The sequence below is a fragment of the Cnephaeus nilssonii genome (assembly GCF_951640355.1).
Source record: "Cnephaeus nilssonii genome assembly, chromosome: X".
Classification (NCBI taxonomy): Eukaryota; Metazoa; Chordata; class Mammalia; order Chiroptera; family Vespertilionidae; genus Cnephaeus; species Cnephaeus nilssonii.
This window is the reverse complement of record NC_137071.1, coordinates 73,783,171-73,927,349: the sequence shown is the minus strand read 5'-3', so window position 1 is coordinate 73,927,349 and position 144,179 is coordinate 73,783,171. Positions and strand designations below refer to the sequence as shown.

The window sequence follows — 144,179 nt, the reverse complement described above, 5'->3', positions numbered from 1 at the left end:
TCTGGCCCTAACTGGTTTGGCTCAGTGGCTAGAGCGTCGGCCTGCGGACTGAAGGGTCCCGGGTTCTATTCCAGTCAAGGGCATGTACCCTGGTTGCGGGCACATCCCCAGTAGGGGGTGTGCAGGAGGCAGCTGGTCGATGTTTCTCTCTCATCGATGTTTCTGGCTCTCTATCCCTCTCCCTTCCTCTCTGTAAAAAAGTCAATAAAATATATTAAAAAATAAATAAATAAAATAAAATTTGGAATCTGACCTGGAAGCCCTGACAATGCTGCCTGCATTCCTTTACCGAACCACTTACTGCTGAGGCTGGAAAGGGGATTCTGACACTTTTGCAAATGAGCTAGCCAGTAAAGAGGAGGGCATGGGAGGAAACTTGAGGTTTAACCCAAGGGCAACTATACCTGCTCCACCCAGAACCTCCTTTTTTCCTAATCCAGGTGGTATGCTTGGTGGCAACCACCCTGTATCAGGTGCACCTGGCAAATATATTTGGAGTTTGAGCTGAAATAACGGGTGACTTCCTCACTCTCCTTAGCCAGTCAACTGTCCTTCTTGTTGGGAACAAGCTGTGCTAAAGGCCTGTCTGTCCAGCCTTCTGTGCCTGACAACTTTCTGTGGTTTCAGATACTAATGAGCTTCCCACCTTTTCCCCCTGCGGCTTTGCTGCTGCCTGGGGTATTCACACAAATGGTGTGTGATTTGCCCCTTCTGTGTTTTTCTTTCTTAGTTAGAGGTAAAGATAGCCTCCCACCCCCCACTGACTCTCTGTTTATTCAACTGGGAGAGATTTCACACCCAGGAACCCAGTTCTCCCTCCTTCAGTGCTTTTCTTAAATCTTCACCCCCCTTCTATCCCCCACCTCTGTACTTCCCTGAATAATTTATGAGTCCAGGCAGGTCTTATAAAGGGTCAACCAGGAAAGGCCAAGAGTGCAGCAGGTTCTGAGAAATATAAGCCCTCACAGCTTGCCTGGTCTTGACACCCTAAGAATGGATCCTTCTGCTCCCACTGCTGCTGCTGCCCCTGTCCCAGCCCTGGCCCTAAGCGTAGCTCCAGCTCTAGCACAGGCTCCCCTGGCACTGCCTGGCTTGTTAAGCCCATCACCCCTTTCTTTCCCTGGACAAGAAGTAGATGAGAGTGAAAGGTAAGTGGAACTTGGCCTTTGGCAACCTGAACTTTGGCTTTAGTGGGTTTCCTGGGAAAGGAAGGAAAATGAGATGTCCAAGGTGGCCCTGTGCTCTGTGAAGGACAAAAAAAAGGCAAAGGCCTCATAGCCCTCAGAAACCATCCCCTCCACATCTTGGCTGGAATATCTCAACTGACTTTTCACCTCACTAATCCCTCTGGGTGACAGGAGGGGACTTGGGGACAGTGGGCATTGCCAAAGCTGAAAGCTGAGCAGCCAGGCCCTCATGGGTAAAGTTGCTCAGTCAACTGAGAGGCACACAGGAGAATGCTATGAAACCTGGGTTTAACATGACCTAGGCTGCACATGGAGGGAAATAGGGCCAAAATCCCAAGAGGCCTTTGACTGGGGGAGTGTCTATTTCCTGACCACACTATAAGATTTCTATTTGCTTTCCCCCTACTTCTGGAAGTCCAGTGGGGAAGCAGTTGGCCCAGGAATATTTCTGGCCCCTTTCCCCATCCCAGGAAGGTGGGAGGACTCTGACCTCTGTTGCTTGGAGCAGGAGGTAGGGGGTAAGATATTCTCCACCCAACCCTCATTCATTCTTCCAAATATTTAAGGAATTCAACAAATATTTACTGAAATGCCTACTGTGTACCAGGCACTGTGGTAGGTGTTAGGGATCCAGATATGATCAAACATAAATCTGCCCTTAAGAAGCTCAAAGGCAAGTAAACAGTTACAAAACTGTGATAAGAGTAATGATAACATTGTTGAAGCAGAGAAGAAGGGATCTGTCCTGACCTGGGCTCAGGTTCCTGAGGAAAGGCTTCCTGAAGTAGATGGCATCCAAGTCAAGTGTTTTTAGAGGCCTTTTTGTTATCTCAGGGAGTCTACTTTCCAGTCTCCTTCCTCCACTGACAGATCTCTCCTCTATGTCCTAGAGGGGCTTATCTTTGGAGACCCTGGCTGTGCTCTACAAATGATCCCCCAAGGCAGGTGAGGAAACTTGTGGATTTGGTAAGTTTGAGCCCCTGTTACACATGTTTGCATGTAGCCACTTGCATTCACATTGACCAGGTCCCTTCCCAGAGAGCCCCTGATCTCAGTCCAGGTCTGCAGATGTGGGAAACCATCTTTGCAGCCTTGCTCACATTTGATTCTCACAACAGCTCTAGAAGGAGGGCAGACCTGAGGTTTCTGTGCAATTTAAAGATAAAGAGACTGAGGCCCAAAGTAGGGGAGGGTATGAGCAGGCTCCAAAGCTAGGCTATGATAGAACTGCTGCTAGAATCCTGGTTTCCTGGCACTTAGCCCCAGTGTTCTTCCCCCACCCCTGCCCCCAAATCTTTGCTGCTCCAGTAGAACTCTGTCCCCTGGACAGTCTCCAAACATGTGTTAGTACAGGGACAGGAAAGTTAACAAACCCCAGGACTCTGTCCACTAGCTTTTCAACCAGAACCAGGACAGACCCCTTTGGTGGGGGTGGGGGCAAGAGCTGGACCCCAGAGATGTCTAAGGTCTCTTTCTAGATCATCTTACCTGCAGGTTTCTGACCCCTGATACAGAGGAGGCAGTTATCTTGCCATGTACTTTGAGCCACATGCTAGCTTTTCCTTTGAACAGGCCACTGGTGGGGCAACAAGTGCTGAGGTCACCAAAGCTGACTCCAAGTTCCATCACCCTGTCAGGTAAGCTTCTGGCACCAAGCTCATAACTTTACATAGGTTCATTAGCTCTTCAAATCCTCACAACAGCCTTGTGTATCAGGAGGAGGGAGGCACTGCTATGATCACTATTTCATAAACCAGAAAACTGAAGCCCAGAGAGGTTAGGAACTTTGCCAAGGTTGCCTTCCCTGGAGGCATTGTCAATGATTCCTAAGAATGAGCCTTTATGATAGATCAGTGAAAGAACCTTAGTAGGACACAGGGGAAATCTACATAATTCTTGGGTAGAGGCCTTCTGAGGTGAGGATGAAATCAGTGTCAGAACTGATAGATGCTGGGGTTGCAGATCCCCAAAGTTATAGGCCCACCATATGTTACCTTTCTGCCTGGAGCCATTTTGCAACAATTCAGAAAATCCTGTTACATAGCTCTCTTTCTCTCTCACACCATTATTGTGGGTAGGACAAGGAGTTTAGGATCTGGCTTCCTCCATGGTCCTACTAACCCTCTGTACATATGAGACCTGTCTAAGGTAGGGGCCATGTTTCTTCTCTATCCACAGGCTCTTCTGGCCTAAATCCCGCTCCTTCGACTACCTGTACAGTTATGGGGAGATTTTACTGCAGAACTTTCCTGTCCAGGCAACCATCAATCTGTATGAAGACTCAGACAGTGAAGAGGAGGAGGAGGAGGATGAAGAAGAGGAGGAGGACTAAGAAGAAAAAGGAGAAAAGGAGGAGAAAAAGGAGGCAAATAAAAAGGGGCCAGAGCCCTGACTGGTTTGGCTCAGTGGATAGAGCATCAGCCTGCGGACTGAAGGGTCCCAGGTTCGATTCCAGTCAAGGGCATGTACCTTGGTTGCGGGCACATCCCCAGCGGGGTGTGTGCAGGAGGCAGCTGATGGATGTTTCTCTCTCATCGATGTTTCTAACTCTCTATCCCTCTCTGTAAAAAATCAATAAAATATGAAAAAAAGGGGGCCAGAAGGGTGTGTGAGGATACTAGGGTCAGTACCACACAGAGTCACAAGTCATCCTCCTTCCCCATCCCTTACCTGTTCAAACTGAGCCAGAGTCTGATTAGGGTTTCATATGCCTGGCAAGGCTCCAGGGCATCGATTAGCCAGGAATCTCCAGGCGCAGCTCTCTGGATTGAAAGTTGGGTCCTCAAGTACCAACTTACCCTGGCTATATCCAACTGGACTGTGAGTACAGGTCTCTGGCATCTCATTGTCTGGGTTGCTGTTGTGTTGACAGTGGGAGGGTACAAGTGGCTATAGGGGAAGGAAGATCTGCTTTCTGAAGCCCCCAGGAAGCAGATCAGAACAAAGCATGCCCATGTAGAGGGGAACAGTCACTCTTCAGGGCTCTTTGACTCCCCAGCCTTCCAGGTGGCCACATAGTCCTGTCTCCCTGTGGAAAAATTGACTTCAGGCTTCACCTCCAGGGATACAAACACCATGTTTAAATGGAGTTGAAATGCTTTTATGATGGGCCTTGCAACAAGAAGGAGGACATCTAGAGAATCAGCTTGCTTTGGGGACCTACCCTCATTTTGGCTGCTATCAGCTGGGGTCTCTGTTGGCATGAGATGAATCAGGAGAAAAATAAACTAGATGATGTTTGTCTTTTCCCTGTAACTGCTGATTTCTTAACTGAACTCTGTTCATGTTGTGAAGCCATGGGCACAGGGTCAGAGACCAGCTCAAGGCCAATTCTTGCTCTATCTAAGGTCAGTTTACAGATGGAGATGTAGGGCCAGAGGCCCCAGCACAGGCCAGGCCCTCTATGTCAACTTGTGAAATCAGGTTAGATTAAACTTCAAAGACACAATGGAAAGGGGGCAAAAAGGCCCCCAAAATGTAGCTTGAAAATTGGGAATAGGACTATGAGTTGGGGTAGGGGGGTGAGAGATTTCAGCCTTGGAAATGAGTGTGTGCATATGGGGAGGAGAGCTTAGGGGCTACTCAGTCCTATCAGTTTTACTTCCACAGTTCAGGCTCTCATGCCTTGCCCCTATCCCAAGTACTCGTCAGGTAATTTTCATGCCTCAGCATGGTCCTCTGCAATTCATCCTCCACAGTAGCCACCATATCAGATCATGTTGCACCCCTGCTTAAAGGCCTACTATGGCTCTTCATTGCCTCACCAATAGTTGAAAACTTCTCCTTTAAAAAAAATCACAGATCCTCTTGAGAATCTATTTCCTCTCTACTCATATATTCACAAAACAATTCCTTAACTTGATATTCCAAGCTGTCTAATTGTTCGGTTGTTGCCTATCTCTCTTTAAATTTTTTTAAAATTAAAATGCAGTTGACATACAATACTATATTAGTTTCAGGTGTACAAAATTGTGATTTGACATTTATCTACCTTACAATGTGATCACCACAATAAGTCTAGTACCCATCTGACACCATACAAAATTATCACAATATTACTGACTATTTCCCCCATGGTGTACACTATATCCTGTGACTTATTTTATAACTGGAAGTTTGAATCTCTTATTCTTCACTTGTCTGTCTCTTCAGACTCATCTCCCAACACTTGAAACCTATGCTGCCTGTCCTTGAATGTGTCATGCTTTCTTTCACGTCTGTAGCTTTAAGTCTATGATTGGAATGCTCTTCCACTTTTACCTGTATGAAAAACTCCTATTCAACCAATAAAATTAGCTTAGACACCTCTCCTGTGAAAAGCCTCCCAGACCTCTAAGTCTAGGATGGGTGTCCCCATTACATTCAGTGCCTCCCTTGCTATAGCATCCGCCCCCTTCTTATGCAGTAAGATAGGGCTGCGTTTAATATCTCCACGTGACTTCATTGCACAGCACACTGCCTAGCACAAAGCAGGCACTCAGGAAATGTTGGGGAAAAAAACAGATAATAAGGTCCTTTTAAAGCAGTTCTTGACAGAATTTCCTCTGTTCCCTCCCTTACTGGCTTCCCATTTCTTTGCTTAGCTACAAACAGGACAGAGTAACACAGTCTGATTCAAGAATAAAATGCTAGCCATCTTTCCTTCCCTCTTCCATCAATTTGTGACAGGCTACTTCAGTTCTGAGCCCTGCTGGGATGTCCTTGAATTGGACTCAGCCTTGAGTAGGCAACCAAATTCATACAGTGGTGCCATCTATTGGTCAACATTTAACCTTATTCCTTATTACTGTCAGGCAGTTGACCTTTGACTGCTATATGGCTTTAGTTGATTCTGTTTGTGCTTGTAAGTAAAGTGAAATCTACCATGTGCTAGCTGTATGACCTTGGGCAAGTTACTTATCCACGCTGAGCCCCAGTCTCCTCATCTGTAAAATGGGGAAAATAATGACACTTCCTCTCAGGGTTGGTGTGAGTCAATGAAATAATATATGTAAAGTACTTAGCACAGCCCTCGGCACATAATAAAAGCACTCAATAAGTGGTTGCAGTCATAGTAATCATAATTGTAGTAGTGGTTTTATTCATTTTATAACAGAAATCAGCTTTATAGGCTCAAGTTAGCTAATGACTGGTTTACTCAACTAATGACTGGTTTGTCAGTCATCTCCACCTGATCTCCCTGGCACCATTTGATGGTTTATCAGTCACAGCATCTTTGCAATGTTTGCTCCTCATAAAAAAACAAAAAACAACAAAAAAAACACAAAACAGAGGCAAAATATGGCTTCTTGGGACAGAGGTTTCAAAGTTATTTTTTGTGCTTTAGCAAGAACACCCTTCCTTTGAATTGAATGTAGAAGTTCCATATACAAACCAAATAGAGCTGGAGCTGTTTTCATGGAAGCCACAATGCGGAGGGTGGGGGGACATAGAATTCCCATCATGGTGTCCTCTCTCTTGTAAACAAAGCCTCTCCATTCCCTTCTGAAGGCACCTGCCAGGGATTCCTGGATTGTGGGAAGGCTACTTGAAATCCACTGTTCCAAGGGTTAAAATATAATTGATCTGAAGTCTAATGAGGATTAGTACTTTAACATGTTCAGTGTTCCGTTTAAAATCCTTGTTTTGGGTTCTAAGCTCCCAGCATTTCATAGCTCAAAAATTGCTTCAGTCCTCTGTACACATGGTTGCTAAGTAATTGGAATTTACTGTTCTGACTAATCAGAGCCCAGTGTGAGTTACTTTGTGCTGGGTATATCCAGCCCTTATAATAACTTCAAAACCAGTGTACAAACTCAGAAGGAAAAATATCTGTGCAAAACCTAGAGTCTTTCCTCCAGGTCCATCCTAATAGTCCATCCTAGTGTCCCATACTTCAGACCCCAGCACAGATGCCTCCTGCTTCCCGCACCCCATAGTAACAGAGAGAGGGCACATTGGTTGAACATGAGGCTACATTTGAGCTGGGCCCAGCTAGAGATGGAGGGAAAAAACTTTCCAGAAAGAGGCAGCGATATGAATTCTTTCATTAATCAAATATTTATTGGGTACCTACTCTGTGCCAAGCATTAATATTATACTGATTAAGAGCATGGGCTTTGGAGGCAGAAGCACCTGGCTTCAAATCTCATATCTGCCACAATGCTGGCTCTATCCATGGGCCCACTCCCCTCAGGTCAGGTGTCAAGGTAAGCTCTCTGCGCTCAACCCTCTCACAACCAGCTCTGTAATCTCTTATCATATCACACACACACACACACACACACACACACACACACACACACACTGCACATATTCATTAAATGTCGCCTATTCTCCTTTGTCTCTGGGAAAAGAAAGCCCCCTCACCTACCCCAGTGGGTGTTACCAACCCCCACCTTTCATTCCTATCCCTAATTGTGCCTGTGTGATTGTCTAGTGGACAGTTTGTCTTCCTTCCACCCCAGGCCCCTGTTGTAAAATGTTTGCCAATCTTATTCCCAAACAAGGTTGTTAGATGGCCTGAGTTCACTCTCTTGACCTGTTTGTTACTGTGTTGTTTGTTTACTCCCAGCTGCCAAGGCTTGTGGCAACCTCTTGGCAAGCACACAAACCCAAACACAAAAGCCTGGCTTAGTAAGTAGTAGCCACAATACTCTTTGCAAGGCACTTGCTACTCATGTTACAGCCATGGATCTTCTATGGTACTGTAATCACAACAATCCTAGAAGATAGGCACAGTTATTATGCCCATTTATGAATGAGAAAAATTAGAGTTAGCAAGGTTTTTGTGCATGGGTTTGTGTGGTTGCATAGAGGTTGCTACAAGCCTTTCAAACTACAGTGTAAAACCAAAACACAATAACTAACTCCAGGCCTCTGACAGGACAGAACAGTGAACTTGTACTACCAATTTACAACAGAGGACTGGGGAGGATAGAGGACAAACGGCTCACTGGACAAACTGCAAAGTTAGGGGTGGGTGGGTAGGAGGTGATAACATCCACCGAGGTGGATGAAGGGGCTTTTCCTGTCCAGAGAAGGCTAGGCAACATGGTGGTTAGGAGTTATAACAACTGATAATTATCGAATTCTTACTATAGATTTGGGTGCATGCCTAGGAACCTTACATGGATTAATTCACTTACAATAACAACCCTGAGATATAGCTACAATTGGGGAGACTGAGGTTTTGGGTTTTATTAAAAAAACCTTGCCAAAAATCACAGAGCTGATCATCTGTAACACCTTCTAAGTGTGAGACACTTTACCTGCATTCCTCACTTTTTACTGATGATTTTTATTTTATTATTATTTTTAGACATGGTGCATTTTTTATTGTTGCTCCATGTATTTTTATTTTTTTAATCTTTATTGTTACAAGTATTACATATGTCCCCTTTTGTTGATGATTTTTAGAGAGAGAGGAAGGAAGAGGGAAACATCCATGTGAGAAACGTCGATTGGTTGCTTTTTGTACCCACCCTGACTGGGAATCAAACCCACAACCTGTTGGTGTATGGGACGATGCTCCAACTGAGTCACACTGGCCAGGGCTACCTGTATCCCTCATTTAATCCTTACAACAATCCTGAGACTTAAGTACTAGTATTATCCTCATTTTATAGATGAGAAAACAGGTTCAGGGAGGTTAAGTTCACACAATGCATAAATGGCTGAGACATGATTTGAGAGATGCCCGCATTTGCCTTAGGTTACACCAATTATAAAAATCAGGACAGCATTCAGGTTTGACTCATTCTAGAGCCCCGTGCTTTTGGAAGGTGGAATCTACAGGGCTTAGTGAAGAGTAAATCTCTTGGAGGGTAGGAGAGAAAATGTTGCAGTTCTGGCTGTAAGGAAGTGAATCAGAGGTTAGGAAGAATTCTGAACCAGGAAAAGCTGAGGGATCACTAAAAGGTGTCACCAAGAGAGGGATATTTGGGGTCCTCCTGCAGGGCAGTGGGACGCTCTCACAGAACCTGGGCTACAGTCATAGGGCTACCAGAGGAGAGGGGCACATGAGGGACTTCTGTTCCACTCTGTGGCTTCTAAGTATAATGGGCCCTGGCTGAGCATGGTGCTTCCCATCTGCAGTCTGGGCCCAGTGTGAGGAACTACCAATTGTTGAGCTCTCCCATGGTGAGCTGTTTTATGCCAAACAAGATTCAAAAGACCCAAGCAGGGTGAGTTGTGCTATTCTTATGTTTACAGATTGGAAATGGGCTCAGAAAGGTGAAGTGGGGAGGCTGGGGGGAGGCCCCAGACAGTGTAGGTAGAGTCCTGGCTTTTAACTACTGGGTCCTTCCTACTCTTCTACTAATTTTCCCAAAGAAGTCCTGAGAGTCCTATAAGGGCCAGCAGCTTGCCTGGTGTCCTGTGGCCTATGTGAAAGAAACACACAAACTACCATGCTAAGGCATTTCTATCTCAATTACCAAAAACACTTGGGGCCCAGGGCCAAGTATGAATTAAAGGAGATTGAGGGAGAGCCCAAGAACAAGGTGGAATCAGGCTCTGGGTTCTTGAAGGTCTGCCATATCTGGAAGAAAAGAGCCAGCTGCAAGTCCCTAGTAATTCAACTGGTGTCCATTAACAGCAGGAGAGGCAACAACCTCTAGTAGCTGAGCTCTAGACTGAGCCTGGACTTATGGCACCAGAGAAGGGATCAGGAGATTCATCCACCCTGAGGATTCTATGGCCAGCCTGGTGGTTATGAGGACAGGCTCTGGAGTCACACTAGACCTGAGTTTACTAGTAAATACTGGTCCTCCTCCTTGCTAGCTAAGTGACCATGAAAAAAATAGCAAATTGATTTCTAAGCCTCAGTTTCTTCATCTATAATATAGAGATGATAATCATACTAATTTCACAGAATTGTTATAAAGATTAAATGAGATCACACACACACACACACACACACACACACACACACATGACTTAGCAGAGTACTTGGCACATTATAGATGTGAGATACGTGTGTATGTGTGTGTAGTATGTGTGTGTATAGACATATCATTATTTTTGACACATGCTATCATTTCAGTAGTTACATCTTTGACTCTCTCCCTATCTACTTCTATTAGGTCCCTGGTGTCCTCAAGCCCACTGTCTTACCCCAAGGGAGGCAATGTCCACACACTCACCTAAGGCTTATGTGTAAGACCTGGGCTAAGACACTTGCTTTTCTCCATAAATACTTTCAAGAATCTTGGACTGTACATCTTTGTCTTTCACTATCCTGTGAATATTAATAAGCTTGCATTACTCAGGTGCTAATTTTTTTCTGCATTTTAGAGCAGCTTTATATCCATGACCTCATTTGAAACTCTTTATATTCCCCATGATATATCCCCATTATTCAATGGGGAAATTGAAGATAATGGGAAGGGAAGGAACTTGCTCAAGGTTATACAGCAAGTCACTGCAGGAGTCAAGACTGGACCTCAGAATCTTGCATTGAGTCTAGTGCTTTTCTTTAACACTTGCAATTGTCCAGGGCCCTGAGGTCTAGCTAAACATGAAGCATCTATAATCTAGGACTTAGCTTATGGTTTGGAGGCCACATTACTGCACTCTGACAAGTCTCCTGCTTCTACTGTGGCCAACGTTTTATCCTCAGTAAACTATCAAACAAAGATTCTTCTAAAAGAAATGGCAGCAAGTTATCAGGACTGGGAACCCAAGATAGTCACATCTCCAGCACATTCCAAAAATAAAATCAAATGTTAGATGGCAGGTGAGAGGAGAGATGAATATGATCTTCCCAGCTAAGCTGCATGCACTGCTGAGAAATTAGCCACTGTTCTGTACTCACAGCCAGCTTGATTTAGCCACTCATCTCATGTTGAACATAACTGTCAAGTGCTCCAAAGGGCAACTCTGTCCTTAGTACAGATTGTGAGGTGCTGATGTGTGTGTGTCATCAGCATGGGTCCTGATGGCAGCAACTGTTTGCAGGCACTGAGGGAAGCAGTAAGATAAACTATCTGTCCCTTGACATGACTCTGGGAGTAGAAAATGCAGGCTTGACTGTCAGTACCAGAGGCTGGTATCCTCTCAATTTTAACAATTGCAACAGCATAAAGACTGCTGAGATAACAAATCATTCAGCCCAAAGACCCCCTCCTTAGTCCCTGTGTGGCACTGAAGCCCTGGCAAGCTTGGTTCTGCTGAGAGGAAAATCTTGTTACTTCCTCCTGGAACATTGGATCTCCAGGTGGCACTAAATTTCTTTTTCTGCTGTCAATTGCTCTTCACTCTCTTATCACCATGGCAACCCAAGAGAGGGAGCCAGCATTGAAATCAACTTCACCCAACAGACATATGTGGAACAGCAAGTATACTCTCCCTAATATTAGAGGAGGGGAACATTTTTATTATATTTTTGTTTTTTAAATATTTTTATTGATTTCAGAGAGGAAGGGAGAGGGAGAGATAGACACATCAATGATGAGAGAGAATCATTGATTGGCTGTCTCCTGCACACCCCACACTGGGGATTGAGCTTGAAACCCGGGCATATGCCCTGACAGGGGATCGAACCGTGATCTCCTGGTTCATAGGTCAATGCTCAACCATTGAGCTACACCGCTGGGCTAGGGAAGGGGTACATTTTTAACCCTCTCTCCATGCTTCAGCCTTGGTCGATGGTGGAGAGCCAATACTTTCACTCACAATTCCAGGCTCTTGATATACCCCTTTCTTAGATCTTCCTGCATCAGAGCTACTAATCTGATTGGTCTGAGATGAATTTTTAGGCTACATATCACCAGTGAGCAGGGTCATCACAATGAAAAGCAATACACACTTTTGACTATACACAGTAATCCGTTCCACTGACTCTGGATGATTAGGTCAGGCCCAATTTTTTTTAAAGCTTCTCAGAATCAGAAGGGAGGAGTAACTTAAGCTTCATTTTACAGTCCTTTTTTTATTAATTGATTTTTAGAGAGACAGTTAGCTTTGCCTTCAGCTAACAGTGAAAATTTCCCCTGCTCAAACAGATCCATGGAAACTTGTCAAAACACTTTTGGAAAACTGTGACAATTTCCATAGGTAAGAAAAGTTTAAAATAAAAATCTATTCTTTGCAAAATTAAAATTTATTAATGGCTATTTAATATTTTCTGAGGTGGTAGCAGTGTTTTGGATTTAAATTTTTTTATTTACTTTAGAGAGGAAAGGAAAAAGAGAGAAACATTGATTTGTTGTTCCACTCACTTATGCATTCATTGGTTGATTCTTGTATGTGCCCTGACCAGGGATTGAACCCACAACCTTGGTGTATTGGAATGGCGCTCTAATCAGCTGAGCTATCTGGCCAGGGGAGTGCTGTGGAATTTTAATAAGCACTGTGAAAAGAACATCAGTATAACAGTCTGCCTTTCAAATGCAGGCACAAGCTCCAGAAAATTCTGGGAGGAACCCTTGGAGATCTGGCATAAAAGCCATTCAGGTAAACTACTAGAGGTGCTAATACTCATGTCTTTACTTCTACAGGTAGCTGAAATACTTCCATTTTTCTGCCTGCCCACATTTCCTGGATACTCCATTTCTTAATCAACATGGGAAGCTGCCCACAAGGCTCTGTATATAGAAAAATGTGAATATGGGATAAGTAGCTTTGCTTGAATTGCTGGGATTGGTGATTTTTGGTAGATGTCATTGGCAATGGTTTACAAAATCCTCAATTCATGCTATTTCTCCAAAGCTAGGCTGCCTACATATTGAGTACAATGAACATATTATGCCACTGTGAATGTACTCAGCCAGTTAGGAAACTGCATTCTCCCCCGTCCCCCGTCCTCCCCAACCCTCACCAGAAATCACTTTAAGGATTCATCCTATTTAAATTCCAAAAAGATACTGACATTTTAAAAATTCTCTATAAGAGTGGAAAATTTACAAATATTTCCTAAAAGCATTACCTCAGACCACAAGAACAACACCAAAGATAGTAGGAGAAATTCCAACTAACCAAAACGTTTGCTGAAACAAAGTAAAATAAAGGCAGAGCCGTGGGAATAAAAATAAAATTAATAGTAAAAGTGTTCCTTTTTACTTTTAAAAGAAAGGGTGATGATACTAGTTTTTATATATTATACACTTTTTGTGTGCCCTTCCCCTTAAACATATACAAAACCACAAAGAGGTTCGTGAGAAGTTAGTAGAAAGGTTTCTCTTACTATTACATAGAAGGTAAGATTATAAATGTAAATATTTGCATGGCTTCCTCATAACCATTTTTGTAAATCCAAGAATATTACATGTAGCTGGACACACCACACTGAAACCAGATAGAAGAGAGTATGATTAAAAAGAGAAAAATTACCAGAGGGAAAGGAGGGTGAGGTGAGTGAAAGAGGTAGAAGAGGTTGTAAAGGGGGGATATATGGTGATTGAAGGAGACTTGACTTGGGGTAGTGAACACGCAATACAGATGATGTATTATAGAATTGTACACCTGAAACCTATATAATTTTATTAACTAAAGTCACCCCAATAAATTCAATTAAAAATAAATAAAAATGAAATAAAAAATGGTTAACTTCAAAAAAGCAACACTAAAAATGACAAAAGAAAAAAATAGAAGTCAAAAGATAATGTGATGATATTGTCAAACTGCTGGAAAAATAAAACCAAAACAGCAATCTAGAATTTGATATTCAGTAAAAATATCTTTTGAAAATAAAAATGAACACACCCATACATATGTCCAATTGAGTTTTGACAAAGTACAAAAATGATTCAATGGAGAAAGAGTCTTTTCAGAAAATGGTGCTAGAACAATTGGACATGAAGGGGCAAAAAATGAAACTTGACCTAAATCTTGCACCTTATACAAAAATTAACTCAAATGTATAACAGAAAAATATGAAACATCTGTGTATATATAAAATCCTAAGCGACCATTACAACCAGTCAACCAGTTGCTATGATGCGCACTGACCACCAGGAGACAGACACTCAATGCAGGAGCTGCCCCCTGGTGGTCAGTGTGCTCCCACAGCCAACCTCCCGTGGTCGGCCAACCTCCCACAGTCCCTCCCCCCAGTTGGCCAACCTCCCATGGTCCCTACCCCTGGCCAGCCAACCCCAATCAGCCCCAATCAGCCCTGATTGGGACTGGGCTAGATGGCCCCGATCAGCCCTGTTCGCCAGCCAGGCCAAGGGACCCCACCCGTGCATGAATTCATGCACCAGGCCTTTAGTGAAATTATAAAAGTTTAGTAGAAGACCATAGCAGTACATCTTTGGGATCTACAAGAAGTTAAATAATTCTTAGACCTGATTCCAAAATCACCATACTATAAGGGGAAAAAAAACCCCAATAAATTGAACTTCATCAAAATCCTGTGAATTACATGAAAACTCAAGCTGCATACCGGGAGAGAATATTTGCAAATCATATAACTGACAAAAGACTCATATTTAAAATATTTAAAAAATCTCAAAACTCAACAGTAAAAAAAGTCCAATTAGAAAATGGTAAAATACATGAACAGACATTTCACTGGAGAGGATATACACATGGTAAATAAGTACATGAAAAGATGTTCAACATCATTACCTATATTAGTTTGCTAGGGCTGCTGTAACAAAATATTTGACAAAAACTACAGAACTTTTATTTTTCCACACTCCTGGAGTTGAAAGACCAAGATCAAGGTGCCAGCAGGGTTGGTTTCTTTTGAAGCCTCATTCTCGGCTTGTTGATAGTTGCTCTTGAAACTTCTTTACATGGTCATCCATCTATGCACACGTGCCCCTGGTGTCCTTCTCTTCTCATAAGGACACCAGGCATATTGGATTAGGTTCCCACCCTAAGAGCTTCATTTCAATGTATTCACCACTTAAAGACCTTATCTCTGAATACAGTTACATTCTGAGGTACGGTGGTTGGTACTTCAACATACGAATGTTGGGGGGACACAATTCAAGCCAGGCATAACATTAACCTCCATGGAAATGTAAATTAAAACCATAATGAGATACCATGACATGTCTATCATATTGGCTAAAATAAAAATAGTGACAACATCGAATACTATAGAGAGGTTGCAGAAAAGCTGGATCACTACTGGAGTATAAAATGGTACAGCCACCCTGGGAAACATGTATAGCTGTTTTTCAGAAAACAAACATACACATACCATACAACCTAACAATTGCATTCTTGGTCATTTATCCCAGAAAATGTAAACTTATGTCTACACAAAAACTTGTGAGTGATTATAGCAGCTTTACTCATAATATCCAGTAACTAGAAACAGTTCAGATGTACGTCCATTGGTGAATAGCTAAACAAACTGGGGCATAGCCACACTATGGACTACTAGTCAACAATAAAATATATACACGATAACCTAGATAAACCTCCAAGGAATTGTGATGAATGAAAAAAGCCAATCCCCAGAGGTCACATACCATATGAATGCATTTACATAATGTTTTAAAGAATAAAAATTTTAAAAATATTAAATTAGGGAGAAACCAAGATGGCAGCATAGGTAAACACCTAAACTGCTGCCTCACACAATAATTTCAAAATTACAACTAAAAGACAAAACGGACACCATCCAGAACCACAGGAGGGCTGGCTGAGTGGAAATTCTGCAACTAGAAGGAAAGAGAAAAGCACACTGAGACTCACAGGAGCTGCGGAATGAAGAGGTACAGAGGTGCAAGCGCAAAGAGGGCTGAAAACTGAGTATGCGGCTGGCTTTCTCTCTTTTTTTTTTTCCATTGCTTTATTTTTTTTTATTATGGTATCACATAATTGTCCTCATTCCCCATTCCCACCCTAAACCCCTCCCCATGTATTCCCCCACCCCCCTGTTGTCCATGACCCCTGGTTAGGCTTATATGCATGCAAACAAGTCCTTTGGTTGATCTCTCCCCCTTTCCCCCACCCTCCCCTACCTTCCCTCTGAGGTTTAAGAGTCTGATCCATGCTTCCCTGTCTCTGAGTCTGTTTTTGTTCATCCGTTTATGTTGCTCATTATTTCCCCTAGATGTGTGAGATCATGTGATACAAAAATACACTTGTAAGAACCGAAAATGAGAGCGGCTGGCTTTCTCAATCGGGACGGAGACAAAAGCTCCCGACTGCTCTGAACTCCAGTTCCAGGAAAGACTCTGGGGACCCAGACTCATACGGGTAGAAACTGGACTATTTGTCAGTGGGCGAAACTCGAGGGCAGCTTTCCCTCAGAGGTGCTTGCAGCGATTACTGCAGGACACTGAGACCCAGGGGCCTCTTAGGGCAGGGCTGACAGGAAGCCATTGCTGTTTGCTCCACCCTGAGATCCCGCCCCATGAAGCCATAGCTGTTTGCTCTGCCCTGAGACTCTGCCCCATCCAAGTTGAGCGCAGAGGCTTTTGCATATGAATGACCTGGTCCTTTGAATTCTAAACTTACCTAACAAACTGCAGCTGAGTCCGTGAGACCCAGAACATCCAAAATAAGGACCAAGGACCCGCAGCAGCTTGCATTGCTTCACAGCTGGGCCTCATCTGGGCACCTCCAAAACCCAAACAAAGAAGAGGAATCTGCAAATCTCCCCATAGCTCCTGCTGGTTGGCCTCAGGCAGAGGATAAATTAGCACCTCCTTGGAGAACCAAGAGCCAGTGTACCCAGGGGTCAGAGTGGGACCATCCAGATTACAACTCCTCAGATCCATAAGGGACACACTAGGGGGCAGACTCAGTGAGCACCAAAGCCCCACTGAAGCAAGCCTTGTCTCATAAGGGTGTCTCCAGCACAGAAGTTCTCCCAGCATAGACACAACTGATCTTCACAGCCAATTGGCCTGGAGATGAATTCCTCCCAGTGATACCAACAACAATTAAGGATTAACTACAACAAGGCTGTGCACACAGCCCACAAAGGGGTGCACCAAGAGTGTCCACCTCAGGTGACTGGGGAGGCTGAGCCACTGGGCCCTATAGGACACCTTGCACACAAAGCCACTCTATCAACTCAGGGAAGCAGCCAAAATGTGGAGACAAAGAAACAGGTCACAAATGAAAGAAATAGAGGAAAGCAAATGACTGGATATAGAGTTCAAAACCACGGTTATAAGGTTTTTAAAGAATTTTCTAGAAAAGGCTGATAAATTTAGCCAGACCCTCAAGGATATGAAAAAGGACCAACTAGAAATTAAGCATACACTGACTGAAATAAAAAATATTATACACAGACCTAACAGCAGACTAGAGGATCGCAAGAATCAAGTCAAAGATTTGAAATACAAAGAAGCAAAAAACACTCAACCAGAAAAGCAAAAAGAAAAAAGAATCCAAAAATGTGAAGATAGTGTAAGGAGCCTCTGGAACAACCTCAAGCATACCAATATCCGAATTATGGGAGTGCCAAAAGAAGAGAGAAAGCAAGATACTGAAAACCTATTTGAAGAAATAATGACAGAAAACTTCCCTTACCTGGTGAAAGAAATAGACTTAGAAGTCCAGGAAGCTCACAGAACCCCAAACAAAAGGAATCCAAAGAGGACCACACCAAGACACATCATAATTAAAATGCCAAGAGTAAAAGACAAAGAGAGAATATTAAAAGCAGCAAGAGAAAAAGAGTTAGTTACCTACAAGGGAGCACCCATACAATTGTCAGCTGATTTCTCAACAGAAACTATGCAGGCCAGAAGGGAGTGGCAAGAAGTATTCAAAGTGGTGAATAGCAAGAACCTACAACCAAGATTACTCTACCCAGCAAAGCTATCAGAAGGTCAGATAAAGAGCTTCACAGATAAGAAAAAGCGAAAGGAGTTCATCACCACCAAACCAGTATTATATGAAATGCTGAAAGGTATTCTTTAAGAAGAGGAAGAAGAAAAAGGTAAAGATAAAAATTATGAACAACAAATACATATCTATCAACAAGTGAATCTAAAATCAAGTGAATTAAAAATCTGATGAACAGAATAAACTGGTGAATATAATAGAATCAGGGGCATAGAAAGGGAGTGGACTGACAATTCTCGGGGGTAAAGGGGTGTGGGGAGTGCAGGAAGAGACTGGACAAAAATCGTACACCTATGGAAGAGGACTGTGGGGGTGGTAAGGGCAGAGGGTGGGGTGGGAACCAGGAGGAGGGGAGCTATGGGGGGAAAAAAGAGGAACAATTGTAATAATCTGAACAATAAAGATTTATTTAAAAATAAATAATAAATAAAATAACTCCAAAAAATATTAAATTAGTAGTTTCCAGGAGTTGGGGTGGGTGGGAGGAGATGGATATGTCTGTAAAGGGTAGCATGAAAATACCTTGTGATATAGAACTGCTATGTATCTTGGACATGGTGGTAGACACACAAAATTGCATTGAACAAGACACACTCACAAACAAATACTATTAAAACTGCAGAAATCTCAAGTCAGTGTACTCAATTAATGACAATTTCCTGGTTGTAATATTGTACTATATGCAAGATTTGGGGGAACTTGGTAAAAAGTATATGAGATCTTTGTATATTATTTCTTACAACTGCATGTGAATCTAAAGTTATAAGAAACAACAGAAAAAGATGGCGACCGGCAGGAAGGTAGGGAGAGAGAGAGTGTGAGTGAGGAACCCATAGAGGAGAGTGTAGACATCTTTGGTGTGTGTGTGTGTGTATGAGCTAGGGTCAGTTAGATTCTGCAGGTCTTCCAAGGGGCTGCCTAACTGGGCAGTCCTAGACAGCGGAGCCCCAAGCACAAACGGACACTTCTCGGGGGCTGTTGTGGATGCGGAGACCACACCATCTTGAGAAACAGAGCTGCCTGAGACTAGGATCCTGGCTTCAGACACAAACCAGGACCCTGTAGCCACTGGGGACAGAGAACTGCTATCACAGCTTCAGACCAACAGACAACAAGAATCCAGACTTCCTGGCAGCAGATTTCCGTGAGTCAAAGAGCCTACCTCCCTCCCAGCAGGCTCGCGAATAGTGCCACAGTAACTGATAGACCCGCCCCTCGCCCAAGCTGCAGAGCGCCCATGCACGGACGCGCTCCCCTTTAGGGAATTTGGTGCGCAGGACAGACGCAGCTCCCCTTCGGGGAAATCTGACAGCACGTACAGTGGGCTCCCCTTAGGGGAGTTTGGGGGAATTTGGCTTGCGGGACACAGCTCCCCTTCGGGGAATCTTAGAGCGTGCACAGAGGGGCTCCCCTTTGGGGAATTTGGCATGCAGGACTGACTCCGCTCCCCTTCAGGGAATCTGGGAGAGTGCACGGAGGCAGCTCCCCTTCAGGAATTTGAGAGTGTGCGAAGCCATAGCCAGTTTGGCTCAGTAGAGAGAGCATACACAGGACGCAGCTCCACTTCAGGGAATTTGGCACACTGGACACAGCTTCCTGGGATCCCTGACTCACAGCGCATTCACACTAAGAGCCAATGACTCCAATTGTTGGTGCATACACACACAGGGACCCTGATTCTCAACGAGAAACTGCACGAGGCAACAGAGACTCTGACACTCGATTCTTGGTGCAGACACAGGGAAACTCTGACTCCTGGCACATGCTAAGGATCTCATTTTTGGCACATACCAACAGTGTGGTGCAGACAGGGCCCCTGATTCTAAGTGAGCACACAAGACCACACAGAACACCGGGGACACTGACACTGGGCAAGCCTGGTTCCCAACAACCAAAGGCAGCCACACGTCCTAGTGTCAGAGCACTTCAGTGAAACTCGGGTGGAGCGAAGTCCCCATAGCACACGGCCCAGGTCCATGCAAACTGAAGCTTGAGCTGTCTGGTGATAGTCAGAATGGGGAGACGAAACAATTCACAGAGGAAAGAAAATGAGGAGTCTCCAAGAAAGGAAATTAGTGAAACTGAAGCTTGCAACATGACCGAAAAAGAGTTCAGAGTAATGGTCATGGAATTTATACATCAGATGGATGAGAAAATCAACAACTTATGCAAGAATCAGGAAGAAATGAAAAGTGATATAGCTACAATCAAAAACACCATGGAAAGTTTCAACAGTAGACTAGAAGAAGCAGAGGACCGAATTAGTGAGTTAGAAGATCAGGTATAGAAACAAGCTCAATCTGAACAGCAATAGGAGAAAAAAATTAAAAAGCAGGAGGAAAGCCTAAGGGAGCCTCGGGACAACATGAAACGAAGTAACATGCATATAATAGGGCTGCCAGAAGGACAAGAAGAGCAGCAGGGATTAGAAAATCTATTTGAAGAAATAATGACAGAAAACTTCCCGGATATGGGAAAGATAAAAGTTACACAAGTACAGAGAGTCCCAAGCAGGATCATCCCCAAAAGACCCACACCAAGACATGTCATAATTTCAATGGCAAATATAAATGATAAAGAGAGAATCTTAAAGGCGGCAAGAGAGAGACAGAGAGTTACCTACAAAGGAACACCCATCAGATTGTCAAATGATTACTCAACAGAAACACAACAAGCTAAAAGAGAATGGAAGGAGGAATACAAAGTGTTGCAAAGCAAAGGATTGAATCCAAGAATACTATATCCAGCAAGGCTATCAATCAAAATTGAAGGGGAAATCAGGTGCTTCAAAGATTAAAAAAAAGGCTCAGGGAGTTTATCACCACCAAACCAGCAATGCAAGAAATGCTAAAGGGAATACTGTAAAAAGAAGAAATAAACAGGTAAGAAGGAACACAGACACAAAAATAGATATGACTACAAACAAATACCTTTCAGTAATAACTTTAAATGTATACATACTAAATGCTCCAATCAAAAGACATCGAGTGGCTGAATGGATAAAAAACATAACCCATATATATGCTGTCTACAAGAGACCCACCTCAGAACAAGAGACTCACACAGATTTAAAGTGAAGGGATGGCCAAGGCCGGTTAGGCTCAGTGGATAGAGCGTTGGCCTGCGGACTGAAAGGTCCCGATTCCGGTCAAGGGCACGTACGTTGGTTGCGGGCACATCCCCAGTGGGGGTTGTGCAGGAGGCAGCTGATCAATGTCTCTCTCTCATCGATGTTTCTGACTCTCTATCCCTCTCTCTTCCTCTCTGAAAAAAATCAATTAAAAAAAGTTAAATTTGTAGTTTAAAAAAAAAAAAAGAAAGTGAAGGGATGGAAAAATATCTTCCAGGCAAATGAAAATGAAAAAAAAAATCTGGGGTAGCAATACTTATATCTGACAAAATAGACCTCAAAGTAAATGCCATAACAAGAGATAAGGAAGGCCACTTTATAATACTAAAGGGATCAATCCAACAAGAAGATACAACTCTGGTAATCATATACGCACTCAATATATAAGCACCTAAGTACATAAAAAAACTACTGGAGGATATCAAGAGAGAGATTAATAGCAATACAATCATAGTAGGAGACTTTAATACCCCACTATCACCATTGGACAAATCCTCTAAACAAAAAATCACCAAAGAAACATCAATCCTAAATGACTCACTAGACCAGATGGAATTAATTGACATATTCAGAACATTTCACCCCAAAGCCACAGAATATACATTCTTCTCAAGTGTACATGGGACATTTTCAAAGATAGACCATATGCTGGGTCATAGGCAAAGTCTCTTCAAATTCAAGAAGATAGAAATTATATCAAGCATCTTCTCAGATCACAGTGGCATAAAACTGGAAATCAACTACAAAATATACAATCCAAAGAAATCAAACACATGGAGACTAAAGAGCATGCTATTAAACAAGGACTGGGTCACCAGAGAGATCAAGGAAGAAATAAAAAACATCGTGGCAACAAATGACAATGAAAACACAATAATCCAAAATCTATGGGACACAGCAAAAGCAGTCTTGAGAGGGAAGTTCATAGCTCTACAAGCCTATTGCAAAAAACAGGAAACAATGGTAATAAATTACCTAACCCTACAACTCAAAGAGTTAGAAAAAGAGCAGCAAGAAAAGCTCAGTGTAACCAGAAGGAAGGAAATAACAAAGACCAGAGCAGAGATAAACAATATAGAGACCAAAGAAACAATACAAAAGATCAACAAAACCAAGAGCTGGTTCTTTGAAAGGATAAACAAGATTGATGAACCTCTACCCAGGCTCACCAAGAAGCAGAGAGGACCCAAATAAACAAAATCAGAAATGAAAGAGGTGAAATAACAACAGACCCTGCTGAGATACAAAGGATTGTTACAAAATACTACAAACAACTCTATTCCAACAAACTGGACAACCTGGAGGAAATGGAAATATTCCTAGAAAAATATAACCTTCCAAAAATCAATCAGGAAGAATCTAAACAGCTCAATAGGCCAGTAACTATGGACGAAATTGAAGCAGTCATCAAAAAGCTTCCGGCAAACAAAAGCCCAGGGTCTGATGGCTTCACAGGAGAGTTTTACCAAACATTCAAGGAAGAACTAAAACCTACCCTCCTCAGACTATTCCAAAAAAATTCAAGAGGAAGGAACACTTCCAAGCTCCTTCTATGGAGCCAGCATCACCCTAATACCAAAACCAGATAAAGACAACACAATGAAAGAGAATTACAGGCCAATATCCCTCATGAACATAGATTCCAAAATCCTCAACAAAATTCTAGCATATCGGCTCCAGCAGTACATCATAAAGATCATACACCATGACCAAGTAGGATTTATCCCAGGAATGCAAGGATGGTACAATATCCGCAAATCAATAAACATGATACATCACGTAAACAAATTGAGAGGTAAAAATCACATAGTCATATCACTAGATGCAGAAAAAGCATTTGACAAAATCCAACACCCTTTTTTGATAAAAACTCTCAACAAGGTGGGAATAGAAGGCTCATACCTCAACATAATAAAAGCTATATATGATAAACTCACAGCAAACATCATACTCAATGGACAAAAACTAAAAACATTTCCCCTAAGAACAGGAACAAGACAGGGATGCCCACTCTCACCACTCCTGTTTGACATAGTACTGGAAGTATTAGCCATTGCAATTAGACAAGAAGAAGAAATAAAAGGCATCCAAATTGGAAAAGAACAAGTAAAGCTGTCTTTATTTGCAGACAACTTGATATTGTACATAAAAAATCCGAAAGACTCCATCAAAAAACTAATAGACTTAATAAATGAATTCGGCAATGTAGCAGGATACAAAATTAACGCCAAGAAATCTATGGCCTTTCTATACACCAATAGTGAACTTACAGAAAGAGAGACTAAAAAGGCAATCCCATTTACAATCACACCAAAAAAAATAAGATACCTAGGAATAAAGTTAACTAAGGAGGTAAAAGACCTATATGCGGAAAAGTACAGGACACTGAAAAAAGAGATAGAGTAAGACATAAACAGATGGAAGAACATACCATGTTCATGGATGGGTAGAATCAACATCATTAAAATGTCCATACTACCCAAAGCAATCTATAGATTCAATGCACTCCCCATTAAAATACCAACGGCATATTTCACAGACCTTGAAAGAACTCTCCAAAAATTCATCTGGAATTAAAAAATGCAGTACCATCTCACACCTGTCAGAATGGCTATCATCAACAAATCAACAAATGACAAGTGTTGGCGAGGATGCGGAGAAAAAGGAACCCTCATGCACTGCTGGTGGGAATGCAGACTGGTGCAACCACTGTGGAGAACAGTATGGAGTTTCCTCAAAAAAATGAAATTGGAACTCCCATTTGACCCAGTAATCCCACTCCTAGGAATATATCCTAAGAAACTGGGAACACCAATAAGAAAGGATATATGCACCCCTATGTTCATAGCAGCACAATTTACAATAGCTAAGATCTGGAAACAGCCTAGGTGCCCATCAGCAGATGACTGGATCAGAAAACTATGGTACATCTACACAATGGAATACTATGCTGCCATAAAAAAGAAGGAATTCTTACCATTTGCAGCAACCTGGATGGAATTGGAGAACATTATGCTGAATGAAATAAGCCAGTCAATGAAAGAAAAATACCACATGATCTCACTCATTTATGGATAATAAAGAACATTATAAACTGTTGAACAAAAAGATAGATGCAGAGGCAATAAAGCATCAAACAGTCTGTCAAATTACAGCAGGAAGGTTAGGGAGAGGTGGGGAAGATAAGAGATCAATCGAAGGACTTGTATGCATGCATATAAGCATAACCAATGGACGCAAAACTCTGGGGGGTGAGGGCATATATGGGAGTGGGGGGGGGGCAATGATAAGATATGTACACATATAATACCTTAATAAAAAAAACAACCGAGAAAAAAATTTTATAAGAAACATTTTCAAGAAAAGTGAGCTAAATATATTTTCAAAAACAAAAACTGAGAAAATTTGTTACTAGCAGAAACATTAAATACCAATGACCCAAGATGGCAGCTTAGAGATGCAAGATTTAATGAAGAACAAAAATAGTAAATCTATTGGTAAATCAAAGCAAATATTAACTGCATTCATAAATAATAATAATAATAATAATAATAATAATAATAATAATGTCATGTAAAATCAACAATATACATAGTATTAAATTATACAGCAACAATAAAAAACAAGTCATGAATATAACTGATGTTAAAGGATTCGTGCAAGAAGTATGAACTAAAGATAATAAGAATCATTTCATAATGACAATAGATTCAAGCCACTAGGATATAAAACTTTTAAGGTGTACAATAACCTAGATTCAAAATTATTAAAGCAAAAACTTCATAGAACTAAAAGTCGATATATCCATAGTGATAGGACAAGTCTATCATACCTCTTTCTGTAAATGACAGTTCAGACAAAAATAGAACTATAGAGCTATGCTGTCCAATATAGTAGCCACTGTCCACAAGTGGCAATTGAGTACTTAAAATGTGGCTAGCCAAGCTGAGATTTTCTGTAAGCATAAAATACACACTGGATTTCAAAGATGTAGTATGAAGAATAGGCAGTGAGAAGTGGAGGCAGGTGAACTGGGGAGAAGGGGCAGGGGCAGGCTGCAACCCCTGTCTTGCAGTCTCAGAACACTCTTCACAGCTGTCGCTGGCCAGGCTCAGCCTCCAAAGTAGCAGTGAACCACACCCACCTTCATGATCTGATGGTAATGGTGGTGGCCACGCCAAGTCAGACTCACTGGCCTCAGGGTCTTCAGGCCCAACTCTGCCAGGCCTCAGGGAAGCTTTTGCTCATGGGCACTGTCTTGTGTGCAAGAGGGAAAAATGATGGCTACCTAAATACCACAGAAGGCCATTAGGGGCTGTGAGGGCCCAAAAAAGTGTCTTCGTGGATGCAAGGTCAGCCACCTCTTTAGGCTACAAAGCTATGCAGATCCCACTCCTGTGGTGACTGCTGTGTCTCAGTTGGACAAGATTCCACCTCATGAAATTTGAAGGGACATAACTCATCCCATAACAGCTAATAAGAACATGGAAATATGGTCAACATAATTAGACATCAGGGAAATACAAATCAAAATCACAATGGGATACCACTGCATACCCACTAGGGTAGCTACAATAAAAAAGACAGACAAGTGTTGGCAAGAATGTGAGTTTATATGGAACCCTCATAAACTGCTTGTGGAAATGTAAAATGGTGCAGCCACTTTGTAAAACAAATGGGCTGTTCCTAAAAATGTTAAACATAGAGATATCATGTGATCCAGCAATTCTACGCGTATGTATATATTTAAGAGAAATGAAAACATATGACCACACAAAAACTTGCACCACAAACATTAGCATTACTGATAATAGGCAAAAGGTGGGAAAGATCCAGATATACAACAATTGTTGAATTTACATACAGATTATGATATATACATATAATGGAATACTACTCAACAATGAAAAGGAGCTGCTGATAGTTAGCTACCACATGAATGAACCTCAAAAGCATGGTAACCAAATGCCAAACACCGAGTACTATATGACTTCATTTACATGAAATGACCAGAAAAGACAAACTGATATAGACAGTAAAATAAAATTGGATATTCACATGTAAAAGAATAAAACTTGACCCTTATCTTACAACAACCACAAAAATTAACTCAAAATGGGTTAAAGACTTAAATGTAAGACCTGAACCCATGATGATTCTAGAAGAAAACATAGGAAGAAAGTTCCTTGACATGGGTCTTGGTTATGATTCTTTGGAAATCACACCTAAAGCATAAGCAACAAAATAAGAAATAAATAAGTGGGACTACACCAAACCAAAACCCTCAGGGAACCTTTTGCTCATGTGCAATGTTTTGTATGGCATCTGTGCAGCAAAATAAACCATCAACAAAATGAAAAGACTATCTAAAGAATGGGGGAAAATATTTGAAAACCATATGTCTCATAAGGGGTTAATATCCAAAATATGTAAAGATTTGATACAACTCAATATCAAAAACAGTAATTTAGGAGAGAAACCAAGATGGCGGCATAGGTAAACACCTATACTGCTGCCTCGCACTACAATTTCAAAACTACAACTAAAAGACAAAACGGACATCATCCAGAACCACAGGAAAGCTGGCTGAGTGGAAATTCTACAACTAGAAGGAAAGAGAAAAGCACACAGAGACGCAGAGAAGCTGCAAAAGGCTGAGGTACAGAGACACATGCATGGAGAGGACTGACTGCTGAGTGCACCGCTGGCTTTCTCAAGCGGGAGAGAGACCGAAGCTCCCATCTGCACTGAACTCCAGTTTCAGGCAAGAATCTGGGAACCAAGACTCATTTGGGGAGAAACTGGACTGTCTGGCAGCGGGCGAAACTTGAGGGCGGCTTTCTCTCAGAGGTGCTTGCAGCAATTACCGAGGGACACTGAAACCCAGGGGCCTCATAGGGCAGGGCTGATGGGAAGCCAAGACTGTCTGCTCCGCTCTCAGACTCCGCCCGATTCAAGCTGAGCACAGAGGCTTTTGCAATTTTGCATGTCTTGTCTCATAAGGGTGTCTCCAGCACAGAAGTTCTCCCAGCTTAGACACAGCTGATCCTCATAGCCAATTGGCCTGGAGGTCAATTCCCCCCAGTGATACCAACAACAATCAAGACTTAACTACAACAAGGCTGTGCACACAGCCCACAAAGGGGTGCACCAAGAGTGTCCACCTCAGGTGACTGGGGAGGCTGAGCCACTGGGCCCTATACAATACCTAGCACACAAAGCTACTCTACCAACTCAGGGAAGCAGCCAAAATGTGGAGACAAAGAAACAGGTCACAAATGAAAGAAATAGAGGAAAGCAAATGACTGGATATAGAGTTCAAAACCACGGTTATAAGGTTTTTAAAGAATTTTCTAGAAAAGGCTGATAAATTTAGCCAGACCCTCAAGGATATGAAAAAGGACCAACTAGAAATTAAGCATACACTGACTGAAATAAAAAATATTATACACAGACCTAACAGCAGACTAGAGGATCGCAAGAATCAAGTCAAAGATTTGAAATACAAAGAAGCAAAAAAAACACACTCAACTGGAAAAGCAAAAAGCAAAAAGAATCCACAAATTTGAAGATAGTGTAAGGATCCTCTGAGACAACCTCAAGCGTACCAACATCCGAATTATAGGGGTGCCGGAAGAAGAGAGAGAGAAAGATACTGAAAACCTGTTTGAAGAAATAATGACTGAAAACTTCCCCCACCTGGTGAGAGAAATAGACTTAGAAGTCCAGGAAGCTCACAGAACCCCAAACAAAAGGAATCCAAAGAGGACCACACCAAGACACATCATAATTAAAATGCCAAGAGTAAAAGACAAAGAGAGAATATTAAAAGCAGCAAGAGAAAAACAGTTAGTTACCTACAAGGGAGCACCCATACAATTGTCAGCTGATTTCTCAACAGAAACTATGCAGGCCAGAAGGGAGTGGCAAGAAGTATTCAAAGTGGTGAATAGCAAGAACCTACAACCAAGATTACTCTACCCAGCAAAGCTATCAGAAGGTCAGATAAAGAGCTTCACAGATAAGAAAAAGCGAAAGGAGTTCATCACCACCAAACCAGTATTATATGAAATGCTGAAAGGTATTCTTTAAGAAGAGGAAGAAGAAGAAAAAGGTAAAGATAAAAATTATGAACAACAAATACATATCTATCAACAAGTGAATCTAAAATCAAGTGAATTAAAAATCTGATGAACAGAATAAACTGGTGAATATAATAGAATCAGGGGCATAGAAAGGGAGTGGACTGACAATTCTCAGGGGGAAAGGGGTGTGGGGGTTGTGGTAAGAGACTGGACAAAAATCGTACACCTATGGATGAGGACTGGGGGGTGAGGTAAGGGCAGAGGTTGGGGTGGGAACCGGGTGGAGGGGAGCTATGGGGACAAAAAAGAAGAATAATTATAATAATCTGAACAATAAAGATTTATTGAATTTAAAAAAATTGTAATTTAAAAAATGTGCAAAGGACCTGGATGGACATTTCTCCAAAGATATACAAATGCCAACAGGTACATGAAAAGATGCTCAACATCACTAGTCATTAGGTAAATGCAAATTAAAACCACAATGAGTTATCACCTCACACCTGTTAGAATTACCATCATCAAAAAGACAAGTTATAACAAGTACTGGTGTGGATGTGGAAAAAAGGAAACTCTTGTGCACTGTTGGTGGGAGTGTAAATTGTTATAACTACCATGGAAAACAGTATAGAGGTTCTTCAAAAAATTATAAGTAGAACTACTGTATGATCCAGGAATTCCATTTCTGGGAATATATCCAAAGGAAACAAAATCATCAATTCAAAAAGATATCTGCACCCTTATGTTCACAGCAACATTATTCACAATACCTAACTCATAGAAATAACCTAAGTGTCCATTGATGGATGAATGGATAAAGAAGCTATACCCCTAGCCGGTTTGGTTCAGTGGATAGAGCGTCAGCCTGTGAACCAAAGGGTCCTAGGTTCGATTCCGGTCAAGGGCAAGTACCTTGCTTTCAGGCACCTCCCCACCTGGGCCCTCATTGGGGCACATGCAGGAGGCAACCAATTGATGTGTTTCTCTCACATCGATGCTTCTCTCTGTCTTCCCCTCTCTCTTCTACTCTCTCTAAAAGATCAATTGAAAAATATCCTTGGGTGATGATTAACAAAAAAATAAATAAAATAAAAGAAGCTGTGATCTTTCTCTCTCTCTCTCTCTCTCTCTCTCTCTCTCTCTCTCACACACACACACACACACACACACACACACACAGTGGGATATTATTAAGCCACAAAAGAGAAAAAAATCCTACCATTTGCATAGACCTTGAAGAATTTACACTGTGGAGTAAGTCAGACAGAGATAGACAAATACTGTATGATCTCCTTTATACATGGAATCTTAACAAAACTCATAGAAAAATATCTGATTTGTGGTTACCAGAGGTGAGGGGTGGAAAGGGAATCAAAGGAAAGAGATTAGAAGGTACAAATATTCATTTGTAAGATAAATACTAGGGGTGTAATGTACAGCATGATGATTATATTTAACAATGCTGTATTATACATAGGGAAGTAGTTAAGAGAATAGATCCTAAGAGTTCTTATCACAAAGCAACATTTTTTTCTTTCCTCTTTATTATACCTATATGATATATAGGGAAGTTGTTAAGAGAATAGATCCTAAAAGTCCAAAGCAACATTTTTTTCTTTCCTCTTTATTATACCTATATGATATATAGGGAAGTTGTTAAAAGAATAGATCCTAAGAGTTCTTATCACAAAGAAACATTTTTTTCTTTCCTTTTTATTGTACCTATATGAAATGTTAACTAAACCTATTGTGCCAATCATTTCACAATATATGTAAATCAAACCATCATACTATATACTTTAAACTTATACAGTGATATATGTAAATTATTTCTCAATAAAACTGAAAATTTTTTTTAAACAATGAGTGAAAGATTCTAACACTTTTCACAAAAGAATATGTAAGAATGGCCCATATGCAAATTAAATGACACTGGAGTCCATTAGTCATAAAACTACAAGGAGTGAGAGATCCAAGATGGCTGCCAAAGGAACAGCAGGCTGCAAGATAGTGTGTGAGTAAGAGAATGAAAGGAAAGTACGTGGACATGTGGGGAGTGTTTGTATTTGGGAGTGAGGGACAGCTATATTCCTCAGGACTGTTGGGGACTGCGGACCAGGCTCCCCTGGCTGGGCAGCCTCTACTACTGCTGAAATCTTGCCCAGAGTGGCAAGCTCTGCCACAGAAACCATGCCATCTTGAAGGGGAGACCGACTGTGATTGGAAGTTCAGCCTTACCTTCAACCAGGGAGGCCTCGGATACTTCCTGGGACCCTACAACCACAATGCCCAAGGACCAGCTGCCTCAGCTGTGAACCCACAAACACCAAGAGTCCAGCCTCCCCAACCGCAGGCACCTATAAAGTCTGTCCAGGGGGGAGACAAAACAGCACCGAATACGCAGACAGGCCCTGTGCCTTCTCACAGAGCAGATAGAAGGAACAGCTGAATTGAACAACATCCACTCGGAATTGGTAAATTAAACACAGCTGGTGAGGCAATCCATGGACAGAAAGGTCAGATATCACCTAGAGAAAGTCAATGCAGGAGAGAGAGAGCTACATAACCAGACACCCGAAGAGCAGTAATCATAGGGAGACAGAGAAACAGCCCACATATGAAAGAAAAGGAGGAATCACCAGAAAAGGATGTAAACAAAATGGAGGTAAACAATATGTCAGAGAAAGAATTCAGAGCAATGGTCATAAGGACGCTGAAAAGGATGAAAGACAAATTCAAAAATATGTGTAATAACCAAAAGGAAATGAAGAAGAATCAAGGAAAAATGAAAAATGACATTGCTGCAATAAAAAACTCAATAGTAAGCATAAACAGTAGACTAGAAGAAGTGGAGGACTGCATCAGTGAGCTAGAAGACAAGGTAGGAAAAAGTATCCAAGCAGAGCAGCATCTAGAAAAAAAACCTTAAAAACAGGAAGAGAGCCTAAGGGAACTTTGGGACAACATGAAACAAAACAACATCCACATAATAGGGGTGTGAGAAGGAGAGGAAACTGAGCAAGGAATAGAAAACATGTTTGAAGAAATAATGACAGAAAACTTCCCTGATATTGGGAAGAAAAAACTCACACAAGTCCAAGAAGCTCACAGAGTCCCAAACAAGATGAACCCAAAAGACCAACACCAAGGCACAATATAATTAAATTGGCAAACACCAACGACAAAGTAAGAATCCTAAAAGCTGTCAGAGAGAGACAGAAAATTACTTACAAGAGATCTCCCATCATACTATTGACTGATTTCTCAACAGAAACACATCAGGCCAGAAGGGAATGGAATGAAATATACAAAGTCATGCAAAGCAAGGGTCTGAATACAAGAATAATGTACACAGCAAGGCTACCAATCAAAGTTGAGGGTGAAATCAGGAGCTTCACAGACAAAAAAGGACTAAGAGAGTTCATTACCACCAAACCAGCAATGCAAGAAATGCTAAAGGGTCTGCTGTAAGAAAAAGAAATAGGAAGTGAAGAAGGAAGAAAGGAATAAAGAAGAAAAATGGCAACAAACAAGTACCTATCAATAATAACTTTATATGTAAATGGATTAAATGCTCCAATCAAGACATAGGGTAGCTGAGTGGATAAGAAAACATGACCCATATATCTGTGCTCTACAGAAGACCCACCTCAGAACAAAGGACACACACAGACTGATAGTGAAGGGATGGAAAAAGGGTTTTCAGGCGAATGGAAATGAAAAAATATGACAAATTAGACCTCAAAGTGAAGGCCATAACAAGAGATAAGGAAGGCCACTTCATAATACTAAAGGGATCAATCCAACAAGAAGATACAACTCTGGTAAACATATATGTACCCAATACAGGAGCACCCAAATACATAAAAAAAACTTCTGGAGGATATCAAGGGAGAGATTGACAGCAATACAATCATAGTAGGGGCTTTAATAACCCACTAAAACCACTGGACAAATCCTCTAAACAAAAAATCAACAAAGAAACATCAATCCTAAATGACTCACTAGATCAGATGGAATTAATTGACATCTACAGAACATTTCACCCCAAAGCCACAGAATATACATTCTTCTCAAGTGCACATGGGTCATTTTCAAAGATAGACCATATGTTAGGACATAGGAAAAGTCTCTCCAAATTCAAGAAGATAGAAATCATATGAAGTATCTTCTCAGATCACAGTGGCATAAAACTGGAAATCAACTACAATAAAAACAATAAAAAAATTAAACACCTGGAGGCTAAACAGCATGCTATTAAACAATGATTGGGTTACCAAAGAAATCAAAGAAGAAATGAAAATCATCATGGCAACAAATGACAATGAAAACACAACAATCCAAAATCTATGGGACACAGTTAAAGCAGTCTTGAGAGGGAATTTCATAGCTCTACAGGCCTACCTCAAAAAACAAGAAAAAATGGTAATAAATTATCTAACCCTACAACTCGAAGAGTCAGAAAGAGAGCAACAAGAAAAGCCCAGTGTAAGCAGAAGGAAGGAAATAATAAAGATCAGAGTGGAAATAAAGGACATAGAGACAAAAAAAAAGAGGACAAAATAGCAACCCCCAAAAAACACAACAACAATACAAAAGATCAACAAACCAAGAGCTGGTTCTTTGAAAGGATAAACAAGATTGATGAACCTGTAGCCAGGCTCACCAAGAAGCAAAGAGAGAGGATCCAAATAAACAAAACAGAAATGAAAGAGGTGAAGTAACAACCGATCCCATAGAAATGCTAACCATTATGAAAAAATACTATGAACAACTCTATTCCAACAAAATGGACAACCTAGACAAAAGGGACATATTCTTAGGAAAATACAAGTTCCCAAAACTCAATCAGGAAGAATAAAAAAAACAACAACTGAATAGGCCGATAACTACCAAAGAAATTGAATCAGTGATAAAAAATCTTCCAGCAAACAAAAGCCCTGGTCCTGATGGCTTTAGAGGGGAGTTCTACCAAGCATTCAAAGAAGAACTAAAACCTATCCTCCTCAGACTATTCCAAAAAATTCAAGAGGAAGGAACACTTCCAAGCTCTTTCTATGAAGCCAGCATTACCCTAATTCCAAAACCAGATAAAGACACCACAAAAAAAAGAGAACTACAGGCCAATCTATACTAATAAAACAGAAACATGTAAATTGACCATCACTTCATGACACCCACAGCCAATCAGGAGTGAGTATGCAAATTAACCCAACAAAGATGGCGGTGGCCTCGCCCCCAGGCCGCTCTGGCCTCTGGGCAGTGCACCTCCTCAGGGCTTCCCTGCCATGCTCCACACCTGTCAACCATCCTTGCAGCCTCCCTGTGGCCCAGCCCCCAGCCTCAGAGGCAACCCTTTGGTGCCTGAGGTCATAGCTCCCTGTGTCTGGTGTCTCCCTCTACCCCACCCCTGCCCTGCTGCTCTGGTAAACAAAACCCTAGTATTGGAGCAGCCTTGCGGGCGCGGACGCACACAGAAGCTCACTGCACAATTAGCGTGCCCCGGGAGCCCCGGGCCAGTCAAGGGATGATGGTGGTGGCTATGGCAGCAGCAGCAGGCAGCTCAGCTTTGTTTTGAATAGATGAAAGAGGCCATCTATACAGTAACCCAAATCATCAGATCTCCCTCCTCCCTATCTCACCAAATCAAGAGGGGAGGGTGATGGGCGTGGAGGGAGGGCAGGCGGGCAGGAGGTGGAGGGCGGAGGAGGAAGATGATGAGTAAGGGGGCCAGTTGCAACCCACTTTCACAATGGGAAAGTGAAATGCACTAGCGCACCCAACGTCTTTAGTCCTCCCCACCTGCCTCGCTCCCCTGACTTCTTCCCCTCCGTGCCTCCCCAGGAGCGCCAGCACTGCAGAGAGGAATTCTCTGGAGAAGGAGGGCGAGGAGGACGAAGCACTGGAGCACACAGGGCTTGCTGCCACCAGCGCCGCCGCTGATGCACAGGCTGCCTGAGCAAACCCGCGGTGTGTGCTGGCAATCAGAAGAAGAAAGGCCTATTCTTGTACCAATCTTCATGCATCGGGCTTCTAGTATCCTTATAAACATAGATGCTAAAATCATCAACAAAATTCTAGCAAATCAGATTCAGCATTACATTAGAAAGATCATACACCATGACCAAGTGGGATTTATTCCGGGGATGCAAGGATGGTACAATATCCACAAATCAATAAACAAATTGAGAGACAAAAATCACATAATCATACCAATCGATGCAGAAAAAGCATTTGACAAAATCCAACACCCTTTCTTGATAAAAACTCTCAGCAAAGTGGGAATAGAGGGATCATACCTCACCATAATAAAAGCCTTATATGACACACCTACAGCCAACATCATACTCAATGGGCAAAAACTAAACTCATTTCCCCTAAGAATAGGAACAAGACAGGGATGCCTACTTTCACCACTCCTGTTTGATATAGTACTGGAAGTGCTAGCCATAGCGATCAGACAAGAAGATGAAATAAAAGTCATCCAAATTGGAAAAGAAGTAAAACTGTCCTTATTCGCAGATGACATGATACTATACATAGAAAACCCTAAAGACTCCTTCAAAAAACTACTAGACCTAATAAATAAATTTGGCAATGTAGCAGGATACAAAATTAACATCCAGAAATCTATGGCCTTTATATATACCAATAATGAACTCACAGAAAGAGAAATGAAAAAAACAAACAAACACAATCCCATTTACCATTACACTAAAAAAAATTAAGATACCTAGGAATAAACTTAACTAAGGACATAAAAGACCTGTACTCGGAAAACTACAGGACATTGAAAAAAGAGATAGAGGAAGACATAAACAGATGGAAGAACATACCGTTTTCATGGATTGGTAGAATCAACATCATTAAAATGCCCATACTACCTAAAGCAATCTACAGATTCAATGCAATCCCCATGAAAATACCAATGGCATATTTCAAAGGTCTAGAACAAACTCTCCAAAAAATCATCTGGAATAAAAAAAGACCCCGAATAGCCACAGCAATCCTGAGAAAGAAGAACAAAGTTGGAGGGATCACAATACCAGATATCAAGCTATATTACCAAGCCTCGGTTCTCAAAACTGCCTGGGACTGGCACAAGAACAGACATATAAACCAATGGAACAGAACAGAGAACCCAGAAATTGACCCAATCCATTATGCTCAATTAATATTTGACAAAGGAGGCAAGAGCATACAATGGAGTCAAGACAGTCTCTTCAATAAATGGTGCTGGGAAATTTGGTCAGATACATGCAAAAAAATGAAACTAGACCACCAACTTACACCATACACAAAACAAACTCAAAATGGCTAAAGGACTTAAATGTAAGACGGGAAACCCTAAAAATCCTATAAGACTCCATAGGCAGCAAAATAGCAGACATATGTTGTAGCAATATCTTTTTTAAATATATATATATATATATATATATATATATATATATATATATATATATATTTTATTGATTTTTTACAGAGAGGAAGGGAGAGGGATAGAGAGTTAGAAACATTGACGAGAGAGAAACATCGATCAGTTGCCTCCTGCACAGCCCTTACTGGGGATGTGCCCGCAACCAAGGTGCATGCCCTTGACCGTAATAGAACCTGGGACCCTTCAGTCCGCAGGCTGACTCTCTATCCACTGAGCCAAACCGGTCAGGGCAGTAATATCTTTATAGACACAGCTCCTATGGCAATGGAGACCAAGGAGAAAATAAACAAATGGGACTACAATAAAATTAAAAGTTTCTGCACAGCAAAATAAACCGTCAACAAAACAACAAGAAAGCCCATTGCATGGGAGAACATATTTGCCAATAATATTTCAGATAAGGGTTTAATCTCCAAAATTTACAGAGAACTCATACAGCTCAGCAAAAGGAAGATAAACACTCCAATCAAAAAATGGGCAAAGGATCTAAATAGACATTTTTTGAAAGAGGACATACAGAAGACCCTGAGACAGATGAAAAATGCTCAAAGTCACTAATCATCTGAGAGATGCAAATCAGAACAACAATGAGATACCATCTCACACCTGTCAGAATGGCTATCATCAACAAATCAACAAAGACAAGTGTTGGCGAGGATGCAGAGAAAAAGGAACCCTTGTGCATTGCTGGTGGGAATGCAGACTGGTGCAGCCACTGTGGAAAACAGTATGGAGTGTCCTCAAAAAGTTAAAAATGGAACTCCCATTTGACCCAGTAATCCAACTTCTAGGACTATATCCCAAGAAAACAGAAACACCAATCAGAAAGGACATATGCACCCCTATGTTCATAGCAGCATAATTTACAATAGCTAAGATTTGGAAATAGCCTAAGTGCCCATCAGCAGATGAATGGATTAAAAACTGTGGTACATCTCCACAATGGAATACTATGCCACTATAAATAAGAAGGAACTTTTACCATTTGCAACAGCATAGATGGAACTGGAGAACATTATGCTAAGTGAAATAAGCCAGTCGGAGAAAGATAAATATCATATGATGTCACTCATATGTGGGATATAATGGTCAACATAAACTGATGAACAAAAATAGACCCAGAGACAAATGGCATGGAGGTTGGTGTATTAGAGAGCAACCAAAGGACTTGTATGCATGCATATTAGCATAACCAATGGACACAGACACTGGGGCAGTGGGGTCTTGCCCGGGTTGGAATGGCGGGGGGGGGGGGGGGGGGGCTCAATTGGGGAAAAAGGAGACATATGTAAAACTTTAGACAATAAAAAAAAAAAACTACAAGGAGTGATGTCAGAGGAAAGACGGCATGAGACATCCCCTTGGTATCTCCGCCTGAAATTTCAACAAGTTAACCAACTGTAATTCAACAAAGAAATCCCTGCTCAACACAGACGCATGCCTGAGAGACCTGCTCACTGAAACATCTAAAGGTGTGCAACCAGGAATAAATGGGGAGACAAGAGAGAGTAGGAAGGAAAGTGCAGACAGCTCGTAGACACAGCCCTGCAGCTGGGAGATTGCAGCTCAACAGTCAGGGAGAGGGGAGAAAGCAGGCGCTTCCTTTGGTGGTAACAGGCACTTCCTTTGGCAGGGAGGAACAGAGAGCTGTGGAGCTGGGGGTATTCCAGCATTGGGAGCAATGAGGGAATGAACAGTGTATGAGTCAGCAGATTCCTGACAGAGCATGGGGTTCTGCCATCTGTCTCTCCACTATTGGGCCAGTAGTGTGAGGGATCTCTGGCTCAGAGTCACAACATACCCCTCCCTGTGCCGGCCTGGTCGCCCCCAACTGCCCCCCTCCTCGCCGGGCTAGTCGCCCCTCATTGCCCCCCTCCCTTACCATTTGCAGCAGCATGGATGGAACTGGAGAGCATTATGCTAAGTTAAATAAGCCAGGCAGTGAAAGAAAAATACCACAAGATCTCACTCATTTATGGATAATAAAGAACATTATAACCTGATGAACAAAGATCGATACAGAGGCAGAGAAGCATCAAACAGACTGTCAAATTACAGCGGGAAGGCTGGGGAGCGGGAAGGGAGGTAAGAGATCTACTGAAGGACTTGTATGCATGCATATAAGCATAACCAATGGACACAAGACACTAGGGGGTGAGGGCTTGTATGGGAGTGGTGGGGGGTCAATGGGGGGTATGGACACATATGTAATAAATACCTTAATCAATATATATATATATATATACTGGGGGGGAAAAAGGACATGAGTAAGGTGAGGTAGAGCTGTCTAGAGGGAGCACTCAAAGCAGAAGTAGCAGCCAGTGCAAAGGCTCCGACAGGTGTGTGTGACCAGGCATAGAACAGTAAGAAGGCCATGTGAGTAGGAAAGCTGGTGATATTTGTATGGCACTTTAAGTATAATACTCAGTATCCATGCTAGTAGTGAAATCTTGGGAAAGATGTCCTTGAGCCTCAAATGAGTCAGCTGTCTTAGGAGGTAACATCCCAAACATCTTGACTGAATGTTGTGACTTTGAGCCAGAGATCCCTCTCAGATCCCTTGAATCTAGCATTTCTTCAAGTGAATGCCATTGGTATTTGGGGGCAGGACAATTCTCCGTTGTACAAGACAACCTCATGCACTGCCGGACAATTGGGATCGCTGCTTCCTGCCTACTAATTACCTACTGTCATCGTGACAGTCAAAACAACCCCAAGTGCTTTCCAAACACCTCCCAGCTGAGAGCCCCATGTGGGGCCAGCAGGAACCATTATGGTGTGCAGGTCTTGCAATCAGAGTCTTGCTTGCTTGGTCACAAAAAGGCAAACTATGTTGGTGACTGAATTGAGAGCCCTGTTTTTCATCTATCAGCCAGGATGGCAGAAAAACTTACAATATGCTTTCAAAATGTTCAGAGAGGTGAAGAAACTTGCTAAGTCTAACATAGCTGGGAAGTAGAGGAACCAGAATATAAGCCCAGCTTTGGGGCAACCTGGTATCCAGCAAGTCTCTTGGCACCATTTTTTCCAACAGTATTTGCTCACTTTGAGTCTCTGTGTTACATTTTGTTAATTCTCACAACATTCCAAACTTTTTCACTATTATAACTTTTTTTATGGTAAAAAAAAAAAAAGAAAACATAACACTATTTAATATACATGCATTCAACCAGGGAGCACTGAAATATATAAAACAGCTACTCACAGAATTAAAGGGAGAAAGAGAGCAAAACACAATCATAGTTGGGCACCTTAATACTCCATTGACAGCTCTAGATAGATCAACCAAACAGAAAATCAATAAAGAAATATCGGCCTTAAATGAAACACTAGACCAAATGGACATAATTGACATTTATTGAACCTTTCATTCCAGAATATCAGATTATACATTTTTCTCCAGCGCACATAAAACATTCTCAAGAATAGACCATATGTTGGGTCACAAAACTAGCATCAACAAATTCAAGAAGATTGAAATTATACCAAGCATATTCTCTGACCATGATGCCTTGAAATTAGAAATCAACTTCAAAAAGGAAGAAACCACAAATATGTGGAGATTAAACAATATGATACTAAAAAATGATTGGGTCGTCCTAGCGGGTTTGGTTCAGTGCATAGACGATCAGCCTGTGTACCGAAGGGTCCCGGGTTCAATTCCAGTCAAGAGCACATACTTCGGTTGTGGGCTCTACCCCAGCCTGGGCCCTGGTCGGGGCATGTGCAGGAGGCAACCAATCTATGTGTTTCCCTCACATTGATATTTCTCTCTTTCTTTCCCTCTCTCTTCCACTCTCTTTTGTTTTTATTTTTATTTATTTTTAAATCTTTATTGTTCAGAATATTACAGATGTTCCTCTTTCCCCCCCCCCACATAGCTCCCCACCACCCGGTTTCCACCCCACCCCAGGCCTTCCCCCCCTTGCCCCACGCCTTTGCCCCCCGCCCCACTGTCCTCATCAATAGGTGTAAACTCTTTGTCCAATCTCTTCCCACACTCCCCACACCTCCTTCCCCCAGGAGAATTGTCAGTCCACTCCCTTTCCATGACCCTGATTCTATTACATTCACCACTTTGTTCTGGTCATCAGATTTTTTATTCATTGATTTTTAGATTCACTTTGTTGATAGATATGTATTTGTTGTCACTTTGTTGTCCATAATTTTTTAAATAAATCTTTATTGTTCAGATTATTACAGTTGTTCCTCTTTTTCCCCCCATAGCTCCCCTCCACCCGGTTCCCACCCCACTCCATGCCCTTACTCCCCCCCCCCCCGCTCCGCACTGTCCTCATCCATAGGTGTACGATTTTTGTCCAGTCTCTTTCCACACCCCACGCCCCCTTCCCCCTGAGAATTGTTAGTCCACTCCCTTTCCATGCCCCTGATTCCATTATATTCACCAGTTTATTCTGTTATCAGATTTTTTATTCACTTGATTTTTAGATTCACTTGTTGATAGATATGCATTTGTTGTCACTTTGTTGTTCATAATTTTTTTCTTTACCTTTTTCTTCTTATTCCTCTTCTTAAAGAATACCCTTCAGCATGTCATATAATACTGGTTTGGCGGTGATGAACTCCTTTAGCTTTTTCTTATCTGTGAAGCTCTTTATCTGACCTTCAGTTCTAAATGATAGCTTTGCTGGGTAGAGTAATCTTGATTGTAGGTTCTTGCTATTCATCACTTTGAATATTTCTTGCCACTCCCTTCTGGCCTGCATAATTTCTGTTGAGAAATCAGCTGACAGTCGTATAGGTACTCCCTTGTAGGTAACTAACTGTTTTTCTCTTGCTGCATTTAAGATTCTCTCTTTGTGTTTTGCCCTTGGCATTATAATTATGATGTGTCTTGGTGTGGTCCTCTTTGGATTCCTTTTGTTTGGGGTTCTCTGCGCTTCCTGGACTTGTAAGTCTATTTCTTTTACCAGGTGGGGGAAGTTTTCAGTCATTATTTCTTCAAATAGGTTTTCAATATCTTGCTCTCTCTCTTCTTCTGGCACCCCCATAATTCAGATGTTAGTACGCTTGAAGTTGTCCCAGAGGCTCCTTACACTGTCTTCATATTGTTGGATTCTTTTTGCTCTTTTGGTTGGGTGTTATTTGCTTCCTTGTATTTAAAATATTTGACTTGATTCTTGTGATCCTCTAGTCTACTGTTGAATCTCTGTATATATTATTCTTTATTTCAGTCAGTGTATGCTTAATTTCTGACTGGTCCTTTTCCATTTGTTTTGGCATTCTCACTAAGAACCTTGAAGTTCTCACTAAGTTCCTCGGAGGTTTCTAGAAGATTCTTGAGTAACCTTATAACTGTGGTTTTGAACTCTATATCCAGTATTTTGCTTTCATCCATTTCTTTCATTTGTGGCATGTTTCTTTGTCTCCACATTTTGTCTGCTTCCCTGTGTTTGTTTCTATATATTGGGTAGCTGCTAGTCTCCTTGAGTTGATAGAGTGGCCTTGTGTGCTAGTTGTCCTATAGGGCCCAGTGGCTCAGCCTCCCCAGTCACCTGAGGTGGACACTCTTGGTGCACCCCTTTGTGGGTTGTGTGCACAGTCTTGTTGTAGTTAAGCCTTGATTGCTGTTGCTATTGCTGTGAGGACCAGCTGTGTGTATACTGGAAGAGCTGCTGTGCAGGAGACACCCTTATGGGGCAGGACTTGCTTCAGTGGGGCTTTGGTGCTCACTGAGTCTGTCCCTGAGTGTGTCTCTTATGGATGTGAAGAGTTGTAATCTGGTATGTGGTCTCACACTGACCACTAGGTACACTGGCTCTTGGATCTCCAAGGAGGTGCAAAGTCAGCCACTGCCTGGGGTCGCCCAGCAGCAGCTACAGAGATATCTGCAGATTCCTCCTCTTTGTATCAGGTTTGTAAATGCCCAGATGAGGCCCAGCTGTGTAGCAAGGCAGACTGCTGTTGCTGCTGCCTGTTTGACAGGTTTTAGGCTGAGAAAGGACAGGCCATTCATATGCAAAAGCTGCTTCACACAGCTTGGGTAAGGTTATAAATTGGGTGGGGCAGAGTCTCAGGGAATCACCAGGGTGGAGCATACAGCAATGGCTGCCAGTCATCCCTGCACTGAAGAGGTCCCCATGTTCCCACGCAGGAACAATGATCGCTGCGTGCACCTCTGAAAGAAAGCCACCCTCATGTTCCTGTCCTGATGCCAGACAGTCCAGTTTCTCCCCATATGTGTCTGGGTCTCCCAAAGTCTCACCCGGAACTCGAATTCAGAGCAAGCTGGAGCTTGTATCTCCCTCCTGATTAAAAAAGCAGCACACCCAGGTGCCAGCCTGTTCCACGCGAGCCTCTGCACCTTCTACCAGTCTCAATGTATTTTCCTCACCTCTCTAGTTGTGGAACTTCCACTCAGCCAGCTTTCCAGTGGTTCTGGATGATAGTTGTTCTGCCTTTTAGTTGTAATTTTTATGTGGTTGTGAGAGGCAACAAGTATCGGTGTTTACCTATGCCGCTATATTGGTTAGTATCTCTCTTCCACTCTCTTTAAAAATCAATGGAAAAATATCTTCAGGTGAGGATTAAAAAGAATGACTGGGTAAAAGAAGAAATAAAAGATGAGATCAAAAGATATGTAGAGGTAAATGAGAATGACAATGCAACACAACGAAACTTCTGGGATGCAGCGAAAGCAGTAATTAAGAGGAAAGTTTATATCATTACAGGCCTATCTCAGGAAACAAGAGAAATTCCAAGTAAAGGATCTAACATCACATCTGAAAGAACTATAGAAAAAAAAAGCAATCCAAAGTCAGCAGAAGAAAGGAAATAATAAAAATTAGAGCAGAATCAGAAGAAAGGAAATAATAAAAACTAGAGCAGAATTGAATGAAATAGAGAACAAGAAGACTATACAAAAATTCATAAAACAAAGAGCTGGTTCTTTAAAAATTTAATAAAATTGACAAACTCTTGGCTAGACTCACTAAGGAAAAAAGGGAAAAGACCCATATAAACAAAATCAGAAGTGAAAGAAGTCACCACAGACATCACAGATATACAAAGAATCATACTAGCATATTATGAAAGACTATATGCCACCGAATTCAACAACCTAGAAGAAATGGATAAGTTCCTAGAAATATATAACCTTCCTAGTCTAAATCATGAAGAATTGGAAAATTTAAATACACATATCAGTAGTGAGGAAATTGAAACAACCATCAAAAAACTCCCCAAAAATATAAGTCCAGGTCCAGATGGCTTTACCAGTGAATTCTACCAAACGTTCAAGGAAGAATTAAAACCTACCCTTCTCAAACTCTTCCAAAAATTGAAGGAGAGGCAATACTTCCTAACACATTCTATGAGGCCAATATAATCCTCATACTAAAACTTAGCAAAGATAACACAAAGAAAGCAAACTACAGACCAATTATCTCTGATGAATACAGATGCAAAAATCTTAAACAAAATACTAGCAAATCGAATACAAGAGTACATTTAAAAAATACATCATGATTAAGTGTGGTTCATTCTAAGGGCACAAGGATGATTCAACATATGCAAATCAATCAATGCAATACACCACATTAACAAAAGAAAGGATAAAAATTATATGATCTTGTCAATAGATGCAGAAAAAGCATTTGATAAGATACATCCATTTATGATTAAGACACTCAATAAAATAGGAACAAAAGGAAAGTACCTCAATATAATAAAGGACATATATGATAAACCCTCAGCCAATATAATACTCAATGGTGAAAAACTGAAAGCTTTCCCCTAAGATCAGGAACAAGACAAGGATGTCAATTGTCACCACGCTTATTTAACATAGTCCTGGAAGTTCTAGTCAGAGCAATAAGGCAAGAGAAAGAAAAGGCATCCAAACAGGGAAAGAAGTAAAACTGTCACTTTTTGTGAATGACATGATCCTATATATTGAAAACCCTAAAGACCACACACACACACACACACACACACACACACACACACACACACACACAACTATTAGAAACAATAAATAAATACAGTCAAGTTGAAGGGCACAAAATCAATGTGCAAAAATCTATTACCTTCCTGCATACAAACAACAAAACTTCAGAAGAAATATTTTTAAAAAAACCACAATTCCTTTTGCAATTGCAACCAAAAGAATAAAATACCTAAGAATAAACTTAACAAAGAATGTGAAAGACCTATATACTGAAAATTACAAAGCATTATTAAAAGAGATAGGAAAAGACACAACAAAATGGAAAAATATCCTGTGTTCATGGATTTGAAGAATCAACATTTTACCCAAAGCAGTATACAGACTTAACATAATCCCCATCAAAATCCCAATGTAATTTTTTAAAGAAATAGAACGAGAAATCATCAGATTTGTATGGGACCACAAAAGACACCGAATAGCCAAGGCAATCCTGAGAAAAAAGAACAAGGCTGGAGGTATCATGCTACTTGGCTCCAAAATATCCTACAGAGCTACAATATTCAAAACAGCATGGTATTGGCAGAGAAACAGACATACAGATCAATGGAACAGAATAGAGAACGCAGCTATAAAACCACATGTATATGCACAGATAATTTTTGACAAAGAAGCCAGAAACACATACTGGAATAAAAATCTCTCCAATAAATGATGCTGGGAAAACTGGGAAGCCACATGCAAATGATTGAAACTGGATTATTGTTTGTCCCCATGTACAAAATTAATTAAAAATGGATCAAAGACCTAAATATAAGACCAGAAACAATATGTTACATAGAAGAAAATATAGGTACCAAACTTAAAGACTTTGGTCATAGAGAACATTTTATGAACTTCTCCCCAAAGGCAAGGTAAGTAAAGGCAAAAATAAATGAATGAAACTATATCAAACTAAAAATCTTCTGCACAGCAAAAGAAACTGACAACAAAACAAAGAGGCAGCCAGCGAGATGGGAGATGATATTTGCAAACAGTAGCTCTGACAAAGGTTTAATTTCTAAACTATATCAAGAATTCATAAAATTTAACACCAAACAAACAACCCAATCAAAAAGTTGGTAGAGTCCCAGGTCCAGGTGAGGCCGTGTGCCCCTGGATCCGGGTGAGGCCACGCGCCCCTGGGTCCGGGTGAGGCCATGCGCCCCTGGGTCCGGGTGAGGCCGTGTGCCCCTGAATCCAGGTGAGGCTGGGTCCCGGGTCCGGGTGAGGCCGTGCGCCCCTGGATCCGGGTGAGGCCACGCGTCCCTGGGTCCAGGTGAGGCCATGTGCCCCTGGGTCCGGGTGAGGCCGTATGCCTCTGGATCCGGGTGAGGCTCGGTCCCGGGTCCGGGTGGGGCCGCGTGCCCCTGGGTCTGGGCAAGGCCGTGCGCCCTTGGGTCCGGGTGAGGCTGGATCCCGGGTCCGGGTGAGGCCGTGCGCCCCTGGATCCAGGTGAGGCTGGGTCCTGGGTCCGGGTGAGGCCGTGCCCCTGGGTCCGGGAGAGGCCACATGCCCCTGGGTCCAGGTGAGGCCACGCGCCCCTGGGTCCGGGTGAAGCTGGATCCCGGGTCCAGGTGAGGCCGTGCGCCCCTGGATCCAGGTGAGGCTGGGTCCCGGGCCCGGGTGAGGCCACGCGCCCCTGGGTCCGGGTGAGGCCATGCGCCCCTGGATCCGGGTGAGGCTGGATCCCGGGTCCGGGTGAGGCCGTGCGCCCCTGGATCCAGGTGAGGCCGCGCCCCTGGGTCCGGGAGAGGCCACATGCCCCTGGGTCCGGGTGAGGCCACGCGCCCCTGGGTCCGGGTGAAACTGGATCCTGGGTCCGGGTGAGGCTGGGTCCCGGGTCCGGGTGAGGCCGCACGCCCCCGGGTCCGGGCGAGGCCGCGTGCCCCTGGGTCCGGGTGAAGCTGGATCCCGGGTCCAGGTGAGGCCGTGCGCCCCTGGATCCGGGTGAGGCTGGGTCCTGGGTCCGGGTGAGGCCGCCCCCCTGGGTCGGGGATAGGCCACGTGCCCCTGGGTCCGGGTGAGGCCACGCGCCCCTGGGTCCTGGTGGGGCTGGATCCCGGGTCCGGGTGAGGCCACGCGCCCCTGGGTCTGGATGAGGCTGGGTCCCGGGCCCGGGTGAGGCCACGCGCCCCTGGGTCCGGGTGAGGCCATGCGCCCCTGGATCCGGGTGAGGCTGGGTCCCGGGTCCGGGTGAGGCCACGCGCCCCTGGGTCCGGGTGAGACCATGTGCCCCTGAGTCCGGGTGAAGCCGTGACCCTGGGTCCGGGCGATACCAAACCAGAGGGAGTCGGACCTGCATTACCATCATTTGTCCACCATCCAGAGCTGAAAAGTCAGTGCCGACATGTACACATAAGGAACTGGTGGGCATTGAAATTGGGTCTCAAAAGAACTGTTGGTCCAGAAAGAAACTCACTACAGACTGATTCATTTGCCTGTCAGCATAACTATTATTGCTCGTCTCACATTCGGTTCTTATAAGTATATTTCTAGTAACACATGATCTCACTCATCTAGGGGAAATGATGAACAACATAGACTGATGAACAAGAACAGACCCAGAAACAAGGAGGCATCGACCGGACTGTTGGGCCTCAGAGGAGGGTAGGGGAGGGTGGGGGTAGGGGGGAGAGATCAACCAAGGGACTTGTGTGCATGCATACGAGCCTGGCCAGTGGTTGAGGACAACGGGGGGGTGGGGGCATCCGTGGGGAGGGGTGTGGGATGGGAATGAAGGGATGAGGACAAGTATGTGACACCTTAATCAATAAAGAAATTTAAAAAAAAAGAATAAAAAAAAAAGTTGGTAGAGGACCTGAAAATACACCTCTCCCAGGAAGACTTAGGAACAGCCAATAGATATATGAAAAGATGTTCAATCTCACTGGCAATTAGGGAAACGCAAATCAAAACTACAATGAGATGCCATTGCTGGTTTTGCTCAGTGGCTAGAGTGTCGGCCTGTGGACTGAAGGGTCCCGGGTTTGATTCTGGTCAAGGGCACATGCCTGGGTTGTGGGCTCGATCCCCAGTAGGGGCCATGCAGGAGGCAGCCAATCAATGATTCTCTCTCATCATTGATGTTTCTATCTCGCTCTCCCTCTCCCTTCCTCTCTGAAATCAATAAAAAAATATATATTTTTAAAAAACTACAATGAGATACCACCTTACACCAGTTAGAGTGGCCATTATCAACAAGACAAGCAACAATAAATGTTAGAGAGGTTGTGGAAAAAAGGGAACCCTCATCCACTGATGGTGGGAATGTAGACTGGTACAACCACTATGGAAAGCAGTCTGGAAATTCCTCAAAAAATTGAACATAGAGCTACCACACAACCCAACAACCTCTCTCCTGGGTATATACCCAAAAACCTCAAAATCATATATTCGCAAAGATATATGCACCCCTATGTTCATTGTAGCATTATTCATAGTGGCTGAGACATGGAACTAACTAAAGTGTCCTGCAATAGAGGACTGGATAAAGATGTGGTACCTATACACAATGGAATACTACTCAGCCACAAGAAAAGATGAAATAGAGCTATTTGCAACAATGTGTATGGACCTTGAGAACATTATGCTAAGTTAAATAAGTCAGAAAAAGCTAAGAACTATATGATTTCACTCATATATAGGATATAAAACTGAAACTCGTGAACACAAACAGCACTGTGGTGGTTGCTAGAGGGAAGGAGGTGGTGGGAGAAGAATCTATATAATAAAGAGCTAATATGCAAATGGTCATGACACCCTCACGCATAACGACCGATCAGCAGGAGGCTGCATGCACAGCAGGAGTGGGTGGGTGGGGACTTGCAGCATCAGGGACTTGTGTGAGGCATATATCCACGCCCCCAGCGTCGGCCCCGGGGACGTGAGGCTTGCGGAGGCCTACCTCTTTGGGGCAATGGTTCGCAGGGCTCCCTCACTGTGACAGGGCACAGGCCAGGCTGGGGAAACCCCCCCACTGAGTGCATGAATTTTGTGCACTGGGCCACTAGTGTCCTAATATAAGGTGACAGGAGAATATTTGACTTTGGGTGATGAGCACATGGTGCAATATACAGATCTTGTAACATTGAAACCCACACCTGAAACCTATATGTTCATGTTTAACCAATTTCAACCCAACAGATTTTTTTCTTTTCTTTATTGATTAAGGTATTACATATGTGTCCTTATCGCCCCATTGCCCCCCCCCCCTGCACTTATGCCCTCGCCCCCTTGGTGTCTGTGTCCATTGGTTATGCTTATATGCATGCATTCAAGTTCCTTGGTTGATCTCTTCCCCTTCCCCTCCCCCTCCCCTACCTTCCCTCTGAGGTTTGATGGTTTGATCAATGCTTCTCTGTCTCTGAATCTGTTTTTGTTCATCAGTTTATGTTGTTCACTATATTCCATACATGAATGAGATCATGTGATATTTATCTTTCTCTGACTAGCTTATTTTGCAAAAAAACCAAAACACTATAATATATGAAATACCACACCTCCTAAAATGGCCAAAATTTAAGAATGCCAAGTGCTGGCAAGAATGTGGAGCAATTGAAAATCTCATATATTACTGATGGGAATGCAAAACGATACACTTGATCTAGAAAACAGTTTGGATATTTGTTATGAGGTGAAAAATATATTTATATGTCCCATTGATCCCATTCCTGGATATTATCCTAGAGAAATGAAAACATGTTCACAAAAAGATTTGCACATAAATGTTCCTAGAAACATTATTCATAATAGACAAACCTAGATATAACTCAAATGACAATGAACAGGTGAATGGACATACAAATTGTGTATATTCATACTAATGAAATACTTCCTAAAAAGAATAAACTTCTGATATGGGCAATAGCATGGATAAATCTTACACATATTATGCTGAACAAGAAAGGACAGACATAAAAAAGAACTTACTGTTGACTCAATTTCTATGAAACTCTAGTAAAAATAAATTTACTATATGACAGAAAGCAGAACAAGCATTGCCTGGGGTAGGGGTGGTTAACCTGGTTGGGGAACAAGGGAACTTTCTAGGGTGGTAAAAATTTTCTATACTCTGATTGTGGTGTAGTTGGTTACACAGGTATATAAATTTGTCAAATTCATCAAAATGTACAATTTAAACGAGAATTAATTTGTATGTAGATTATACCTCAAGCCCAGCTGGTATGGCTGAGTGGTTGAGCATTGACCTATGAACCAGGAGGTCACTGTCCGATTCCTGGTCAGGGGACATGCCCAGGTTGCAGGCTCGATCCCCAGTAGGGGGTGTCCAGGAGGCAGCCAATCAATGATTCTCTATCATCACTGATGTTTCTCTCTTTCTCTCCCTCTCCCCTCCTCCCTGAAATCAATAAAAGTATTTTTAAAAATTATACCTCGGGGAGAAAAAAATGGTGGCTGAATAGACAAACGTGTCCTGAGCCTTGTCCCGGAGCAGACAGAAAGAACAGCTGAGGGTTGCACGGGGAGTGTTTATTGGCAAGTTAAGGGACAGCTATACTCCAGGAGAAGGTGGGGGACTGCTGGATGGGGCTCCCCTGACTGGGCAGTCCCCACTGCTGCTGGGTTTCCTCCCGGAGCCACCAGATCAGATGTGGAGACCGCACCATTTTGAAGGGGAAAGTGGATGTTATCAGAAGCCTAAAAATCTACAACTGCGGCACCCACCGAAAAGCTGCGAACCCCAGAACACAGGTCCCCAATTAGCGCAAACACGTGGATTCAGAGGAGCTCTACACGCCCCCACAGAAAGGTCAGATTTCGCCTGGTATAGTGAGGTCTGTGGTCCTGGCAGGATAGAGAAATGTGCGCACTGCGGGATCTGGAGGACCGGGGGAAGTCTGTGCCTAGAAAAATCCATGGCTGGTGGGGCTGGTGTGATCCGTGAATGTGGAAGGGGGCCCTCAGAGCTGCTAACAGAAGAAATCCCTACAAAGCAACCCATTTTGATCTGACACAAAAGGACAGCCTAAAAATTTTAAAACTGTGCCAGCTGCTTAGACCCAAGGGGGAAAAAGGGACTGCGCAGACTTGCGTGCAGCCCTGGAGTTCGCACACTTGCGCTTTTTCCTCTTCAAATCCTTGCTTCTGATTACTAAGCCCAATACATAGGATCACCCAGTTGGGGACACCCTGGGAGACTGCAGGGGAAAGTTATTTTTCTGGAACCTGGGGATCAGAGTGGGGAGTGACCGTCGGAGAACTAGTTCTGGGGCAGCCCACTCCCACAAACCGGTATTGAGTGCCAAAGGGAAAGCAGGATCTAAGCACAGGCTAGAGAGGCCCTATAGACCCGGAGGTCAATCCAGAAACACTGCCACCCAGGGACTGAATCAAAAATGGACTCTTGTGTAATCACAAATAAAGGAATACAAGAAATGAGGACACGATGCCTGCTTAACCCTACCAGACCGCTGGACCGATTTTTCGATAATTTCCGAATCTGCCGCTATACCACTGTACCTAATTTTCGGTACTTTGCAGTCTGGTAGGGTTAAAAATATGGAATGGCTTACAACACTGAGGAGCAGTGGAATGCAGGGAACTGCAATACTGTCCTGACTGGGAAACAGGCGTGCCAAACAGAACAATAGAGGAAGTGAATGACCTTCACTACTGCACATTTTATTTTAATTTATTTTAATTTTTTTCATCTTTTACTTAAGAAACTAATTTTTTTTGTTTTTTCCTCACTTGATTTTACCTTTTTAATTATTACATTTTTATTTTCAATCACTATTATTACTACTACTATTTTAACTTTTTTTTTTAAGTGTCATTTTATTTTCTCTTTATTTTACTTTGGGATTAGTGTTCTACATTCTATTTTCATCTTTCCTTTAGCATCTTTTTACTCTATCTCAACTCTACCTTTATGCCATCATTCTCTTCCTAACTTTTCCCCTTTTGGTGCCCTGTTTCTCTTACTCTTTTCCTGCTTGAGATTTTCCCTATTCTTTCTTTTTACCCCCTGTTAAAATTTCCCCCTACTTATATATCTAATTTCCACTCCCCTGCTCCAAGTCCATACACACCTCTCTCTTCTCTATCTTCACTATCCAACAAATTGTTGTTCTCTGTCCTTTTGTTGTTTGCTTGAATGTTGATTATATCGATTTCTTATGCTTTTTTGAGATTCTTTTGCTTATTCTGTTTTTTGTTTTGATTTCGTTTGCTTTGTTTTTTGCTTCTGTTTTCCCTCGCCTCACTTGATATTAGTTGTTGTTTGTACTTTGTATTAATCTCCAGGTACTTGTTACTGGAATTTGTTGGGATTAGTGGCTGTTCTATTGTAGTTTTCTCACCATATACATAGTTTGTTCCCCTTTGCTTTCTTATTCTCTTTCTTTTCTCTCTTACTTTTGTTTTTCCTTTTCCGAATTTCATTTTGACACTCCTTTTTTTTTCTTTCTCTTTTCTTTCTCTCCTATCTCCTAATTTGCCTTTCTCTGGTGGTCAGCTTTATTTGGGGTTATTAATATCACGAATACATTCCTGTTCAGTGCCTTGAGTGTTGTACCTGGTTGTGTTGTATTTTGTGCCTCTAAATCAATGCAGGAGAGAGAGAACTACATAACCAGACACCCGGAGAAGAGAGACCATGGGGAGACAAAGAAACAGCCCGCATATGAAAGAAAAGCAGGCATCACCAGAAAAGGAAGTAAACGAAATGGAGGCAAGCAACCTGCCAGAGAAAGAATTCAGAGAAATGGTCATAAGGTGGCTGAAAAGAATGGAAGACAAATTCGACAATATGAGTAAGAACCAAGAGGAAATGAAAAATGACATCGCTGCTGTAAAGAACTCAATAGAAAGCATAAAGAGTAGACTAGAAGAAGCAGAGGACCGCATCAGTGAGCTAGAAGACAAGGTAGGAAAAAAATATCCAAGTAGAGCAGCTTCTAGAAAAAAAAAAAACTTAAAAAGCAGGAGCGGAGCCTAAGGGAACTTTGGGACAACACGAAACAAAACAACATCCGCATAATAGGGCTTCCAGAAGGAGAGGAAACTGAGCAAGGAATAGAAAACCTGTTTGAAGAAATAATGACAGAAAACTTCCCTGATATAGGAAAGAAAAACCCCAACACAAATCCAAGAAGCTCACAGAGTCCCAAACAAAATGAACCCCAAAAGACCGACGTCAAGGCACATTATAATTAAATTGGCAAACACCAATGACAAAGTAAGAATCTTAAAAGCAGCCAGAGAGAGACAGAAAGTTACTTACAAAGGAACCCCCATCAGACTAGCAACTGATTTCTCAACAGAAACTCATCAGGCCAGAAGGGAATGGAATGAAATATACAAAGTCATGCAAAGGAAGGGTCTGAATCCAAGAATACTGTACCCAGCAAGGTTATCGATCAGAATTGAAGGTGAAATCAGGAGCTTCACAGACAAAAAAGGACTAAGGGAATTTATTACCACCAAACCAGCAATGCAAGAAATGCTCAAGGGTCTGCTGTAAAAAAAAACCTAGGAAGTGAAGAAGGAACACAGGGGTAAAGAATAACAATGGTGACAAATAAGTACCTATCAATAATAACTATAAATGTAAATGGATTAAATGCCCCAATCAAAAGACATAGGGTAACAGACTGGATAAGAAAACACGACCCATATATTTGCTGTCTACAAGAGACCCAACTACGAAAAAAAGACACACACAGACTGAGGTTGAAAGGATGGAAAAAGGTTTTTCAGGTGAATGGAAATGAAAAAAAAGCTGGGGTAGCAATACTTATATCTGACTAATTAGATCTTAAAGTGATGTACATAATAAGAGATAAGGAAGGCCAATTCATAATAATAAAGGGAGCAACCCAACAAGAAGAAATAACTCTGGTAAACATACACACCCAATACATGAGCACCCAAATACATAAAAAAAAAAAAAAAACTCCTGGAGGATATCAAGGGAGAGATTAACAGCAATACAATCTTAGTAGGAGACTTTAATACCCCACTATCACCACTGGAAAAATCCTCTAAACAAAAAATCACCAAAGAAAGATCAATACTAAATGACTCACTAGACCAGATGGAATTAATTGACATCTTCAGAACATTTCACCCCAAAGCCACAGAATATACATTCTTCTCAAGTGCACATGGGTCATTTTCAAAGATAGACCATATGTTGGGTCATAGGCAAAGTCTCTTCAAATTCAAGAAGACAGAAATCATATCAAGCATCTTCTCAGATCACAGTGGCATAAAACTGGAAATCAACTACAATAAAAATAATCCAAAAAAATCAAACACATGGAGATTAAACAGCATGCTATTAAATAATGACTGGGTTACCAGAGAGATCAAGGAAGTAATAAAAAACATCATGGCAACAAATGACAATGAAAACACAACAATCCAAAATCTATGGGACACAGCGAAAGCAGTCTTGAGAGAGAAGTTCAGAGCTCTACAAGCCTACTGCAAAAAACAAGAAACAATGGTAATAAATTACCTAACCCTACAACTCAAAGAGTTAGAAAGAGAGCAACAAGAAAATCCCAGTGTAAGCAGAAGGAAGGAAATAATAAAGATCAGTGTGGAGATAAATGACATAGAGACCAAAGAAACAATATAAAAGATAAACAAAACCAAGAGCTGGTTCTTTGAAAGGATAAACAAGATTGATGAACCTCTAGCCAGGCTCACCAAGAAGCAAAGAGAGAGGACCCAAATAAACAAAATCAGAAATGAAAGAGGCGAAATAACAACAGACCCCACCGAAATACAAAGGATTGTTAAAAAATACTATGAACAACTGTATTCCAACTAACTGGTCAACCTGGAGGAAATGGACATATTCCTAGAAAACTATAACTTTCCAAAGCTCAATCAGGAAGAATCTAAACAGCTCAATAGGCCAATAACTATGAAAGGAATTGAAGTAGTCATCAAAAAGCTTCCAGCAAACAAAAGCCCGGGGCCAGACGGCTTCACAGGAGAGTTTTACCAAACATTCAAGGAAGAACTAAAACCTATCCTCCTCAGACTATTCCAAAAAATTCAAGAGGAATGAACACTTCCTAGCTCATTCTATGAAGCCAGCATCACCCTAATACCAAAACCAGATAAAGACAACACAATGAAAGAGAATTAGAGGTCATTATCTCTCATGAACATAGATGTCAAAATCCTCAACAAAATTCTAGCAAATTGGATCCAGCAGTACATCAGAAAGATCATACACCAGAAACAAGTAGGATTTATCCCAGGAATGCAAGGATGGTACAATATCCGCAAATCAATAAATGTGATACATCACATAAACAAATTGAGAGATAAAAATCACATAGTCATATCAATTGATGCAGAAAAAGCATTTGACAAAATCCAACACCCTTTCTTGATAAAAACTCTCAACAAGGTGGGAATAGAAGGCTCATACCTCAACATAATAAAAGCTATATATGATAAACCCACAGCTAACCTCATACTCAATGGGCAAAAACTAAAACCATTTCCCCTAAGAACAGGAACAAGACAGGGATGCCCACTCTCACCACTCCTGTTTAACATAGTACTGGAAGTATTAGCCATTGCAATTAGACAAGAAGAAGAAATAAAAGACATCCAAATTGGAAAAGAAGAAGTAAAGCTATCCTTATTTGCAGATGACATGACATTGTACATAAAAAACCCGAAAGACTCCATCAAAAAACTAATAGACTTAATAAATGAATTCAGTAATGTAGCAGGATACAAAATTAACGCCAAGAAATCTATGGCATTTCTATACACCAATAGTAAACTTACAGAAAGAGAGACTAAAAAGGCAATCCCATTTACCATCACACCAAAAAAATTAAGATACCTAGGAATAAACTTAACTAAGGACATAAAAGACCTATACACAGAAAACTACAGGATACTGAAAAAAGAGATAGAGGAAGATGTAAACAGATGGAAGAACATACCATGTTCATGGATTGGTAGAATCAACATCATTAAAATGTCCATACTACCCAAAGCAGTCTATAGATTTAATGCACTCCCCATTAAAATACCAACGGCATATTTCACAGACCTAGAACGAACTCTCCAAAAATTCATCTGGAATAAAAAAAGACCCCGAATAGCCACAGCAATCCTGAGAAAGAATAAAGTAGGTGGGATCTCAATACCAGATTTCAAGCTGTATTACAAAGCCACTGTTCTCAAAACAGCCCGGTACTGGCACAAGAACAGACATATAGACTAATGGAATAGAATAGAGAATCCAGATATCGACCCAAACCACTATGCTCAATTGTTATTTGACAAAGGAGGCATGAACATACAATGGAATCAAGACAGTCTCTTCAACAAATGGTGTTGGGAAAATTGGACAGATACATGCAAAAAAATGAAACTAGACCACCAACTTACACCATACACAAATATAAACTCAAAATGGATACAGGACTTAAACATAAGATGGGAAACCATAAAAATACTAGAGGAATCCACAGGCAGCAAAATGTCAGACATATGCCGAAAGAACTTCTTCACTGATACTGCTCCTAGGGCAATGGAAGCTAAAGAGAAAATAAACAAATGGGACTATATCAAAATAAAAAGCTTTTTCACAGCAAAAGAAACCATCAACAAAACAAGAAAGTCCACTGTATGGGAGAACATATTTTCAAATGTTATCACTGATAAAGGTTTAATCTCCAACATCTACAGGCAACTTATACAATTTAATAAAAGAAAGATAAATGACCCAATAAAAAAAATGGGCAACGGACATACCGTATTTTCGGCGTATAAGACGACTGGGCGTATAAGATTTTCCTGGATTAAAAGGTCGTCTTATACGCCGGAAAATATGGTAGTCCAATACATCTAATCCATTATATCTAATCCCATCAATATAGTCCAATATACCGTACTTTCCAGCATATAAAACGACTTTTTAACCCAGGAAAATCTTATACCCCCAGTCGTTTTATACGCTGGAAAATATGGTAAATAGAATCTTTTCGAAAGAAGACAGAAGGAAGGCCAAGTGACACATGAAAACATGCTCAAAGCCACTAGTTATCCAAGAGATGCAAATCAAAACGTCAGTTCGGTACCATCTCACACCTGTCAGAATGGCTATCATCAACAAATCAACAAACAACAATTGCTGGCGAGGATGCAGAGAAAAAGGAACCCTTGTGCACTGCTGGTGGGAATGCAGACTGGTGCAGCCACTGTGGAGAACAGTATGGAGTTTCCTCAAAAAATTAAAAATGGAACTCCCATTTGACCCAGTAATCCCACTCCTAGGAATATATCCTAAGCAACTAGAAACACCAATCAGAAAGGATATATGCACCCCTATGTTCATAGCAGGCTCAATTTACAATAGCTAAGATTTGAAAACAGCCTAGGTGCCTGTCAGCAAATGACTGGATCAGAAAACTATGGTACATCTACACAATGGAATACTATGTTGCCATAAAAAAGAAGGAATTCTTACCATTTGCAGCAACCTGGATGGAACTGGAGAGCATTATGCTAAGTGAAATAAGCCAGTCAATGAAAGAAAAATACCACACGATCTTACTCATTTGTGGATAATAAGGAACACTATAAACTGATGAACAAAAAGATAGATACAGAGGCAGTAAAGCATCAAACAGACTGTCAAATTACAGTGGGAAGGTTAGGGAGAGGTGGGGGAGATAAGAGATCAACTGAAGGACTTGTATGCATGCATATACGCATAACCAATGGACGCAAGACACTGGGGGGTGAGGGCATGTATGGGAGTGGGGTGGGGGGGCAATGGGAAGATATGTACACATGTAATACCCTAATCAAAAAATAAAAATAAAAAAATAAAAAATTATACCTCAATAGTTTATATTTTTTAAATCAGGCATATGCAAATTAAAACCACAAGACACCACTATACACCCACCAGAATGGCTAAGATGAAAAAAGTAGACCTTTTCATGTGTTGGTGAAGATGCAGAGCTACCAGAACTACTAATTAATTTGAGTGTTAAGTGGTACAACCGTTTGAAATACTGTGTGGCATCTCTGATCCCTGCCTCTTGATGTTCATGCCATTGTGTAATTCTCTCCCCTTGAGAGTGAGCGGGACTTGTGATTTGCCTTTAACAAAAAAAAATATGGCAAAGGGGATGAGAGGTCACCACTGTGGGATTGTGTTACATTATACAAGGCATTGTCTGGTTAACAAGACTTGCTCTAGAGACTCCTTGCTGGATTGATGAAGTGGTCATTTTGGGAAAATCCACATAGCAAACAACTTCGGGCAGCCTGAAGAGGCTGAGGGCAGCTGCTAGGAGCTGAGTGAAGCCTCTAGGAACTGAGGGTGGCCTCCAGATGACTACTAGCAAAAAGCTGGGACCTCTAGATAACCACAAGGAAATATATTCTGCCAATAGTCTGAGTGAGCTTGGAAGTAGATTCTTCTCCAGTTGAGCCTCTATATGAGAACCAGCATGGCTGACACCTTGGTTCCAGTTTTGTGAGATCCTAAGCAGAGCCTTACCCACTGAAATGGTAAGATGATAAATGTGTGTGGTCATTTGTTATGTAGCAATAGATAACAAATACAGTATCCAATGTTTATGCCAGCCTTGTAGTGTGCCATCCCATATTACAAAAACTAAAAGGGCATTTCTCAGATTCCTTTGCAACATAGGCCAATCAGATACATACTCATTGAGACCTGAATGACAGAAGGAAGGTGAAGGCTATGTTTCCGCCATTTCTTCTGGTACACATGGTTGTGAAGATGTTTGGTTGTTCTATTGCAATTTAGTCACTAGATGGTGGGTACTGAGAGGTTTGGCATCTATTTTGCTGGTGTAAATCAAAGCAGGTGGTGTGGTTCTGGAGTAGCAGCTATAGTGTTGGCTTTTCATCGTGACAGTAGGAAGTAGCAGTTTCCTAATCATAGAAGAGTTAGCAACTCCCTTGGTGGCCTGGTTCTCTGGTGTAGCTTTGGAAGTTGCTCTTCAAAGCTCAATTTAGAATCAGTTCTCTTGATAATTATGTAAGCCACTTAATGTCTGGTAATAAATCTTTGCCTGGCTACACTACTAAGAGTGAATTCTGTTCTCTGCAACTGAACCTTAAGTAATACAGGGAGGAAGTCCTCAAGTGAAAACTGAATTTAGTGTTAATAAAAATACATCGTAACAAACAACATAGCAATATCATTAAGTAAACCACTTTTCATGTTTATTAGAATAGATTTATAACACTTATTTTATAAGACAAGAAAAGCCACTTTATAACATATTTAATGTAATGTATAAGGTATAATGCTCTGGTTCAGTTTGACACAGCTACATAAGACCCATTTATTCAGCAAGGTAGCAACTATAAAACTATGTATTTTGCTTATTTCTCCTACAGACTGAGAAAAGGTTGTCTTTTTAACTTGCATGTATAGTCTTTTTGCAACTAAAAAATTTCTTTAAGTATTCAATGTTAATTAATCTAGGCTACAATACAATATAAGGTAATCTTCAATATTCTGACTTTAAAATATCAAATATTAATAGCATATACTCTTAAGAAAGTATCTTTTTTGTAAATACAACTGACAAAATATTCAACAAAATATGTGCAATAGTGCCTTTGTATATAAGCATAGAGCCTTTGTCTTTTTAGAGCTACTGAAGCTTAATTTATCAATCATTGCATAATAGCAAATGTGTGACAGTTTACATATAAACTATTAACTAAACTCTAAAATGTGAACATGTTTCAGCAAATCATTTCTGAGAAAAGGCATAGATGCTATTTACCAACTATCTCTTTAAATGGTAATTTCCTTGCAAAGATAAGGAAATGATTGACCAAATCATTTTAAAGACACTACTATTAAGTGTTTGGTTAAGTCCAATTTATGAAATTTTCAAAGGGTTCACTTAAAAATTTGTGAGTCTTTCTGAAAATAATATATTCTATGGTGACAAAGCCCTCTGTGTTACACCTTATTCACAGTGGATCCTTGTCAAAGGCTGACTATACCAATTTTTTTCACAAAAGAAGACTTCTTGGGTCACCGGAGTCTAAAGGATGTCTATCCTTTCACTATTTCAAATCTAAAAGTCAAAGGGCTTAAAACCAAAGTCTTTTGTGAAGAAAGAAACTCAGTGGAAGATTTCTCCCCACAATTCTGAAGTCAAATGATTAATAAATTGCTCCTATCAGAAGTATAGTTTGCTTATTTTTTCTTTAAAGTGCTAATTAAGCCCATTATTTAAACATGGACCTTCACTGTAATGACTGATACATAAGCAGCATAAAGTATATAGAAATTTACATCTAAATCATACAGTAAAAAATTTTTAGGTAAATACCAGCAATTCTATACATTATCTTAACAGCCATACACACTAGTATACTTTATGAACTTGCCAGACTAATACAGTCTATCTAATGTAACTTAAAACATGACTGGTGAAAATCCAAAATCTAAAGCTAGAATCAAAGCAGTCACAAGCTATTCTGAGACAAATGCCACAAAAAGCAGTGCTCAGAAGAATTTCAAGTAATTTTTCAGTTTAATGAGAAACAGTTAAAATTGAACTTTTTCTTAACCCTTCTGAAAAAGCTGGCTTTATCCAGCTTAGATCCAAATCCAATATTATTTTTCTTTATACTAGCCCAGAATTTTGAGTTCTTGATATATTTTTATCAATAACACAGAAGTATGAGTCAGCAGCTTCTGAACTGCTCAGGTAGGAAGAATTAGGAAGTTACTAAAATAAAACATTTATTATTAGAAGACAAGATTAGATTAACTTTAAAAAGTTAATATCATTTCAGTTAGATAACTTGAAAAAGAGCCCCCATACAGTAATCTTATAATTAAGGCTATAAATCTAAGAGCCTGGTTTTCTAAAGCATTGTAATAGGACTGTGCCAATTTAGAAAGTAGCACTCATCAGTATAACATATCATCATCACTAATACTCAAACATTAACACCACATTTTCAAAATTATCAATTATTCATATGGAAATAGCAGCACAAACTAGTAATTTCTTTACCAAAAGTGTTACATTGGCGCCCTCTGGTGGTATCATTTAACACACTCCCCTGATACTGTGTATCTTGTAAAGGTGAAGGTATTAAGAAGTACAAATTGGTAGTTATAAAGTAGTCACAGGGATGTAAAGTACAGTATAGGAAATACATTCGATAATATAACTATATATGGTACTAGGAAGGTACTGGAAATATCAGGGGGATCACTGTGTACAGTCTATGATTGTCTAACCACTATGCTATACACCTAAAACTAATACAAAATAATATTGAATGTAAACTTTAATTGAAAAATAAAATTTTTAAAAATTACATTTGTATTGGAGAATATAAAAATTAGAGACTACCACAAAGGAATGATTGTGTTTCAAATATCTTTTTCAAACATTCAAACATTTGGTAACATAATAAATCCCTGATCTCTACTCCCAGGAATCAAGCTGACAACTACAGGAATCTTAGTAAATTTGTCTGATAGTCAATTCCTGTTAAGAGATTTACATCTTGTTTCTAGAACTTAACTGAGAGGTTTTTGCATGCTCTAGTTTGGCTTTTACATCTATGGGTTTCTCAAAAAACCTCACCACTGCTGGTTCATTCAACAAAGAAGCAAGAATCTGTTCAAATGCAAATGACCACTGAGGTTCTTCCCTGAGCAAGGAGGGATCTTTCTCCAAGGGGCTCTCTGTTTTCCCCTCACTGGATCCTCCAGAAGCACAAACTATACCAGAGAATCCTTTGGCTGATGATGTAGGGCTATGAAGTGTCCTTCCAACTTCTTCCATTCTGAGCAAAAGGCTGGTTACAACAGCAATGGCTTGATATAACAACTCTTCTTCAGGGTCCCCATGAAATAAGTTATAAAGGGTCTTTGAAAACTGAATAAATTGTGACTAGAAAACACAAGTTAGAAATACCGCATTTGACATTAGATTTGGCAAATATAAAGAAAACATGTAAGTAAATAGTCACCTATTTAGAATTTGTACCATATAACATTCACCAAAGAAGTAAAAGAACTGATGATTAATCCCCCAAGTAAATCTTGGTTCTAGAAAGATGTATATCAACAATAGAAAAATTCCATTTAAATCATCTCCATTTGTTGCCCAATAGCAATATATTACTTTTAATTAGGCAAAGTCTCATATTTCCCTACATGTAAATAATACATTCATTAATAAATCTAAATAAAAGGATTAAGATGAGGTACCCTTGATCTACTCAAATGGCTAGAGTGAGCAGCTCAACTAGGATGACTTAAATTTAGGGAAAAATGTTTTGGGACCTGTCTAGTAGTACAAGGTAACTCTAAGGAGCCCAATTGGACATGTTTCTCTTTAAAGGCTGAGGTGGGACTCAAGTGGAGAAATCAACTGGTTTGTTTGATTAATTGTCTCTAGATAATCATAGATATTCTCAAAAGATACCTGTCAATTAAAAAAAAAGATTCCAACACAAGAGTCCTATAAGTCAATTCTACCAGAAAAGTTTATCTGTAAATAAAGCGCAAATACAAAGGATGTACTTCATAAAAATATATTGTTCCACCAAGTGTAGCTCAGTTGGTTGGGCAATATTTCATCCCATGCACAAAAAGGTTACTGGTTCGATTCCCTAGTAGGGGATGTGCAGGAGGCAGCCAATTGATGTTTTGTTCTCAGCTCTCATGTCGATGCTTCTCTCTCTTTCTCCCTTCCTCTCTCTCTAAAAATAAATAAAAATATTTACCCCAATTATACACACACACACGTTGTTCCAAACTTTTAAGTTCATTTCTCTTTTTTCCTAACTCTATAGTACTGTTTCTAAGAATTTTAGAATAAATACATCTCATTGATTCATTTTTTCTTTTTTTAAAAATATATTTTATTGATTTTTTACAGAGGTCTGCCTCCTGCACACCCCCTACTGGGGATGTGCCCGCAACCAAGGTACATGCCCTTGACCAGAATCGAACCCGGGACCCTTCAGTCCCCAGGCCGATGCTCTATCCACTGAGCCAAACCGGCTAGGGCTCATTGATTCATTTTCTAAAAGTACTTAATTCAACTATCAAATTACCAAGTCCACTGAGAAATACTAAGCTATTTGATGGTTCTCATTTTAATAAAGTTCTGGGAATATAAAGGATCTATATTAACATTTTAATTAAAAATATAATAACATATAACATATACTGACTGAATACTTTGTAAGAAAGGGATGGATTTAGAATTGTGTCAATACTACTCATTGAAGCAAGTTCAAATACAAGATGATTAGGAACCAGGGTGTGACTTATCTTAGTAATTTCTTATTCATAGTACCTAGCACTGGGTTTGTCATCTATAAGCACTAAAAATGTGTACCGAATAGATAAAAATTTCTAATAGAGATGGAAATAGAAAACACTGAAATATGTTATACATATCCATCTTTTCTGTAGGTACAAATGTCATAGCATAGAAATTACACTGAAACACTATATGTATTTAAAGTGTTAAAAATAATTTGATCCCATTCATCAGTACTCATCTGAAGCAGAGATAATACAAGGATGATTTAAATATTTTTGTAATAGCATGTTAGCTACTTTAGAGTTGGATATACCCACATTCATAAAAATATCATAAAAAACCTAGAATTTTTTCTTTGAAAGCACTATACCTGTTTCATTCTTGGTAAATCCTTAATGTTTTCTTCTTTTTTGCAAAGCTCATCTTGCCATTGACTAAGATATGCTTGAATATCAACTTTTCCTTTGCCTGAATGAGGAGGATAAAACCATTTTCATAATAAACAGCCTACTACATTTTCTCAAATCTCAAAAAAATTATTATCATCGAAAGATATTTCACTGAGTTATAAGATTCTACCTTTTTCTTTAATCCAGGAAATCACCTGAATTAAACTTTTATTTCACCTAGTGGTTCTCAGGACACTTCTCCATTTCCATTAAACTGAAACTTTTACTTTGGGGACTAGGGAATATTTAAAGCAAAATTGAGAAGGATGCATTTTATATTAAACAGTACACCCTGGCTTGATGTAAATTTCATGTAGATATTTTCATGCATACTATGAAGTTTAAAATACCTTCTATATGCTGTTCTTAATATGCAAATATTAATTGGTCTATGGTGGCTCTTTTTGAAAAATTCAAAACACAACTTATTTATTCATTCATTTGAAGAGTTTAATTATGCTGCTGTAAAAAAGATGGAACTCCTACCATTTGCAACAGCATGGATGGAGCTGGAGAGCATTATGCTAAGTGAAATAAGTCAGTCAGAAAAAGATAAATATCACATGATCTCACTCATTTGTAGATTATAATGAACAACATAAACTGATGAACAAAAACAGATTCAGAGACAGAGAAGCATCGATCAGATGCTCAAACCTCAGAGGGAAGGTAGGGGAGGATGGGGGTAAGGGGGAGAGATCAACCAAAGGACTTGTATGCATGCATATAAGACTAACCAATGGACACAGACACCAGGGGGGTGAGGACATGTACGGGAGTGGGGTGGGAAGCAATGGGGGATATGGACACATAGGTAATAACTTAATCAATAAAAAATCAGTTTAAAAAAAAGATGATATTAATGTGACTTTATTAATAATTATCAAAATATTAAATGTGCCTATTACTTGAGACCTAGTATTTTCATACCAATATGAACTTGTCCTATCCTAAAGAAATATGTGAAAAGTATGTTAAAATATAAGAATAAAATGTCTATTACAGCAGAATTTACAACCTAAATATCCATCAATATTGGGCTAGTTATTAAAATAAATTACGGTACAAGGACCCAAGACAGAGGTGGAGTAGATGGAAGTTACACTCACTTCCTCCCAAGTCCCAACTGGAATTACAAGTCAATTATAGAAAAATCATCCTGAATAACCAACAGAAGACTAGCTGAACATAAGTCTTATAACCAAGGATTTACAGAAGAAACCACATTGAGACTGGTAGGAAGGACAGGAATGTGAAAAGGGCTGGCCCTGCACCTATGGGTGGTGGCTGAGAATCCAGAGGATATCTCAGCTGCAAAGGTCCCCCCTGAGGAGTGTGGGGTCTCAATCCCATGTGGGGCTCCTCAGCCCAGAGCATCGGAGCCTAGAAGAGGAAGTCACATAACACCAGGCTTTGAAAATCAGCGGGGATTCTGTCCACCAGGGAGAGACAGGAGTCCACTAGACACAGACACCCTCTTAAAGGGCCAGTGCACAAAATCTTGTTTATAGCCACTAACCCTGGGCTCCAGTGTAGGGAGGGTAGAGCAGACAACATTGTGTGAGACTAAACTGGGGTTTGTGGCTCTGGAGAGAGAGCTGAAGGGAGTGCCACCAGGATCGCTGTGCTGAATCATTCTCTCACACCACAGATGCCATCTTTCTTGGGTGGAGCACTCCATTTTTTATGGCATCAGCCTGAGGGAACTCCCTATTTTCCTGTGGAAGAGTCAGCTGCCTAGGCCCAAGATATTGAGGTCCAGGCAGACTTATGGTGTGCCAGAGTGTGAGTTGTGTGTCTCTGGAGCAGAGGCCATTCACACTTTCCAGAGCCTAACTGGCACCACCCTTCCCCCATGGGACATCCACTACCCTCACCCTCCCTACCCCCAGGTGGCCCTGCCCTACCAAGCTTGGGCTCTCCAAAAGGTCAAAGCAAAATCAAAGACTGAGTTGTGTGGCTCTAGGAAGGGGATCATTTTTCCCTCACATACCTGAGCATTGCACAACCTTCCCTTCACAGAGTCAAATCTTGGTCTGTTTGGGCCTGATAAACTCTGCCTCTGCTGGCCTCCCCTTGATGACTCCCTGAGACCCTGCTCTACCACAAATATCTGCAAGCTACTGTTAGATGGCAGATGGCCTTGGTGTACCCTGAGACATTTGCTGAGTGGCCTCAGACCCAGCACTGGCACTAAGTTTGAATTTGTATAAACCTGGTGAACACCACTTGCCCCTACCTGGTGACTCACTGAGAATATGCCTCATGCAACTAGCATTCTAGTGTGCCACCAAAGGCTTTTTCAGTGACTGAGCCTAACAGGCAGCTGGCAAGCAAAGGTAGAAATTGGGGTGCTTTGGACCTTTTGTTGATCTGCCCATGATCTTTGTGCTGGTGGAAGCCAGGTTTGGTGTACAGTTTGGCCCCTCCCATGTGCACTCAGGCCCAGCAGAGGCAGCCAAAAACTGTGGATTGCTCTGTAGTTCCAAACAGGTAGCCCAGGGCTGGGCACAGGCAGTGCCTGACATTGACCTGCAACAAATTCCCTAAGAAGAGGTCCCAGAACCAACACATCCTGTGGCAGTATTAAGACTATATCAGAGCACAATTCAACTACCTCCACAACTGGCACACCCAAAGGGAGATCTTGGCAGGCACCAGACTCTGCTGGGTCGAATTCCACTTGATGGGGTCATACAACAGCACTTCATACACTCTGGTTGGGGTTGATCTTCATAGTCAGTCAGCCCAAGAGCCAACCCGACCCACAGGTGGATCGAGAGAAATTAAGACTCAACTACAACAGGAGGCTTCACATAAACCACACAAGGGACATTTCCAGAGCACCTAGCTTAAGTGATTAGGGAGACAGCTCCACTAAGCCCCTCAAGATACCTACTACATAAGGACACCATATCAAGACTGGGAGACATAGAAGATCTACCTAATACACAGAAACAATTACAGAGAGACAGCAAAAATAAGGAGACAAAGAAACATGCCCCATATGAAAGAACAAGAGAAATATGCAGAAAAAAGAACTAAATAAAATGGAGGCAACCAATATACCAGATAAAGAGTTAAAAAAAATGGTTATGAAGATGACTAATGAACTTATGCAAAAATGGATGAAGTGGGGGAGAATGAAAAGAGACAGTAAACATAAAAAGGACATAATTACCATTAAAAACAGTCAGAAATGAGGAATACAATATTTCAAATGAAGAATACATGAGAAGGAATCAACAGCAGGCTAGATGAAGCAGAGGATTGAATCAGCAATTTGGAAGACAAGGTAGCAAAACACCTAACCAGAGCACTGAAAAACAAAAAAAAAGGAATTAAAAAAATATTAGGATAGTTTAAGAAACCTCTGGGATAACACAAAGCATAACAACATCTGCATCATAGATGTACCAAAATGAGAAAAGAGAGAGCAAGGAATGTAGAACCTATCTGAAGAAATAATGACAGAAAACTTCCCTAACCTGGTGAAGAAAAAAGACATACAAGTGCAGGAAGCCCAGAAAGTTCCAAACAAGATGAATACAAAGAGAGCCACACCAAGACATATAATTAAAATGGCAAAAGTTAAAAAGAAAGAATCTTAAAAGCATCAAGAGAAAATCAGTTAGTTACCTACAAGGTTGCTCCCATAAGTCTGTCCACTGATTTCTCAAGAGAAACATTTTAGGCCAGAAGGGACTGGCACAAAACATTCAAAGTGATGAAAAGCAAGGACCTACAACCAAGACTATTCTGTCCAGCAAAGCTGTTACAAAAGTATGAATAATAATTGGCAACAAATACATATAAATAATTACTTTAAATGCAAATGGATTAAATGCTTTAATCTAAAAACATATGATGGCTGAATAAGTGACAAAATGACCCTTACATATGCTGTCCATAAGAGACTCACTTCAGGTGTAAACACACACATGAAAGTAAAGGGATGGAAAAAAGGCACTTCATGAAAATGTAAAACAAACAAACAAACAAACAAAAAAACTGGGGTAGGAAGACTTATACCAGACAAAATGGTAGTTAAAACAAAGGCTGTAACAAGAGACAAGGAAAGACCAAGCAATTCCACTTTGGGTATTTATTTAAAAAAATCCAAATCACTAAATTGAAAAGACATATGCATCCCTATGTGTATTGCAGCATTATTTACAATAGCTAAGATATGGAAGCAATCTAATTGTCCATCAATAGATGAATGGATAACAAAGAAGTGGTACATATATACAAGGGAATATGACTCAGCCATAAAAAAGAATGAAATCGTGCCATCTGCAACAACATGGATAGGTCTAGGGGTATTGTGCTAAATGAAATAAGTCAGACAGAGAAAGAGAAATACCATATGATTTCACTTATATATTGAATCTAAAGAGCAAAAGAAATAAACAAAATAGAAACAGACACAGAGAAAACACTGATGATTGCTAGTGGGTTGGGGGACTGGGTGAAAAAGGTGAAGGGATTAAGAAATACAAATTGGTAGTTACAGAATAGTCATGGGGATGTCAAGTACAGCATAGGATATATAGTCAATAATACTGTAAAAAATATGTATGGTGTAAGATGCGTACTATATTTAAGGGGGCGATCATTTCATAAGTTATATAAATATGTAACCACTGGGTTGTATGCCTGAAACTAACATAATATTGTACATCAACTATAATTAAAAAACATTAAGTCAAATTAAAATGTCACATAAAAAAGGGGAATCTGTCTTTCCCCTTTGCTTAAAAACCCCCAATAATTTAAATTATATTCTTAGATCATAATACCTTTTTCAGGGCTGTTTTTTACTGATACTGCTTCCTTCCCACTTGCAGGCTTGGAAACTAAAAGAAAAGAGGACAATTGCAATTTGTAAACTATTTAACAAACAGCTTTTGTAAAATAATATTTTATATTAAGACTTTTAAACACATTATTTTCTTCAATTCAGCAAGCCAATTTTAGCTGACCTGGCCTCCTATCATTAGAAGACAAAGTATTCAAGCCCAGCTGGAATGGCTCAGTTGGTTGAACATTGTCCCATGCACCAAAAGGTTGCAGGTTCGATTCCTGATCAGGGCACATACCTGGGTTGTGAGTTTGATCCCCAGTTGGGGAGCATATAGAAGGCAACTGATCAATATTTTTTTTCTCTTTCTCTCTCTCTCCTCCTTTCTCTAAGCATGTCCTTAGGTGAAGATTTAAAAAAAAATAAAGAAGAGAAAGTATTCAAAAACTTTTATAGTAAAAAGAACACTAGGGGGAAATCCATATGAAAAAATACCTAGGAGGAAGTATAACAAATATTAAGTATTTATTTCTGGTTGGTATTTTCTTCTTTTTTACTTTGCTCAAATTAAATATTATTTCTTTTATTATGAAATAAAACATACTGGAAGTTAAGAAGACTGGGCTTGTCCTGATTGTGGCAATGACTCATTGTGAAATCTTGCAGAAGTCACCACTTCTTTCTGGACCTCAGTGCCCTTATCTATGTAATTAAGGGACTGACTAGATGATTTATTAGGTCTCATCAAACTTTATGTTCAAACACTAACATGCAGTAAACATACATTAATCAGACATATTCCTCTACAAGACATTCATATTTATGAAAAAGAAGCAAAGGACACAAAAGAAGCTCATAATCCTTTCAAATTATGTCTTGGAGACAGACTCACCCCTGTCTCCTAAACCTACAATGATTTATAATAAGTATTTACTGTTTGAATAATAGGTATGACCTTCAATAATCAAAGATTCTATTGCCTTCATTGTATTTTTAACAAGGCATGGAAATGATCTGATATATTTTAGAAATTTCTGCAACGTAAGTGGGAACAAACTGCATTTTCTTTCTAATTCTCCAGTAAATAAGAAATTCCATGCATCAAAACCAAAACGCACTTTAGTCAGTCAAATATTTATGGAGTACTTACCATGCACTTAGCATTGTACTAAGTGCTGGGGTAGCACAAAAGAATCATAAGGTATAATTACCCAAATTTTACTAGTGGTAGCTGGGTAAAGAATATTAAAGCCAGGAAGATCACTATTGAGTGAGTAATTATCAAACAGATACATTTTTGAACAGATATTTACCATGGAGCTGACTGAAATAAAGTAATTCTTCCTCGGAAAGTTCATCTCCCTTTGAAGGGTCCTTCAATTTCACTTCAGTATAAGCTGAAAACAGATTACCCAGATCAAATTTATTAACAATGAGGAATAGAAACAGGTCCTTTAACAGCTCAAGTAAATCTGGGGGCAGAGATTTAGTAAGTAAAGGGTTTCTGTAAAAGACATATGAAGAAATGTGGAAGTAGTACTACTCTATTGTGTAGCAAGTAACAGGAAATACTTGATCACTTTGAGTTCTATTATTCCTCCTACTTACTTTTTTATAGTTTTCTGAGAGCCATTAAAAGTTGAAATAAGAAAATCTAGCATTTGGAAATTGTAGGAAGCGGTTATAGGGTTAAGCCTCAGACTGACTGCTGGCAAAGTCACAAACAAGTCCCAAGCTTGGAAGGGCACAGTCCTCTAAGCATAATTAAGCTTGATCCTGTAACTGATCCCTATATCTTTCCTGGGTAGCTAGTGGGCTGTGGGAGGGGCAGCAAGTGCTGCCAAAACAAGTGAAACTTACAAGAACATTGTTAATTGCCTTGTTTGTCCCTGATTATAAATAAAGCCTCAGCTTTGCAGTCTGGATCTGTTCTGTGGCCTCAGCCAGGCACAGAAATATCCAACCAGCCCCAGCTTTCAAATCTATCTCTGTGTCTCCTCTCTTTATTTCTAATATTTCTCAATCCCTGGCCGCCTCCCCTTAGAACCGGTTCGTTCATCTCTCTTTCCGCGGGACGCAGAAAAGGGAGATCCCCGCCATGTCTGGCGCCCGCCGCATCAGGCCCCCGCAGGAAATCTCTGAAAATGTGACCTCAATTATTTAAAAACATCTTCAAAAATAAGGAGAACATGAAGTTCAGTGCTCTGACAGATATGTAATGTTCTTTCTACTTTTGATCCTCCTACTAAAAGCATATTTATTACATGATAATATTAGACATTTTAATGGCAACTTGACTTAGTAATGAAAGTTCTTCATAATTAAACTATTTGGTGTTTTGTCTTTTGTTTTTAATGCTGTGTTTGTGATCTGAGTGTGTAAAGAGTTAAAGATGGCTTTTAGATTCTTGGCTTGGTAAAAGCATGGTTCCTGGCTATCCTGGGAAGACTAAAGGAGTTCCCAAGTGTAGCTTTAGACAGTGCTATTTGTTTTTGTGAATTACCTAAGTTAAAAGGTACTTTTGTAATGTTCCTTTAGTTGAAAGCCTAAGACTGTTTTCCCAAAATATGGATCAGGCCTGGAAAAGTCAGCCTCTTAAGGTTAGTGGGAAACACTTAAGTAAACTGGAATGGTGTAGTAACATGGAGGCAGTATGGTAGAATAGACAGAAACATGAGCTCTGGAGTCAGACCTCCGTTTGAATCTCAGCCGTGTGATCTTTGGCAAGTAATTTAATATTTCTGACCCTTAGTCTCCTTATTGTCAAAATCAGAAGTATAATACCACCTTTCAGGAATATTGTGAGAATTAAATATAAGAATGCATGTAAGATAAATGCCTTGACAAAGCAAGTGCTCACTCAATAAATGGTAGCTTTTACTTTGTTTTCTTTTCCAAATGTTCATTATCACTGCCCTGGTCTCATTTTTTCTGAATAATTTGTACCATTTCACAAGTTTGGCAGTTTGTTTAAAGTTAAATTCTACTCTCTAATGACAACAACAATAAAAATTCAACTTTACACCAATATTCAAATGATAGGTAGTTCTTATATACAAACGATCATTAAATTGATAGGCCACTAACAGGAGGGAAATTCGTGAACCTCTATGTTATACAGATTATCTTCCATAGATTTCACTGTATTTATATATCAGCAAAAATACTGGTAGTATTATCCATGGGCCATAATAAAGGAATAACCTTTATATACTGAATACTGTTATTTGTTAAAATGGAATTATATCTGTAATTATACTTGTTAAAAGGGAGTCAATTGCTAAACATCATTAAAGACTGTTAAACTCTTACCTGGAGGAATATGCAGCTTAAAAAGTAGTTTAAGCTTCTCAGTAAAACTTCCATTGTACATTATGTCTGTTCAATAAAATTTAATTGCAAATAGTCACATATCCAAAGGACATTTAATCAATTCCAGCAATACAGATTAAGATACAGATATTAGTCAAGAATTAAAATTCAGAAACCTTCTATTACTTAAGCTAACAGTTAAATAAACACCCACTCAGCTAGATCCTCTCCTTCTGATGTGTAAGCAAAATCCCCTTTATCAAGGGATAAAATGCTGCTCTGCTGATCTCCCTTCCCCCAAATTTCTTTTTTTTTCTTTTCCATGGGGCCTATGCCTCATTTGAGGAGAAAATTCTTCAAGGGACAATCCCTGACAAGAAAGCATGCTGGAGTGTTGTAAAAGAAAGGACTGATAAAACTGGTGGCCTATCTCTAGGTACGTTTGTTGGATGTTTCTCTACTACTTTCCTTAGCTATGTGGTTGGATTTTTACTGAAGAAGAAAGTTCTCTTCATGTTAAATGTTAAAACATCCATATCTAACAATTTGCTTTTTTGGAAGGGTAGGGGCAAAATAAGACCAATATACTCAGACTTAGCAAGAAACACAGAAAAAAAGTCCAGTTATTGCTAAAGCTGGAGACAATGTAACTCCGGCTGATAAAAATCTGACTAAAGCCCAGCTAGTGTAGGTTAGTGGTTGAACATTGACCTATGAACCAGGAGGTCATGGCTCGATTCCTGGTCAGGGCACATGCTTGGGTTGCGGGCCTGATCCCCAGTGTGGGGTGGTGCAGGAGGCAGCCTATCAATGTGTCTCTCTCATCATTGATGTTTCTATCTCTCGCTCCCTCTCCCTTCTTCTCTGAAATCAGTAAAAATATATTTTTTTAAAAATCTGACTAAATTGGCAGTAATAGGTAGTACAAATATTTTGGGGGGTCCCTTTATTTTTTGCTTGAAAACAGAAAATTATTCGACATTATCTTACCAATTGCAGAAGAGAATTCTTTGAAGTTGATAAGGCAGTCAGAGTTTTCATCCAACAATCGGAATGTCCATAAAGCTAGTGAGTCTCTGTTTGCAGAAGGAGCCCAGGGACTCAACAAGTGATATAACACTCGGAACTGCTGGCAGTCAATCTGATACTGTTCCAAATATGGCAAACTGGGGTCATGGTGCTTCAGTACTGGACAACTCAAACACCAATAATAAGAAAAAAACAGCTCTTTCTATTAAAAACAAATAAAAAAGGCAAGTCATTAAATCAGCAAAAGTAATTTTATAAGCTTTGTCCTTTTAAGCATGCCTACTAAAATAAAGATAAAAATATTTAAGAGTAGTTGTGATAAAAAAAAGTATATTACAAGAATATTATTTTTCATTTAAAGAAGAACAGTACCTTAAAGATGATATAAAGTTCATCCAATTCATGAAGGCTCAATTTCACATCTTGTGATACAACACGTAACTTTAAAAAGATTAAAAGCAATTTAGAATTTAACACTTCAGTATAAAAATTCTCTTTGAATCCATTTAGAAATCTCCCTCTGCCAGAGTAAAATACTTTCCTTCCAACTTTTAAAAGGAATAACAAAGGTAAATGCACCTAGTTTGCCCTTTAAAAAGGTTGTACATAGAAAACAGTTGAATTCTACTCTGATAAGTCCAAAAATATGAGTCAGTAACTTGGCCATTTAATAAAGCAAATAAACCCATAGCTTTTACATAGAGAGCAATAAACAAATTGGAAAATGTAAAGGAAAAAATATGTCCTTTATATTAGCAACAAAACCATCAAAAGCAAAGGAGTAGATAAACCCAACAAGAAACATATAAGACCTATTTGGTGAAAACTATAAATACTTACTAAGGACATTTAAAAAGACATCATTAAAATGAATATTAAAAACTTTAAAAATATTTTATTAATTTCAGAGAGGAAGGGAGAGGGAGAGATAGAAACATCAATGATGAGAGAGAATCACTGATCAGCTGCCTTCTGCACGCTCCACACTGGGGATCAAGCCCACAACTTGGGCATGTGCCCTGACCAGGAATTGAAGCATGACCTCCTATTCACAGACTGATGCTCAATCACTGAGTCACTCCAACCAGGCCCATTTTTTAATTGGATTGCTTGTTTTTCTTTTGTTGAGTTGTATGAGTACTTTATATATTTTTGAAATTAACCCCTTATCAGACGTATCATTGGCAAATATGTTCTCCCATACAGTGGGTCCCCTTTTTATTTTGATGCTAGCTTCTTTTGCTGTGCAGAAGTTTATATCATCAATAAATCAACAAACAAGTGCTGGCGAGGACGTGGAAAAAAAGGAACCCTAGTACACTGTTGGTGGGAATGCAGACTGGTACAACCAGTATGGAAAATAATGTGGAGTTTCCTCGAAAAGTAAAAATTAGAACTGTCATTTGACCCAGTGATCCGACTTCTAGGAATATAACCTAAGAAGCCTGAAACACCAATCAGAAAGAATACATACACCCCTATGTTCATAGCAGTGTTATTTACAATACCTAAGACCTGGAGATAGCTCAAGTGCCCATCAGTAGAAGAACAGATAAAAAAATCTATGGTACATTTACACAATGGAATACTATACAGCTGTAATAAAAGAAGGATCTATTACACTTTGAGACAACATGGAGGGACCTAAAGATTATTATGCTAAGTCAAATAAGCTAGTCAGAGAAAGACAGATATCACATGATCTCACTTAGATGTGGAATCTAATGAACAAAATAAACTTACCAAAAAAATAGATCCAGAGGCATGGAAGCATGCAACAGACTGACTAATCTCAGAGGGAAGAGGGTGGAGAGGCGAGAAGAGATTAACCAAAGAACTTATCCTATCTAATAAAGAGGGAATATGCAAATTGACCGTCACACTGTCACAAAGATGGTGGTGCCCATAGCCATACAAGATGGCGGTGCCCCACCAGAGTCCCCCAGTCCTTTCAGCCCCGTTGGGGGGGGGGGAGGGTGGCAGGCGCACGGTGCGGCCAGACCCACCCTCAGGCCCCCAGCTGCTCAAGGCCAGCTTGAGGCGCAGGTAAGCCTCGGATGGCGGCTGCCCATCCAATGCCCAAGGCATGGGCAAGCCTTGGATGTCAGCTGCCCAGCCGCCTAAGGCTGGCCCAAGGCACAGGGAAGCCTTGGATATCCGCTGCCCAGCTGATGCGCGAGGCACAGGCAAGCCTCAGATGTCGGCTGCCCAGCCACCCAGGGCCAGCCTGAGGTGCAGGCAAGCCTCAGATGGCGGCTGCCCAGCCACCCAGGGCCGCCCGAAGCTCAGGTAACCAGGGCCAGCCGAGGCTTACGCTGCCGGCAGTGGCAGCAGCAGAGGTATGATGGGGGCGTCGCCTTCCCCTGATCGCCTCCTGCCCGAGGGCTCCTGGACTGTGAGAGGGGGCAGGCTGGGCTGAGCGACCCCCCCCCTCCAGTGCTTGAATTTTTATGCACCCGGCCTCTAGTATGCATATATGCATAGCCCATGGACACAGACAATAGTGTGGTGAAGGCCTGGGGAGGCGGCAGGAGTGTGGAGAATGGGGTCCATGTGGGGGAAAAAAGGAGAGACATCTATAATACTTTCAACAACAAAGATAATTTTTTAAAAAGATATATGAGGCTTTAAAGTCAAATAAATTTTAAACTATCCTTAAAAATAAGAGTATTTAAAAATACTGTTTTAGACATTTTCCCCTTTATCTTAGTATTCAAGATAATAATATACATTAGCAGCATTGACTACTATGTAGGTCAGCTGTTCTTATTGACAAAGTACATCATAAATATGCTATGTTTAAACGCCTATATCATAGTATTCACTATTGAAGGTCAAATAACACAAAACATGTTAATGAAACCAACATAATGAACTGGGTGAAAAAGGTGAAGAGATTGAAAAATACAGATTAATAGTTACAAAATAGTCATGGGGATGTAAAGTACAGTATAGGGAATACAGTCAATATTACTGTAATAACTATGGATGGGTACTATAAATATCGGGGGAAACATTTTATAAAGTATATGATTAATCACTATGCTGTACACCTAAAATGAATAAAAATAATATTAAATGTAAATTGTGATTGAATAAAATACAGAAAGCAATTCCCCCCAAAAGAAAATAACTTATTTCCTCTCAAAAATTTATAATAAGCTAAGCTGTAGCAAGAATCTACTTAAAAACTTTAGTTTGTCTCATTTTCTTTACACAGAATGGTAATTTTTAAAATGAAATTGAAGAAAAAATGGTCACTCCAACTGGTATCCCCCCATTGGGTGGTGGTTACTCACCACATTCTGCTTTGTTGTTTCCTCTAGGGTCTGTATCACATACAACCTATTTCGACAGCGCATGCTGTGTATATCTTCACAAGAAATATTACCATATTTCTGCAAGAAATGTGATCTCAGTAAATACTCATTCATAATAAACATCCACTTCTCTTACAACTGAATTTCATCAGATTCAATTCCCAGAGGCTTTCGTTCTATTTCTAGCTACTTTCTTAACTTGTTCAGTGATTATGCAAATTTTCACCTCCACATTTCATTTTCTCTACATATTCACTGGAGAAAATTCCATCTACTATGTGTCAAGAATAAGTACAAGAACATTAGTAAAATTCTTATTCTCTAAGAAGAGAATAATTTTCTCCTTTTTATATAGTGACAGATATTTAAAAGTGGTAATTATTTGTGAAAGCAAGTGATAACTTCATTTAATGAAAAGCAAATGGAAGTAGAGGAGGCTACATAACCTAGGAACAGTTCACAGAATTCATTGTTAAAGTGAAGTCGTATTTTAAAATTATATCTTTACTTGTATTATTACCTTACTCTTAATATACCAGTAGAGACATAACTACAGTATCAATTATTTAAAATATGTTATGTAATTATATATTTATATTAAAAACTTACCTCATTTGACTCTCTAATCAAATCTGTAATATCCACTCTAATATGACTGCTTTTTTCATCACTCACATTTGAACCCTGCTGAACACTTGAAGGCAATGGGCTATCCTTATTAGTGATACTGTCAAAGAACCTATCCAAAAGTGATAGTAATACAAGAATTAGTAGAAGTAAAATACTGAGAAATGACAGCTAAACTCTCCATAGTTAGTCAGAGGTTAATGTCAACTGAGAGGACAAGGGACAGTTTTATGAAGAAGTAAAATTTGAAGATGGTTTGGAATTAGGAAGACATGGGAATGGGGAATTGGATGGTGAAGTAATTATTTCAGAGGTGGGGAGTAGAGCATGATGGAAACAAACAGGCTCAGAGTAATCTGAGAGTGCTCAGAAAATACAATAGCCCAGTAAGGATGGGAAATAGGGTATGTAGAGGCATGTAAGGAGAAATAAGTTAAGAATAGGTACATCGAAGCCTTAACATAGTGAGTTCTAAATGTTAGAGTGGGGTATTTATATTTCATGGGTACATAATGGGATTTGGTGGACCATTACAACAGTTACCCAATGAAATATTCATTCATTTAACATATACATACCTAGTGTATATGCAAACACACACATATACACACACACCCCACAGTGTTTTAACATAAAACAGCATTCATAGAAAGACAATAGGAAAATAAAGTTCAGTCTACCACTTAGAAAACAGAACAATTTTCCTCACTGGATATTTAACATTATCAACTACCCATTCCCCTTCAAATTACTTTTATCCAGTGACACTTTATAGTTTAAATTGGGACTATGAAAATCCCAGAATAATGAATCAACAAGATTAGTGGCTTACTTCAAAGTGATTTACTTTTGTTATATTCTAAGTGGAAATAGTGGAGTGAATTTTAGGTGTAGCTTCCTCATTCAACTAGCTTTGTGACTTTGGGCAAATTGCTTCAAGTTTCTAGGCTTAGGTTCCTCACCTATAAAGTAAGGGATTAAACATCATCTCTAAGGGGCTCTCCAGATTTAAATGTTATGGTTCTTATAGTACCTGTTTAAAGCTGTCACGGCTTCAGCATCATCTTTACAGGCCAGCAGTTTGTCTAAATTATAGTCAAGTATTGCCAATCCCAGTTGTAAAATGGCCTTTATTCCATCATAGAAGAAACAGTCCACCACATTCACTGCACTTTCAATAGGTAGTACACTAATAAAAAGTGTGAGGAACCATGAGAGAGAAACTGAAGAAAAGAATGTCATATCGGTCATGTGTTCTGTTAGCTGGGGAAGATGATCCCTGATAAGTTCTTCAAAGACTGCCTGATCTACCAAGGCACCTGGAGAACATAAAAAGAAGTTAAAAATGAACACCTTTCAAAAGGATTTGTTACCAATACTTCCCACTTCTATTAGTATGCTGATAAACATCATATTTCTTCCTTAAATTATGAACTTCTTCAGTGCCTTTTCTACATTTTACAAATCTCTTTATCTGTTAATAGAGTGTCTTACATTAAGAAACACTTGAGAAACTCAATTCAAATTCATTTGAACAGTTATTTATTAAATTGTTACTATGCATAGAAACCTGTAATATACCAATTAATGAAATAGTCTCAACTTCAATAAGCTTAATATCTAGTAGAATTTAAGATAAATACACAAATAACTAAAATGAAAGACCATACAATCAATGATCTAGCCATGAAGGTTTATGAGGGTATAAGGGAGAGACCATCTATGGTTTTAAGGCAGGGGACTCATAGATTACTGAAGAAAATATTATACAATTAAGGAACCAAGAACTTGGTCTTTCTTTCAAACCTTTCAAATATCTATACAATTCACATAAATGTGGAGATTTTAAGCTGTCTAAAACCTCTTATCAAGAAACTATTAAAAATTATACAGTAGCTCTTGATGCTTTAGATCATTATTTTAGTAATATATAGAGACAGAGTAAACTTAAAATTTCTATTTTATTAAAAAACAGACCAGGTACTTTTTTTTAAAACATGTTAATCTTCCCAATTATTATTAGTGCAAAAAGGTCTTTACTTGAGCATGTCTGTGAATGTGACATATTCATATTGATTGCATTTTGTATATTCTAAAACCTAATTGATCTGTTATTCCATTTAATAATTGGATAGACAAGAGGCATATAAATTGTTTAGAAAAGAAATATGTTTTTTTTTCAATGTGTTTTTTGTTTTTTACCAATGATTCGACGATTAAAATAATCAGGCAACATTCGTTCACATACAGCAACCAGAAGCCAAAATGCTTCTTCTTCTTTTGCATACAGAAGCAACACTGAAGTCAAAATGTTCATTGCCTAAAATTCATAGAGAAATAAAAAAGTCACTTAGATGATTCATTCATTTAAACTACTTTTCAAAAAAATCTGTATTGATAAGTTTCAATGAATAAATAGGATTGATATGTAATCCTTATGGGTACTCAACCCATTATGAATGAATTTGTAGCAGAGAGAGCTAGCTATCAACCATAATCCATACCCCCTTCTTCCATAGAGTCCATGCTCAGCAACACAACATTCTGCAGACTTCTTTGTAAATAGGTATGACCAAGAGACAAGATCCTCCAATAGAATGCAGGTGAGACATCAAAATTACAACTAAATTATAGAAAAACCATCATTCAGAACCATCTGAAATCTGGCTGAAAGGAGGTCATACAACAAGGGAATTAAAAAAACACACACACATTGAGATTGGTAGGAGGCGTGGAGACACAGAACGGGCTGGTCCCACACCCAGGTGTGTTGGATAAAAACTGGGAGGGATATCTCAGCTGCAGAGATGCCCCCTGAGGTGCAAGGGGTTCTAGCCCCACACTAGACCCTGAGCCCAAGGTTCCAGCACCAGGAAGAGAAGTCCCCACATCTTCTGGCTGTAAAAATAGCAATGGGGATTGAGGCTGAGGGAGACAGAGGGCTGCTGAGTCCCAGCTAGTTCCTCTTAAAGGGCCTTGTGCACAGACTTAATTGGACTCACTCCCTTTGAGCTCCAGCACTGAGGCAGCAACTCAAAATGCTGGTGTGGCTCAGTGGTTGAGTGTTGACTAATTGCTGGTTTGATTTCTGGTGAGGGCAAATGCCTGGGTTGCAAGCTTGATCTCCAGTAGGGGGTGTGGAGGAGGTAGCCAACCAATGTTTCTCTCTCTCCCTTGCCCTTCCTTTCTCTCTCTCAAATAAATAAAAGACATAATTTTTAAAAAAGGCATCCAAGACATACGAGTAAGAAGTGGATTGTATGACATCAAGGCAAGAGCTGGGGAGGAGGCGCAGCTTTCTCCCAGACAGAGGTGCTTGCAGAGGCCACTGCTTCTTTGATGAGCCTCCACCCTTACAGAGCCAGTAGACGGGCACCATATCTGAGATTCCATCAACCTGGATCACACTGTTTGCCCCACCCTGATGATTCTCTGATGCCCCACCCACCCAACTTTCAGGCCCAACAAAGGGGTTTCTAGTGTGTTTTTTTCCCATACAATTGGCCTGTCTTGGCTCATGCTTCAGATTTGCCTACCAGTAAAATCTCTCAAACAAGCAAGCATCTGGCCTTGGTGTGCCCCATATCTCTTGCTAAATGGCCCCAGGACTGACACTAGTAGCAGCTGGCCTTGGTTTGCAGCTTGGCCTCACCTGGGCACCTCCAAGCATAGCACAGTGGCAAGCATCTGCTGATCGCTTTGTAGCTCATGTGGGTGGCCTTGGGCAGAACACAGACAGCAGCTGAACTTAGCCTGTACCTCCTTGGAGGCCCCAGAGCCCGCACCCAGTGGACAGCTTCAGAACACATTGAAGAACCACACAACCACCTCCATAAGTGACACACTCAAGGGGTGAACTCAGCGGCCACTAAAGTCCAGCTGAAATAATCCCTGCTCTATGGGGTGGGCCCCTGCAGAACTGATCCTCTGAGGTAATTAGCAGTCAGTGGTTGCAGCCAGTCCTTACAACTAATTAGCCTGGAGGTAAATCCCCACCCCCACTGACATGCCAACAGCCATCAAGGCTCAACTACAATATGAGGGTGTACACAGCCCACAGGAGGGCATGCCTTGAATAATCAGCTTGAGTGTTTGGGAAGGCTGTACCACTGGACCCTGCAGAACCCCTACCACATCAGGCCACTCTGCCAAGTCTGGGAGACAAAGCACCTCTACCTAATAAAACAAACAACCACAGGGAGGCTACCAAAATGAGACAAAGAAACATGTTCCAAATGAAAGAAGAAAAAAACTCCAGAAAAAGAACCAAACAAAATAGAGACAAGCAATCCACCAGATACAGAGTTCAAAACACTGGTTATAAGGATGCTCAATAAACTAAGAACTTCAACAGCATAAAAAAGGAGAAGTCAGAAATGAAGGATACACTAATTGAAATAAAGAATAATTTACAGAAAATTAACAGTAGAGTACATGAAACTGAGAATAAAATCAGCGATTTGGAATATAAGGAAGCAAAACATCCCCAACCAGAACAGCAAAAAGAAAAATGAATAAGAGACAACCAAGATGGCAGCATAGGTAAAAACCTAAACTTGTTGCCACGCACAACCACATTAAAACTACAACTAAAAGACAAAACGAAGATCATCCAGAACCACGGGAAGCCTGTCTGAGTGGAAATTCTACAACTAGAAGGAAAGAGAAAAACACACTGGTTCCGGTAGGAGATGCGGAGGTGTGGAAGTGTGGAGATATGGAGGCGCATGCAAAAGGGGCTGGCAACTGGGTACGCTGTTGCCTTTTTCAATCGGGAGGGAGATACAAGCTCCCAACTGCTCTGAACTCCAGTTCTGGACGAGACCCAGACTCATACAGAGAGAAACTGGACTGTCTAGCATCAGGCTGGAACGTGAGGGCGGCTTTCTCTCAGAGGTGCTTGCAGCGATCATTGTTCCAGCATGGTGCTGCAGGACACAGAGAACCAGGGGCCTCTTCGGGGCAGGGCTGATGGACAGCCATTGCTGTTTGCTCCACCCTGGTGATTCCCTGAGACCCCACCCCACCCAATTTACAACCTCATCCAAGCTGTGCACAGAGGCTTTTGCATATAAATGGCCTGGCTTTTGCAATCTAAAACCTAACAAACTGCAGCTGGGTCAGAGAGCCCCAGAACTTCCAAAAGAAGGCCAAATACTGGAAAGCAGCTTGCATTGCTTCACAGCTGGGCCTCATCTGGGCACCTCCAAACCCCAAACAAAGAGGAGGAATCTGCAGATTTCTCTGTAGCTGCTGCTGGGTGGCCTCAGGCAGTGGCTGACTTTGCACCTCCTTGGAGATCCAAGAGCCAGTGTACCCAGTGGTCAGAGAGACCAGCCAGATTACAACTCTTCAGATCCATAAGAGACACACTCAGGGGCAGATTCAGTGAGAACCAAAGCCCCACTGAAGCAAGTCCTGCCCCATAAGGGTGTATCTACTACAGAATTTCTCCCATTGTACACACAACTGGTCCTCACAGCCAATTGGCCTGGAGGTTAATTCCACCCAGTGACACTAAGAGTAATCAAGGCTCAACTACAACAAGACTGTGCACACAGCCCACAAAGGGGTGCACCAAGAGTGTCCACCTCAGGTAATTAGGGAGGCTGAGCCACTGAGCCCTATATGACACCTAGCACACAAAGCCATTCTATCAACACAGGGAAGCAACCAAAATGCGGAGACAAGTCACAAATGAAAGAAATGGAGGAAAGCAAACTACTGGATATAGAGTTCAAAGCTATGTTTATAGGGTTACTCAAGAATCTTCTAGAAACCTCCAAGAAATATAGTGAAACCCTCAAGGATATGAAAAAGGACCAACTAGAAATTAAGCATACCGTGACTGAAATAAAGAATAATATACAGAGATCCAACAGCAGACTAGAGGATCCCAAGAATCAAGTCAAAGTTGAAATACAAAGAACACCCACCCAGAAAAGAAAAAAGAATCTAAAAATATGAAAATAGTGCAAGGAGCCTCTGGGACAACTTCAAGATACCAACATCCGAATTATAGGGGAAGAAGAGAGAGAGCAAGATATTGAAAACCTACTTGAAGATATAATGACAGAAAACTTCCCCTACCTGGTGAAAGAAATAGACTTACAAGTCCAGGAAGCGCAGGGAACACCAAACAAAAGGAATCCAAAGAGGACCACACCAAGACACATCATAATTATAATGCCAAGGGCAAAAGACAAAGAGAGTATCTTACAAGCAGCAAGAGAAAAACAGTTAGTTACCTACAAAGGAGTACCCATATGACTGTCAGCTGATTTCTCAACAGAAACTATGCAGGCCAGACGGGAGTGGCAAGAAAAATTCAAAGTGGTGAATAGCAAGAACCTACAACCAAGATTACTCTATCCAGCAAAGCTATCGTTTAGAATTGAAGGTCAGATAAAGAGCTTCACAGATAAGAACAAGCTAAAGGAGTTCATCACCGCCAAACCAGTATTATATGACATGCTGAAGGGTATTCTTTAAGAAGAGGAAGAAGAAAAAAGTAAAGATAAAAATTATGAACAACAAAGTGACAACAAATACATATCTATCAACAAGTGAATCTAAAAATCCAGTGAATGAAAAATCTGGTAACAGAATATACTGGTGAATATAACAGAATCAGGGGCATAGAAAGGGAGCGGACTGACAATTCTCGGGGGGAATGGGGTGTGGGAGGTGCAGGAAGAGACTGGACAAAAATTGTACACGCATGGACAAGGAGAGTGGGGGGAGGGGTAAGGGCAGGGCGTGGGGTGGGAACCGGGTGGAGGGGGGCTATAAGGGAAAAACGAGGAACAACTGTAATAATCTGAACAATAAAGATTTATTTAAAAAAAAGAAAAAGGAATAAAAAAATAAGTATAGTGTAAGGAACCTGTGTGACAACTTCAAGAGTACCAAATTACACACCATGGAGGTGCTGGAAAGAGAAGAGAGCAAGAAATTGAAAACCTATTTGAAAAAATAATGACGGAAAACTTCCCTAACTTGGTGAAGGAAATATACATACAAGTCCAGGAATCACAGAGTCCCAAAGAAGATGAACCCAAAGAGGCCCACACCAAGACTCATCATAGTTACAATACAAAAGTTTAAAGACAAAGAGAGAATCTTAAAACCAGCAAGAGAAAAGCAGTTTATTACCTACAAGGGAGCTCCCATAAAAATGTCAGCTGATATCTCAACAGAAATGTTGCAGGCCAGAAGGGATTGGCATGAAATTTTCAAAGTGATGAAAAGCAAGGGCTTACAACCAAGATTACTCTACCAAGCAATGCTATCATTTGGAATTGAAGGACAGATAATGAGCTTCCTAGATAATAAAAAACTAAAGGGGCTCATCACCAGCAAACCAAAATTATATGAAAGATTAAAGGGTCTTCTTTAAGAAAAAAAAGATAAAAAATGAGTGATAAAATGGCAATGATGACATATCTATCAACAGTTGAATAGAAAAAACAAATTATAGAAACAAGCAGAACAGAAACAGGCTCATAGATACAGAGAACATTTTGATGGCTGCCAGATGGGAGGGGGTTTGGGGGGATGGATGGAAAAAAGTGAAAGGTTTAAGAAGTAAAAATTGGGAGATTCCAAGATAGCAGCCAGGAGGAGAGAGTGTGAGTGAAGGAGGGACCAAAAGGGGAGTGTGTGGATGTGGGGTGTGTGAGTGTGTGTGTGTGTGTGTGTGTGTGTGTGTGTGTCTCACTGAAGGACAGCTAGATCTCGCAGGACCTTCGGAGGCTGGGGGACGGGTACATTCCACATTTACCTTTCATAGCCGAGCAGCCTCTGCAATGGCTGTAATCTCTCCTGGAGTACCAGATCTGCCGTAGAGGCAGTGACATATTGAAGGGAGGAGCTGCTGTGACTGGAAGCCCAGCCTCACCTCCACCCAGGGAACCTCAGACACCATCTGGGATCCTACAGCAACTCTGGACAGGTACCTGCTGCCTCGGCTGCTGACCCAGGAACACTGGGACTCCAGTCTGCCCGGCTAAGGGCTATTGTGAGTTCCAGAGCATGCTCCCCTCCTGTCAGCCAGATGCTTTAGCCCTGGACACTGCAACTGCACCAGCAGCTTTGCAAGCAGCAGCTGCCACCGCCCACAACCGCACAACCCACCACGAAGCCCACCGCTGCAGCCACAGGACTCACACGACTTGATAAGTAGATCCTTCAGTGAGAGCAAAAATGGGGAGACAGAAGAACAACCACCAAAGGAAGGAAAAGGAGGAATTGAAAGAAAAGGAACTAAATGAAAAGGAGGCATGCAATATGTCAGAAAAATAAGGGTCATACAGTTCGTAAACCAGGTGGATGAAAAAATCAACAACCTATGTAAGAATCAGGAAGAAATAAAGAATGATATGGCTACAATAAAAAACACTATGGAAGCTTTCAACAGTAGACTAGAAGAAGTGGAGGACCAAATTAGCAAATTAGAAGACAGGGAAGCAAAACACACCCTATCTGAACTGCAATTGGAGGGAAAAAATCAAAAGACAGGAGAGCCTGAGGGAGCTTTAGGACAACATCAAATGAAGCAACATATGTATAATAGGGGTGCCAGAATGACAAGAAGAGGAGCAAGGGTTAGAAAACCTACTTGAAGAAATAATGTTAAAAAACTTCCCTGATTTAGGGAAGAAAAGTCACATAAGCACAGAGTCCCAAACAAGATGAAACCAAAAAGACCCACACCAAGACACGTCATAATTACAATGGCAAATGTTAACAACAAAGAGAGAATCTTAAAGCCTGCAGGAGAGAGACAGAAAGTTACCTACAAGTGATCTCCCATTAGATTATCTAATGATTTCTCAACAGAAACAAATCAGGCCAGAAAGGAATGGAAGGAAGTATACAAAGTGATGCAAAGCAAGGGACTAATCCAAGAATACTCTATCTAGCAAGGCTATGATGGAAAATTGAAAGGGAAATCAGGAGTTTCACAGGCAACAAAAGCCTAAGGGAGCTTATCATTACAAAGCCAGTAATGCAAGAAATGCTACAGGGACTGTTGTAAAAAGAAGACATAAAAAGGAGATGGAAGTGGGGGGGAGGGGGCGGGGAGGAACACAGACAAAAAAATAAAAATAAAAATGGCTACAAACAAGTAACTATCAATAATAACTTTAAACATAAATGGCTTAATGATCTAATCAAAAGACATCGAGTGGCTGAATGGATAAGAAAACATGACCCATATATATGCTGTCTACAAGAGACACACCTCATAAAAAGAGAGTCACACAGACTGAGAGTGAAGGGATGAAAAAATATCTTTCAGGCAAATGAAAATGAAAAAAAAAAAGCTGCGGTAGCAATACTTATATCTGACAAAATAGACCTCGAAGTGAAGGCCATAACAAAAGATAAGGAAGGCCACTTCATAATACTAAAGGGATCGATACAAAAAGAGGATATAATGCTGGTAAACATATATGCACCCAATACAGGAGCACCCAAATACATAAAAGAAACTTCTGGAAGATATCAAGGGAGAGATTGAGAGCAATACAATCATAGTAGGAGACTTTATTACCCCACTGACATCACTGGATAAATCCTCTAGACAAAAAATCAGCAAAGAATCAGCAATCCTAAATGACTCACTAGATCAGATGAACTTAATTGACATCTTCAGAACATTTCACCCCAAAGCTATAGAATATACATTCTTCTCAAGTGCACATGGTACATTTTCAAAGGTAGACCACATAATGGGTCACAGGCAAAGTCTCTCCAAATCCAAGAAGACTTAAATCATATCAAGCATTTTCTCAGATCACAATGGCATAATATTAGAAATAAACTACAATAAAAACAATCAAAATAATTCAAACATTTAATAGCAAACATGCTATTAAACAATGATTGGGTTTCCAAAGAGATGAAAGAATAAATTTAAAATATCCTGGAAACGAATGACAATGAAAATAGAACATTCCAAAAACTATGAGACACAGTGAAAGCAGTCCTGAGAGGGAAGTTCATAGCATTACAGGCCTACTTCAAAAAAAAAAAAAAAAAAGAAAATAAATTATGTAACTCTACAACTTAAAAAATTAGAAAGAGAGAAACAAACAAACAAAAAAAAAGCCCAGAGTGAGCAGAAGGAAGAAGATAATAAAGATCAGAGCAGAAATAAATGAAATAGACCAAAAAAAAAAAAAAAAAAAAAAGATCAATGGATCAATGAAACCAAGAGCTGGTTCTTTGAAAGGATAAACAAGGATTGGTGAAACTCTAGCCATACTCACCAAGAAGCAAAGAGAAAGGACCCAAATAAACAAAATCAGAAATGAAAGAGGGGAAATAACAACAGACCCCACAGAAATCCAAATGATTGCAAAAAAATACAATGAACAACTCTATTCCAACGAACTAAACAACCCAGAGGAAATGGACATATTCCTAGAAAAATACAACCTTCCAAAACTCAATCAAGAAGAATAAAAAAGTCTCAACAGGCCGATAACTAAGGTGGAAATTGAAGCAGTCATCAAAAAACTTTCAGCAAACAAAAGCCCAGGGCCAGATGGCTTCACAGGGGAGTTTTACCAAACATTCAAAGAAGAACTAAAACCTCTCCTTCTCAGACTATTGCAAAAAATTCAAGAGCAAGGAAGACTTCCAAGCTCTTTCTATGAAGCCAGCATCACCCTAATCCCAAAACCAGATAAAGACAACACAATGAAAGAGAATTACAAGCCAATATCCCTGATGAACACAGATGCTAAAATCCTCAACAAAATTCTAGCACATCGGATTCAGCATTACATTTAGAAAGATCAGACACCATGACGAAATGGGATTTATTCCAGGGATGCAAGGCTGGTACAATATCCGAAAATCAATAAACGTGATACATCACATAAACAAATTGAGAGACACAAATCACATAATCATATCAATTGGTGCAGAAAAGGCATTTGACAAAATCCAACACCCTTTCCTGATAAAAACTCTCAGCAAAGGGGAAATAGAGGGATCATACCTCAACATAAAAAAAGCCTTATATGACAAACTTATAGCCAACATCATACTCAATGGGCAAAAACTAAAACCATTTCTCCTAAGAACAGGAACAAGACAGGGATGCCAACTGTCACCACTCCTGTTTGACATACTACTGGAAGTGCTAGCCACAGGAATCAGATAAGAAGAAGAAATAAAAGGCATCCAAATTGGGAAAGAAGTAAAATTGTCATTATTCCCAGATAACATGATATTGTACAAAGAAAACCCTAAAAACTCTATCAAAAAACTACTAGAATTAATAAATGAATTGGGCAATGTAGCAGGATACAAAATTAACACCCAGAAATCTATGGCCTTTTTATACACCAATAATGAACTCACAGAAAGAGAAACTAAAAAAACAATCCCATTTACCATTGCACCAAAAAACTAATATACCTAGGAATAAATTTAACCAAGGAAGTAAAGGACCTGTACTCAGAAAATTACATGGATTGGTAGAATCAACATCATTAAAATGTTCATACTACCCAAAGCAATCTATAGATTCAATGCAACCCCCATTAAAATACCAACGGCATACTTCAAAGACCTAGAACACACTCTCCAAAAATTCACCATTCTTCTTGAGAAAGAAGAACAAAGTTGGAGGTATCACAATACCAGATATCAAGCTATACTACAAAGCTACTGTTCTCAAAACTGCCTGGTACTGGCACAAAAACAGACATATAGACCAACGGAACAGAACAGAAAATCCAGAAATCGACCCAAGCCATTATGCTCAATTAATATTTGACAAAGGAGGGAAGAGCATACAATGGAGTCAAGACAGTCTCTTTAATAAGTGATGTTAGGATAATTGGAAAGATACATGCAAAAAAATAAAGCTAGACCACCAACTTACACCGTACACAAAAACAAACTCAAAATGGATAAAGGACTTAAATGTAAGACAGGAAACCATAAAAATCTTAGAAGAAGCCATAGGTAGCAAAGTAGCAGACATTTGTCATAGCAATATCTTTACCTATACAGCTCCTAGGGCAATGGAAACTAAAGAGAAAATAAACAAATGGGACTACATCAAAATAAAAAGCTTCTGTGCAGCAAAAGAAACCATCAACAAAACAAGAAAACCCACTACATGGGAGAACATATTTGTCAATGCTATCTCTGATAAGGGTTTAATCTCCAACATTTATAGGGAACACATACAACTTAACAAAAGGAAGATAAACAATCCAATCAAAAAATGTGCATAGGACCTAAATAGACACTTTTCTAAAGAGGACATACAGAAGGCCAAGAGACATATGATAACATGCTCAAAGTCACTAATGATTTGAGAGATGCAAATCAAAACAACAATGATGTACTATCTCACACCGGTAAGAATGGCTATCATCAAGAAATCAACAAACAACAAGTGTTGGAGAGGATGCAGAGAAAAAGAACCCCTCTTACACTGCTGGTGGGAATGCAGATTGGTGCAGCCACTGTGGAAAACAGTATGGCGATTCCTCAAAAAATATAAAATGGAACTTCCATTTGACCCAGTAATCCCACTTCTAGGAATATATCCCAAGAAATCATAAACACCAATCAGAAAGGATATATGCACCCCTATGTTCATAGCAGCACAATTTACAATAGCTAAGATTTGAAAACAGCCTAAGTGCCCATCAGCAGATAAGTAGATAGAAAAATGTGGTATATCTACACAATGGAATATTCTGTGGTAAAAAAGAAGGAATTCTTACCATTTGCAACAGCATGGATGGACCTGGAGAGCATTATGTTAAGTGAAATAAGCCAGTCAGAGAAAGATAAATATCACATGATGTCACTCATTTGTGGAATATAATGAACAACATAAACTGATGAACAAAAATAGAACCAGAATCATAGAAGCATCGAATAGAATGTCCAACCTATGAGGGAAGGCGGGGGTGAGGGGGTAAGAGATCAACCAAAGGACTTGTATACATGCATATGAGCATAACCAATGGACACAGGTGAGGATGTGGGGGGCGGGAGAGTGCAGGCATGTACTAGGGGGTGGAGGTGGCCAGGGAGAGGTCAATGGGTTCAAAAGGAGGCTTATGGGATACTTTAAACAATAAAGAATTTAAATGAAAAGAAAAAGAGGTACAAATTGGTTGTTACAGAATAGTTGTGGGGATGTAAAGTACAGCACAGGGAATATAGTCAATACTATTCCAATAACTATGTATGGTGACAGATGACTGTGAGATTTATAAGGATGATCACTTAGTAAGTTATGTAATATCAAATCACCGGGGTGCACACCTGAAACTAATATAATAATGTATGTCAACTATAATTAAAAAATTAAAAAATGAATGTAGATGAAATGATGTGAGCACTTTCCAAGCCCAGCTGATAGAATCTCCCACAATTTTTTCTCCATGCTCTCTCCTCTTTCCTCTGAGTAGTAATGGCAATAAAAGAGCACCTTGGAAGCCATGTTTTAAAGATGATCAAGCCTGCTACTAGCTTAAGTCTTTGAATAATCTCATGGAGAGTTGCCTACTGACTTAAAAACTCACTCATCTCTGTTTATTCCTTTAAGTAAACTTTTACTTTTAGAGATATTACCTGTTTGAAATTATTTGTGTCACTGTCCTAACATACCCTAATAAATATGGTGTGCTCCTAAAGGATTTTTTTCTATGATTCTGCAACTGCCTACAAAATAAAATTCAAACTCCTGACCTATCCCAAGGTACCTTAGTAATTATTTTTCTCCAATCACTTTGCTTCATTCATCATACTTCTACTAAACAGAACAGGGTCTTATATACATTCCACATTTAACTTTATCTGTGCTTGTTTAGACTGATCCCTTCATCTGCTATGTTCTTTCATTCCATCTCCATAGAAATAAAATTCATAATTTTCAAGTCCTACAAATGCTACCTGTTCCATGAAACCTTCTCTGATTCCTCTAGATCAGGGGTGGGGAACATCTGGCCCCCAGGCTATATAAGGCCATGAAATCATTTGGTCTGGCCCTGCCAAGGCATTAGGGGTGAGTTAATTAAATATTGGACCACATATAGCAGGCTAATTTTAAAAAATATATATTTTAGTGATTTCAGAGAGGAAGGGAAAGGGAGAGAGAGATAAAAACATCAATGATGAGAGAGAATCATTGATCAGCTGCCTCTTGCACACCCCCTACTGGGGATCGAGCCTGCAACTCGGGCATGTGCCCTGACTGGGAATCAAAACCATGACCTCCTGGTTCATAGGTCAACACTCAACCACTGAGCCAGCCAGCCGGGAAGCAGGCTAATTTTTAAGTTGGTAATTTTGTATGGCCCTTGAATGATGTTAATATCCAAATGGCCGTTGGCAAAAAAAAAAAAGGTTCCCCACCCCTGCTCTAGATGAAAACAATTTTCCCTATTTTAAATCCTGACAGGACTTTATATTTCTCTAATAATCTTCCTCATTTTTTTTCCATTTGCCAACAAGTATATTTTAATACCTACTAGACTATATACTTTTAAAGCCAAGATCTTTATCTGATTCATCTTTATATAGTCTTTGGCACCTAAACTGTATTTTTTACAGAGCAGGGATTCAGTAAACATCCTATATAATCCTATATAATAAAGAGGTGATATGCAAATTGACCATCATGCCCTCGCACAAGATGGCCACACCCATGTCATCACAAGATGGCCACCACAAGAAGGCCGGCAGGGGAGGGCAGTTGGGGGCTAACAGGCCAGCAGGGTAGGGCAGTTCGGGGCGATCGGGATGGCAGGGGAGGGCAGTTAGGGGTGACTGGGCCTGTAGGGGAGGGCAGTTAGGGGCGATCGGGATGGCAGGGGAGGGCAGTTGGGGGCAATCGGGCCGGCAGGGGAGGGCAGTGGGGGTGACCAGGCCTGTAGGGGAGGGCAGTTGGGGGTGACCAGGCCAGCAGGGGAGGGCAGTTGGGGGCAACAGGGCTGGCTGGGGAGCAGTTAGGCATCGATCAGGTTGACAGGGAAGTGGTTAGGGGGTGATCAGGCTGGCAGGCAGAAGCAGTTAGGGGCAATCAGGCAGGCAGGCAGGCGAGCACTTGGGAGCCAGCAGTCCCGGATTGTGAGAGGGATGTCCGACTGTGAGATCGGGCCTAAACCGGCAATCAGATATCCTCCGAGGGTTTAGATTGGAGAGGGTGCAGGCTGGGCTGAGGGACAAGCCTCTCCCCCCCCAGTGCACGAATTTCATGCACCAGGTAATCCTAAACATTCTATCATTCTACTTAGATTAATAATATGCACTATTAATTAAAACTCAACCTCTGTAATTTTCAAACTATTTGAGATTGATTTGATGTGATTTGTATCACTTGAAACATTTATACATTTGGGTTCATAACAAAGTCATACCTGGCAGTATCCAATTTTGGGATTCCTGTATGCATAAGCAGTGAGTACTCGCCTCAGAGCAGATATGCCAGTGTCACTCTGAAAGGCTGGGTGCTCAGGCAGGGAGCGACGTAAATCACGTTCAATTTCTTCAGTTGCCAAATTGCAGGTCCCTAAGGACTGTTCAACCACTTTGGCATAATAGCCAGGATGAGCAGCCATGTCATTAACAGCGCCTATAAAGATGATTACATTAACATACAAAAGAAGAGGAATGTAATAAAACTACTTCTTGCATATATACATGAAGAATTGGAATACCTTTAAATTTAGCTTTATGCTCAAGTGATATCTAAGTACAAACAAAAGAAAAACCTTCATCCTGGAATCTATAACATGAGGACAACACCAAACTTATCCAACAGAATAACATTTTCATGAACCGTTTTCCCCCTTAACTTTCCTTTGACACTAGAGATAGAGATCCCTCCAACCAATTAGCTGTAACTTGCCTAATGAAATAATCTGCTTAGACAATGGATATGTGGATATATCAGTAAGTACACAAAACTAACATTCCTTCTGTGATTAGTCTGGATTCATAATGAATAAGACTTTATCCTAGCCATCTTTGCATTTTTCATTAGCCTGATGCATAACTCCTAGAAGGGGCAAAATTAATGTCTGCTAAATAAATAAATGTAATACCTGAAAAAAGCATCCAGAGCTCTCCTCTTAAGGTCTCTGGAATTCCTCTTATAACCAGATCTCGAGTCTTTTTAGTCCGAAACATAGTAACACCACGCCCACATTCTGAAAATAGGATGTTCCATGACTGTTCCTTCATCTTTTCTTTCAACTATAACAACAACAACAACAAAAAATCTAAGCAACTAAATATAATGAGACATTAACTTCTTTCAAATAACTCGATAGCTCTCATCATCATGAAACAATACGTATGGAAATCAATATTGTAGAAACTCAAAATCAGTATTCAGATGGGCCCAAAACTGGTCTACTGTCATCACAAAAATCTTTTAAATTCATGTGAGCATAACAGATTTAATTTACTATTTTAATTTTTAGCTAAACTCATATAAAATGGGAATATCAACACTTTTAGGAGGTAAAGGTTTGAACCATCATTCTCCCCAAATAACCTTGATTAGTACTGATTATTAGAAATATATACAATTAAATCCTAATGTTCAACTTTTATCCTTTATCTTAATTCATGGTAACAGTCCTTTTGTGTAATGGAACCAAACAAGTTACACAGAAGTACCTTCTGGAAAACCTTTTCAAGCCCCAAAAGAGTGTTCAGTTGTGGTACCTTCTAGTCCAGCGGTCGCCAACCGGTAGTCCACTGACCACTGGTGGTCTGAGCTCCGAAAGGTTGGCGACCGCTGGTCTGTTCTAAGATTTTTATTTTTGATCAAGTGTTTCAGTCCATAGTAATAAATATTTTGTTTCTGTACCATTTTGGAATTAAGATTCTCCATATTCTGAGGGTGATATACTGTCATTAAGGCTTCAGTGTTCACAGTTTCACTGTATTCCCTTTGACATGGCAAAGATTGTACCTCAATATTATCAGATGGATCTGTAGGATGAGAACTAATAGGAACCTGAAAAAGAAAGAATGTAATTGTTCCAAATGTATGCTTAATAGTTTTTACAAAAAGAAAAAGTGATGTTTTATCTATCATTTATAAACCACAATTTATATGCATAATAAATATTTTAAAAGCAATATTTCAAGGAGACTGGGAGACATTATTTTTCTATCAAAATTAGAGACACAACAAATTAATATCTGTAACAGAAAACTCAGGACCTAAGTGAACCAAGCCACTCCCCTACAAAAGCAATAAAATACTCTCAAAATGTTGGAAAAAAACACACAGAACATAGGAAATTAACCAAAGGCACAGAACAAATGGAAAAGCGTCAATTCAAGTAAAACGAATGAATATCACCAAGAACACTCCAGTCTGTGAAATTTTAATTTGAGGCTATTCCTATCTGCTACCCTCTCAAGCTCAGAGGTGTGGTAGCCATGAAAGCCAGCATTATCATACCCAAGGATCTTTCATTGGAGCTTCACTAAAATTCCCATCCCTAGGACACAGTCAGTATTTTGACCAAAGTATCACCTCTCTGGAAAATCCCTATTTCCAGGGTGTTATCATTTGATTTGATTCAGAGCTAAGCTCTGTGAAAAAAGTCCCTTCTCTATGTTAGAAAAAAACACAGCAATATGCTAATTACATCACAGCTGTCTAAACCTAATTATGTATGCTGAAGACAAAAGCCTGGCTAGAAACTTAAAAGGAAGGCCTGGAGAACTAGATGGCCATAAGGAACTTTGAAAGGTTCCAACATATTCTTGGGGATCTAAATGTATACATGCCTGTGCAGGGCTATGAACCTGCCCAAGAAAAGAAAGAGACAGAAGAAAAGGTCCCAGTCTCTCAACTCTGGCTGACTTTGGAAGTAAGAAATGAAAGCTAAGACTGATTTATAAACTGCCAAAAGTTTGAGGTATACCTTCACACAAAGATCCCCTTGGCAAAAGGAGGTAAACTTAATGTTTTAAGGCATTTAAGGAAATCTGATCTATCATTGGCTGACCATCCAGGCTTAAAAATAAAAATAAGAAGTATAAACAACAACAAAAAAGTAAACCACTAAAAATGTCCCTGAGGAGACAGTTTTTGGATTTTGTAAACTAAAAATGTAAAGCAGCTATTATAAATAGATTCAAAGAACTGAAGGAAACTTGAAAAAATAAAGGACTCAGTTAAAAAGTGGGCAAAAGATGCCCTGGCCAGGTAGCTCAGTTACTTATAACGTCATCCAGATATGCCAAGGTTGAGGGTTTGATTCCTAGTCAGAGCACATACAAAAATCAACCAATGAATACATAAATAAGTGGAACAACAAATTGATGTTTCTCTTTCTCTCCCTCTTCCACTCTCTCTAAAAATCAATTTTAAAAAATGTAAAAAATATTATTCATTAAAAATAAAGAGCGATCCAAGATGGAAATGGATTAGGTGGAAGCTACACTAATCTCCTCCCAGGACCAAACTGGAATTACAACTAAATTATATACAAATCATCCTGAATAACCAACTGAAGACTAGCTGGAGAGAAGCCTTATTAACCAAGGACATATAGAAGTAGCCATATTGAGACTGGTAGGAAGTATGGAGGCATGAGAGTGCTGGCTCGGCTCCTATGGGGATATCTCAGTTGTAGGGGGTTCCCTCTGAAAAGTTTGGGGTCTAAACCCCAAGCCAGGCCCCCAAGCCTAGAGCACCAGACCAGAAATGGTGCTCACATAACATCCTGCTATGAAAAGCATCATGATCTCTGTCTGCCAGGGCATCCTCTTAAAGGGCCAACACAAAAAAAATTTATTTACAGCCACTCATATCAAGCAACTTCCCTGACCATAATGCTCTGAAACTAGAAATCAATCACAAGAAGAAAAGTGAAAAACACACAAAAATATGGAGGCTAAGTAATACTATACACAATGAATGGGTTAGCAATGACATCAAGGAAGAAATCAAAGGATACCTTGAAACAAATGAAAATGAGAACACAGAACCCAAAATCTGTGGAATACATGGAAAGCAGTCCTAAGAGGGAAAATCAGAGCATTATAGGCCTATCTCAAGAAAGAAGAAAAAGGTCAAATAAACAATCTAACTTTACACTTAAAGGTACTAGGAAAAGAACAACAAAAAAGCCCAAAGTGAGTAGGAGGAAGAAAGAAGAAAATAATAAAGATCAGAGCAGAAATAAAAGGAATAAAAACAATAACAACAACAACAAAAAAAAAAAAACAATAAAAAAGATCAATGAAATCAAGAGCTAGTTGTTTGAAAAGATAAACAATGACGAACCTTTAAGCAGATTCATCAAGAAAAAAGACAAAGGACCCAAATAAATAATATAAAAAATGAAGAAATAACAACTGAAACCAAAGAAATAGAAAGGACTGTAAGAAAACATTACTTTTCTTAAAAAAATCCTCACCCAAGGATATTTTCCCATTGATCTTTTAGAGAGAGTGGTAGAAAACATTATAAAATAACTATGCCAACAAATTTATATGGAACCACAAAAGACCCTCTATGGCAACAGTGATCTTGAGAAAAAAGAACAAAGTTGTAGGTATCATGTTACCTAATATCAAACTATACTACAAGACCATAGTAATCAAAACAGCATGGTAATGGCAAAAAACAAAAACAGACACATAGAACAATTTGCACAGAATAAAGAGCCCAGAAATAAATGCCTTTAGTGTCAATTAATATTTGACAAAGGGGGAAAACACATACAATGGGGTAAAGAAAGCCTATTCAATAAATAGTGTTTGGAAAGTAAGACAGATACATGCAAAAAATGAAACTAGACCACTCTCTTACACCACATACAAGAATAAACTCAAAATTGATTAAATGAAGGTAAGACTCAAAACCATAACACACCCAGGAGAAAACACAAGGCAGTAAAATCACTGACATTTCTCTTAGAAATATTTTTGTGTGTGATATATCTCCTCATGCTATGGAAACAATGAAAAATATAAACAAATAGGACTACATCAAACAAAAAAAGTTTTTGCAGAGCAAAGGAAATCATCAACAAAACAAAAAATACAACCTACTGAATGAGGGAAGGTATTTGTCAATGATACAACTGATAAGGGGTTAATATCCAAACTTTATAAAGAACTCAGACAAATCAACAGCAAAAAACACAGACAATCCAATTAAAAAATGGGCCTGGCTGGGTGGCTTGTTGGTTGGAGCACTGTCTCATACACCAAAAGGTAGCGGGTTCAATTCCCAGCCAGGGCACATACCTAGGTTGTGGGTTCAATCCTAGGTCAGGGTGCATATGGGAGATGGGAGGCAGCCAATCGATGTCTCTCTCTCTCTCTCTCTCTCTCTCTCTCTCTCTCTCTCTCTCTCTCATCAATAAGGAATCTATCTTCAGGTGAGGATTAAAAAAAAAAAAGGACAGAGGAACTGAATAGACATTTCTCCAAAGAAGATATACAGATGGCCATTCAACATATAAAAAGACGCTGAACACCACTAATCATCAGGGAAATGCAAATTAAAACCACAATGAGGTACCACCTCACACCTGTCAGAATCGCTATTATCAATAAATCAACAAACAAGTTTTGCTGATAATGTGAAGAAAAGGGAAGCCTCATGCATTGTTGGTGGTATTACAGATTAGTGCAGCCACTGTGGAAAACAGTATGGAGATACCTCAAAAAATAAAAAATATAAAGTATGTATGCAACCCTATGCTCATTGCAGCACTGTTTACAATAGTCAAAAAACTAGAAGTGACCCAAGTGTCAACAATAGAGGAGTGGATAAGAAAGTTGTGGTACATATCCTATATAATAAAAGGCTAATATGCAGATCGACCAAATGGCAGAACGACCAGTCACTATGACGTGCACTGACCACCAGGGCGCAGATGAGCAACGCAGGAGCTTCCCAATGGTGGTCAGTGTGCTCCCACAGGGGGAGCGCCGTTCAGCCAGAAGCCATGCTCAAGGCTAAGCCATCAATTGGAAATCCCCCGAGGGCTCCCGGACCTTGAGAGGGTACAGGCCAGGCTGAGGGACCCCCCCCACCAAGTGCCCAAATTTCATGCACCAGGCCTCTAGTATATACAGTATATACAATGGAATATTACTTGGCCATAAAAATGAATGAAATCTTATAATTTGCAGCAGCATGGATAGACCTAGAGGGCATTATGCTAAGTGAAATCTAAAGAAAGAGAAAACAAAATTTAAAAAGGTGAAGAGATTAAGAAGTACAAATTGGTAGTTACAAAATAATCATGGGGATGTAAAATACAGCATAGAGAATATAGTCAATACTATTGTAATAACTATGTATGGTGCCAGGTGAAGAGATTAAGAAGTACAAACTGGGCCCAGCCAGTGTGCTCAGTGGTTGAGCACTGACCTATGAATCAGGAAGTCACAGTTCAATTCCTGGTCAGGGTACATGCCTGGATTGCGGACTAGATCCCCATTGGGGGGTGTGCAGGAGGCAACCAGTCTATGATTCTTTCTCATCATTGATGTTTCTATCTCTTTCTCCTTCTCCCTTTCTTTCTGAAATCAATAAAAATATATTTTAAAAAAGAAGTAAAAATTGGTAGTTACAAAATAATCATGGGGCCCTAGCTGATGCTCAGTGGTTAGAAAATCACAGGTTCGATTCCAATCAAGGGCACATACCTCGGTTACAAGCTTGATCCCCAGAGTTGGCCGGGTTGACTGTGGGAAGCAACCAATTGATGTGTCTCTTATATTGATGTTTCTCTCTCTTTCTGTCTCTCCCTATCCCTTCCACTCTCTCTAGAAATCAATGGAAAAAATATCCTCAGGTGAGGATTAACAAAAGCTAATAATAATAATAATAATAATAATAATAATAATAATAATGGGGATGTAAGTGCAGCATAGAAAATATAGTCAATAATATTGTAATAACTATGCCTGGTGCCACGTGGGTACTTGAAATATTGGGGAGAACACTTTGTAAAGTATGTGACTGCATAATCAGTATTCTGTACACCTGGAACTAATATAAATTAATGTTAAGATATTAAATGTAAACTGTAAATAAAAAATAAATTGTTGCCCTGAACGGTTTGGCTCAGTGAATAGAGCGTTGGCCTGCAGACTGAAGGGTCCCAGGTTCGATTCCAGTCAAGGGCATGTACCTTGGTTGCGGGCACATCCCCAGGGAGGGGGGGGGTGTACAGGAGGCAGCTGATCAATGTTTCTCTGTCATTGATGTTTCTAACTCTCTATCCCTCTCCCATTCTGTAAAAAATCAATAAAATATATTTAAAAATTAAAAATGAAAAAAATAAATTGTTGCCCTACCAGGTTTGGCACAGTGGATAGAGCGCTGGCCTGTGGACTGAAGGGTCCCAGGTTCGATTCCAGTCAAGGGCACATGCCCCAGTTGTGGGTTCGATCCCTAGTGTGGGGCATGCAGGAGGCAGTCAATCACGATTGTTTCTCATCAATGATGTTCCTATCTCCCTTTCCCTTCCTCTCTGAAATCAATAAAAATATATTTTAAAAATAAATAAAAATAAGAAAAATATTGTTGCCCTAGCTGGTAGCTCAGTGGTTAGAGCATCACCAGCAGACTGAAGGGTCGCAGGTTTGATTCTGGTCAAGGGCACATACCTCGGTTGTGGGCTAGATCCAGGCCCCGGTCGCAACCAATAGATAGTCTCTCTCTCACATCCGTGTTTCTCTCTCTCTCTGTCTCTCCCCTTCCCTTCCACTCTCACTAAAAATCAATGGGGAAAATATATCCTCAGATGAGGATTAACAAATATAAAATAAAAAATAAGAGTTCTTAAAAAGGATACATTCCTAATTCTCAATTCTGCTTTATAATGGGTCTTAGAGAATATAATTTATTTTGCATTAGTCTTTTAAAAAATCCTATATAATAAAGAGGTAATATGCAAATGGTCATCACGCCCTCACATCTTAATGGCTCAGACATTCAACACTGGGGAGAGAAGAATGCCAACCAGCCAGGCACAAATGAGCTCGTGAGAGAGGAATGGGCACCAGCCAGGCACAAATAAGCTTGCGAGAGAGGAATGGGGACCAGCCAGGCACAAATGAGGTCGCGAAAGAGGAATAGGGACCAGCTAGGCTGTGGCCCAGGAGAGGGACAAGCTGCCCGCCCCATGGTCCCGGGCGCCAGTGGCTGTGCCTGCGGCCTGGGAGAGGGACAAGCCACCCGCCCCATGGGCCCAGGCGCCAGCGGCTGTGCCTGCGGCCCAGGAGAGGGACAAGCTGCCCGCCCCACAGTCCCAGGTGCCAGTGGTTGGGGCTGCTGCCCGGGCGAGGGACAAGCTGCCCGCCAAGTGGTCCTGGGCACCTGAGGCTGTGGCCCAGGCAAAGCCACCCACCCACGATCCCCTGCGGCTGTGGCCGGCCCGGGTCCTGGGTGCCTGCGACTGGCCGGAGGAGGGAATCCTGGGTCCCGGGTACGGGGCGAGGCAGAGGCGGTTAGGGGCGATCAGGTCAGCAGGGGAGCAGTTAGGGGCAATCAGGCCAGTTAGGGAGCAGTTAGGGGCGATCAGGCAGGCAGGCAGGGGTGGTTAGCGGCAATCAGGCAGGCAGAGGTGGTTAGGGGCGATCAGGCAGGCAGGCAGGTGAGCGGTTAGGAGCCAGCGGTCCTGGATTGCGAGAGGCAGTCGGACATCCCCCGAGGGGTCCCATATTGGAGAGGGTGCAGGCTGGGGTGAGGAACTCCCCCCTCCCCCTCGTGCAGGAATTTCGTGCACTGGGCCTCTAGTTAAATATAAGAATGAATAGGGAAGTCATTATGAATTACATTTGAAATAATGGACCACACAAAACACACACCTTTTTTCAAAATTATTTGATTGTTATATAATTACCTCTGTGCTAATATCGTGATACTGATTTGAAGTTGTCCCACACTTGAGCCTGAGTTTTGCCACCAGTTGTTCAAAGTCTGTAACTTCACTGAAGCGAAAAGCTGTTTTTCCTTTGATGCTAATGATGACAGATTTGCTGGAATCATGTGTCTTATCTATAGCTAAGACCTGGGAGGTAAAAACATATTATAAATGAATCACATTCTCCTTTGATGCTTACACTTCCAGGCAAAATGTGTTTAGCTTACTCTTTTGTGGCTAAAGTTTAGGTTCCTGGTATGACTTATTAAATAATAAATTTTGAAAAACCACAATGAGATCTTACCTTACACCTATCTAAATAGCTATTATCAAAAAATCAACAAACAAGTGTTAGAGAGGATGTGGAGAAAAAAAGAACCCTTGCGCACTGTTGGTGAGATTGAAAATTTGTGCTGCCACTATGGAAAACAGTATGCATGTTCCTCAAAAAATTAAAACCATAACTACCATTCCACCTTCTTGTTATTTATCCCAAGAAATCTAAAAAGATATATGGATCCTCTGTTCAATGTGACATTATTTACTAGTACAATGGCCAAGATATGGAAGCATTTTAAGTGTCCATCAATAGATGACTGGATAAAGAAGTCATGGTACTTATATACAATGGAATATTAGTCAGCCATAAAAAAGAATAAAATTTTACCATTTGTGACAGCATGATGTACCTAGCAGGTATTATGCTAAGTGAAATAAGTCAGACAGAAAAATACAAATACCATATGATTTCACTTATATGTGGAATCTAAAAAACAAAATCAATGAACAAACAAAACAGAAAGAAACTCATAGATACAGGCCTCCTCAGTCTTCTCCCGGACCAACTCCAGGGTGATTCGCAGGGGGGACAGGCTGAGCAGTGGTGGGGTGAGCACCCCAGGAGAGATGAGGACGTGAGGCCCTGAGGTGGGGAAAGTGACAAGCTACCCTTCATTGTCAGCCAGGGATGAGTACACGGCCACCCGCCTGCCTAGCCACGATCCCTCATCCACAGAGATGTTATCCACTGGTGTCCGCAGCCTGAGGGCCACCTACTACCAGGTCTTCGAAAAAGTGGAGCTCATGCTGCCTGAGAAATTGAGGCCACTGTAAAACCATCTGGCAGGTCCCAGAACAGTATTTTTCTGAGCTCAAATTATGAAATAGGGGTTGTTGTGTGCTGGGTTGGCTGGCATGGCTTGACCTACAGAAAATCTCAGTACAGCTTAGTCTGCTGTTTGGATGATTACAGGGCTTATTTGGTCAAGATACTCACTTGTAAATATTCCAAAAAACCTGAGTCTGTTTGTTGTTAATTTCTTTGTTGGGGCAGCAGGAGCCTCTCAGCTCTTTCGTATTTGGAGATATAATCAAGAACTAAAAACTAACGCAAACAAATAAAGAGTTCCTGATCATCCCAACAACTTAGATGTAGCCATAACCAGTGGGACCTAGTTTGTTTTTTTATTTGCTTATTGTTAAGGTGTTGCTCCCTGTGCTAATGATTAGAACACATTTTTAAAAAAAGCTAACTTAATTAGGAGCGAGTACTCAATTCAGCAGAAAAATAAAGCAAATTAAAAAAAAAAAGAAAGAAACTTATGGATACAGAGAAAAAAATTAATGGTTGCCAGATGAGAAGAGGTTTGGGGAGCTGGTGAAGTGATTAAGAAGTACAAATTGGCAGTTACAAAACAGTCATGGGGATGTAAAGTATAGCATAAGGAATATAGTCAGTAATCTAAATATATAAAAGGCTAATATGCTAAGTGTCCGACCATCTGGTCGCTATGACACACACCAACCACCAGGGGGCAGGTGCTCAATGCAGGAGCTGCTGAGCAGCAGTGACTTTCCAGCGGTGGTTCTCGGGTCACACACCTCGAAACCAGAGAGGAGGGAGCCTGATTCCTAGCGGGGCTGCGTGATTCCACCTTTGGCTGTGGGTTATGTTGTTGCTGGGGCACTGTTGGCCCTGAATCTGCTTTACTGCACAGTTGCATTTGCGTTCCACAACCTGTACTATAGCAACTTTGCAGAGTGCCCTCTTGCACTCCAGGACCCCTCGGGGGATGTCAGAGAGCTGGTTTCGGCTAGATCCCCACAGGCCAGGCTGAGGGACCCCACCTGCTGGAAAGACCACACTCACTCCGCAGATGCCGTGTAGGGACCGCAGGAGGTTGGCTCCAGGGTGTGTCTGGCCCGTCTCGCCCAGTCCTGCCCCACCGGCCACCTTCTAATTAATTTCCTTTCAATGTGCACAAGTCCATGCACCGGATCACTAGTATTGTAATAACTATGTATGTTGTCAGGGGGTACTAGATTTATTGGCGTGTAAATATCTAACCACTACGCTATATACCTGAAGCTAATATAATATTGAATGTCAATTGTAATTGAAAAAAATTTAAAAAGGAAATAATAATAAAATTTCTCATTACCCTAAAAAAAAGAAATAGACTTTATGTACTAGTTGTACCTCTGATACAAGTGCAAGTTATTTAACTTCTCAAGGGAAAGTCTTAACTAACATGTAGTCTTTAAAAATGATAATACAATTTAGTGGTGCAATGCTGACTATTTCTGACTTACACAAAAGCTATCAATTCTATTCTTTATGACTGTGAATATCAAATATCTAAGTTTTGGTGTTCATGTCATATATGTCTGACTAATCATGTTCCATTTTGAGTCATCCTAAACCCTTATCTTATTTCTAAATTTTTATTTAACTTTTTTCATTTTCAACAAGAGCTATAAGGCTCTTAGTACTCTTATTCTGAAGAATAACGCTGAACTTAAAAGATTATTATCTAAAAATTACCAAAATAATGTGGCATAATGAGTTTTTAATAATTTATAGAATTAAAGGAAATTTTACTCTTTGAATGATAATATCTTCAAACTAAAAACTGGTATGCAACCAAATTTAAATTACCTCTCGAAATGGAATGATTACACTGCATAGATTGCCATCCTGGCTAGCAAAGCAGATATAGTTCTCTGAGATGCACATTTTGCCATGAGCATTGAAGTGGCTGAATGGCACCCATAAAAAACATTCATGTACTTCTTTCAAAGTCTCTTCTTTGGGCAGCCTAAAAAAAGCATTAAACTGCTCACTGTGGGCTCGATCTTCTAGACCTCTGTAGGAAAGAAAAAAGGGAGACTTAAATAATGACTACTAAAGGGTACACATGTCTATACTGATTAATCCAAATGCACTGTAAAGCAGAAAGTTTAAACTACATGCTATATTCTTCAACAAAGTATGAAATGGAAGAAACATACTGATTCCTAACAGATTCATTTTGTTTATTCTCTTTTCCAATTTTTTAAATTAGTGAATTAGAATGCACAAAAGTTAGAGATAATGTAGGTCTTCAAACCATCTGTTAAGGAGTGATTTGCTGGAAGATTATTATTATACTACTATATTGTCATATTATGTGATTACTAGAGACCCGGTGCACAAAATTCATGCATGGGTGCGGGGGGGGGGGGCGGTCCCTCAGCCCGACCTGCACCCTCTCCAATCCGGGAACCCTCGGGAGATGTCCAACTGCCTCTCATAATCCAGGACTGCTGGCTCCTAACTGCTCACCTGCCTGCCTGCCCTAACCACTCTGCCTGCCTGATCCCCCTAATGCCCTCCCCTGTCAGCCTGATCCCCCTAACTGCCCTCCCCTGCCAGCCTGGTCGCCCCTATTAACTTTTTGTTTTTAATATTATCCCCTTTACACACAATTGTATTTGACTTCCTTATTGGCTTTACCCTCTCACACAATTTTTCTCTCTCCTTTATGTAACACTTTTTCCTACTGACTCATCATTTATAAACTTTTCTTTCCTCCTTATTTCCTACTTCTGTTCCATCATCCTTCTTCCCATCTTTCTCCTACCCTCCCTCCCTCCCCACATTCCTTCTTTCCTTTATCTTTACCCCTGCCCTCCCTCCCCTTTTCCTTCCTTCCCACCTTAATTTTTTTCTTCACTTCCTCCCTTGGACCTGCTTTGCCCCCCACCCATTTCTTCTTTCTTCCCATTCACCTTTTAAGCTCTATCAGCTCCCTTTTAAAACTTTTCTTCCCTCCCCCTTTCTCTCTCACCCTACCTTTCCCATACATTCTTCTCTACTTACTTCCACTATTTTAATATCTATCTATCTACCTGCCTAATTATTCACTATCATTTATCTTTTTTCTTTTCTGACTCCTACTTTTAAAATCTGTCCCCAGTACACAACTATACTTGATTTTCATTACAGCTCCTACAGTTCACTCATACATTCTCTTTCCTTCTTTAACTCTACTCTCTACTGACTCCTTTATAAAGTTCTTCCCTCCCTCCCTTCTTAAAGCTTCCGTTCGGGGGGGGGCAGTAACCCCCAACCCAGTGCTCAGCCCCAGCCAGATGATCGCCGCCCCCCCCCTTCCCTGGCCTCCCCGCCGCCATCCTGCTCACATTCCCAGCCCAGGATGCCCAGCCCAGTGAGGGTGGCCAAGGCCCACACAGCGCAGGCGCTGCTGCTGCCACAAAGCAGGAGTGCCTCTGCCCAGAAGGCCTCAGACCGTCCACCACTCCGTCCTGGACATGTGGGCGCCTCCCCGCCAACATCCCGCGCTGGGGGCCACCACCCTCCCTGCCCCTCAGAAGGCACACCTGCTTCCCCCCGCTCCCGCGTGTAGCCCTGCATTTCCCTCCCTTTTCCATTCCTGCGTCTTTTTCTTGTTCCCTTTCTGTATTTCTGTTTCTCCTCTCAGCCTGTCTGCATGCAGGCCTGCTTTCCTCTCCCTCTCCTTTCTTATCCCCTCTTATTGTATCCTATCCTACCCCAGGCCTTGCAGCTGCCTGAGCAGAGAGCGGGGACGCAGCCTGCTGATCTGGTCATGACATGACACTGTAATGGATAATTTGCATATTTCTCTATTATTAGTATAAATGGCTAAAACCAATCTCAGTAGACAGTAATCGTTATATCTGGTTATCAGAAAATCATAAGTTACCCAGTTCAAACAAAATAAAATTGTGAAAATTTATGGCATCCAAATTTAGAAAGTTAGTGCATAAAAGGTAATATTAAAACTAAAATATTGCATAAAAGATAATATTAATGTTTTAAAAAGTCCAAATTAGAAGCAAGATAAAACAACACTGCTTGCACAGTATTAGGCACCATATAGGTGTCAATAAATACAGATTACTTGTTAAGTTACACATACATATATAAATAAAAAAAAATTGCTTAAAATAGAACAATTTTCTAGAGGCATTCAACACTCGAGTTGCGCAGCAATGTCATCTGGGGTAGTAAGTAAATTATGCAAGTTCTAACTCAGAGCCAACAAAATTAAAACTAAATTCATCATTCCAGCATATACTATTTGAATATGAGATACTTCATGTCTTTCAAAATAATTTTGATAAATATGAACAGAAAACCACATTAATTTTAACTCAAACTGTAATTCAATGGGTTATTTCACTATTATTTAAAAGGATGAGGTCTATTCATATCAATGAAAAGAAGTTCCGGATATATTATTTTAAGGAGGGGAAGCAAATTATAGAATAATATGTGATAGCAAACCAAATACATATAGAGTCAAACAGCTTTCAGACATATACTTCTGATGCAAAAACTAATTAATTATTAATATTTATCTAGTGCTTTATATTTTACAAAGTGCTTTCACATAATATATTGCTCATTCCTTATAAGTGCTCTCTGAAAAAAGAGGTCCTGAGTGATTATGACTTGTCTAAGAGTTCCTGTACTCTCCTTCTAAACACTATATTCTCCACTGACTCCACAAACTTGCCTCTTCATAAAAAAAAAAAAAATTGCCCCTTGCCCTAGCCAGTTGGGCTCAGTGGCTAGAGTGTCGGCCTGCAGACTGAAGGGTCCTAGGCTTGATTCTGATCAAGGGCACATACCTGGGTTGGGGGCTTGAACCCCTGTGTGGGGCGTGCAGGAGGCAGCCAATCAATGATTCTCTCTCATCATTGATATTTCTATCTCTCTCTCTCTCTCTCTCCCTTCCTCTCTGAAATCAATAAAGATATATTTAAAAACATAAAACAACAAAACAAAAAACAATACTCTTTATAAATTGTTTAAAAATAATACATTTAATAATTTCAGACCTAAAAGTAGACTACTCATACAGAAATTTAGAGTTAGATTAACCCTGCACATATAAATCTCTACATTTCTAAAAGCACTCCATGGAAAATCCTACTGGGATCTCAAGAAATAATTTTCAAACCTAATTTCAATTACTTCCTAAGGCTAAATTTCATGGAGAGAACACTATTTGTGAAATGCATATAAATAAACAAAAAGTATCAATAATTACCCCCCCCAAAAAAAAAACCACACATCACATAATACAGAATGGTTAATTTTTAATGCTAATCAATTCTACCATTCTTTGGTCAAATAATATTTTTAAAAAGTAAGTATTAATTAAGGTTTGAATACCTTTTGGTGATTTGTCGAGGATCATCAAGAATTGGGTCATTATCAAATGTTTCCTTATCAAAAAGTCTCTTTACAGCATAGTTGGCTAGCTGTTCCATAAGAAGATATGTTTGGTTAATATGCAAAAACATTGAAAAGTAGTGACTATCCCCTTGGGAACACACATGAATACTCTCTGTCAGTATGACATTTGAAGTCTTTTCAAGTTTTGAGACTGCATCCCAGGAGATAATGAGTTTTACTGTAAATAAGAGTTATAAGTAGATCAGATTAAATTTGTAAATGTTGATTAATGTTTATCAATCAGGTCTTTCAAAAGAATAGTAACATACTTAAAAAATGCTATGAACAACTAAAATATTTGAGTCCAACATTGGTTATAATTTTGAATCATAACCACAAACATACAATAATTGGTGAGTCTAGGAATAGATATAAATTATTCTGTTACTTTACATAATTACATAGTGGTACTATGGCTACTATATTTATATTGTATTTTAAAACAAGGATTAAAGCATAGATTGAGGAAAGTAGGTAGTTTAGAACAATGGAAGAAAAGGAGTTATATGCTAGATCACCATAATTTCATATTCATTCACTTCTCACAATATGCAAGGCATTATGCAAACAGTCTATACACACTTCTTATGGTTCCTATGTTAAATAACCATCCTTAAAAGGATTCTTTCTCTAGATGAAGTAAACTTGTTTTATTTTTAGAGAGAGGGGAAGGGAGAGAGGGAGAATGGGGGAGAAGGGGGAAGTGAGGGGAAAGAGAGAGAGAGAGATCATTGATCAGTTGCCTCCTGCAAACACCCCCACCAGAGATTGAACCCCCAACATAGGAATGTGCCCTGACTGGGAATTGAACTAGCAACCTTCCAGTTACACTGGACAATGCTCCAACCAACTGAGCCACCCTGGCCAGGGGTAGATCAACTGAACTTTTAATGTACAGTTTAATTAACCTTAATGTCAATCCTATTACTTTATATACAACCTAATACCACTACAGAGTTGATAAGTCAGTCAGAAAGTTCAAAGTCATAGCAAGCAATAGAAACCACTTACTTTCTGATCCCAACAAAAAAGAATAGAAGCTCAGGAAGTTGGTGCTAAGATAGAGCCAGCCCTGACAAGGAACCCGTCCTTTCCAATAACTGCATGAGTAATAGGTCACTAATTTCTCCTGCTCTGGTAAACCAAAACATTTTTCAAATTTCAAGAGAGTTTCTCGAAATTTCTCAGGATCATCTTCTTTTGCAAAAGAATGTTTTCCCTCTTCAGCAATTAATCCCTAAGGGAGACAAAATATTTTCTGAAAATTAATCATTACCTACCAACAAAAATTTCATATATTTAAACAGTTCATTGAACACAACTGTGTATATCTACATAGGTACATATATCATATGTATATGTATGCATATTACATACTTAGGACAGAGGTGAGATTTTCTTTAATTTTGTCATTAGGCTTTTTCTAATGCCTCACAAAGAATTACCACAAATGCAGGTGCTAAATATTGTTTTGATTGAGTGAAGTGTTCACTCAAACTCCAAACTCAAGAGATATTAAAATGAAAATATCCCTAAGAGCACTCACAAAAAACTAACCACTGACTTTGCAATTTTTCTTTAGCACTGATTCTGACATTCATATGTGTGCTTCTGCCAATCCTGAAAGGTGCCAATACAATATTGACCTTCCATGCAGCCTTTAATCTTACTTAATAGAGAAACATGTAAATTGACCATCCTCCGCTACGCCCACAGCCAATCAGAGTGAATATGCAAATTAACCCAAAAAAAGATGGAGGTTAATTTGCATACATACCTGGGTCCCAGGAACCTCCTCGGCACCCAGGTCACTCCCAGCAGGCCATCAGAGGGGCCGAGCCTGTGATCGGTGGGGCGGGGAGGGGCAAGGGGGGTGGGAGGGTGGGGGGGCGCTTCCCAAGCATAAAGCCTGGGGCTTGGGAAGGGGCCGAGCCTGTGACCAAACACAGACCATCGGGAAGTCAGTGCTGGGTTGCCCAGCTGTAGCCTGGCGACCCAACACTGACTGCTCAAGTGTCTTGAGACCCAGAAAGTGAGTCAAGATATGATCTGCAGCCTCAGTGGAAGTTGTTGATCAGTGTACTTACCTCTCTCTCTCTCTCCCTCTTTCTTTCTGATCTTCACCAGCAGCCAGGCTTTTCTTTCTCTCCCAGCCTCCACAGGGGCTGCTGTTAAGCCCTGCCTCTTTGATCAGGCCCAGAGATAGGCCTGGAGATGCTGACTGGCATAGGAACCAACCAATCAGAACCAAAGGTGGGTGCTGTGGGGAACCAATGGCTGCCTAGGAGGCGGAGCTTCTGACACTGACTAGCATAGGAACTGACCAATGAGAACCAAAGGTGGGTGCTGTGGGGAACCAATGGCTGCCTAGGAGGTGGGGCTTTTGATGCTGACTGGCATAGGAACCAACCAATGAGAACCAAAGGTGGGTGCTATAGGGAGCCAATGGCTGCCTAGGAGGTGGAGCTTTTGATGCTGACTGGCATAGGGACCGACCAATCAGAACAAAAGGTGAGTGCTGTGAGGAACCAATGGCTGCCTAGGAGGCGGAGCTACTGACGCTGACTGGCATAGGAACTGACCAATGAGAACCAAATCTGGGTGCTGTGGGGAGCCAATAGCTGCCTAGGAGGTGGAGCTTTTGACACTGACTGGCATTGAAACCGACCAATGAGAACCAAATCTGGGTGCTGTGGGGAGCCAATGGCTATCTAGGAGGTGAAGCTTTTGATGCTGGCATAGGAACCGACCAATGAGAACCAAATTGGACAGCAGAGGAGGGCAGTTGGGGGCGACATCAGGCCTGCAGGAGAGAGCAGTTAGGGGTGATCAGGCAGGCAGGCAGGTGAGCAGTTAGGAGCCAGTGGTCCCAGATTGTGAGAGGGATGTCTGACTGCTGGTTTAGCCCCGATCCCTGGGATCAGGCCTAAAATGGCAGTTGGACATCCAGCAAGGGGTCCCCAATTGGAGTGGGTGAAGGCTGAGTTGAGGGAATCTCCCCTTCGTGCATGAATTTCATGCACCGGGCCTCTAGTCCTTATATAAGAGGGTCAAGATTTTTGTATTCCATCTACAAATTATATCCAGGCCACTTACTCTTATCTTTCCTTGTACAAAATTAGTAATATCTTCACTTGAGTCAAACACAGATAAGGTCTTCATGATATTTTGTTCCAACCAATCCCAATGCTTCATTATTTCTTCTCTGTTGGCTCCTAATTAATAATGGAAGATAATAAAAGACACAAGAAAAACTCCACAACAAAACTGCTCAATATTTACAAGCTTAGTTAAAAAGAAATAAAATTATATATGCTCTTTTCAAAAATGATATTCATAAAAAATATATTACATTTATTCTCTACTTCATCTCTACATGTGGGCATGAACACTATCTATAATAATAAAAGCATAATATGCTAATTAGACCAGCCATCCTTCTGGATGACCTTACCATGCACATGACAACCCTAAACACACTGTATGAATGTAGATTTCAACTGTGGCAATTCAACTTATTTCAGAAGGTATGAAGTCTTTGCTCAGAGTCACCCTTAAATTAAAAGGCCTGTCACTTAAAAGAAATTTCATGGAAGTGGTTAGAAACCCTGTAGCAAGATTAAATCCATTTTACCTGTTGAATCAGGGTTAGGTGGCTTTTTGGGGGTTAGCTTAAATAAATTAAATCTGGGTTGCTTTGGCCTGAAGAACATTGCAATATCAATTTCTGCATATAACCCATATATCTTTAAGATCTCTCAAGCATTGTAGATTATACAAATCCCAATCAAAAGAAATACCTTGACTTCTTAGTATATTTTATAATATATAGAGTGACACTTAATTTATTGAACCTGCAAAATTGCCTAATTCAGTTAGAATCGTATTCATGCTATTAAATTAAAGTAACCATACCAAGTGCAATATCTTTCTTTTAATGAACCACAAATAAAATTCATGGGAAAATTTTAAGGCCTTTATTTTGGTCCTTTATATATAAGGAAACTTCATTAGTAGGTAACTACTATATTTATGCATCAGTGCAATTTGGGGGGTTAAGTTATATAATCATTCTTTTAAAAAATAAAAGTGGAAAGGACATTTTTTCTACATAATTTCGACCAACCAAGTTTAGAGTTGAGCTTACAGACATCTCATAATATCAGCAGGTATAGTGTCTTCTTCATTTAATTTAAATGATGTTTAAAATGAGAAAATGATCACCTCCTACACTAAAGGAAATTTAGAGGGAGATGTAAAAAACATGCCACAAATCTTTTCTTTAAAAATTTTTTTATTGATTTCAGAGAGGAAGGGAGAGATAGAAACATCAACGATGAATCATTGATCAGTTGCCTACTGCATACACACCCATAGGGATTGAGCCCCAACATAGGCATGTGCCCTGACCAGGAATCAAACTGTAACCTCCTGTTTCATAGGGCAACACTCAAGCAGAGCCATGCCAGCTGCGCAAGCCACACATCTTTAAAAATTAATTGTATGCTGTAGCTATATGTTGATGCATATGAACTATCTAAAAGTCACATGAATTTTTTTTAAAATTATATCTATTTGAGAACAGAGGTGGAGAAAAGAAAGAGAAAGAGAAAAGACAGTATTTCAACATTTAAAAAGCTAAAAATCTGGGATTCTAATTTAGAGCAACAGTATAATAGCATCATAAAAAAAGTAACATACTGTCATGGTGTTTTTTAAGATTTTGAGTTGCTTTATTAGGAAGAATCTAAACTGCTCCAGGAGTTATGAATATGTAGGATTACCTGAAAGATATCCTTTCATATTTCAAGTACTTCAAGGACATGATGCCTTTTGTGAGAATGTAGGTGTGCAACTAAAAAAGATTCAATTTTTCAGGCTTATCCTTTCTTAGGAAACGACTTAGAAGTTTTGGGCTTGATTCTCCTCATCTGAGTTATTACAGATGAAACAGTATTTTATGGGGAAGTTCTCATCTTCCCTACAGTTGGGTGAATCAGGAAGAATGAGTTGAAGAAAGGAGTTATATAGCAGTAGCAACAATCAAAAAGTTATTCAGAATTAGCACTGATGGAACACATGTTTCAGGTCCCTCAATTTATCAATGTTTTATTTTTTTACACATATTTTTGTTTATTATATAACACTAGAGGTTCGGTGCACAAAATTCATGCACCAGGGAGGGGGCCCCCCTCAGTCCAGCCTGCACCCTCTCCAATCTGGAACCCCTCGAGGGATGTCCGACTGCGGGTTTAGGCCCGATCCCTACAGTCAGACATCCCTCTCACTATCCAGGACCACTGACTCTTAACCGCTCGCCTGCCTGTCTGCCTGATCGCCCCTAACCACTTCTGCCTGCCAGCGTGATCGCCCCCTAACCGTTCCCCTGCCAGTCTGGTTGACGCCTAACTGCTTCCCTGCCAGCCTGATCACCCCCAACTGCCCTCCCCTGCTGGCCTGGTCATCCCCAACTGCCCTCCCCTGCTGGCCCGATTGCCCACAACTGCCCTCCCCTGCAGGCCTGGTCATCCCCAACTGCCCTCCCCTGCTGGCCTGATATTGCCCTAACTGCCCTCCCCTGCCAGCCTGATCACCCACAACTGCCCTCCCTGCCAACTTGGTGACCCCAGGATCGGGCCTAAACCGGCAGTCGGAATCCCCCAAGGGGTCCCGGATTAGAGAGGGTGCAGGCTGGGCTGAGGGGACCCTCCCCCCCACCCCGTGCATGAATTTCATGCACCGGGCCTCTAATGTTGAATAAGATTGGTGAAAGCGAACATCCTTGTCTTGTTCCTGTTCTAAAGGGAAACACTTTTAGTTTTTATTGCATTGAGTATTATGTTGGTTGTAGGTGTGTCATATATGGACTTTATTATATTGAGATATGAGTCCTCTATTCCCACTTTAAAGTTTTTATCACAAAAGGGTGCTGGATTTCATTGAAAGATTTTTCTGCATTCATGATAAGACCATGTGATTTTTGTTTTTCAATTTGTCCAATTTACTAATATTTCATTGAGGATTTCAGCATCTGTGTTAATCAGGGATATTGGCCTAAAATTCTCTCTTTGTAGTGTCGTCTGTTTTTAGAATTAGGATAATGCTGGCTTCGTGAAAAAAGCGTGGAAGTATTCCTTCCTCTTGACTTTTTTGAAATAATTTGAGGATAGGTGCTAGTTCTTCTTTGAATGTTTGGTAAAACTATCCTATAATTCCATCCAGTCTAGGACTTTTATTTGCTGAAAAATTTTAAATTACTGCTTTAATTTCATCAGCTGTTATTGGCCTATTCAGGTTTTCTAATTCTTCCTGATTGAGTTTGGGAAGATTGAATGTTTCTAGGAATTTGTCCATTTTTTCCAGGTTGTCCAGTTTTTTGGCATGTAGTTGTTCATAGTATTTGCTTACAGTCCTTTTTTCCCCCCTGTGGTGTCCATTGTTATATTGCCTCTTTCATTTCTGGTTTTATTTATTTGGGTTCACTCTCTGTTCTTGATAAGTATACCTAGGGGTTTGATAATCCTGTTTATCTTTTAAAAGAACCAGCTCTTGGATTGATTGATCTTTTGTACTGAATTTTAGTCTCTATGTCATTAATTTCCACTCTGATGTTTATTATTTCCTTCCTTCTACTTCCTCCGGGCTTTTCTTGCTGTTCTCTCTCTAATTCCTTTAGTTTGGGGGTTAGATAACTTATTAGTGTTTTTTCTTGTTTCTTGAGGTAGGCCTGTAATGCTATGAATTTTCCTCTCAGGACTGCTTTCACCAGAGGTTTTGTGTGGTTTTTGTGTCCATTTTTATGTTTCCAGAAAGTTTTTAATTTATTCTTTGATCTCATTGGTAACCCATTCATTGTTGAGTAACATGCTATTTAGCATCAATGTATTTGAATGTTTTTGACTTTTTTTCTTGTAGTTGATTTTTAACTTCATGCCATTGTGATCAGAGAAGATGCCTGGTATGATATCAATCTTTTTGAATTTGTATTTGTATTATGTCCTAACATGTGGTCCATCTTTGAGAATGTTCCATGTGCGCTTGAGAAGAATGTATATTCTGTTGCTTTTCGGTGAAATCTTCTGTAAATACCAGTTAGATCTATCTGATCTAGTGTGTCACTTAAGGCCTCTGTTTCCTTGTTGATTTTTTTGTCTTGAAGATCTATCCAGTGATACCAGTGGAGTGTTAAAGTCCCCTACTATGACTGTACTGCTGTCAATCACTCCCTTAAATATCATCAAGAGTTTTTTTAATGTAGTTGGGTGCTTCTATATTAGGTCCATACATGTTTACAAGTGTTATATTCTCTTGTTGAATCATTCCCTTTAGTGTTCTGTAGTGGTCTTCTTTGTTTCTTGTTAGCTTTGTAGTCTATTTTGTCTGATATGAGTATTGGAGTATTGCTATCCTAGCTTTTTTCTTTCTTTCCACTTGCATGAAATATATTTTTTTCCATACCTTCATTTTCATTCTGTGTGAGTTTTTGATCTTAGGCAGGTCTCTTGTGGACAGTATATATATATATATATATATATATATATATATATATATATGTATATATATATATATATATACACACACACACACACATATATACACACACACACACATACTAGAGGCCCGGTGCACGAAATTTGTGCACGGGGGTGTGTGTCCCTCAGCCCAGCCTGCACCCTCTCCAATCTAAACCCTCGGAGGATATCTGATCGCCGGTTTAGGCCCGATCTCACAGTCGGACATCCCTCTCACAATCCAGGACTGCTGGCTCCCAACTGCTTGCCTGCCTGCCTTCCTGATTGCCCCTAACCGCTTCTGCCTGCCAGCCTGATCACCCCCTAACCACTCCGCTGCCAGCCTGTTTGCCCCAAACTTCCTTCCTCTGCCGGCCTGGACACCCCCAACTGCCCTCCCCTGCTCGCCATCTTGTGGCGGCCATCTTTTATCCACATGGGGAAGCCATCTTGCATGATGGTCAATTTGCATATTACTCTTTTATTAGATAGGATAGAGGCCTGGTGCACAGGTGGGGGCCGGCTGGTTTGCCCTGAAGGGTGTCCCAGATCAGGGTGGGGGTTCCCTTGGGGCATGGAGTGGCCTGGGCGAGGGGCCTGTGGTGGTTTGCAGGATGGCCACACCCCCCAGTGACCCAAGCAGAGGTCCTGGTATCTGGGATTTATTTATCTTCTATAATTGAAACTTTGTAGCCTTGAGCGAAGGCAAGAGCAGGCCAGGGCAGGTGGAAAGCTTGGCTTCCTCCATTGCTGGGGAAACCCAAGCCTCCTGCTCGCTCTGTGGCGCAGCCATTTTTTTATTTATCTTCTATAATTGAAACTTTGTAGCCTTGAGTGGAGGCCAAGGCAGGCCAGGAAGCTTGGCTTCCTCCATCGCCGGGGGCAACCCAAGCCTCCTGCTCTCTCCAGCTCTATAGCTGCCACCATTTTTGTTGGGATTTATTTATCTTCTATAATTGAAACTTTGTAGCCTTGAGTGGAGTCCAGGGCTGGCCAGGGTGTGCACGAAGCTTGGCTTCCTCCATTGCCGGGGAAACCCAAGCCTCCTGCTCGCTCTATGGCCGCAGCCATCTTGGTTGGGTTAATTTGCATACTCACTCCTGATTGGCTGGTGGGCGTGGCTTGTGGGTGTAGGGGAGGCACAGTCAATTTGCATGTTACTCTTTTATTAGATTATATATGTATATATATGTATATATATGTATATATATGGGTCGTGTTTTCCTATTCATTCAGCTACCCTATATATTTTGACTGGAGCATTTAATCCATTAATATTTAAGGTTATTATTGATAGGTATTTATTGCCATTTTTATGTTCTTTATACCTATGATCCTCTCTCTCCTTTTCTTCTTCTTAAAGCAGTCTCTTTAACATTTCTTGCATTGCTGGTTTGGTGGTAATATACTCCTTTAGCCTCATTTTTTTTTTGGTCTGGAAAGCTCTTTATTTCACATTCAATTTTAAATGAGAGCTTTGCTGGATACAGTAGTCTTGTATTTAGGCCCTTGCTTTTCACTACTTTGAATACTTCATGCCACTCCCTTCTGGCTTGAAGTGTTTCTATTGAGATGTCAGCTGACATTCTAATGGGAAATCCTTTGTAGGTAATTTTCTGTCTCTTTCTTGATGCCTTTAAGATTCTTTGTCTTTAACGTTGGCCATTTTAATTACAATATGTCTAGATGTGGGTTTCTTTGGGTTCATGGTGATTGGGACTCTCTGTGCCTCCTGAACTTGTGTGACATTTTCCTTCACCAGGTTGGGGAAGTTTTCTGTCATTATTTCTTTAAACAGGTTCTCTGGTTCTTGCTCATCTTCTTCCCCTTCTGGTATCCCTATAATGTTGATGTTGTTCCATTTAACGTCTATCTTCCTCCTTTTTAATTGTGGTCTTTTTTTCTATTTTCTGCTCTAATTGAGTATTTATTTCTACCTCGTCTTCCAATTTGCTGATTTGATCCTCTGCTTCATCCAATCTACTTTTAATTCCTTCCAGCGTGTTCTTGATGTCAGATATGTTATTCTTCATTCCTGTCTGGTCCCAGTTCATGGTTTCTATTTCCTTTTTCATGTTGCTATAGTTTGGCATGGTCTCTGAGCCAGAGCCATGCCCTGGGAGTGGCTGTGGCAGTAGCATGGGCTTTTTGGCCAGATGATCTTGAACCACCAGCCCCCTACCCCGAGACTCCCGTGCAGTCCATCGGATGATTTCTCTCTCTCTCTCTCTCTCTCTCTCTCTCTCTCTCTCTCTCTCTCACACACACACACACACACACACACACACACGCACACACTTCCATACACTCTTCCTCTTACTCCCTCACTCTGGTCCTGCCAGCCACCATGTTGGAATCCCCTAGTGAGTCTGATCAATGTTTTACAAACTGTAATAATCTATAATATTTCTTAAATAAATAATTAGATGTCTTCCTATTCTCTCAAAGTAGAATCTGAGAAAGTTAACTCTTTTCTAAATCAAAACAACTGGGAAATATAAATATAGTTATTCAATATATTTGTGTCCTTATTTATTTGATGTATATGTTTTAAAAATCATACTTACCACATGCAATTGACAGGTAAACTTGAGAATCTGGTGTCTGGTGTAGAATACGAAATGGAGCTACTTTTGCAGTAGAGTCTAAGACTGAATCAAGAGTCCCAACCAGAAGCCCTGTTGTAATAAAGAAACTGATGAAATAAGGATTTTACAAGAGATGAAATCAATAGTACTTGAAATGACAAAAAACAATGGATTTACTTTTTAAAATTTCTAGCCCAAAGTTTCCTTATAGAGACCTTTCATAAAGAAAAAAATATATTCTGGACGAAGAAATTATAGTGTTCCAATGTGAGTAGTGTTTGAGAAAATGATCTTTCAATAAAATGTCAGGTTTAATTGTCCAAATCTCAAGATATATTTGTAATACATATATATATATATATATATATATATTTCAAATACATATAAAAGGTTGTATATATAACAGGTAAGAATGTAGATTCTTGTACCAGAGACTACCTGGGTTTGAGTCCTGGCTCTGCTCTGCCACTTACGTCAACTTGAACCAGTTGTACCTAACCTTTTCTTCATGCCCGTTTGCAAAATAAGGGGATTAAAATATAATCAACCACAAAGTGTTGTTGTAAAGATAAGGTTAGTTATTATTACATATAAAACACTTAGAACAATGCTTACCATGTCATAAAATACTCAATGTTAGCTAATACTAATATCATATAAGAAAATTTTAGTTATTTAAACAAGATAAAACTTTGATTAATTAAAATGCTGAGGTAAAAGTATTTTTAAAAACAATTCTTATTTTTTCATTTGGAATTCAAGGCTTTTGATCAGTTAGTTCCAATTTAATGACCTGATTATATTTCCTACTCCTCCTTAGAACAAAGTTTTCAGTTTTCTTAAACAACCAACTAATTTCTCCCTTGGGGTCTTTGTTAAGCAATTCTCTTTTACTTAGAAATGCTAACGCAAGTCTTCTAGCCCAGTCCAGCTAATCCAAATTCTACATTTTCTTCAAGACCCGCTTCCCCTATGAAATCTTCACTGGCAAACCCAAGCACTAATGACTTCCCTTTTCTCGGATTACTTATAGCACTTAAAGTCTATAAAACACAACCTATCATTCTGATAATTAGGCTAGTTATTACAACTATTTGTTAAGTGCTTGAGGTATATTAATCTTATATCTTTATCTAGATTATTAGTTTACTGAGGATAATAACCACATCTTCTACCTCTGGGTTTGCATCTTTAATTTTCAACGTATTTCTGGACACAATAGGAGGTAAATTGTTGACTTCATTGTATCAATGGGATGGCTAAAATACATCAATCTACTTTTCTTTTTGGAAATTTTGATTGGTTGAGTGTTGGTTTTGCTTTATGAGGCATTTACCTTTAATTTAGATTACAGATTTTTTAGAAAAACATTAAATCAATTATAAAGCATACTTTTGGCTATTTTCCTATCTTTACCCACTTAAAAGGAGTTAAGATTTCAAGCAAGCTTTGAATGAGAATATGTATAGGTTAGCAGAGGTAGGAAGTTATAAACTTACAGGGATGCAAATTAGAATAGCAGGAGATAGAACAGAGAGATAAAGAGAAATTTGGCTTAACTGAAAGGAAAAGGTGAGAGTGTAGATGTAGAAATTGGCTAATCACTTGACAAAACTGTCAAAATAAAGGCATTATAATTTCAAAAAAAAAAACATTTATTAAACACAGCCCTGTTTCAGTTTCTAAATTTGCCTCCCAAGAATTTAAATTATAAAAAAGATTTCAAAAAAGTATTTTCAAATTTGCAAGGAAAATAATTTATTTCACCTTTACCACACTTTCAATAAAACTAGCTCAGATCGAAGGAACCAAGATGGCAGCAAAGTTAAACAACTAAACTGCCGCTGCGACAACAATTTCAAAAATACAACTAAAAGACAAAGCGTCTACCATCCAGAACCACAGGAAAGCTGGCTGAAGGGTAGATTTACAACTAAGAAGGAAAAAGAAAGAACAAACGCGGAAGGGCTGAGGTACGTAGGCGCGTGAATCGGACTGGTGACGGGTGACGGGACGCGCGGCTTTTTTTCCAACCCGAAGGGAGATAAGCTCCCGATCACTCTGAAATCCAGTTTCTGGGGATGCGCGGGGGACCCAGACACCTACGGGGAGAAGCTGGACTCTCGGCCATTGTGTCGGAAAGTGAGAGTGACTTTCTTGCAGACGTGCGCCCAGCAATCAGTGTTTACTGCGCTGGAGCACGGGACGCAGGGACTTGGAAACGGGAAAGGCAGAAAAGGCAGACTAGCAGCCATTGCTGTTTGCCACACCCTAGCCTAGTGATGCCCTGAGACCCCGCCCCGCCCTGAGACCTGCCCCGCACATTCTACAAACCCGCCCTGGCTCCAAACAGCAGCTTTTGCATATAAATGGCCTGCCCTGTGGCAGCTTAACCAAATAAACTGCAGCTCCAGTCAGACTGCTCCAAAACCGCTCAAGCAAAGAGGAGAAAACTGCAGTTTTTGCTGTAACTCCTGCTGAGTGGCCTCAGACAGTAGCTGACCTGCACCCCATTGGAAATCCAGAAACGAGGGCATCTAGTGGTCGGTGTGAGACGACACCAGATTTCAACCACTTGCATAAGGGACACATTCAAGAGGCAGACTCAGTGAGCGCCAAAGCCCTACTGCAACAAGTCCCGGCCCATAAACGTGTCTCCAGCACAGCAATTCTTCCTTTATAGACACAGCGGGTCCTCACAGCCAATTGACCTGGAGGTCAATTCCTCCCAGTGACACCAACAACAATCAAGACTTAACTACAACAAGGCTGTACACACAGTCTAAAAAGGGGTGCACCAAGAGCATTCACCTCAGGTAACTGGGAGGCTAACCCGTTGAACCAATAGGACACAAAGTTAGCCTACCAACTCAGGGAAGCAGTAAAAATGAGGAGGCAAGGAAACAGATCCCAAACAAAAGAAATGGAGGAGAACAAACGACTGGACATAGCGTTCAAAACCACGGTTATAAGGTTTTTTCAAGAATTTCATGCCAAAACCGGTTTGGCTCCGTGGATAGAGCGTTGGTCTGCGGACTGAAAGGTCCCAGGTTCGATTCCGGTCAAGGGCATGTGCCTTGGTTGCGGGCACATCCCCGGTAGGGGGTGTGCAGGAGGCAGCTGGTCGATGTTTCTCTCTCATCGATGTTTCTAGCTCTCTATCCCTCTTCCTTCCTCTCTGTAAAAAATCAATAAAATATATTTTAAAAAAAAGAATTTCATGGAAAAAGCCAATAAATTTAATGAGACCCTCGAGGATATGAAAAAGGTCCAACTAGAAATGAAACATACACTGACTGAAATAAAAAATATTATACAGAGACCCAGCAGCAGACTAGAGGAACGAAAGAATCAAGTCAAAGATTTGGAATACAAAGAGGCAAAGGACACGCCTCCAGAAAAGCAAGAAGAGAAGAGAATTCAGAAAGTAGAAGGTAGTGTAAGAAGCCTCTGGGACAACTTCAAGTGTACCAGCATCCGAATTTTGGGGGTGCCAGAAGAAGAGAGAGAGCAAGACGCTGAAAACCTATTTGAAGAAATAATGACCGAAAACTTCCCCCACCTGGTAAAAGAAATAGACTTACAAGTCCAGGAAGCACACTAACCCCAAACAAAAGTAATCCAAAGAGGACCACACCAAGACACATCATAATTAAAATGCCAAGGGCAAAAGACAAAGAGAGAATCTTACAAGCAGCAAGAGAAAAACAGTTAGTTACTTACAAGGGAACACCCATATGATTATCAGCTGATTTCTCAACAGAAACTATGCAGGCCAGACGGGAATGGCAAGAAATATTCAAAGTGATGAATAGCAAGAACCTACAACCAAGACTACTCTACCCAGCAAAGTTATCATTCAGAATTGAAGGGCAGGTAAAGAGCTTCACAGATAAGAAAAAGCTAAAGGAATTCATCACCACCAAACCAGTATTACATGAAATGCTGAAAGGTATTATTTAAAACAGGAAAAAGAAGAAAAAAGTAAAGATAAAAATTATGAACAACAAATACATACCTATCAACAAGTGAATCTAAAAGTCAAGTGAATTAAAAATCTGAAGAAAAGAATAGACTGATGAACATAATAGAATCAGGGGCATAGAATGGGAGTGGATTGATAATTCTCAGGGGAAGGGGGTGTCTGTGTGGGGGGTACGGGAAGAGACTGGACAATATCATACACCTATGGATAAGGATAGCGAGGGGCGGGAGGTAAGAGCAGAGGGAAGGGTGGGAACTGGGAGGAGGGGAGATATGGGGGGGGGGAAGGAGAAACAATTGTAATAATCTGAACAATAAAGATTTATTTAAAAAAAACTAGCTCAAACCCAATTTCCTTATTTATATACACTAGAAAAAAAAGTAGTATTAGAAAAATGGGAGAAAGAACAAAGAGGTAAAGAAAAGTTTGACTCAGTTGAAAGATAACAGTGGGAGTGTGGATGTGTGAGGGGGCAGAGAGGAAAGGAGAGGCCACAGATAATCATTCCTGAGTAACATTGTAACAATTAGTTCTCTCATAGAATGTTTTGAGACTGTGTACAAAGTGGTCAAAATCACTGGCAAAAAAAAGGTCATTTCTTTCTGCAGCAGAAATGTTTACAAGATAAGTACCTTGCACTATGTAGAAAGGAAATTGCTCAGTTTTTGTAAGTGCATTAAATCAGGCAGTTCATATAAAACTATGCAACAGATAATTTGGAAGCTAGTTCTAAATACATTTGCAGTCACTTGGGGAAACTCTTCCAGCTCATTAAGCTACAATCATCAAGTTTCAGCAAGTCATTCAGGAATTAATATGTGCCAATGTCTGGGTTTTAAAAGTACAAGGCAACAAGCTGACAAGTTTGGGTTGCTTTTCCACATACATAGAGGTTTATCATTTGACAGCCTGAACATCCAAGGTCATGAGTCAGCCTACACATGGGAAGTCCTTTAGCCATAGTAAACTGGGAAGAGAATAGATACTATCTCTCAGCTGCATGAAAAAAACAACAGATTTAAAAATAATAAGAAATATCACGAAATTCAAATCATCATTTGAATATCTATAACTGAGTAAGGTACCAATGTTCTAGAACCTGGTAAAGCTCTTTGGGATTTTGGTAGCATCCTGCCATACAAGTTATACCAAACTTTTTAAAGAAAGTCACCACCATAATTGATGTTAAATACTTTTTTATTAAATGGCATAGCAAAATAACAAAAGAAGCAAGGTTCCATAATTTAAGAAAATAGGCAATTTACAGGTGATGATTATTGTTCATGAACCCATTCTTTGTTTTAATTATTTGTTTGTTTGTTTGTTTATTTATTTATTTATTTATTTATTTATTTACTAGAGGCCCGGTGCATGAAAATTCATGCACTGGAGGGGGGTCCCTCAGCCCAGCCTGCCCCCTCTCACAGTCTGGGAGCCCTCAGTAGCAGGAGGCGACCCAGCAATCAGGGGAAGGCGATGCCCCATCACACCTCTGCTGCTGCCACTGCTGGTAGCACAAGCCTCAGCCGGTCCTGGTTACCTGAGCCTCGGGCAGCCATGGGCTGTGGGCATCACCATCTTTGAGGGTGGGACAATTAGCATATTCCCTTCTTATTGGCTGTGGGCGCCTCCATCTTTGAGGGCGGGGCAGTCAATTAGCATATCCCCTCCTTATTGGCTGTGGGCACCGCCATCTTTGAGGGCAGGGCAGTCAATTAGCATATTCCCTCTTTATTGGCTATGGGCGCCGCCATCTTTGAGGGCAGGGCAGTCAATTAGCATATTCCCTCTTTATTAGATAGGATTTATTTTAATCTAACGTTTTATTTTGAAACACTTTCAAACTCACATAAAACTTGGAAGAAGAGTACAAAGAGCCATTTGTATAGGAGAACAGCAATGACCTAAAGAAGGAGGAATAGACAAGTAGACCTTGTGCCCCCCACTAAATCAACTAGATTGTCCTTGGACACGAGGGTCCCCAGGATGCACCCTCATCCTCTACATTGTCAGCTCTTGCTGGCTGGGCCCACACTTGCCTCATGGAGGTGGTTGACAAACATCCCCAAAGGCCTGGATCCATCAATGCTCAGCCCAGGCCCGACACTTTCTGTACAGGTGACAAGGTTGAGAGAGCCCCGAGGAGCATAAAGGTACCCTCTCCCGCCCTCCCCAGCACTGATCACTGTCGCTGAATGTCTTCATCCCAAAGTCCAGGCTGCAGAAGTCCTGCACTGGCCAAGCCGTGTTTTATTTTTAATTTATTGATTTGAGAGAGAGAGAGAGAAACACCAATTTGTTGTTCCACTTATTAATGCATTCACTGGTTGATTCTTGCATGTGCTCTGACCAGGGATCAAACCCCCAACTTTGGCTTGTTGGGATGATTCTCTAACTAAATGAGCTACCCAGCCAGGTCTCAAACCAAATCTTTTTGGCTGAAGATATAGCACCACTGACTTTACAGATGAAAAATATACTAATAGGTCTTGTAGACCAACCTCCAGCATATTCATCTACACTATAGGATCCCTGAGAGAAAGCCTAGCTTTGTCCTTTATAACCCCAGAGTTTATTTCTCTTAAGGCAGCCTATTGCATTTCATTAATTGGAAAGCCTTTCTAAAATATGAAAGGATTTATATATATCCACATGGGCTGGCTTCATGGGCTTGGTGATTTGTCCATAGGGCCCCATTTAGCCTTGCCTGGTTAAATGCTCTATTGTCACCATCTTGAAATTCTTAATTTTTAAACAAAGAGCCCTGCTTGTTCCTTTTGTACTGAGCCCCACAAATTAGGTTATAGTGGTTATAACTGGGTAATGGGATAATGGGTAATTATTATTTTCCTTTTTTATACTTATACATATTGTCTGAAATTTTTACAATAACATTTTAAAATCTTTAAAATAGAAAAATAAAGCTACTTCTTACACACTTAAAAAAGGAAGGGCAGCCCTAGCTGGTTTGGCTTAGTGGATAGAGCGTGAGCCTGTGGACTGAAGGGTCCTGGGTTCGATTCCAGTCAAGGGCATATGTCCAGCTTTCGGGCTTGATCTCCAGTAGTGGGCATGATTCCCTCTCATCATTGATGTTTCTCTCTCCCTCTCCTTTCCCCTCTGAAATCAATGAAAATATTTTTTTTTAAAGGAAAGGGCACCCTGCCAGCCTGGCTCAATGGTTGAGCATTGACTTACACACCAGGAGATCATGATTCAATTCCTAGTCAGGGCATATGCCTGGGTTGTGGGGCTCAATCCCCAGTGTGGGGCATGTAGGAGGCAGCTGATCAATGATTCTTTCATCATTGATGTTTCTATCTTTCTTTCCCTCTCCCTTCTTCTCCGAAATCAATAAAAATGTATTTTTTTAAAGGAAGGTCATTCTTGGGATAAATAAAAGGTTACTTTGCAATTTGGGGGGGGGGGGGACACAAAATATATTATACTCTATTAAACATGATGGAAAAAAATTAAAAAAAATTAAACATGATGGGTCTTTAAATATGATCATAGCTAACTTGTCTCCTCCTCTTGCTTATTCTTCTCTTCTCCTAGGTTAAAATATACCTAGTTCTTTCAACTATTTTATTAGATTGTCTGGGCCTCTTATTATTTCTTCTACTATTCTCTTAACATATCTGTCAAAGGTCTCTTATAAAATGTGTCATTCAAACCTGAATACCAGATATGGTCTGAAAAATTGCAGGTTTGTTTATATTGGGGCTTTGTGGCTCTATTAATATAATCTATTATCATACTAGCATTTTTTAGCTACTACATCATATTATCATACTAAGTTGCTTTGATCTTTTTCACAAATATAAGCATTCTGTCCTATACAGTTAATTTTTTTAAAAAAAACCTAAAAGCAAAGGCAGGGAGGCCAGACGAGGACTCAGAGAGCAGCAGTGAGGAATCGGACAGTGAGGAGGAGGCGCCAGCTGCTAAGACTGCACTTCAGGTGAAAGCCTCAGGGAAAACCCCGCAGGTCAAAGCTGCCTCAGCCCCCACCAAGGCATCCCCCAGGAAAGGGGCTGTCCCAGCACCCCCTGGGAAGGCAGGGCCTGCAACTGCCCAGGCCAAGGCAGGGAGGCCAGAGGAGGACTCAGAGAGCAGCAGTGAGGAATCGGACAGTGAGGAGGAGGTGCCAGCAGTGGTACCTGTAACCTCAAACCTGGCTCAGGTAAAGCCCTTGGGGAAAAACTCCCAGGGCAGAGCCACCTCAGCCACGGGACCCTCTGGGAAAGGCGCTGTCCCAGCACCCCCTGGGAAGGCAGGGTCTGCAGCCACTTTGGCTCAGGCTCAGAAGCGGGAGGAGGACTCAGAGAGCAGCAGTGAGGAGTCAGACAGTGAGGAGGAGGCATCTGCGGCCACAACTCCAGCCCAGGCAAAACCAGCTATGAAAGCTCCGACCAAGGCCTCCCCAAGGAAGGGCACTCCCATTACCCTTGCATCTGCCAAGGTCCCCCCAGTGCGAGTGGACACAGCGACTTCGCCAGCCTGCATATTCTCCCCAGCTGTGGCCAGCGGCCCCCAGAGGCGGGGGGGAGGATTCTTCAAGCAGGGAGGAATCAGAGGGTGAGGAGGAGGCAGCTCCTGCCACAGCAGGGGCACAGGCTAAGTCTGTGGGGAAAAACCTCCCAGTGAAAGCTGCCTCAGGGCAAGGGACCGCCCTGGGACTCCCTGGGAAGGCAAGGCCCATGTTGGCTCAGGTCAAAGCTAAGACACACGAAGACTCAGAGCAGTGAGGAAGAATCAGACAGTGACGAGGCTCCCTTGGCTCCAGCACAGGTGAAGGCCTCAGTGCAAACCTCTCAGAGCAAAGCCCACCCTGCTCCCACCAGAGTGGTTCAGCCAATGGGGCAGCATCAGCTCCCAGGAAAGTGGTCACTGCAGCTGTTCAAGCCAAATAGGGGTCCCCGGCCAAGGCAAAGCTGCCAGTGAGAACCCCCCAGAGCAGTGCCATCTTGGTGAGGGGCCAGGTGTCTGTGCCAGCTGTGGGGAAGGCAGCGGCCCCAGCAGCCCAGGCCCCAGGGCCAGTCGAGGATGACTCAGAGAGCAGTGAGGAAGAGACCGATATCAAGGGGGAGGCACCCACTCCGGCAAAGCCCTCAGGGAAGACCACCCAGGTCAGAACTGCCTCGGCCCCTTCCAAGGGGTCCCCCAGGAAAGGGGTTGCCCTGCTACCCCCTGAGAAGACAGGACCCACGGTCGCTCAGGCTAGGAAAAAAAAGGACTCGGAGAGCAGCAGCGAGGAGGAGTCGGACAGCGACAGGGAGGCACCAGCAGCTGTGACCCCAGCTCAGAAGAAGAGTAACTCCAAAGCTGCCAAAAGTAACACACTGGCCCCAGCAACCCCAAAGAAGAATGCCGAGGGGTCCTCGGAGAGCAGTGACGAGGAGCTGCCGGCAGGCCAGGTGATTAACACCCCTCTGATTTTTGTCGACCCTAATCGTAGTCCAGCTGGTCAGGCTGCTACCCCTGTGCCCACCCAGGCTGCAAGTGCCCCGCAGAAGGCCAGGAGCTCCTCGTCCGAGAGCGAGGATGAGGATGTGATCCCCGCTACGCAGTGCTTGACTCCCGCCATTAGAACCAACGCAGTGACCATGCCCACGGCCCACCCAAGGACAGCCCTCGGAGCCAGCCTTGGGGCCAGCAGCCGTGAGGTGTCCAGTCGGGTGACAAAAGGCAAGAAGCAGGAGGCACCTGCCACTCAGGTGACAAAGAGGAACCTGGCTAACCTCCCGCTGACCCAGGCTGCCCTGAAGGTCCTTGCCCAGAAAGCCAGTGAGGCCCAGCCTCCTGTTGCCAGAACCCTGTCTTCAAGTGGGATTGACGGTGCCCTAGGCTCACTCCCTGTGGCGAGTCCCCAGAGCACCCCCGTGAACGCAGGAGTGACCAACCAGGTCAGAAAGCCCAAGGTTCCTGCAGTCCAGCGGGCCACAGTCCCTCCCTTGGGACGCCCCAAAGCCAAGGCCTCTGGGACCTCAGATGATAGCGACAGCAGCAGCAGCTCTTCAGGGAGTGAGGAGGATGCGAAGAGGCCCCAGGCGGCCCTGTTGGCCCACAGGCTGGGGCCAGCACCCGCTGGGAATGAGACCTTGGTGGAGGAAACCCCAGCAGAGTCCAATGAGGATGAGGTGGTAGGCTCTACCAGGTAGAGCCTTCCCAGTCTCTCCTCTCAGGTTATGTGCCCCCTGGGTTGACTCCAGCCAATTCCCAGGCTGCAAAGGGCACTTCCAAGCCAGACCCCAACCCCTTGGTTTCCTCTGCTTCGGCCACCAAAGATGTCCCGGATGGCAAGCAGAAAGTGGAGCCCCAACCAGCACCAGGCACCACGTCCCCTACAACAGGCAGAAGAGAGGCCAGCACCACACCTCAGAAGCCCGGGAAGGGGGCCAGGAGCACCGAAGCCTCAACGCTGGCCCTGCACAGCAACATCGCCCGGTGGCTCCTGAGTGAGCCCTGGCCCCTGAGCGAGGCCCAGGTCCAGGCCTCGGTGGTGAAGGTCCTGGCAGAGCTGCTGGAGCAGGAGAGGAAGAAGGCTGTGGGCACTGCCAAGGAGGGCAGCAAGGAGAGCCACAAGCGGAAGCTGTCGGGAGAGCAGGCAGTGGCCAGGGCCCCCAAGAGCAAGAAGAAGCTGGTGGCCGAGGGAGGCAGGGAGGGTGCTGTTTCCTCAGAAAAGGCCCCCAGTACTACCCAGGGGAAATCTGAGAAAGACACAGCAAGTGGTGGCAGCAAAGAGAAGGACAAGCCAGAAGGGGAGCCAGAGATGGTGATGGTTGAGGGTGGAGGCCAAGCCAACCCAAAGAACAAGGAGAGAAAAAAATCTAACAAGGAAAAAAAGAAAAAGAAGAAGAAAGCCCAAAAGGCCTCAACCAAAGACCCTGACTCACAAATACAGAAGAAAAAGAAGACAGAGCAGCAGACTGAGGAGCACAAGACGTCAGAAGAAGATGGCCAGCCGCAGTGTCGGTGCTAGCTCAGCCCACAAGCCCTGCAGAGGTTGGTCTGAGGAGGAGGAGGGAGTGTGCCCAGTTCTGAGACCTCCACTCGCTGACCCCGCACCTGACTTCCATCCTGACACAGGACATTTCGTATAGATGTGTACAGTGTGTGTGTGTGTGTGTGTGTGTGTGTGTGTGTGTATTTTTTTTAAGTGACAGACCCAACATGCCCAGAGGCCTCAGGACCTGCCACCCCTTTCCCCTGCAGGCCTAGTGAGGCCCAGCCTGCCGCTCCTTCCACGGCCCTGGTCCCTGGCTAATACTGAGGGTTTGTCTTCCTTTTGTCAGTTTTTTCCTGTTTTGTGTTTTTGTAAGAACTCAGAAAATAAAAGACTTGAAGGAAAGGTGCAAGTTCTAGTGCACCTGGGGCAAAAAATAAAAAACCTAAAAGCAGTGCATATTTACCCATGTTAAATTTTATCTCATTGATTTCAGCTGAGCATTCTAATTTGCCAAGATCTTTCTGAATCCTGATTTTATCTTCTAGTATCTCAATCTAAACTGCAAATATAAATGATTTGGAGTTTTTGAACCTACTCAAGCTCAAGTTTGCAAGCTACGGAAGCCCAGAGTTTCTAATTTAATTCATCTGGGGTAGGGATTGGGTATTCTATTTTTCCAACTTTGTATTATAAAATTTTTCATTCATATAAAAAGTAGAGAGAATATATTGCAACCTCTATGTGACCATCACCTAACTTCAATAATTATCATCACTTTGTCAGTCTTCTGTCGTTTACTCCATTTAAAGTAAATACCAGACATCATATCAATATCATTTTACCCATAAATACTTGTGTCATTTAGTTTGTTTTAAAAGTTTCTCAGTTGAATCTAACATGCAGCCAGTGTTGACAAAACTGATCTATGGTAGTAATTTTCCCTTTCAATTTTCGGACACCTGCAAATTTGATAAACATTTTTTTTGTGTGTAAGATCAATTATAATGATGCACAAGTAGGACCAATGGTGGATTGTTGGAGGGGAGGCCATTAAAACAGCCACAGCTTGAAGATGGTACTCATTATCAATTTGCTAATTTGACAAGTGGCTCTTTCTACTTGTAAACTAGACTGAGGGCAATGTGTAAGGCAACACTGCTCTAGCTACAGGAGAGTCATTTAAATGAACTTCCTAATTACAAACAAGATTTATTTCCATTCTAAGTAAAATATTGAATTATAAATTTTGGCCATAAAATTGAAACTTTATAGTAGATTCTGTCATTAATTGCCATATTCACAAAGTCAAACAAGTACACCTTTACTGAATTTTTTATAATCTCAATTTATTAAGTGTTAATGAACAAACTAGTAAACTGCCAACACACTTGGTAGGAAATACATTCAAACAGGAGAACGTAGTGTTAGTAGGAAATACATTCAAATAGGAAAACATAGTGTTCTCAGTAGAGGTGTGGGTTTTTCCAATTCTACTGCTTTTGCTACCAGATCTAAGTCCTTAGAACAGTATTATGCATGCTTATTTTAGAATAATCTAGCTGCCACAGTTGGTATTCTGAAAGCTACCAACATAAAGCTCATTAAAAAACAGTTAATAATAATTCTCCTTTTGTTCTGTTTTCCCTCTCCCTGGATTTTTAAAATACATTTACTTGAAAACTGGAAATATGTAAGCATTCATTTCATTCCCTAATTGAAATCTTTACTCATTGAAGGATTTACAAAAATATTTTAGTGAAGTAACTGATACCCAAAATGGCAGATTACAATGGCATGGGGGGGGTGGGGGGTGGGGAAGAATGCATGAATTATCAATCAAGCCTAGTTACATTTCTAAAGATTAAAACATAGGGAACTATGAGAATTGTTACTGATAGATCCTCCCTTCCCACAACTGATGGACGGAGTATGATGTAAACTCCACCTGCAGCCGGACATTCCTGAACACTTTATATGGACTGTACATTGAACCACCAATCAGCACCTGCCAAATACCCTAAGCCCCTGATTCCTAAGTCCCTAGGTCCCTAATCATGTGTCTTACATGATACTACCAATCAGCGTGTGTTGAGTGCCCTAAGCCCCGTCCCCCCCTTTCCTCCCCTCAAAAGGCGCTTTCACCCCGGCACACCCTCTTTTTTTCCCTCTAGAAGGCAGCCGGCAGGGTCATCTCCTCCAATAAAGCCTGTGTCCTGGTCTCTGGCCCTCTGTTTCATCTTTCATAATGGTGCCGAAACCCGGGACGAAGAACCTGGGTGAGCACAGACGATCCTCGAACCTAACCCCGAGCTTCTGACTCCTGCTCTGACTCTGCTCGGTGGCATGGTTCTGAGTCGATTGGCCTGCTCAGAACACTTCTCGAACCCTGCCGTACCAGGACACGTGGGAATCTCGTCGCTTTCTTACCGGTAGGCTTCAGGGACTCCCCCCCCACCCCACCCTCATTCCCTTGACCTGGAAGGGCCTCGGAGTTTTCCCGTCTCCTCAGCTTCACGTCTTCTCAAAAGCCCAGGTGCCTGGCTGGGAAAACTCTGCTAGTCTCTACGGGAAAGGTCTCAGGGTGACGACCTTGGAACCTTCTCTCGTGTCTGTCTCTCTCTCTCTCTCTCTCTCTCTCTCTCTCTCTCTCTCTCTCTCTCTCTCTCTCTCTCTCGTTGGTTGACGGAGAAAAAGGATGCTTCTTCTTTCCTCCCCAACTTCTCGTTGGCCCTTCCCTCCGGTCCTGGGAACCTCTCAATCCAAACCCCCCTCGTAACATTCCAATATAATTTTGCCACCGGATTGGAAAGCGTTCGAGACTCCTATGAACAGGCTTCCCCTCCCCACCCACCCTCCCGCTCTCCCCCCTTGCTTTATTCCTCACGTTCCACTCATCAGATCCTCCTTGCAAAGTCCTCTTTGCCCTCTCAAACCCCTTTCTCTGTCTTCTGACTCTTTCAACCCAGCTCAGCAGATCATTCCTCTCCACGTGTCTCATCCCGCCACCTCCTTACAACCCTAAACCTGTCCCTCTCTGACTAAGCACTCTTTTTCCCAGGTCAACGCCGGAGTGCAGGAGTCCTTGGCGGACTCCGTTTAACCTTTTTTTCCCCTTAACACACACTGGTCCCGCCCACTGACCAATGGCGCGGCGGTGGCTGCTGCTGCTACAGCGGCGGCATTTACACGCCTCTCCTTTCCCTCAGGTTCGCTTCCTGAGCCTCGGTCTCCCTGAAACGCCCCTCCTGGTCCCCCCATCATTATGGGAGGCAGGATGGGGCATTTCTACCTCTGAGAATTCTAACCGCCCTCCTTGCCCTGTCCTCTCTGCCAATCTCCCCTCCCGTGACCTCCAGCAAATGAATTCACAGGTGGCTTGCCATTTCCCTTCTCACTCTCTGATCTTTCTTAAATTGAAAAACGCCTAGGCTCTTTCTCTTCAGACCCTCTTAACCAGCAGCCGCCTTCTCCCCAGTCCCAGAGCCCAAATCCTGAGAACCTGAGCTCCAAAACAGCCTTTCCCATCTAACACTCATTCTCAGGCCCAAAGACTGCCTTCCTCAACAGCCTCTTCTACTCTCACGTCCACTCTACCCCTGAGGGAGGCAGCAGGAACTGAGGGCACACTCTTTGAGTCCATGTCCCATTCTCTATGTCCAGCCTCACAGATTGAGAGGCATCTCAGGTTTCTTTTTCCACTGACCTGACCACCTTTACTCCCCGACATACGCCGCAACTGCAGGTCCACAAACCCCTCAAAAGACCTCGTTAACCTGACCTTTAAGGTCTTTAATAATAGAGACAAGGATATCCAAATCCAAAATCAAAGGCGAGATCAGCCAAGGCGGAGGCCCAGTAGGGGGCCTTCCAGCTCCTAGCCACCACTCTCATGAACCCCAAACGAAGTGCCGGTCCTCCAACCGCGGGTAAGTCAGGGGCTAAGCCTCCTCCGGGCTCATGCCTCAAATGCAGCAAGGAAGGACACTGAGCCAAGTCCTGCTCAAACCCGAGACACCCGTCTGGGCCCTGCCCACGGTGCAGAAGGGAAGGCCACTGGAAATCAGACTGTAGTCTGGCTCCTCCCGGTCTGGCCTCAGCCAGTCCAGCATGGCCGCCCTCTGAATCGGTTTAGAGCTCCCAGACCTCCTGGGACTGGCCACTGAAGAAGCTGCCCAGGCCCTGACAGGACCCCACAGACTTACATCACCAGGACAGAGCCTCGGGTAACGACTGTGGTGGCAGGTAAGCCGATCTCCTTTTTAATTGACACTGGGGCCACTTATTCTGCCCTCTCCAAATTCGCTGGGACCCTTGTCCACTCCTCAGTCTCTATTATGGCGGTTGACGGATCAGTCTCACAGCCATTAGCCACCTCACCTCTACACTGCATCTTACTAAATTCCCCCATTCACTCTTTTCTCATTCTACCTCGGTGCCCAGCCAGGGCTACCATGCATTCCCTCAATAAAACCCAGTTGTCCCAAACCACAGTTACCTACCTCAGTTTTACCCTCTTACCCCAAAAGGCCAAGCCATTCCTTGGACTGTAAACGCCTTATCTCCTTATCTCCTCTATGATCATTATCTGTAGGAAGAATGTGCCGGTTTGGGACTGAAGGGGCTAGAGGCCTGGCTAGCCTGAGAACCGGCTACGGAGCCTGCTCCCTCCCCCGCTGCCTTTTCTAGCATACAATACTGAAACATAGATTGCTAGACATGTTTAGAAATACTTAATAGGAGGTCTGAGGCATGGTTATGCATTTTTGAAGGACATAGAAAGAAGGTTTGAAGGCTAATTTGAAAGTGAAATTTGTGAAGGTTGGTGCATGTGATGAGATGGAGAAAAGTAGAAAGAAAAAAAAGAAAGAAAGAAGTTACTCTGAGCAAGAAAGTGAGGCTTCAGTCTCCAGGCCTGGCAGGACAAGGTTTCTGGATACTTCTTAAGCTAAACCAGAATATTCAGTGTCTAACCTCTTATCCAACCATCCAGGTCCCTGACTCTCACTACTCCTTTCCTTCCCTTTCCCTCCCACTTTCACTGCAACACAATCTCAATTACTCATTTGTCACCCCTTATTGGTAGTGCCATGGTGACCACCCTCAAAAAGGAATCTCATGCCCTTTAGTCCACCTCTTCTCCCTACACCTTTCAGCTTGACTCCATGATAGGGATTTTTCTTCCCCTGTGAAGAAAACACATACATCTGTCTCCCCATCAGCTGGACAGGAACCTGTATTCTCATCTATCTCTCACCCAATGTAGATGCAGCCCCAATAATCAGTCTTTACCTGTCCCCGTAACCCATCATATCTGACACAAAAGAGGAGTCCAGATAATCCCTCTCCTCCTAACCCTCAGCATCACAGCAGGAGTTGGAACTGCCACAGGGAGCTTAACCACTGCTCTACCTACTTTGAAACCCTGTTTCAGGACCTACAAGAAACATGTGGATGCCCAGCAAGGGGCAAAACAGGGAAAACAAAAACCTCACCCCCAGGGTAACCTATTCTCCCCTTTCATATCACTAGTGAGGCAACTGAGACCCCTACTCTTTTCCCCCTAAAAATAACATCTAAGTCTCAGTTGTATTTCAGGCCCAGAAAAGCAGCAAAACCAGACAAGTGATGCTGTGGCAGCCTCAGGACCAGCTTTTACCTCCCAAGTGACTCAACAGGATTGCTCTCAAGACTTCACCAACCAGTCTCTTGGAGCTGCACTCCTCATCCAGCATGGAAAACACTACTTGTTTGTGGCTCACTTACTCCATGGCACCTCCCACTATTAGGCCCACTGGTATCTATACTCTTAATTTTGCTCTTTGGCCCATGTCTCATGCGTTGTTTCACTAGTTTCTTTCAGAACAGAATGCAGGCGTTCGCCAACCAGAAGGTGGGAGAGATCTATCTGGCACTGAATTCAGAACCTAACACCAGAATCTTTGAGACCCCGGGTAGATGCCCCTAACAACGCCCCCTCTCAGCTGGAAGCAGTTACAGAAGATGGACCTCCACCCCCTGACCTTGCCCGGACTCTCAATTTTTTTAAATATTAACAAAAGCCTGGAATGATAGATCCTCCCTTCCACCAACTGATGGACGGAGTATGACGTAAACTCCACCTGCAGCCGGACATTCCTGAACACCTTATATGGACTGTACATTGAACCACCAATCAGCACCTGCCAAATACCCTAAGCCCCTGATTCCTAAGTCCCTAGGTCCCTAATCATGTGCCTTACATGATACTACCAATCAGCGTGTGCTGAGTGCCCTAAGCCCCGTCCCCTCTTTTCCTCCCCTTAAAAGGCGCTTTCACCCCAGCACGCCCTCTTTTTTTCCCTCTGGAAGGGAGCCGGCAGGGGTCTTCTCTCCAATAAAGCCTGTATCCTGGTATCCCATGGTCTCCGGCCCTCTGTTTCATCTTTCAGTTACCATCTTTATTTATAGCATCTTCTTACATTGTAAGACTTGATGCATAATGTACAAAAAGAGTAGCCCCACAGAAACTAAAGAAAATAACAGCATTTGAATTCCTAGATGCAAAGCAATAAGCAAGTGTGGCCACAAATGAATAAATTCATATATAGTACAGTACTTTAAAAACATTATTTAGAAAAAATAAAGCTGACCATTATTTTGGTAAGTTTAAAACAAGAGGACAACAATTATAGTGATAAAAATCAACAAATGTGATTATCCCTTGTTTTAAAAATTCACTTCTTTTTACTGGAGTGAGAAAAATAAGACCACCTAGGCTGGAGTGGAAAGAGTAGAACAAAAATAACAAAGGTTTAATTCTCAGGTCCCTTTAATTTTCTATCTCAGGTCTCCATCTTCCATAGATGAGGTCATTGTTCTTTAACCTTTTCTAATTGCTAAGGGCACTATCTCTTGATTCTCATATTCTCAATCACAAGTAAATGAATATGGAATAACTGCTAAGTCCCCAACAACTGCCATTTTTGGCTTTTGTACTATAATATTATTCCTCCCACTTAGAATGCCTTTCCCATCTCATCCCAGATACTGTTAGTGCTCATAGATGGCTGATTTAATTCAAAAACAATCCAAACTGGTTTTTGGCAAATTGCGCCACAGATGTCACACTGGAATTCTGCCAGCAGAATACCACCTATTGTTATTTAGTTGTGTTTTTTTTAAATTTAATAAATCTTTATTGTTCAGATTATTACAGTTGTTCCTCTTTTTCCCCCCCATAGCACCCCTCCACCTGGTTCCCACCCCACCCTCTTCTCTTACCTCCCCCCCACTGTCCTCATCAATAAGTGAACGATTTTTTGTCCAGTCTCTTCCCGCACCCCCCACACCCCTTTACCCCTGAGAGTTGTCAGTCCACTCCCTTTCTATGCCCCTGATTCTATTATATTCACCAGTTTATTCTGTACCTCAAAATTTTAATTCACTCGATTTTCAGATTCACTTGTTGATAGATATGTATTTGTTGTTCATAATTTTTATCTTTATCTTTTTCTTTTTCTTCCTCTTCTTAGAGAATACCTTTTAGCATTTCATATAATACTGGTTTGGTGTTGATGAACTCCTTTAGCTTTTTCTTATCTGTGAAGCTCTTTAGCTGACCTTCAATTCTGAATGTCAGCTTGGCTGGGTAGAGTACCCTTGGTTGTAGGTTCTTGCTACTCATCATTTTGAATACTTCTTGCCACTCCCATCTGGCCTGCATAGTTTCTGTTGAGAAATCAGCTGACAATCGTATGGGTGTTCCCTTGTAGGTAATTAACTGTTTTTCTCTTGCTGCTTTTAATATTCTCTCTTTGTCTTTTGCTCTTGGAATTTTAATTATGATGTGTCTTGGTGTGGTCCTCTTTGGATTCCTTTTTTTGGGGGTTCTGTGCGCTTCCTGGACTTGTAAATCTATTTCTTTCACCAGGTGGGGGAAGTTTTCAGTCATTATTTCTTCAAATAGGTTTTCAATATCTTGCTCACTCTCTTCTTCTGGCACCCCTATAATTCTGATGTTGGTACACTTGAAGTTGTCCCAGAGGCTTCTTACACTATCTTCAAATTTTTGGATTCTTTTTTCTTTTAGCTTTTCCAGTTGAGTGATTTTTGCTTCTTTGTATTTCAAATCTTTGACTTGATTCTTGCATTCCTCTAGTTTGCTGTTGGGTGTCTGTATAATATTTTTTATTTCAGTCAATGTATGTTTAATTTCTAGTTGGTCATTTTCCATATCCTCGAGGGTCTCTCTCGTATCAATGGTCTCGCTAAATTTATCGGCCTTTTCTAGGAAATTCTTGAAAAACCTTATAACCGTGGTTTTGAACTTTATCTCCAGTCATTTGTTTTCCTCCATTTCTTTTGTTTTTGATCTGTTTCTTTGTCTCCCCATTTTTGCTGCTTCCCTGAGTTGGTAGGGTAGTTTTGTGTGCTAGTTGTTCTATATGGCCCAGTGGTTCGGCCTCCCAGTCACCTGAGGTGGACACGCTTGGTGCACCCCTTTATGGACTGTGTGTACAGCCTTGTTGTAGTTAAGTCTTGCTTGTTGTTGGTATCAGTGGGAGGAGTTGACCTCCAGGCCAATTGGCTGTGAGGATCAGCTGTGTCTACACCGGGAGACAGCCTTATTTGACTAGACTTGCAAAATTGTAAAATCCTCTGTGCTCAGCTTGGATGGGGCGGAGTTTCAGGGTGGAGCCTACAGCCTTGGCTTCTGTAAGCCCCGCCCTATGAGGTTCCTGGGTCTCAGTGTCCCTCGGTACTAGCTGCAAGCACCTCTGAGAGAAAGGCGCCCTGGAGTTTCGCCCACTGCCAAACAGTCTAGTCTCTCCCCCAATGAATCTGGATTCCCAGATTCTCGCCCGGAACTGGGGTTCAGTGCAGTCGGAACTGGGGTTCAGCGCAGTCCGGAGTTTTTGTCTCCTTCCCGCTAGGGCAATCCAGCGGCACAGTCAACAGTCTGTCCTCTGTGCGGATTCACATGCGTGCCTCCGGAACTCTGCCTTTCGCTGCTCCCCTGAGTTTCCTCCTTACAGCCCAGATTCCCCCAGTATGAGCCTGGGTCCCCAGGGTCTCGCCCGGAACTGGGGTTCAGTGCAGTCGGAGCTGGGGTTCAGCGCAGTCCGGAGCTTTTGTCTCCTTCCTGCTTGGGCAACCCAGCTGCACAGTCAACAGTCCGTCCTCTTTGAGCATTCACGTACGCGCCTCTGGAGCTCTGCCTTTCCCCGCTCCCCTGAGTTTCCGCCTTACAGCCCAGATTCCCCCAGTATGAGCCTGAGTCCCCAGGGTCTGGCCCAGAACTGGGGTTCAGTGCAGTCGGAACTGGTGTTCAGTGCAGTCCAGAGCTTTTATCTCCTTCCTGCTAGAGAATGCCAGCCAGGCACTCAGCCGCCCTGTCCTCTTCGGCTCCGTCCTCTCAGCACGCCCGCGCCCATGTCTCCGTACCTCAGGCTTTTACAGCTCCTCTGATTTTCCTTGTGGTTTTCTCTTTCCTTCTAGTTGTAGAAATTCCAGTCAGTCAGCTTTCCTGTGGTTCTGGACGATGTCTGTTTTGTCTTTTAGTTGTATTTTTGAAATTGTTGTGCGAGGCTGCAGTTTAGGTGTTTACCTATGCCACCATCTTGGTTTCTCCCCCACCTATTGTTATTAAGCACTATTTTTAGGAAATCTTTGTATCATTTAACAGGACATCTTATCAGCATACTTTACACCAGAGCTGGCCTTGGAAAATTGTTTTTGGGATTTCAAATACCCCTTATTCGTGACTATTTAGAAGCTACCAAAACCAGGCTGATATTATTGACAACCTTAGTAATTATATAGTTTGCTTACTTGTTTATTATCTGTCTGTCCCACCAGGTTATAAACTGTGTGAGGGTAGGAACACTTTCTGTTTTATTCAACACTGTATACCCAGCATCCAGCACAGTAGCCAGCTACCACCCATTTCTCAGCTTTCCTTCACAGTAAAATTCCTAGAAAAATTATATATATATATTCACTCTGCTCCCAAATATCTGCTTGGCTCATATATTCTAGTCCCTCTAGTCTCTGCTCATATATCACTTAATAAGTCTTCTCAAACCAAATTTTTCTAAAATGCCCTCTCTATCCTTATACTTTACTTTATTTTTCCTCATATTGCTCATCACCACCAGCCATATAATACATTATTTGTTTATTTGCCTTCCTCAACTAATATGTTAGCTCCATAAGAACAGGGATTTTGTTTTGCTCACTGTTGTTATTGCTAGCACTTAAAACAGTGTTTGTTTGGTTTTTAGAAGGCACCTGTAGTTATCTGTTGAATGACTATATCTTGTTCCATTACATTTCCTTTTGTGCTTATATAGCAGCAGCAAGAGGTGGAAAACTGGGCAAATTTTCTAACAGAAAGGTAATGTAAAATCCATGTCATAGCTATACAACATGGTAAACATTACAGTGCTCTTTATTTTGCTATTAATTTTTAACTTACTTCACAGCCATAGTCGTTCTACTACTGTACAACAGAAGCATGGGATTTCACCAGCTGAATCTTTATTTCTTCAATTATTATGTTTTTAAAAACATAACTAAGATAACTAAAGTTATATGTACTCTTTAATACCACTCAGTAAGACAACAAGTGATATTTACATCTGTAAAAGTTCTATTTGAGAATTTCTAGGTTTTGGGCAATTGTAGATCAAAAAGTAATGCTACTGTGATATTTTATTCTAATTGTTGCACATTATTCTGATTATAAACCATAAATGCACAATCATCATCATACCCAAATTCTTGAATTATTAACTAGAAGTGTTTTGCTTTTACCGTGATATCATTGCATATTGGTCATAACGTTACTACTCCAAATCAATTTCTATGTACAACATGAGAAGAGTAATTACTAGGGAAAATGTTACTTAACATCTTACTCCTTCTTTAATAGATAAATGACTATCAAATGTTTATACAGTTGCTCACAGGTTTCAAAACTCACTTGACTCACAAAACAATGCTGTGAGGTAGAGAAGATGAGGAAACAAAACCTTTATAAAACAATTACAACTGAATAGAGGCATAAAAATAATAAAGAATCAGGAAAGATAAAGGAAGAAGGGTTAATGTGGTAAGTGGAATTGTTGGACTCGGTGGTGTATTCATGTATTTGTGGATGTTGGCTTACTGTTAACTTACTAAATAGAAACTCCCTAGGGTAACCCTTGGGGAGTGAAAAGCACTCTGTGTTCCTGTTTGTCAGATCTTCCTAAATCCCATACACTAAAGTTCTTAATAGAATGCAGCACCATAATTCCACTCAGGTAGTAGCTCCCATTTGAAAAGCAAAGCAAATTCACTTGTGCTTAATAAGCCAAATATGCATAAATTATTTTTAATCACATAAAATGAGGTGCTAAATTTAGATGCTATAGAAGAGAATTATCCTTAATCAGGCAGGAGGAACAAGGGATAATGTAAGGTAACTGCAAAAAATCCTGAATGGTGAATTACTTATCTAAATGAAAGAAAATAACTTTATCTTAAACTAATCTTATGTATAACAAAAATTTCCACAAGATATTCCACTCTGCTGGGAACCAGGACTATTAAGTAAGATAAAGTTAGACAAATGGTAAATAATCTATCAGATATTCACCAAAAGTGTTCCAGAATTTTAAAAAGGACCTCAGAATTCTAACTTCCAAATTAGTCTCCTATTATAACCATACTAGGGTTCTCTATTGCTCCAATTCCATTATTAGAAAAAATAAAGTCACCAACTCCACAGTAAAAGTCATTACATTGCTGGTGGTTATTGCCAATTATTACAAGGCAAAGAAATGAAATCTTAAAGATAGTACAACTATTAACATTTTGAGATGGTCATTATCTTTTCTTCATTAAACAAAATGTATAAATGAATCTTTTAAAGGAGTAGGATATAACACTGGATTTTAGCAAACAAAATGGACAAAGGCAAGCTTATGCTGGCACATAGTCAAACTCCTGTGGGAGCTAATTCACGTGTGGATTTGTAGTAAGTAAAGCACAGCAAAGCTCTTGGCTTCACAATTTTAGTAAAAATAAGGTAACTGAGCAGCCATGAAAATCAGCACACACTTAATTTAGCTCTAGACACCCCCCAAAAAACAAACACCTCTTGCCCTAGCTGGTTTGGCTCAGTGGATAGAGCATGGGCCGGCGACTGAAGGGTCCCTGGTTCGATTCCTGTCAAGGACACTACCTTGGTTGCAGGCTCAGTTCCTGGCTCTGGTTGGGGCACATGCTGGAGGCAACCAATTGATGGCACATCCATGTTTCTCTCTATTGGTCTCTCCTCCTCCCTTCCATTCTCTCTAAAAATCAATGGAAAAATATCCTTGTGAGGTGAGGATTAACAAAAACAACATCTCCTTGCTCCTTTCTTACCCATTGTTTAATTTACATGAAATATAGTGGCAGCTCTCACTTGGTAATTTCAAGCATCTTGACAATACCACAAGTAAAACAATCATGCAAAGATATAAATTGACCACAAAAATTTGGCTATGGATATTCTCAACATACAAGTGTGGTAGAAATCTTGGTTCATTTCTTCAGACAAATCTCTTATTCTAGAGATATGGGGAAGAGCAAATGAAAGTGGATGGGACAGAGATAAGAAACTGGTGCAATTGGTCTATGCTTTAAGAAAGCATGTCAAACGAAAAATCAAACACAGAAAACAAGGAGTGATCATTTAAAGGAAATGTGCAACAAGTAAAAAAAAACCATTTAATATATTACAGTGATTGGATTCTCAAGAATGACTTGCCTATTATTTTTCAGGAATATGGTTGTAAAAAGCAAAATACACTTCCTAATATGGGTAAATGTGGGCAAGAACATCAGAAAAATTCTGGTCAAACAGAATGACTGGGAACCAAAATATTATGCTGTAACACAGGGTTGTAAGGATCTATATAAATATATTTTGACTTGTTCTCAGTAGACTAAGAGGATAAATTACATCACTGGGTAATGATGAATACTGATTCTCAAATTTTAATCTGGAAAATATATGTATCTGTTAAATGGAAAGATTCCTCTGAGAAATAACACTTGCAACTTTTAAAAACCAGAAAACAAAATTTAAAAAAATGTTAATCTAATGAGGCAATTTTATTTGCCATATTTTCAAAAGAGCTTTTTTAGAAGCTGGATAAGATAGGTCTTGCAAGATTTTTTTTTAAATGTCCTTGTAGAAACTCAAAATTATTTCCATGCTGGGTGTGGCTTGAAAAAAGGAAATAGCAGTACACATCTTAACAACATACATTGATTTGGCACTATTAGCTTTCATTTTATCCTCTCAACTCTGTGAGATAAACACCATTTTGCAGAAGAGGAAAAGCAATGTCATCTCCTCCAGGAATCTTTATTCAACCCTTCAGTTATTTGGTTCTAATTATAATTTAGCTGGTTTACTAGTTACTGATTATAATTATAATTTGCCTGGATTACTGGTTACTTCCTCTTAACCAGACCCTCTCCCACTTATGAGGATTATGAGCACTGCAAGGCAGAGAACTGAATCTTAGGTCTTTGTACCTTGGCATTCCATGAGGCACCTAGTAGGCACTTACGGTTGAATAAATAAAAAAAAAAAATTTGATTTGTCAAATGCCATTTAACAAGAGATTCGAATGGGACTAAAAGGCAAAGTTTCTGACTCTTCCCTCTTTCTGCTACTCACACTGCCTAAATTAAGCCTGGTCCGCCACTTGAAGGCCACAACACCAAACTAGAATGTGTCACACAAAAATAGCTCTGGTCTTAGCAATGTCCAAAACTTGGAATGCTCCTACCCCAGTGGAGGGGTCTGAAAATCAAATTCTTTGGTGGCTTTAAGCACTTGACCAAGGAATAGTTCTTGATTTGTAAATCAAAGAATTGAAGGTAAGATGGATTAGACAGGAAAAGTTAAAACTTCCGTTGGTTTAATTGGTTTGCTTACAATCATGGCTTTGAAAGAAAGGGCAGCACCAAGCACTCAAGACAGAAGTAAACTGCGATGGTTACTTAGAGAGGGGAGCCCAAGGATTGAAACCTTGTAGACAAAGTAAAAGATGCTAAATTGGGAGAGGTCAGCAATTTGGTAGACCTCTCTCTCGCTCACCCCTCACTCCTTACTCTCAGTTGAAGCCAGTCCTTCTGAATGTGATGGGGCTCCTTCCTTTCTCACCATCCTCCCTGCCTCCCCCCGCCCCCCGCCCACACACACTTACACTCTTCAGGGTAGTGATTATCAATAGGGATTTTGTGAATATAGTTAAGTCCAAAACTGCGAATTGGCCCCGCTCACCAGCCTAAACGCGATCCGTGCAGGTCTAACACTCATCAGCCCCCTCCCCCATGAGAAGCGACAGGGAAGGTACTTTGCCTCAGAAACAACCCGTCCTCCCTTTCCCTGTCCCATCCAAAGAGCAACTGCAGATCCAGGGATGCATTCTCAGGACTCGAGGAGAGCAACGCAAAGGTGGTGGCGGGGGAAGAACCCCAGTCCTCCGCCCAGGGTTTAGGATCCGGAGGTGGGTGGCGACGAGTAACTGTTCTCCTCACCACCTTCTAAGTACCAGGGACCACGGCCCGGAGGCGCGTGAGGGTGGCCACAACTTACCTGTGAATCCCCCTCCGCCGTCTTCCCCATAGCCCCGACGCCTTTGCAGCACGAAGTAGTCATTGGACCTTTCCATCAGCCACAGCTTCAGCGCATTTTTCAGGAGCACCTCCTCAGGCTTCAGCCACATCGTCAAGAACTTTGTGCCGCCCGTGAGCAGCGACCTAAATCCCCTCTTCACCTCACCTTCCAACCCTCTTTTCCCTTCTACTTTTCCTCCCACCAAATCTTCTTCAGGAAGCAGTGGCTTAGGTTCAGATTTTCCACACTTCCCCCAACCCTCCTTCTCTCCCACGTAGGCAGCGAGATCGCCAATTCCCTCCCACAGCGCTACCTCCGGACAGGGAAATAGTCCCGCTTCATTTCTGGGAATTGTAGTTTCCTACCCGCTTTTCTGTACTCATCCCACTGGAACGCAGGACTACACTTCCCATAATCCTCTGGAGTGAGAGCTGAGTGGGGGTGCTTTCAAAGTGGGTCCCGCCACCAGTTAAGTGTATTTTGCCTATCTAAAATTTAACCCTTTGCACTCGCTTGCTTTTTTCTCGATTCCTTTATTCTAATGCTAACCCTGTCGAGTCACACTCAACATCCGAGTGCAAAAGGTTAAAGCGGGGTTTGTTTGTTTGTTTGTCCAAATAAGTGAGTCTTAGATATAAAAGTGTTCTTCTTCTTATCCTTTTACAACCGAGGGTGTTAAACTACAGAAAACAAAGTTTCTGGGATTGTGGAGTAAGGAATGGCCCATTCTCGGAAGCAGTAGTAGCACCAACTAACCTTTAAGGAACTCTTACTATGTACTAAGGAGATTTCGCGTACATTTTCTCATGCAATCCTTATAGAAGTCTTGCGAAGTAGATTTTATTCCTCATTTTGCACGTAAATAAACAAAGTGCAGATGGGTGAGAGGGTTTATCGAAGGGCACCCAGTAAGTAGTCATACGATTTCTTGTCTAATTCAAAACCTTCCTTAGAAAGCTCTTTCTACCCATACAGGAAGAATATAAAATATCCAGAAGCCACCCATTTCTTCACGGAGTGCGCCTTTCCTTCCCCCACTGCCGCCCCAATAGGTTTATTTAACTACTGTAATCAGCCACAAAATGTCTTGGTAGACTTTCCTTTTCAGGATCTAAACAATTTATGAGCAATATATTTTTTTTTCTTTTTTAAGCTCTTTAAGAAAAAAAAATCCTTTTAGGACAGCCTTCACCTCTTTGTACCATGGCCATAATACACAGCTGCTTAAACACTAAAGCGAATGAGTTCAGTGATTTGCATAACATTGCAGTGAGGAATTATTTGAGGGATCTTTTTATTTATTGTGATAACTAAGCCCACCAAAATTAGAGTGCACTAAAAGCGAGGACAGGTTTATAAGAAGGAAGGAGTTAGGAGAAAATGTGCAAAATAACTAGGAACTCTTGGTAAGCTATTTTGAGAAGAAGCCTTAAGGCCATTTGGCTAAGAAAATGGTGTGGGGCACACCCAAAGCCAAGTCAAGGAGCCAAAGAACTCTGCCTTGGAGTAGCATCTGTGGCTACACTTCTCAAGATGTGGGCCAGCTCAAGGGAGACAGACACTTACTTCAAGCAGATTTTTCTTGGGGGTGAGAAAAGGATCAATTTGCAATTCTCTTTTATGAAAAGGCAGTAAGAGGGGGCAGAAAGAGATTAATCAAAGAATTTATATGCATACTAGAGGCCCGATGCATGAAATTCGTGCACTGGCAGGGCGGGGGGTGGGGGGGGGCGCCCTCAGCCCAGCCTGCACCTTCTCCCAGTCCCGGACCCCTGGGGGATGTCCGCCTAAGCCGGTAGTCAGACATTCCTCTCGCAGTCCAGGGTTCTCACAGTCCAGGACTCCTCACTCCTTACCACCTGCCTGCAACAGAGGTGGGAGAGGCTCTCGCCACTGCCACTGAGCTCACCAGCCGTGAGCCCGGCTTCTGGCTGAGCGGTGCTCCCCCTGTGGGAGTACACTGACCAGCAAGGGGCAGCTCCTGCATTGAGCATCTGCCCCCTGGTAGTCAGTGCATGTCATAGCGACCAGTTGTTCTACCGTTCAGTCAATTTGCATATTAGGGTTTTATTATATAGGACTAGGGGCCCAGTGCACGAATTCGTGCACCTTGAAAGGAACTGTGGGCCGCAAGGCTGCGGTGGGCACAGGGGCAGGTCTCAGCCCATCCTCCATGCCCCCACCCAGCCCCTCCTGCCATGGCCCCTGGTCCCCTGTCTGCTGGAAGCCTCTATCCCACCACCGCTGCTCCCACACGCTGACGGCGCTGGCCCCGCTTGCTCCCGCTGATGGCGGCGCAAAGCGATTGGGGCTGGTGCCAGCAGTGGGTACAAAAGACCGCTGCTGCCCCATAGAAGCAGGAGGAGGTGGAGAAGCCCTGAGGGGCGATCATGGCCAGCAGCTGCTGCTCGCACCCACTGATGGCGCCGAGCAATTGGGGCCGGCACCAGGTGCTGGCAGCGGGTGCGATCAGCGGCTCCAGTGCTGGCAGTGGGTGTGAGCGGGACCAGCGCCAGCAGCAGGTGTGAGCACTGGGTGGGACTGTGGTGCACAGGAGCAAAGAATTTTCAGTAACCACCAGAGGCTTGCCCTGATGATAGCAACCAGCATCCGGCCTTGGTCTGGTGCCCCCACTCACCTGCTCCACCATCCTG

At 41.3% G+C, this 144,179-nt stretch overlaps 3 protein-coding genes across 5 annotated transcripts; 2 read left to right on the top strand and 1 right to left on the bottom strand.

Annotated features, from left to right (window-relative positions):
* Nucleotides 1–993: 993 nt before the first annotated feature.
* RIPPLY1 (ripply transcriptional repressor 1) lies at nucleotides 994–3,519 on the top strand (the record flags this gene model as incomplete). Its single annotated transcript, XM_079765622.1, has 4 exons — nucleotides 994–1,148; nucleotides 2,078–2,132; nucleotides 2,760–2,824; nucleotides 3,366–3,519. 4 exons carry the CDS (start codon nucleotides 994–996, stop codon nucleotides 3,517–3,519), a joined length of 429 nt encoding a protein of 142 aa, XP_079621748.1.
* Nucleotides 3,520–57,659: 54,140 nt separating this feature from the next.
* On the bottom strand, nucleotides 57,660–141,789 carry TBC1D8B (TBC1 domain family member 8B). Of its 3 annotated transcripts, none has more exons than XM_079764873.1 (21): nucleotides 141,505–141,789; nucleotides 115,924–116,034; nucleotides 108,942–109,060; nucleotides 106,857–107,082; nucleotides 105,783–106,023; nucleotides 102,237–102,444; nucleotides 99,278–99,445; nucleotides 92,254–92,403; nucleotides 91,481–91,631; nucleotides 90,794–91,008; nucleotides 77,589–77,706; nucleotides 76,420–76,705; nucleotides 75,369–75,498; nucleotides 74,739–74,837; nucleotides 71,812–71,880; nucleotides 71,401–71,641; nucleotides 70,411–70,476; nucleotides 68,412–68,495; nucleotides 67,097–67,153; nucleotides 62,216–62,313; nucleotides 57,660–60,459 (listed from the first exon to the last, which is right to left on the bottom strand). In XM_079764873.1, the coding sequence occupies exons 1-21, from the start codon at nucleotides 141,632–141,634 to the stop codon at nucleotides 60,064–60,066; spliced, it is 3,363 nt and encodes a 1,120-aa protein (XP_079620999.1). In that variant the 5' UTR covers nucleotides 141,635–141,789; the 3' UTR covers nucleotides 57,660–60,063. The 3 variants fall into 3 exon arrangements, 2 of the variants coding, with proteins under 2 accessions (XP_079620999.1, XP_079621000.1); XM_079764874.1 differs by lacking the exon at nucleotides 141,505–141,789 and adding an exon at nucleotides 139,090–139,390; XR_013813200.1 differs by lacking the exons at nucleotides 57,660–60,459; nucleotides 62,216–62,313; nucleotides 67,097–67,153; ... (1 more) ...; nucleotides 70,411–70,476; nucleotides 75,369–75,498 and having other exon boundaries at nucleotides 71,575–71,641.
* LOC307096019 (treacle protein-like) lies at nucleotides 122,761–126,914 on the top strand (the record flags this gene model as incomplete). Its single annotated transcript, XM_079765621.1, is given in 7 exon segments — nucleotides 122,761–122,764; nucleotides 123,775–124,471; nucleotides 124,473–124,670; nucleotides 124,672–124,778; nucleotides 124,781–124,842; nucleotides 124,846–126,081; nucleotides 126,084–126,914. Coding segments are annotated over 7 exon segments (3,135 nt in total).
* Nucleotides 141,790–144,179: the final 2,390 nt, after the last annotated feature.

Bases quoted from the DNA above. Each gene is read 5' to 3' on its own strand.
- TBC1D8B (XM_079764873.1), bottom strand. From the start codon at position 141,634: ATGTGGCTGAAGCCTGAGGAGGTGCTCCTGAAAAATGCGCTGAAGCTG. The intron at 76,706-77,588 runs GTAAAAAACAAA...TATGTTCTCCAG, and splicing joins TTTTAATCGTCGAATCATTG to GTGCCTTGGTAGATCAGGCA. The intron at 68,496-70,410 runs GTAAGAGTTTAA...ATCTGTTTTCAG, and splicing joins TAAGCTGCATATTCCTCCAG to CTTATACTGAAGTGAAATTG.